The 144,179-nt window shown below is 41.4% G+C and overlaps 1 protein-coding gene across 1 annotated transcript; it reads left to right on the forward strand.

Moving 5' to 3' along the window:
- The first annotated feature begins 8,122 nt into the window (after positions 1–8,122).
- Positions 8,123–117,244, forward strand: NKD1 (NKD inhibitor of WNT signaling pathway 1). The gene is made up of 10 exons (XM_036390442.1): positions 8,123–8,410; positions 8,551–8,583; positions 8,867–9,024; positions 75,033–75,090; positions 93,383–93,489; positions 95,999–96,094; positions 104,384–104,531; positions 105,547–105,631; positions 109,380–109,510; positions 110,244–117,244. The coding sequence occupies exons 1-10, from the start codon at positions 8,386–8,388 to the stop codon at positions 110,816–110,818; spliced, it is 1,416 nt and encodes a 471-aa protein (XP_036246335.1). The 5' UTR covers positions 8,123–8,385; the 3' UTR covers positions 110,819–117,244.
- The last annotated feature ends 26,935 nt before the right edge of the window (positions 117,245–144,179 follow it).

The raw sequence follows: 144,179 nt of genomic DNA on the forward strand, positions 1-144,179 counted from the left end.
GTGAATGTGGTCTTAGCCGCAGTGACCCAGCCACAGCCCCATACCTGCCTCGTGATACTGAAGGAGTCTTAAAGGGAAAGATTCTCTTAAGATATTGCAAGAGCCTTCTACAAGGGAGGCTGTGAGGAAATACAAGGTGTGTGGTTTATGTGCCTGAGTTCTTTCACTTGTCTGCCCTTTGGCTGCCAGAAGAGAGGCAAAAGGGAAAGCCTGCTCTGATGCACCCTGACTTTGCAGGATGCTGGCAGAAATGCTGCCTTGGTTAGACGTGGTCTGGCACTAGTTCAAAACCACCATGGCAAAATTATGAATGCCAGCAGAAGAATTGAGGGCTTGTTAGTTTTATGCAAATCCCGGAATTCCTGTAGCTTCTGTCATGTATTTGAAAATGCACAATGTAAAAGGACACAGAAAGTAGAACAGAGCAGCAAAGTGGATCTCCATGGGTTATCTTCATTCAAACTAATGCAGCCTATCTGAATGCAATAATTATGTCATTAATGCCATAACAAAATGTTGCAGACGCCATGTATTGAGAACACAAATTAAATCTATGTGCAGTGTGTTTGGTAGAGTCTTGTAACGCTGATTGTTAATGGCAAAAAAAAAGCTGAGAAATGTAAATTAAATGTTCAGAGTTTACTTGGTCGTTTTGTATCTGTCCATCTGCCAGTCCTTCAGAAGTTTCCATGTAGAAGTGAAGAAGACTTTCATTTTAAATTCATTTAAGGTAGTGTCTTATCTGTATGAGTCAGTTTTGTGGCTCCTTTGGATGCACCTTGTAAGAAAAAACTTAAGTAAATTTTGAAAACAGAGCTGTTTTCCACAGCAAAGTTTAGAGAATACAGGTAAGCAGCAAGGACAACTTAGATCAAGCTATGTGTGCTGTGCTGGTGGCCTCAATGCAGTTGAACTGCTTTAGTGATTTCTGTTTTCCTCACAAGGAATTCCTTGCACACAGGGTTCTGTCCGTGTCTCGTCACCCGGAGCGTGCGTGTGCTGTGCTGGGCAGTGCTGACATGCTCTGTGCTCCTGCTGTGTGCCTGCATCTCCCTGGGTCTGGGCCTGAAACCAGTCTGCTTCTGATTCAACAGCCTTGGTAAGCTGCACAAAGGCTGAGCACTGAGCCAGGACCGTGCTCAGCAGTTCACAGTTTGGATCTTTGTGCTGTACTCTGGGTAATTCATCCCCAAGACTGTCTGTGGGCTACAGGCAGCTGGGCTCTGCTGGGTACTGCAGAGCAGAAACACACACAGGGAAATGCAGAAGGGCAGTTTCTGTGCCTCAGCCCCTCACCTGTGTCAGCCTCTGTATTCCTGCTGCATCACAGGCTTTGTACCAACACCACTCCTGGGTGTGCACAGGGTACCTGTGGGGAAAAACAGTAGGAACATGATACATCATTCTCAACGTGTAAACAACATATAAAAAACCTGATTGCTTATGATTGCTTATTCTACTGAATCTTAATAGTCAAAAGAAGGCATTCTTTTATAGCTAAGTTTCTTTTAAAATGACAAAATACTTGTGGCAAGTTACTGGAGCCAGATTTGTACAGTGACATGGTGGTCCAGGCAGAGTTTTTAGAGTAAAGTTTTCTTTCCCAGTACGATATGGTTATAAGTGTTTGCCAAAACACTTTGGAATTGTTATAATTCATGCAGAGCTTGAAAGGTAGTTTTATTAACATTTTTCATCCTTTTCAGATATTTATTAAGTTAACACTTCTTACACTTACTTACTTGTAAGCACAGCACCAACCCTGTTTACTATAGCCACAGAACTTCAATAAACTTTATGTTTATTTAAAAAAACACAGCAAAACTAACATAGAAGTGCTGTGCTGAACCAGCATACATTGAATTCAAGCCTTTCACGTTTCATGAGAGTTTTGCAAATGCTATCATATTGGAAATCAGGCCTGGGTGACTGTCAATGTAGTTTCAAATATGCTGAAAATACTCCAGAGAGGGAACCTAAATACAAAATATCAGTGCAGATCCTCATTCTTACATTTTCTTCCCAAAGGTCATGGATTTGTCAACATGTGACAGTATAAGACTTTACCACCCCATAGTTGTAAATAATGAGACAGTGATCAAGCAACTTTCTCCTTCCTCCACCCCTTGCTGTGGGTTGCCACTTTGTCAGAAGTGACTTCTACACAAGCAGTGTGCTTTGTGTGTAAGGTCTGACTGGTCCTACTTTGTTCCCATGCCAATTGTTTTCCCAGCAATAATTTTTCCGTTTTTCAGAAAGAAAAGCACCAGTGAGTTACAAAATGAAAAATGAAAACAGAAATCCAGCTTCTTACAGTTTAAAAAACCCCAACAACATTGAGCAAGTAGCAGCAGAGTGGAGGAGCTCAGCTGGCTTATCTGACAGTAGCCATTTGCTTTAATGCAAGACATGTTTCTTTTGTCCATGTGCAGTGAGTATCCTCCAGAATGGATATGAAAAGTAATAGGGAATTGTATGATTTAATGGTGACCCTCGGTGCCATGCTTTGAACAGACCTATGATGTCTGTGTTGTCAGCTGTGGAGTGGGGCTCTCTTCAGTCATCAAAGCATTTTAGTGCAGTTTACAGTCTGTTGTTTACGTTATTGGCCAGTACTTTACTCTCCTGAATACAGTTTAACTACTCCACCGCCCCTGTGATGAGTATTCTTTTCGGCGGCAGCAGTCCTCACAGCCTTGGAACATTGTTTTTGGACACAAACATACACAAGTTATTAGAACACAAGATCAAAGGAGGTGTCCCACTGTCTTCTTTTCAATGCTCCCATTGTGTTTGTATGCTGAAGCCTGCTAGAGAGTTAGAACCAGAGAAGGGGGAGAGGGGGGAAGGAAACCTTTGTACAAAGGTACTTGTCACTGAGAGAAGCCCATAAAAGATGATGTGAGAAAAGACACCAGGTGGAGTATAAACCACCCTTATTGTTAAGAAATGCAAATAAAAATCCTCTCCTATATTAAAACTTTCTTACTTGTCATTTCTTAGATGCTAAAGGAAAGATTCTGATTATTGAAGTCATGGCAGTACTTTCTACTGTGCTTTTTTTTCTTTTTATGTGTAGTACACTATACATGATGTGGAAAAAAGTTTTTTTTCCCTCTTTCTCTGCATATTGTTACAATTGTTAGCAAATTTCATCTCACCAAAATATCCACTGGAAAAAGAAAACTCAGAAAAATCACACTTTAAAATATCTCAAGGATTCCCTTCTATGGAGGACATCCATAGTTTTTGATTAGTAAATAAACTGCAAGGTCATTTTATTTGGATAGAAACAGCGTTTTCCTTGGGGAATCAATGACAGAAAAATTCGTGCTAATTTTGTATGATCTTTGAATTTCTTCTGGAGAATCTGCAATCAGATTCCAAGAAAACAGATTCTAGGTCCAACATCTGCTAAAATATACTGAAAAAGCCAATTGCTTCTAAATTGCTGGGAAAGCCCTGGCCAAGCTTCCTCAGCGATAGAGAGATACATGGTAGAAGGAGTCTCACTAGTTTTAGGCAGCATCAACTGACTTTTTCACCCTTCCACTTTTCTGGTGAGCTGAAATCTGGATTACTGAGTTAGCTATGCAAAGCTCTTTGAGAGAGAACTTGCAGGACATAACAGGTGACAATTAGGAATTCACAAATCAAAGCATTTCTAAACTCAGGCCTTCACTGAAGGCAGTTGCTGATGAGGACTTTCAGAGTAATAGATGGAGCAAACAAAGATTAACCTGGCATGGATTCTTCTGTTTTAGGACTTCTAAGACTCATTTTCCTGAATACAATGGAAAGAAGAGGTGATACCACCTGAAAAGGAGTATTTTAGTGGAGGCAGTACAAAGGACAACTGGGTGTCTACTGGTGGTTGTGGAAAACAGCTCGTCTACCAAATCAGCACTTGTCACCCTGAACTACCAGCCCTTAAACTCAATATCCATCTCTATCTGATGGGTTTTCTTGGCTCTGAAGAGAAGTGAAAGAAAAATTACTTTGATTGTGGAAAGTATATCCACTGGAGTATGGAGACACAGTGGTCTTACAGTCTGGGACTACAAAGTTTGCCAGGGTTTTCTCCAATCTTCACAGGCTCTCAGAAGATTTATAGGAGTAATCTTGAAGAAGGCCTGGAAAAATTTCTCATGGTACCTGAGCATGTGCAATATTTGGCAGGTGATGTAGTGAATGTGCTCATTTGTGATAGACATCTTTCTGCTGCACAGACACTGTTTGAACTTGCTGATCAGTCTTTCTTCCCCCTCTAGGGTCAGGGCAGTTGCTGACATCCAAGAAAAACCCGAGGAAAACCTGTGAAGCAAGTATGTTTGGAGTTGAAAGGATGCCACAGTGCAGACTCATGCCAAAGCTTTGAGGCAATAAGCTAAGGCTGCAAAGTTGCTAAAGCCAGGAGGTGCTAATATGCCTGATTGCAAAAATGCCTAAGGCAAAAGTGCTGAAAAAACTGCCAAGACCAGAGGTACAAGGACAAAGGCCCAAAAGCTAAAACAGTGTCTTGTGACAGGCATCTCATTTATGTGTTGGGAATGAGCAGTCAAAGCACTCACGTGGTCACCAAACCAAAATTTAAATGTTCATAAAACGGTTTGTGGCCCTAAATGCATCAGCAGGGTAGTGATTGAGGCAACTGTTGGAGAGGTATCACTGCTGTGGGCAATTCTTTGTTGATGGAGTAAAAGGGGTTTGGTTGGAATGTGGTTGAAATGGGGGCTGAGTGTGGTTTGTGACCATCTGTGATTCTGAGAGTGATGAGGTTAAAAATTCTGTATCAGCTGGATCCTGGAAATATTAGGAGCTTACATATGATCCATTGTCCCTGTCAATACTGCTGAGAGCACATATATGTTTTTCCTTCACAACTGAGCAACATTTTCTTAAAACACTTCTGTTCAATATGGATTTAGATTGTTTAATGTAAAGGAGGAACCACACAGTTTGCACTTTACTGCTTCTGTGTGCCTTTGGTTTTGGGGTTTTTTTTTAAGAATTAATGGGGCTTTTCAACTTTAAAAAACACATATCAACCCTCACTTATTCTGGAGGTAGTGTAGCATGACCAGCATGACACTTCAGGTGGAAGAGAACAGCACCCACCTGAGACTGTGGGAGGCCAATACCAGCCTTCTTTCATCTCCAGCTGGAGGGAACAGGAGAGCCCAAGAAAAGGAAGGAGATAAAGCAGGAGAACTGGAAAGCAGTATCTTACCACTACCCAGACAGGAAAATCAGTGTGGAGCTTTCATCTATCAGGTAACTCTTGCTATTGCAACTATTGTCATTAATTTTGCTATGCTATTGAATATTGAGAATGAATTCCTAGAATGGTCTTACTCACTTGCTCCTTAGCTAAGAAGCATTTCATATCATCAACTGCTTTATAGTATAGCAAGGTTCAAAAGGGTTTTCCATCTTCTGAAGAAGTGGAGTGTAGTCAGCCCTAATGAAAGGGCAATGTATAATACTCTATCTCATAGCTTTCGAACTGTAAGAATTCCACTGAGGTCACTGGGTTGGAGATCCTTTAATCATTAGTACTGTGAATGGTGTACTTGACTCTCATATTTTACTAGACGTCACTACTTAACACACTTCTGGCCTCATGGAAGCAAAACCAAAAATCTTTGTATGCCTTGAGGTCCCTGTAGTTTGAGGATCATTATATACTGAGTCAAATCTTGAGGTTCCTGTTTAGTTGTTATACCATGATAAATTCTCCTGAAATCAACCAGAATTTGATGTCTGAGCAAAACCATGCTAAGAATCACAAGATTTGTCACTTTGAGACTAGCTAAAACTTTCTCCCAGGTGGAGGAAGAATTAGTTGCAGTTGTGATTCATACCCAGAGTAATGTCACCAGCTTGTTATTGTGTTACTCCCGTGCCCAAGCAAGTCATGAATCCATTGTACGTGGAGTCATTTACTGACATTTGTGATTCTTTTGTCAGATTTGCTCTCCTGTTGGTTCTGCAGGGTATGTCATCGACTGTAATGAGAAAGGGCTTGCTCTGAACTCTAACAAATGTTGCGTATGTGAAGGCAGTTGTGCACAAGAGTGGCTGTGTTTTGAACGCAAGTTCCTCGACACAAGTGGACCTCTGTAATCTGCTGTGAAAGAAAGCCAGGGCTTCTTCCCCTGCCCACTTCAGCAGACCTGCTGAACTTGAGACATTTCTAAGGCCTTGTTTTAGTCCCAAGAGCTGAATGTGAGCACCATCTCACAAAATGAATGGATAGGCCGATCCCATTTGGGGTCACTTATACTAAGCTGTTCTCTATTTCTCATGAACAGTGAAGATAAGTGATATTCCAAATAAAATATTGCTGATGAAGTTTTAAAGGGTACTTGTGTTTATGCCAACCTGAGGTATTAGGATTTAAAATTTCTTCATATGGATCAGAAAATTTTTACAAGTTTTCCCAGTCGAAGTGAAGCTCATGCCCCAATGAGCCAGCCCTTATCTAAATAATTTTCTTCCCCTCTTTGACCTCCCCAAAACAAGAGAAAATCTTCAAAGGAACAAATATGTCACCTAAATACGCAATATAAAAAATGGTCCAAACAAATTATTAAAATACATAAAAAAGAAATTCACAAAAGATGCATGTTATTAGCTATTTGACAAGCAATTGATGCTGTTGCAACGGCTGCATTTCACAATGCAAGGGCTTTCTTTGCTAGACAGATAAATAGTTGGAATAATGTGAGAAATGACTTTGCAATCATCCAAAGAACAATTTGGGTTGAAACGGTTCATTTAATGGCATTGCATTGGCTGTGCTGCGCAGTTGTTTCATACCAGACCTTCACCACATCCATGTGCTTTGGAATTCCTTCTAAAAATGAGCTCCAAGCCTGACCCTCTTCTCCCGGTCCCAATTCCCTGCAGAAGTGTTACTACATATGCTTTGAATCTTTTTTTCAGATGAGCTCCCAAGTCTAACTCCTTCCTCCCTGTGCTTGAAACATATGGATTTGAAAGCACAGATGTGGCCTTGAAGTTTTTTGGACCAGGCCCATCTGGGTCAAACCCTACATAGTTTGACTAGTAGTTTCTTGAGTGAAATTCTCAGAAGTCTTCATTTTTTCTTGTTCTGAATCTACTACGTACTCCCTTTTATCTCTCCTAGTTGAACTACAAGGATCTCCAGGGAGATGTGATTTTCATAAACAGAAATATAATGACCAGCCAGAGGAAGAAAGCAAATTTTTAATGACTGTGAGAACTATCTTTATGAAACAGCAAGTTTCCTTTTAGTTTATGCTCTATGTAAAAAATACACCATTCATAATTTGTAGAAGTAGGGGAGATTCTTTGTAAATCTCATCTACTTAACTAATAATGAAAAAAAGCTGAGAGAGACTTTGTCCTCCTGCTGCCAACATTTTGAATCACTGAGAAAGGGTTCCGGACCTGACCCTGAGAACTGCATTTTGGCATTAACAGTGACTTCATTAGGACCACTTGTGTGCGAAGGGATGCCCGTGAAAAACAATTTGCACGACTAAGTCAGCAGAACAACTGCTTTTCCAGACACGCTGGCTTCCTCCGCGATCCAGATCCCGCGCCGTGGGGACCGGAGGGGCTCAGCAGCGCGCCCGGGTGCAGACAGGGCTGCCGGAGGCGGCGTGCGGGGTGCCCGGAGCCCCGGCAGCCCCGAGGGCGGCGGCGCGGCCCGCGGCGGAGCCCGGGGCCGGCCCGTGCGGGGACGCGGCTGCTGCTCGGGGGCGCGGCCCGCGGGGCTCCGGCGGCTGCGGAGGGCGGCGCTGGCGGCGGCGGGGCCGGGCCGGGCCGGCCGGGCCGGGCCGGGCCGGGCCGGGGGGCAGCGGGCGCCTTGTCCGCCCGGCGCCCCCGGGGCTGCGCGGAGCGGAGCCGGCTCCGCCGCCCGTGCCTGGCTGGAAGTGAAACGCGCCCCGGCTGCTCCTTTTTCTTTTTTCTTCTTCTTCTTCTTCTTTTTTTTTTTTTTTTCCCTTTTTCCTTTTTGAGCCTCCAAAAGGCTCACTCGCCCCTTTCATCTGCCGCCGCGGCCCAATGGGAAGGCGGAGGCTGCCTGCAAGTGGTCTAATCTCAATGAGGTGTCAATCATGTTCCCCGGTGGGTGAAGTAAGGTCTTTTGTAACCGCCTCTGTCTTTGGGAAAGAGAGGAGAGAGGAGGAAGGCTGGAGCGGAGAGGGGGACGCCGGACCGTGCTGCAGGAGAGGAGCTGAGATTTGAGCTCGCTTGTGTGTTAGCAGGGAGAAGCGGAGCACATGGATTTCTAAACACGCTGGGATTTTATATATCTACAAAAAATAACAACAAGCGAACCTGACCCTACTGAAAACAGTCAAATGAATCGTAATTGCAGATCAATGCAGAGAGATGGGGAAACTTCATTCGAAACATGGTTAGTTCCTTTCACTTGCTACTTCCTTAGTCCCTTCCCTTTATTCGGATTTTACTCGGTTTGTTGCTGTGATTTTATTCTGGTGTCTAATGATCTTCCTTTATTATTTCCCTCACACACTTTCCTCCGGATCTGCCTAGCTGCCGTTTGTAAACCCAGAGAAAGTCCAGAAGGTAGGGATGGCTCCTCGCTGTTAGTAACTTTGAACGCCTTCCCCCGGTCCGGCCGCTGCCCCCGGCCCCCTGCCCTCTCCCCTCAACTTTCCTCCTCCGCGCTTTGCTCTCTGCGCGGCCGCCCCGCTCCCAGCCCCGGTGTCAGTCCCGGCTCCAGCCCCGGTCCCGGCTCCAGCCCCGGTGCCAGTCCCGGCTCCAGCCCCAGCCCCGGCGCGGGGATGGCCGCGGGAGTCGGGCGGGCTCTGCGGGCGGCTCAGCGGCGGCATTGTCTCCTCTTTTCTAGGTGATAGTTTTGCGGTGAACGCCTCTCTGGCTCGCAGAGGGCTGGAGGACTGGATGGTGAAGCAGAAATACTCCGGGGGCAGCAGCAGCGGCGGCAGCAGCTCGGGACTCCAGCACGGCTGCCAGCACCGCGCCGTGTGCAGGCTCTCCAGCGCCAGGGTATGTCAGCTTCCTCGCTGCCCCCCCGCCCCTTCCCTTTGAAATACTGAAAGGCAAAAGCTCTTTCTACATCCCTCTTTCCCTCCCAAGGGGCGGTTGTGCAAAGGAAGGTTTTCTTTGCCCTAATGTTGCTCCGAGGCGCTGCCCCGTGGGTGGTTTCCTTCAGTCCTTTGATGAAGTTAGAAGCTGCAGAGCAAACTTGGTGAGGGTACAAAAGCCAGAGGAGTAAGGGAACCTGACTGCTGGTGTCTGGGCAGTACGATTAGAACAAAACCTTTCACAAACAGGAACAAACAATCTCTGGGGAAAGCCCAGCACCCAGCCAGCGTGCGATAGCTTGTGAGCCCTGATTAGTGCACAAGTTTGCCTGTGACATTTTGGCAGTCAAGGAGAAGTCCCCGAAGAGTTACTGTTATTTATTTGCTCTTTGCTAATAACGTGAGGCTGACTTTGTCCACCAGAGTTACTGTGCCAGTTGCTTGTCCTGGCTGTTTCACTGGTCACTTTCAACCCCTTTAATCCTCCATGTAAAGCTGGGCTGGAGGAAACGTTTCAGTTGCCGTTTTCTTTTATTTAATGTTGTCTCTTTAAACAAAGAGGCATGATGGGAGGTAAACAGACTTAACATTACTTAGATATGGTCCTCATAGTGTTTCAGGGTGTGATCCAGAGCTTATTGATGTTTACTGAAAGACTCCCATTGACTTTGGATCAAGCCCTGAAAGTTTCATCACTGGAAAGGTAACCTGAGAGATGGGGAGATTGGAATCTGTGCTTCCCAGCAAGCAGTGTGGCTTTGAAAGCACAAGCAGAGCCAGGGCCACCAAACCTCCTGCAGGCTCTTTGCTTTGTCAGCTACCAGTTGTATTGTCAGAAGCCTGGACTTCTTGTGCCTCAGGAAAATTCACTTGCAAGTCGAGAATGCTTCATTTTAGGTGGGATGTGTAAGTGAGTAGAAGATGTGTAGTATGGGAAAAGCTAATGATGACATTTCATATTCCACCAGTATTGTATTTTGAGGAGCATAAATTGTGTGAGAGTCACTAGAAGTAAAGACAAAAGGGGTAAGATATTGCTTTGTTGTAACTGATGAATATAATCACCTTCAACTTGCAGGTTTGATTGGTTGAAGTGATATTTATTGTGCTTTACTAGGAAACAATATGTTCAAAGGAAGAAGTTCTCATTAACAATAGTATGTACTATGATACAGATGCAAAGAGTAAGAACACCTGTTTTTAATTATTTTCTAATTATCCCAGTTTTTCTAAGTTGTTTTTTTTTTACATATGTTCTACCTTTCATATGTATGTTTTCTAGAGAAGAAGCTCAACTCACCAGACTAAACATAGATTTAATATAAGAGTTAAAGGTGAAAACTCTGCCTTTAGTTTGTGAAATGTATTTTCTTCCATAAAGATTATTTGCTTTCTGAAAAGAAGACAATATCTTTTGTCAAAGGTCCTTTCTATTCACAACCCTCTTCAGTTGGCAGTTTGGTGAGGTCTACTCAGCTGGAATGACAGTAGAACAGTATTTCCCCTCTTACTCAAGAGGAAGTCCTCCTCTTGATGAATCAGCAATTAACAAGCCATTAACTAAATATTATTCTACAGTTTTAGTACATTATAAAACTGTAAATAGGTTTGTGTTTAAAAGCACTGTTCCCATGAGGCCTTTCACTGTCATCCTTATTGAGATGTTTCTGAATGTTCAAAATATTTGCCATTTATTGCCTAATGTATTTGGTAGTATCTGTGTGCATGTATAGCCTGCTTGTTGATTTAGTTTAATTGTCATCCTGTCACAGGCACACTATGACAGCTACATTAAAGTTCTTTTAAAATACAAACTTTTGGAATATGGAAGGATGCATTTCTAATCCTACATTGGAACCAGATGTGCCATATGTACAGTCATTTTGACAAGGATTATGGAGTCACAGCTATTGACTCCATAACTGAGGCTGCATGGCTGCTTCTCTTCTGAGATCTCTTTGATCTCTTGTATAATTATACCAAGATACAAAGGGAATTGTAGCCTAACCTCTTGGTTCTTTGGTCTCCTCAAGATGTAGAAATACTAGTTTCTTCTGCTAATGGTTAGTCACGGGGTTGTGTGGGACAGTGGTGTAGACCCCAATAGTGTACTAGTGTTGCATTTGAATTTACCTTACTGCACTTGAATCTTCTCCTTACTACTTCAAAATTCATACTAAAATGTTCAATAAGCTTACAAGGCTCTGTGGAATGTTGCAGTTTTATTGTGTCACAGCTGAAACTGTGACTTCTCAGTAAAAGAGAGGTTTTTTTTCCTCCAAAATAGATCCCAAGTTACTATGTTTGTGACTTATGGCAGAAAGAGCTAGATCAGACATTGACGAAAATATCTGCATTCACAGAAACATACAGCTGTGTTAAAAAATAATGATCCTAGAAATAATTTTCCTAGTAGGAATCCTTAACCAGATCTTTGTTGATGATGGTTTTCTTAGTATGTAGGGCCTATTTGGTGAAATTCAGTTTACTTCCAAAGACCTGTTGATGGGAGAGAAGAGCACCTAGCCTCAAGAACTCCCAAGACTGATAATTCAAAATTTGAATAATTTTAATCAAAACTTGGATGTGATAGTACAATTTGATTTATTTTACTGTCTACAGGCCAAAAATCCTGTCTTAGTTGTAGTTGGAAGGCTGTTTCTCTCAAGAATAGGCAGTGAATTGTTCTGCTAAAGTTAGTCATCCAGGGGAGATGACACTGAAGTTCAGGCAATTCATGCAGTATTTTACAAGAGGAATGAGTGACTAATACAGGAAAGCAGTAAAGTTTCATTTGTAGTCCTCTCTAGAATGATTGAATTTACAATTGTCGTGGAGGGGAGGTCTTTACATCACTCAAGGATAGTTCCATTATACGACACCTTTCCTTCTGAGCAGAAGTTCTGAGAGTTTCTCAGTTGGAGAAGACTTTCCTCAGCTGAAGTGTTGTCCCTGTCGTGTCCTGTCCATCTGTCTCTCCCCTCCAATTCACTGGAAGAACAGTAATTAGCGTCCAGCTGTTGCCAGAAGTGCTCGGGGAAGGCTCTGCTGGTGGATGGTTGGGTGAAGGTGTGGGCCAGGGAGGGAGCCTGGCGGGGCGAGCGCTGTACGGGGTGGGGGCTCCGAGCTCATTAAACCATTGCCACCCGCCCGGCAGGGGCTGCTCTGCTCCACGGGTTTTAGTGACTCCACAGGCCGGGGCTGGCCTGCAGCTTCCACTTTGTGGGGGATTAAAGGGAAAAGGAATTCTGTTGCATCCATGAGAAAAGTATGAGGTCCAGAGTCATCTTCTGGTTTCAAAGCTAATTGAAACCACTGAGGCTGTAAATCTGCTAGCAACTGAATACACTTCTTTTGCTGCTTTATGAATGAGTTAACTTGTATCCAGAAAGGTTTTTCTGATACTGTGGATTATCCTGTATAATTCTTAAGCTTAAATTTATTCAGTGTGTTTACTTTTACAAACTATTTTTGGAAATCAACATTGTTTGCAAATATTCATGTATTTATTTATTTAACTGAGAAACGGTTCTGTGCTAGAGGGGGGAATATTAAATATGACATTTGCTTAGTTCCATTTACTTTTATCTTCAAAGCCATAAGAAATTTTACTAGGGTCTTGTGCGTCTCATTGACATCTGTGCTTGGGAATGGAAAAAATATCCTATTTTTAATTAGATTTCAAACCAACTCTCAGTGAGCCACATTGTAGGTAATCATTTTAGGTAAAATAGAAATGAATTTAGCTTACCACTTCCACTGGGCTTGTTGGTACTAGTGATCCCCATGTTCAACCCTAATTGATATTAATTAGAGTTGAGTATCTGGTTTGGGACTGACACAGTATGAAATTCTGAGGCACATCAGTCCTTCAGAGGTGGGGCTTGTTCTCCATTTGTTCTGTGCCTGTAACTGCCAGTGACATTAATGGGCATTCCTTGCATGGCTGAGAGGAGACAACACCAGTGTCAACTTCACTGCTCCTCTAGTATGATCAATCTTAAATTAAAGAAGAAGCCCTTCCCAGTCCCCCACTGTTAAATAGTGTGTCCGTGCATATTAAAAATACATCACCTTACAGATGACACAGCTGTAGGTCATTCATCCAAAATGAAAATACTAAACAGAAGTGAGACTTTTTAGTGCTATGTATATGGCTTAAAGGCTGTTGCAATGCAAGATTTAATTGCAGCACTACTTTGGGGTCATTTCATGGGTAAAGTGACATTTGAAACACTGCCTTCTTACTGGTATGGTGACAAGAGCAATGAAAGTTTCCTTGGGTGTTATCTTGTGTGATTGCTTGAAGTGATCTTTTTAACTGAAATATTTTCAAGTTGATTAATCTCAGTACTATATAAATAATTATTTTTATTGACTCTGAAGATTAAAATAAAAAACAGACCCAGCAGTTCTCAATATTGGTATGACTACAAAGTATTTTAGTACACAAAAATATTGTTTATGGCATTTAAAATAAAATTACCAAACTTTGTATTGAGGGAGAGAAAAGCAGAATCTTATTTAGTGTTGAAATTTGGTGCCAACAAACCAAGATAATTTAATTAGTGGTGTACATAGTATATCTTGACAGCTCTGGTTTGGGAAAATTATAATATGAATATTAACAATCAAAGAGTCTCTGAAAGTATTAGTGCCATGGTGATGAGATTAGTGAATTGGCCAATACTGTAGCAGAAAGCTGGATTCCAAGGGAATTATCCTTGAATGATACCAGTTGGTGCAATTAAAAGCCACAATTCAGTTGCCATATGGAAAGTGTTAGGCATCCTTATATGGTTTCAAAGCTATGTGCCAGAGGTTAAATTGACATATGAAGAAAAGCATAAATTAAATATTTTTGTATTATGAAATTAAAAGTTGACTTTGCCTGAGCCATATGGAGGAGGTAGATGGAAGACTGTCTGTATTTCATCAGGGCTTGTTTTATAGGTGTTTCAGATTTAATGTGGTGCACTTTTAATTTGCCATGTTGATTGGAAAGCCGAATGACCCATGAAGTTTCTGCAAACGATCTCATTAAAGGAACTCTTTTTTTTGATCTCTAACAACCCTCTTTCTCCCACCCCCGCCAAAGTGGAGTTACTTAGGTTGGTGTTTGTAAGAAGAAAACATATTCACTGTAGTAGCTGGGTCAAATCCTCATCTATGTCACTCGAGCTCCTGATAGTCCCTGTTGGCTTAGTGAAACTTTAATTCTTCTGAATGAGAAGGCCTTGGTTGTGGAGTGTATTTTCTTCTGTAATCTGGGATGAAAAGTAGCAACAATATGTTATATTCTTTAATATCTTAACTGTAAATAATGCAGTCCAGACTTCACACTAAAACTTTAGTTATAACAAAAAAGGGACGTTTATAGCACATGATTGTCGACATAGGGGAATGTTCTTTACAGCAGCATTCATTAACAGAAGGGTTTTCTATAGGTTTTGGGATCTGTAATAAGACCCAAGAGGAGCTCAGTAAGTAGCTATTTGTATGCACCCTTCAGAAGAAGATCTCAGTTGACTTTTATGGTTTCTTTTGAGTTGAGTTATGAACAGAGGAAAGAGAAGTCTCTTGAGTACTGAAACTTCGTAGGAGTTAGTTTTTCCAAAGTTGGGGAAATAATTGTTCAGTGATGATATTTAAATCAGAATGGAACATTGCTCCCAGTGCTGCAGATGTTGGCCTTTATAGAAATCCTTGCAGACGGATTTTGCTTCGTGAATGTCAGCATCAAACCTTGGTTGGAAAGCAAATGGTAGATGTTCAGACATATGAAATACTTGAAGTTGTTTTTTTGTTGGTTTTTTTTTTTAATGGAACTACTTTTTCTTCATATGCCAGTTACTTTGAATACTTGTGAGTTATCTATAAATATCACATCGTTTGAAATCTTTTCGTGGAAAATGAGGTAAAGTTTTAGTTAAAAAAATTAATGTGAAGGAAGGGTCAAATATACTTTCTCTGTGAATTTATTTAGTCATATCTGCCAACATTGGCAGCAAAACTAAGCCTGTATTTACTCCTACAGAGTAACTACAGCTATGGGAGACTGAGTTGGACTGTATTGCATTCAAGAATTATTAACAAAGTTCCAAATGCAAAATCTTCATTGTGTCTGATTTTTGAGCCAGCAAAGCGTGTTTGTATTGCAGTATCTCATGACATTTCTCATTGCAGTGGTGGAAAGCCAGTGGTGTTAGCTGTGGTGAAAGGGCTGTGCTGGCTTTTAGTGTAAGCTAAGAGAAAGGGGAAATGATTTGTGTACCTTCAATCACTGCTCCCCTGGAGTCTCTGCAAGGGGTACTGCTGTACAGGGCATTAACTTTCTGTAGGCTTCTGAATTTATTGTCATAAGAGAAATATGGCATGTTTTTTGTTGCCCTGTAACCTGGTGTCCACTGTTTAATGAGGTGATCCATTGGCTTGCCATGGGACTTGGCTTTCCAACAGGCTTTTGTGTGTAAGCAAGTGTTCAGCTGGATTCCCTAATCTCTTTGTGTCTCACATCACCTGATAGCTGCCCATCATACCTCAGGAGTACTTGTGGTTTAGCCATACAGAATTTAATTGTTTAAGGAATGCTGCAGTGTCTTTTGGGGAAGTCCTGTAGCACTTTCAGAAAAGGAGGCTGAGAGGGGACCTCATCAATGTCTATCAGTATCTGGAGGGAGGGTGTCAAGAGGCTGGAGCCTGGCTCTGCTTGGTAGCGCTAAGGATTAGGAGAAGAAATAACTGGAAGAAACTGATGCACAGAAATTTCCACCTGAACACGAGGAAGAACTTTCTTCTTGTGCAGTGACCAAGCCCTGGAACAGATTTTCCAAGAGGCTGTGGAGTCTCCCTTCACTGGAGAGATTCAAGAACCTTCTGGACACAATCTTGTGGCCTGTGCCCGGGGATGGCCTTGCTGGAGCAGGGAGATTGGATCAGATGACCCAGATGATGTGGTCCCTTCCAGCCTGAACCACTCTCCACTCTGCAATTCTGTGGTTTGGCCTATTGCATTTTATAGGGCAATAAATGATCCTATTGTTTTGGTCCGTAAAACTTCTGGTGGTATAAATCTTTTTGCTCCTCTGATGGCCTGACAGTGGCCACAGGAGACTGAAATGCCATCAGTGCCTGAGAAGCTCCTCAATGGCCAAAAAGAGCCCTGTAAAAATACACCTAAAGGGTCCCAGCAGACACCAACCCCTCAGCAGGGAGAGCAGAAGACCCTGTGGTTCCTTGGTTCAAACCAAGGTCCCTGCCAAACGTACAGGAAAAGTAGTTGTTCCTTAAACCTAGGGCTATTGTTATTAAAGTTTAATACTTGTGAACAAGACTTATCAGGCAAGCAGTTTTTCTGCTTTTTGTCAATGCTCCAATAATTTGGTAATTTTGTCCATTAACCCCCCTCAGTCTGAGAATTCAGTGGACTCTGAAACTCATTGAGTTGACTGATGGGGTTTGGGTGTCTTGATTACACCTTGAAAGGGAACATCTACCAGCCTTGCTTTCAGTTTGAGTGGGTTTGGATTTAAATGCAGGCTCAGTGGCTCTTGTTTCTTGTGTCATTTGCAATGAGAATGCCTTGAGAATGTGAGGTCCTCCCTTAAATGTTCGGTTATGTTTTGAGCAAAATTTGCAGCATAGGACGTTTCATGTGTCTGGAATTTTAGCCATGTATCCTTGGACTTCTGACTAACAAATGCAGGCAGTGTATGTTGCTTTAGCTCAGAGGTGGATTGGCATGTGGTCAGAACAGTCTGTGCACTGTCCACCCAGAGAAATACTTTGTATTTTGCGATTAGGGTGGAATTTAATGCATTTGGGGGCATTACTGTGGCAGCTTTAAAGGGATTAAGTATATTGAGGTTCCTATTAAAGTATAACATTGTGATTCAAGATCTGTGAAAGAAAATCATGCATGGGTGTTTGATCTTGGGGTGCAGCCACACATGCTGTGAGGCATAAAATAAGGGGATAGACTCAGTAGGGAAGTGACAGAACAAAGTACCGTCTTGCAGGAGAAATGGGATTTGGGAGCAGCCTCGGATCTTTTGATCCACACTCTGATGCGGATGATGAGTGGTACAGAGGTGACAGATTTGTCTTGGGGGAGGAAGGAGAACGGTGGGTAGTGTGTCACATTGCCCTCGGAGATAGTTTGCTGTCTGATTCCCCAAAGATTTGATAGTGGTAGGTAAGGACTAAGCTGCTTCTTGTCCTATCTTAAAAATCTTTCATACTTCCAGGACAGTTAGTTTCAAGAGAGTTGGGTAAAGAGGGTAGTAGCTGTAAGGCTAAGCCTTGTGCCTTGTGTGAATAGGAAGAACAAATGCCTGTTTAGGGGAGTGGGGATTTTCTCAGAGCAGAGTCCCAGCCCTGAGCTCACAGAATAACAAGCAGTCTCTGTATTGCGTAAGATGCTGCGGTTAAGCCTGTATCAGTGTTTCTGTAATAAACTGCTCTTTTTGAAACAATAAATAATAATTTTGCCTGTGAACTCTCCAAGTCTCTCTCTGTTCGTGTAGCGTACGTGTGTATACACTACGGACACTCATTCCCCTGTAAAGAGAGAACATCACAGTCTAGCAAACAGAATATCTGTCATTCCAGCTGAGCAAAGGTCTAAGGCAATAACCCAAAATATCCTGGAAGAAATTCTAAAAAGCATTGAAGAAATCAATCGTCTGATCCTAGAGGAAGGTCTTTGATGTGCTCCTGGTAAGTTTATACTGGGAGCCTGCCTATTTATGGTCAGCCATAGACTTTCTATATGAAAAGTGGATCAAATAATTTCATAAGCTCCTGCTGTAAAAAAAGATGGTTGATAATTTTCTAAAGCACACACACTGTTTAAATGTAGATTGTGGCTTTTAGCAGAAGGCCAGGTGGGGAGGAAAGGCTTTTCAAAACAAGTACCTACAGGAAAATAAATAATACTTTGATATTTTTTCCCATGGAAAAACTGTGCCTCATTTAGCCATCCTGAATATTTAATTTTATTTTGAGGATAAACTTCATAGGTTATCTCAGTTAAAGCCACTTCTATTTATGCAAAGCTTATGTGCAAGGTCTTGTTCCTGATGTGGATATATATGTAAAAGGAGTTTTTTCAAATCCCATAAATAAATTACATTTAAATGTATATTTTTAACTAACTCAGTGCAGTTAGGTAAGACTGTTTCTATATTTTTTTAAATTCTGCATTATCTCTGTGATGCTTTGATGCAAAAGTCCCTCAGTAATGGAGGGGAAGTTTCTCATTGGTTTTTAGTGGTTTTGTATTGGGTTCTCTGCCACATCAGTGGAAGATGAGGGAAGGTTCACGAGACTAATATTCTTTTAATCTGGCAGCTACATTGCTGGTATAATGGCAGCGTATTTTCCCCTGCAGATGCAGTTTATCTGATCATTTTATGACAGGTTCACAAAAGTTTTTCCCAGCTGTACTGCCGCTTAAATTCCCATTTGTAATTAGCAATGTAATTTTCCAGATAGGTTTAAAAAGCATGTTTTGAAAGAGGCTATTCCCACAGCACTGCTTAATACCCATTAAAATGCCACATTTTTATTGTATGAAGGTGTTTTTTTATGTAATTAGGTTGGTTTGTTAAAGTATTGAACCACAGTCCCATTTTTTTTTCTTCTACTCTAAGGGTGTTTTCAATCATTTATTTATGACTAATAGGAAGCACACAAAATCTTTAACTCTGGACTAATGCACAGCATAAAGAAGTAAATGAGATCTCTTCCTGTGTAAGCTATTGTACAGGGCTTTACTTGAAAAACAGTTGCTCTCTGACTGCAACGTGGTGATGTGTAACAGAAAAGAAAGAAAAAAAGAAAACCCTAGCATTTGGAAAGGAAGTACTGTATTCATTGATGCTATATAGACTTTACTGGAATTTGGTCATCAGCCTTACCATGGCACTCTTTTCCAGATGAGTGTCTGATTTCTTTTTTTTTTTTAATGCCATACAGAAAAAAAAAAAAAGTTGTGAGAACTCTGTACTGAAATTCAAAAGTAAGGCACATTGAAGTCGCTCTGTGTCCTTGGGCATTTGCTGCTATCCAAGAGGGACCAGCTAGACTGCAGCATGCAGGTGTTTGTGCTTATTCATTAAACATACATATGTTCAAATACAGAACAAACCTCTGCTAAAACAATCGGCCCTTAATCTATGGCCACCTCTGATTTTCCCCATTTTGGAAAGACAGAAACCAAAGTGGGAAGCCCCCTAGATTTGTCAGTAATTGAATAACAGACAATGGGTAATGTCCTGTGGGAGAAGCAGAAAGGCTGTGAGGTCCCTTATTAGCTCTGCCAGAGTAATCTGACCCTCCTCATGTGTTTCTGATGGCAGCACTGGCAGTCCTGCCTCCTCAAAAATGAGGGGAATTTCACCACCACTGGGGAAAGTAGGAAAGCTTGTCAAACACAGAAGAGTAGAATGGTTAGATGAGAAAAATGCTAATGATGTGCCTTTAGGGGTATGTTTTAAGGAAGGAGTGTGCAGTCTGAGTGTCTCCTGATACCAGCAGGAACCCTGTCCAAAGGCAGGGGTGAGGCTTGCTCCTTCCACAGTCTCAACTGCCATGGGCTCTAGTCATGCTCATCTGCTACTGCACATCAATTCCAGTATCCAGCAGTGTGAGGATTGGGCAGCCACTGCTGCCTTCAGTTAGAGACTCTTCTGAGAGGCACTCCAGCCCGAGAGTGCCAGATCAGGGGGTGGATGTGCTTTAACTTGGGCTGGCACAGCTCACTGGTGCTAGGGGGCTGGGTGCTAATAGCTGATGGCAGAGCTGGGCAGAGGGAGCTGCCTTTGCTAGAAAAGTCTTCTGATGTCCAGTCTTATCTGTGTGTAGGTGGGAGAGGAAAAACCCCTTGTGTTACCTGGACTTAGCCTTCCACAGCCAAGCATCTTCCTTCCCTGCCAAGGGTGATGAGCAGCATTCTGTGTCATGCCTGGCTGCATTCCTGACTCTGTTGTGCCTTGTGCAGCTTTGCAGTGGCCCTTCTTGCAGGGTGATGCCTTCCCTCTGTGTCAGCACTGCTGTGGCCAGGGACAGTCGCCTTTCTTCTGCTGACCAAGGTCTGCTTGTGGCTCGTTTCCCCAAACTTCACATGCTGGAATGCCTGCCTGTGCTGTACAGAGAGGGAAAGCTACATGCTTTGCCATGCAGTTTTGTGACCGTGCTGTTGATAGGAGGGATTTTGGAGTGAGTGATCTTGGTGGAGTAGAAAGGGTTACGTTGTTGAAGTTGCCCAGGCGCCAATCCACTGGCACACCGCAGGTGATCTCGAGTGAATGTTGTTTAAAGCGCCTGTCCCACGGCTTCACAAATGTGCTCTGACCAGAGGATGTTTTTCTAACTTCAAAGGGCTTCTCAGGCTGGCTTGGTGCCTCACAGACTGAGTCCACAATTCCTCTCTGCTCATGATGTGTTCTAACCATGTGTGATTTTTTTGGTATGTGATGTTTTCTTAAAGAGGCATTGACCTGTGTTCAAGTGAAACTTGCTCTTAAGCTTGTAAACACAAACTTGTCGTGTGGGCAGTTTTCATCTGAACTTGATGTATGTTGTTGTTTTTTTTTTTTCAAGAGCAAGAATAGATATCAAAAGGAGGGATAATTTATAGGGAAAGGAAAAAAAAAGAAATAAACTTGCAGCAGCCTTTTGAGTTGCACCATCCAGAGTCTTTTCCTTGAAGATCAAAGCATGTGTCCTTTGCTGGCCATAAGGAGAAGAGCGTGTTCCCACCTGGGCACTGTGAGTGTTACAGTGGCTGCTTTGTCTCAAATGTGCCTCTGCACAAGGAGAGTGCAAAGGGGAAAGCAAGGCACAAAGGAGTAGAAAGCAGAAAGAACTTAGGACACTTGTGAATTACCTGATTTTTTTTTTCTTCTCTCCTTCTTTAACAATGTTATATTAAATTAAACTTTTAGGAACATGTTTGTATGTTTTTAAATATTTAAGGTTTCTTTTCCTTCTGTAGTACCTTGTAGTAGAGTTTTTTGAGGGAGACTACATTTGCTTTTTAGCAGTGTGAATTAGAAATGGCTGAGATTTTGTAGGCCAAATCTTTTTGCTATTGAAGTTCAGTAATTCTCTGTTAATTCTGCTGAGAGCAGGATTAGGCCCTGAAATATCTTCTGAGGTACACTCTGCTACATTAGCTGTGGTTGTGGATCTGGGAAGGTTTAGTTAGTGTTTAGTGTTTCACTTAAGTTGCACTGGTGGACACTATTTTTTGCAATGTTTTTTGCATTTAGTAAGTCTAGAAGAAGTAGGCTAGTTTGAGGTTTCAAAGTAATAATTCTTACTTTACTGTTACTGCTATTATTGATGGGTCTGACTTATTAAAAAAAACCCCAAAACAACAAAAAACGCAGCAGCAAAACAAACTCTTTCTTCAAAGAAACCAATACCTTGTAAGCCAGACCATAATACTTTCTGTTTGGCAAGGGATTAGGAAGTATCATCTGCTGTGGGAGTAAAACACCACACTGTGAATGGCATGCCGTGAACAATGTATCTCAGCTGTGCAATGAAGGTTTGCTCCTCTTGAGTAACAGGACTGCAAACTAGCACTTAATAATTAATCCAGCTTTCAGATGCAGCTTGATCCCAAGGTCTTCATCCAGATGAAATCCTGGAGAAGTTAGTGATGTCTGGGACCTAAGCCCTGGCAGCAAATAACCTGTGCTGCCCTGCCATCCCATGGCTATCAACAGGAACCATCCCACCACGTTTATTTTGGCTGGTTTTAAAGCAGGTGGCCAGAATGAGTTCCTAGTTTCAAAGTCACAGCTGCTGCTTTGAAATTGTGTAAGAAGGGCTTTGGTTTCTTAACACAAAATAACTGAGCTGCTGTTTAGTATTAGAGCATCATTATTCTGGGAAATGCACTCTTCGTTTTAAAAATATCTTCCCTATGGAAGTTGAAAGTTTATACCTCATGATTCTAAGGTCAAAGAGCTGAAATGGCTCCTTGTTTGACTGATGATTGTAAATACTTAAGAATTGCTCAGTGACTTGAAATGAGTGGAGGTAGTGTTAAAATTGATAGCAGTATTAGAAACACAGAATTACTGCAGGGATCTCTTGTTTGTTGGCATTAAGTAAATTAGGGGAGGACTGTTTTGGGCAACTATAATTTAAGATTTTTCTCCTTTAACTGGATGTCTTTGTGGGAGTTCTCCCCAAAATATATGTTTATCATTACATCAATTAAAAGACCAAATAGACTTTATACCATCACAGTAATGATGTAGTGATTAAGTAGAAGGAAATGCTCCATTACAAATCCCCATTTTGTCTCCTTGTAAAATTTTATTTTGAAATGAACCATCTTGGGTGACTTTTTCAGTAGCGTCAGCAACAGTGTCAGCAGAATGGTGAATTTGTGTCACTGGAAGTATAAAGAGAATTCATGAAGGAGTTTGTGTTAAGCATAGTTTTCTTTTTTATAAAAAAGGATTCTATTCACTGTGGTTTTTTTTCTTCTTTTGTATTCCTTCCCACCTTATGATATTATAATGTTTTTTGCCTACTTTCAAAATTTCAAGATATATATTTATAAAAAATATATGTCATGTAAGCCTTTTTCTAGTGTAAGAGAAAGTACATTTTATGCAAGGTACACAGCATGGGGCTTTCTGGGCCTTCAATCTCATTTGATCCTGTCTCACAAGAAATGCATCAAACAGGAATGAGCAAAATGCAATCCCCTCAGACTTGGTGAAAATGTTCTCCTAAGAAAGAAGATGAGAGAGGACTGGTGAGAGGAAAGGCTTGACCTCTCCACTGAAAAAAGCAAGTGGACAGAGGAGGGAGTGCATCTTCAACTTATGTAAACAGGCTTAGTAAAGGATGGAAAGGGCAAAATTAGACACAGTCTAAGAAATGGGGACACAGTCGAAGAAATGAGTTCAATTTGCATGCATACAATATAACAAAATCATTGACTTGGTTGTTAAGGGGAGGAGGTGAGAATAAGCACATCAGAAGTACAGCCAGTACAGATGGGATATCTGGGCTGTGCCCCTTTTTGTTTCAATCATAAAATAATTTTTTGTATTTTCTTGGGACTGAAATTTCTAGTAGCTCAGTCTGCTGGGAACTGCATGTTCTAGTGCAGCACTTCTCAGAGTTATCCATTTGCACATGGTGCTGGACCATGTTTTATATTCAGGTGTGTGTGGCAAAAGATCCCTCGGGGTTAAAGCTGTCTGTGGTTCAGACACAGGCTCTGATAACAGCATGGGCCTCTCCTAACTGGGCTGCTGGTGATGCCCCTTGGGTCTCTGCTTAGTGGTTGGGATTTTCATGGCTAGGATGTCAGCCCCGTGGTACTTAAGGAGGTGGGGTAATAGGTTAAACACAGCTTTCTTAAGCTCTCTGGATTGCAAGGCAGGTAGGCTTTGAAGTCATCTGAGATTAGCAGACTGGTCTGGGCTGGCATGTGGAGCTGGGAGGTGTTTGTGATGTGGGTGGCCAGGGATGGATAGGCACTGCTGTGGTGCTGCCTGAAACTCTGAATTTATGGTTTAAGAGTGAGATTCAGGAGCCATGCCTTCTAGTCCAGACCCTAGCTTCAAGTGTCTATCTTTTCTAAAGTTGTTCATATCTTCACAGAGACCCGAAATAGCTAAACACTTGCCACTCATTAGTCTCATTTATCTTCTCTTAGAACCTACTGGTTTTATCCACTTTTTCCCACCTTCCCCATCAGAGAAATATTTATAGTTCATTAAGAACTTCAGTGTCAGCTGTACTCTTAATTCATTGCTATGTTTTTATGAACAAGCCAAGTATTTATCACCTACTTTCCTGAGCAAAGTAAGAATGAAAAAGAATGTTTGAATTCTCCTTGAAGTTTATATAATCTCCCCTTGCAAAATAGCCCAACCTCTTAGATTGTTTCTTTTGATCTACTGTAATCTTCCTAAAATGTTTCTGAAAGGGGCCTTTCTGAACTGTCCAGCTCTCGTTACAATCCAGTGGCTCAAGAAGTCTAATTCTAAAAAGTTTTTCTTAATCAAAGCAGTTCTGACATATAGAGAGAAAAGATATTTTACTTCTCAGTCATGCTGATGAGACTTTGGACAAGGGTGTAGAAGGTGGTGAGAGGGATGTGTCTTTCATGTATGAGGTGAATCTCCACTCTCATGGGGGCCTGCCCAAGGATTTGTGCATACAAGTGATGTGGACTTTCTGCTCTTTGCTCTACCCTGCTCTTGGTGATGCATATAAAGTCAGGGCAAGATTAATAGGAATGTAGGGACAGAGTATGGCTGGCATGTGTGTCAATAGAGTAGGTATAAAATACAGCATGAGGAGAATGCCAGACTTCCACTACTGATTTCAGAGACATAACTAAATTGGGAAGGAAAAGGTTTGTTCAAATTTGACTGAAGACAAGCTCTGATGCACCAGTTAGACTGGAAGCTTTGCAAGGAGATGAAGTTTTTCTGGTGTTTGCTTGAATAATGAAATTACCCTCTCTTGAAGGTTATTCTCTGGAGCAGCAGAGTGTGTACATGAGTGAAATGCATGTCAAAATGTTTACAAAGAACTGAAGTGGGGTGGTGAGTCAAAGCAGTAAGCTTTTCTTTGCACTGGCTTTGTAATGGAGAGCCTTATAATGAGGGTGAACTATGCCTCGGATCCGGCGGGCTTTTGTGCTATGTGGAGCACAAAGTGGGGCAGGTTTACAGGTTAATTAACACCTCTTCCCTCCTGCTTTGGTGCTGTCTGTGATGCATCACCCACGGTCATGTTTAAACGGCCTGATGGTGACTGATGGTTAGTGACTGATGGTTAGTGATGGGTACTCCCAAGCTTTTTAGTTGGTCCTGCTAAATTCCCTGCTGCAAATGTAATTTGTTCTTTTAAACAATAGAGAGCACAGCTAAATATATGGTGCTGAAGAGGCACTTACTGTCCTGTCAGCCTGGCTGCAGTGAGCACACTCCCAGAGCTGCATGTTGCAGCCAGGCACATCCCAGTCTGTAGCTTCCCTGCTCCCCACTTCTTGTAAATATGGAGAGAATTCAGGAATATTTTGCCTGTCTAAAGAGGATTTTATGGCATCTCAATCCCTATTATTATGTATTTAAGGATGATTTCTCTGAATATTGAATTGTAAGGATGATTTTAATCTTGCAGCTCTCTTTAGTTTTGGAGAATTTGGTCAGTCTGGCTGGAATCAGGGTTCTTAGTCTGTGTGTTAGATATGGGCATTTATTGTTGTTTTCAGGGCTTTTTCCCGTCTCCCTTTGGACACTGAAAGCTGTCTTTGCTACCTATGGCCCACAGATCACACTTTCTCAGTACTTGCCCTGTGCTTCCTTTCCCTCTCAGTTCCTCAGGCCTCAAAATGTGCTGGATACTTATATTTTAACAGCTGTTGCCTTTCCTCTAGATTGATTTAAATGCTACATTCTTCAGAAACTGAGTCTGGGAGGGAGAAACAAAGCCACGTGGTGGTCTAACTAGCAGGGTGTGCACTTGGTGTGGAACACCAGGAATCCTTTGCAATCATGGGGTGTCTAGCACACCAAACTAGCACTTGAGGCAAGGACACACCATATCTACTGAATAACCACACCTTGCTCTGCTGTACAGATGGCTAACATAAAACATGTGTAGCATGTGCATATTTCTGGAGCTTAAAGAATTTCTCCTCAAATCTCCTACTTCCTTACTTGCCTGGTTTTGAGTGGAAAGACAATGGAGCATAGCCCAGCTCATGAGCAGAATCATTTAGGGAAGAGGACAGTGCAGAAGCAGTGCTGGCTGTGTTACTTGAGGCAGAGTGGAAATTGGAGAGGAAACTGTGATTCAGTGAATCACAGTCATCTCTCAGACAGCTCCAGGGCAGTGCAGCTCTCTGCTGCTGCCTTGCTCACAGTGGATTACAGGGTCATAATACAGCCCACTATGCTGAAGCAGAAAAGCAGTAAATTCATCCTCAGGAGCTGCTTTATGTTGTCTAGAAATGAGGAATTCCTCTGTAAGAATGTAATACTTTTTATCCAACTTCCCAATTCCCATGCTTCAGCAGTATATATATCTTCACCATTTTCATGCTGTGAATAGAGGGAGGTCAAGAAACTTGTATAAAGGACTTCCTTTGCAGCCAGTGATATGTGCACTGTAGCATTCTATAAAGTTAACAGGGATTAAGGTGAATGACCACGTGAGCAAGGGAGGCATCCCATCAGGAAATATGTCTATTTCTGTGTAGCAGCTAAAGCAATACTATCTACAGACTTTGAATCAAAGGTTTGGACAGCTAAACAAAGCTAATCCCCCAAGATGTACTATTAAACTCATTTCCTGTGTATGGAACAAATATTTTAGGAGATTCTAAAAGCATTTTCCAGCCATTGTTAAGAGAGGAGTTGGGGTGTGAGTTATAAAATTCAGATCTGCTTTCAGACTTTCACCATATTTGTGGTTTTTGGTTTGAGCCTGTGTCTAGTTAGCGGGATATAAACATTAAAATTCACCCATGTGGCTTGAGAGATGTTCTCTGCTAGTAGTGCAAGTCTCACTTTTTCAGCATGTCTTTGTTTTAGAAAAGATTTCTTTCTGCTGCTGTCAGATCCTTTCTTTTACTAGGCAAATTCTGAATATTCAGGCAAAAAAGGACAACTAGGCTAGTAGAGCAGAAAATGTACCATTAATTGTCTGTTAAAAATAATGCTTCTCTCATATATTCTCTTGAAGTGAAAACTTGTATGTTCTTACAGAGAAGAAAGTAAATGTCCTGTCCTGCTATCTTCTTAGGAAAGCTTTTCTTTCTTTGTTTCAGTTTGACAGCCCAATACATTTAATTACTCAAGTAATTGAAATTAATTGTTAGATGGTAAAGGGTTAAACTAAACATGAACATCCTTGGTTTTGGAGAACTTTAAACAGGGAAGAGAACACTAAGAAACTCTCTAAGCTGCCTGCTCAGATCTGTTAAGCTGGGTCTGACTCAGTGATGTGTTTGTAGAGGGGGAGGTTAGGCATTAAATCTGAATTCTCTTCAGAAGACATGATTTATGAATGGCAGTGAGAATCATGTACCCAAAAGTGAATAGGAAAATCAGCTGGGCACAGAAGATGCTTTCCCCTGGGCTGTCACCCATTGTATCTGTAGCCTGGTGTGTGACACTCAGTGTAATTTCAGACTGGCCTCGCTCTGAGCAGAGGCTGATAATGTGTGAACACGTGTGATGGTGCTGGGATGGTGGACAGAGAGTCCATGGGCCCTGCAGGGTGTCTGCTTTCAGAGGGGGTTTAGTGCTGACTGCCTAGAGTGAGGCTCTGGCTGTTAGAATCATGTAGCAGAGAATATTACAGAACCAGCGATCTCAAATGCTTGGCACTTTGTTGTAAATTTAATCTATTTACATATTTCCTGTGCCACTGTACAAACAAACCAGTGGGCAGAGTCCTGAAACCACTTTCTCAGGCCAAGTTTCAATTGATACCAAAGAGGTCAGAATTCAAAGGAATCACTCATTTAGAAGCATTTGAATGTGACCTTTGGAGAAATCATTTTCCTTTTGTGGACTTTTTGCACCCCTCATTAGGGAATTATTGAAAGTCAGTAGGAAATTTCAATGAGTGCAGGCTGCAACCCTGGCTGAGCTGTTACTTGCTGTTCCTTTTGGAGTATTGCGGGGGACATCACTTCTTCAGAAACTAGCATGGATCTAAAGTATTGTTACTCTGCCCTCCCCCTTGTTCTTTGTGGAGTTTGCACATGCTCACCTTGGCCCTGTGAGATCTGTGGGTACAGGTGTGTGTGGGGAAGCACACTGAGCTGTTCTTCAGTGGATGCTGAGGCAGTCCAAGGCTGGAAGCGTGCACAGGCAGTGTGCAGTATGTGATTGTCTGCCACCATTGTAATATCTTTTTGTTCCCAGAAAAAAAACCCAAAACCAAAAAGATAATGGGCAAGCTTGAAGAAGTTCACAGAAGAGCTAAGGGTGGTTGAACCAAGACTGAAAGGGCAGATTATTTACTGCTTGTTTATGTAGGGAAGCTGATAAGACCCTTTGTTATAGACATAGAATGAAAGAATGAAATGTGCTTTTATTTACCAGTAACCAATGTGCTTACTTGTGCAGACTTTTATTGTGATACAGAGTGTCTGCAGAGCAGCTTTTCTGGAATACCTATTGCAATCCTTTTCCATATGTAAACATGCCAGTAAATACTGAAGTAGAGACTGAATGAGAATTTAGTCTATATTGTTTGATGCCTGAAAAAAAGGTTACTCAGATCTGTGAAGGAGAATGATGAGGAATAACAATGGGACTTGGGAAAAATTGGGTGTAGAGACATGGCAGTAGCAGTCTGTTTGAATGTGTAATAATTATTGCAAAGTGGTGCAGGTTTTAGTTCCACTCAGAATTGTTAAAGCTGCAGTTTACATCTCTGAACTTTCTCAAGTATGTAATGGAAAAGAGTCTTCAAAGTTCTGTTCATTGAACTCTGTCCATTTCTCTTTCTTCTACTGAAAATACAGAATAACTGTGTGTATCTATGCCAGCAAAATTGAGATGTATGGGATTTTTCTCCTTTCAATGACTATATTTTACATTATACCGTTCGACATAGAAGTGTTGTTACTTTAGGCATGGCTTTAGCAGTTTATGCTGACAGCAGTTAGTTATAACTCAGAGCTCTGTCCTTTATAAAGATTAATGATCCTTGAAATAATAAATATATTGGAAATGCCAACCCTGGAAGTTGTTTTCAGTTCATAAATAGAATTGTTTGTGTAGGAGCAGACATCTTCGCCTGCTATTTCCTATACTAGAGCAGTAAGGTTTCAGTATCTCAAAGTTGCTGTTGGAGAGAAAAGATCCCTTCATGAGGAATATATGTGTTGGGAAGGGCAGGAAGAGGGTGATGACAAGCCATTTTGCAGTATCACATTTGCTTATGGCTTATGGGGAGTGCTGCAAAGAGCTTGAAGCTTTTAACACATCTGAGAATTGTTGACTTTTATTCTGGTTGCCATCATTCAGTAGGCAGAAAACAGCTCAGCAGGAACAGGGACCAACAGCTTGGCTTTTGTGGGTGGGCATTGTTTCGGGGGAGAACCAGTAACTTAAAAATAAGTTTGTTACAATATAGTCCTAACAGTAAATTAATCATGACATTAAGGGGGAGTGTATGCATAGACATTACTTCACAGAGTTGTCATAAATTCTGCTCTTGCCATATTTTAATTTCCAAGGCTTTTGAATCTCAGACAAGGTGCTATAGATGTAGTTATTAAATTCTGCAGAAATATTTTTATTGGGTAAGACGTTGCTTGATGATGTAGCTGTGAAAGGCAAATTCAGAGACTAGCAAAAGGTCCTTTATCCCTGCATTTAGGAGGAAAAATACCATTTTGTAACACTCACTTATTATTGAAATACTTGTTTTAAATTTGCCTTCTTTTTCCTGAATATGTGCATATATGTGTAGTCACAGTCTTGACAATGTGGGGTTTATTCTCTTTGTTACTGGGTCATCAATATCGTTGTCACCAATAACACACAAGTGAAAACACAGCTTTGGAAATTGTGATTTTTTACTCTTGTGGTGCAGAAGACACTTCCTACTGTAGAGTCACCTGAGGAGATGTTGCCCTTTTCCAGCTTTTTTGAATACTCTTGAGAGAAGACACTGGGTAGGATGTAAAGGAAAGAAAATGTTAAAAAGTTTACACAGTGTATTTCTTTCAGTGCAGAAGTGAATGTAGGTGGAGGCTGAGTTAGACTAAATATTGCTGAGAAAACAATATCTAGTTCCCTGCTTTTCCAAGGTTTCTCCTTCGTGTGCCTTGAAAGGGAAGGCCATGTTCTCTGCACCTTTCTGTACCAAAACACATGTTGCTAATTATTTGGTTTCTCCTAGGGGCTGTTCTTTTGGATGGTGGTTTGCCATGCCCTTTAAGCCTATGGGGACAGCCAGTGTCAGAGGGAGCTTAAAATAGGTTGTCTGCACTGAAGATGTTTGGCAACCAGGCAAAGAATGGAATGGTGGTGCTGGGAGAGGTAAAACCCCCTCATCCCCTCTTATCTAGGTAGCAAACTGTGCCTGGTTAGGGGGGAGATCTCAGGACCAAGTGCTTTGGAGGCTGCTCTGGCAGTTTGGTTGCAGTTTTGGGCAGATGGTCTCTGTGTGAGTGAGGTGGTGGACACACCAATAACTGGCTGCTCCATGGAGTTCTGTCTGCATTCCCCTAGACCCCATGGTAAATACAAGGTAATTTGAGGCAGCTTATGCCTTTATTTACCCCAGTAGAAGTGTTGACATGAGCTATTACTGTGGAATGCCTGCCATGTAGCCGTACTCTCAGATGTCCTAATGTTGAGAAACTAGCCTGAAGCACTTTGCTGAGGTTCATCCAGTAAAATTTCATAGCTTAGTCATTTGCTTCATAAACCATGATAGCAGAGCTGTATCAGATGGCAAGGTCCTACAGCTACTAGCTTCAAACAAAATTTAAGAGTTGTTTCGAGTTTAATTTGATGCAATAATAATTTATATAGTGTAAACGCACTAGACATATCTCCCATTGCTGGGATTAATCAGGCAAAAGTCTTGTAAGTAAAGATTCCTCTTTTAAAAACACAAGCTCACTCATGGTTCCTGTTTAACAGCACTGGTGAAATGAAGTCCTTTGCCACAAAACAGGTGTAAGCCACTGTCCTGCCCTGGCAGCACACCTTGGTCACAGCTTGGAGAGCCAGGGCTTGACCTGTCTGCTCAAACTGCCAGTTGTGTGTTGCAGGCACTTAACAGAAACTGGAAGTGAAATCACGATTTCATTCAACATTGGCCACCTGTTGGATAATAGCTTTCAGCCACCATTAGACTGGGCTGGATTTGGAACCAGCAGCCTGTTATTGAAAGACACCATTTTCCTTTCTGATCTGCTGAGCCAGCTCGTCCTCCAGAAGCATTTGAAAAAATGTGAGGGGCGGGCAAGAATATGAAATTTTCCTCCTGCTTCAAATGGGTTTGCCTGCGACTTGTTCTCACACAAGCTGTTTAAGTCTTCAGTTCACTGTTCAGCCTATAGCTCTCAGGTGCCATTTGGCTTCAATTTCTGTGTAAAGTTTTTGGAAATCAGAGATGATTTGGAAGGGGACAAAGCCCTGGAAGATCCCTCCTGAAGCAGAACGTTTCCTTTCTTGTCAGGAGCAAGTGCGTGTTCAGAGAGCCAGCTTTGTTCCTCACTCCCTGCTCTCGACACGCACGATCCAGGACACTTCTGCCAAGAGTTTTACTTGCACTTATGTTAGTGGAAATATAACTGATAAGAAGGAGTTGTTGTTGAAGTCTTGTGGCTTCAACTGTGAAGGATTTTAATTTTTTTTTTTTTGCATGGAGACCGCTGATCCATTTGTTGTTACATAAAAATGTGAGTGAAGGTTTATCTTTTCCTTTGAGATGCATGGCACTAGCTCTGGAATTGCTTCCAAGTTTACAAAATGAGTCTGTGGTTTAGACCTCTCTGATAAACATTTTTTTGTTGTTGCAAAGTTGGATCAGATTTTTGTTGTCATAATGGTTGGTGCACTTGGCAGCTTGCATTTTAAATAATTAGGAGATAAAATTGGACTGTACTGGAAATCCAGCATGTCTGGTATTTTTTTGCTTTACTTAGTGATGTTTCTAATCCCCCTTTTAACTTTGAAGACTAATGTTAGGCAGTTAAGAACTGAAGGTTGATAATTTTTTTGTCATTTTTGAAACCTAGATCCAAGCCAGCTTCTCTTGCAATATTTCAGCTTCAACCTCCCAGGACGCTTTGAGATACATCAGTGTTTTTATCAAAAGATGTAGCCCTTTTGTGGTGGTAGCAGTGTAACATTAAATATTCATTCTAATTTGCAGAGTTGAGACAATTATTCTGAGGTTCCCAATAAAGTTTACTTTGGAATTTGAAGCTTTGAAAATATGCTGCTTGCTTAATTCAATTACCAGTAGCCAGTGATGGAGTTTAATTCTCAGATGCGTCAGAACTGAGATGTTTTGAAGGTTTGGTTTTTTGTTTTTTTTCCTTTCACCCTCTTCTTTTTGTTGCCCACAGTGCTATGGGAATGGTGAGGGAGGAAGCAAAAGATAAGGCTAAATTGGGAAACAAGTTTCCACCTTAAAGAGTATTTGCTGTATGAAAAGTATACGTTGAAAATGTCCTACAGAATTTTGAATTCACATTTAGGAAAAGGATGCTCACTTGCAATATTGTTCTGCACTTTTTAGGAGCTGTTGGTTCCTGTTCTGGCCACAGGTGGATTCATTTTAGCAGCTGGAGAAGTAATTCTCTGTATCATTAGCATCACATTCTTAAAAAAACAAACAAAATCGAACAAACTTGATAAAACTGACCATAATTTCACAATTACACTCTGCATTCAACAGAGTATTAACAAGACAAAAGTTGTATGATGTGGCTTAGGCCATATCTGCTATATCCAGGCTTGGGAAAGGAAGTGCAGTTTGGAATTGAGAAATACAGACTGCAAGCATCAGCCTAACTCACATGCAGATTTTTTTTAAATTATTGTCTTGATTTTACTGAGTTAGCTTCTTTAGCCCAGAATAAATCATGTGAGGAATGAGAGCTAGAAGCTAGTCCTGGCTGCAAGTACTTCCAAGAAAACATTTTTTGTTAACAGTCTACCAGCTATGCCACAGGAGGACAATTGTGGCACCTGCTCTCATTTCAAATTCCTGTAGTCATCTTCAAACAGAAAGCACAGAAATTCAAGGACTTTGAATTCAACTTGTTTCCTTTGTAGTAATGGTCCCTCAAGTACAGAATTGAACATGGCACCTTGCTCTTGTCTGAGCTGAGCCTGTTCAGAGGATAAACTGACTACTCAATCTGCTTTCTTTCAAAGGGTCTAAATTCACTTTATTGTTTTTACAGTTGATTTTCTGTAAAGATTAGGCTTCTCAATTTTTTCCTCTGGGCAGCATATGGGAGGACATCCAGATGCATGGGCAACTGGCAAAGCAATTTTGTTCTGCTGCTGGTGGCCTTAATTAATTATGTCTAGATTAATTAGCTGATCCATTTGTGGATGGAGTGTTTGGGGAAGAAAGTAACTGGGAGCATTGTGAGCCAAGAGTTATGGCACTTTCTCAAATACGAGTAAGAAAACATATTCTAGCTGGTATTCTCAGAGCAAGTATTCATGTTTCCTTTGCTTAGAAATACACAGTTTTTAATGGTGAAAATAGAAGCTTAAAAAAAAAAAAACCATTGAAGTTTGAATGGTAAAACTATATACATAAAATCAAGCTGTTTCTTGGTGGAATGTGACTTATGGAGAGGAACACCCAAGTTTTAAACTTCCTCCTTCAAAATTTATGGAAGGCTTAGAAACTTTCCTTTTTTTCCTTTTTTTTCCTCCTGTTTTTAATATGTTAGAATCTGTTTTAAGATTTAACTTTTTTTTAAACGCATATTCCAAAGTATGTTTCACAACTTGATTTAATGTAGCTTCCATGTGTCTTGAATACAATAGTAACTTCTGAAACCAATATTTCTTTAGAGAGCAGTAAAGTTGTTTCTTCATGACACCAGTAAGTAGTTTTCTTGCCAAGAAGTATATTGTAAGATTTATTAGACTCTCCATTGCCCTCCCCCAAGTAACCCAGATTTTAGCTTAAAGTAAAGCAAACATGTTCAAAAAGTGCTCTTTAACTTTAGGCTAGGCGGACACAAAATAAAATCCTCCAGGGGTATATTACAACTAAAAGATTCACAAGCCCTCCAGGGGGTTTAACTTTTTAAGTAGGCATTTCACAAGTATTTGTTGCATAAACCATTATATGCTCCAGGCTGGGGTTCTTGTAGAATTTTATTTTTTTTTTTTAATATAAGGCATTCAGCAATAAATGTATTTTTGTGAAAAATTATAATCTCATCTTTGCTTAGAAGTGATGTTATGTTCTGTTCTTCAAAGCATGTGTTTGCTTCATTTAATATCAAATTTCTTGGACTGTCATTTTAGTCTATTCAGTACCTTGAGGTGCTGCTGAGTGGAAATGGGGATCATCCATTCCACTTTACTCCTTTCACTCATTTTTCAAAATCAATTGCTTTTGGTCTGCTGCAACTCCATCTTTGGCAGTTGGAAAAACAGATTTTGGAGGCTGCAGAAGTCAGATGACAGCCATTTATATGTTGGTCTTTCATAATTGAATAGTTCAGATAGGCACAAGTGCCCTGGGAAAGAGAATATCAGAGAGAGGAGATGGGGAGCCCTTCAGCTCTAGGAGATCTGGCCTCTCTCTCTCTATCCTTCAGAGACTTCCTTGTAAGCTTGGGCAAGTCTTGTCTCTGTATTTTGCTTGTTCATCCTTCCCACAAAGATAATGATCCTTTCTTTGTTTCTTTCCATCTCTAACTCCTGGGGCAGAGCCCCTCTATTCCAGAGCTGTAACGTGCAAACCTCTTCTGACAGTTTCGTCAGGACCTCCAAGTGCTACTGAAGTGCAAATGACAAAGAAGTACATGAAGAATGGAAAGAAAGTAATGCAAGACACAAAAAGAGTCCTTTTAAGATTGTAACAGGAGCAATATAAGAAGTTTAATCCAACCTTGAGTCTTCTAGAAGTGAATGAGGAGCTGTAATTCAAAGAGATTTTGGAATAGAAGCCCTTGAGTATTATAGGCTAGCAAGTGACAAGGAAATGTAGGAAAAGGAGTCTTGATTATCTTTTTAGACAACTTGTTAACTGAAGTGTTGCATTTAAATCAGAACGATGATCAGTTCGGAGTCGAAAGAGTAACAGAAGCACTTGTAAGGAGGGAAATGATGTGTCTGTCAGAACAGTGAGATTCAAATATCAGACATGAAGGATAAAGACAGAATACCAAAAGCTTCAGAAAAACAGAAAGAGAATATAAATCCCAGCAAATTTCTTTCTTTCTAGATCAGAGGCCCTTACAGAAGAAAAAGGAGAGCCCTGATACCTGTAAGAATGTCTTCTTGAAAGAAGGGCTGAGCCCAATGTATTGTGTGCATCAGAGTTGAGAGTCATGTAATAGAAAGGCTTAGCTCTTTGGTAGACTAGAGAGAGGTGGGCAGCCAGTGTCATCTTGTATCCAGAGATATTCTGAGATCCAGATGGAGGAGAATAATTGCTAGACTTTACTGAAGTGAAATAATACTTGTCTTGAGACTTTAGTGTTGGCAAGGCACTTGAAAACACAAACTCTAAAGTGGTCACTCCCTATACCTCCATTTCCCAGAAAAGCCTAATTCTGCCTGGTTTTTGCAGGGGCATCCTTTTCTCCAACAGGAGCTCATCAAGCTCTGGCATGAAGACAGATATGTTTGTTTCTGCCAACCAGTGCTTTCAGAAATGTAATCCAAGAGCAAGCCTTGCTGCATAAAGTTCAGTGCTGTATTGTCTGATTGCCCAAGGACTCTGCTTATGCTTTGCCTCACACAGGAATCTGAAAACTGTTCATGAGAGAGCAGATTTGCTCAATTATTGATTCATTCCACATGCTGTGTGATTTTTAAGTCATATTTTGCATAAAAGCTCTCAGCTGTCACAATCACAGGAACATCAGTAGTTAAACTACCTGGCATCATATCCTCCTGGATTTGTGCACAGCATAAATAAACTGCTCCTGGTGAGGGCATGTGCTGGTTAGGAAGGAAAGAGGTGGCAGTAGAAAGTTACTATTAACTGGTTTTGGGTTTTTTTGTGTAAACAGAGGCATGCCACTTGTGATAGATCTCCTTTTTCCCCCACATCCTGACTTCCAGACTCTATTTTACCTTTCCTGCACTGGAGGAACTAATTGTATTAACAGGCTTGTCCTCATTTATTTTCAAGTGTGTTTCTCTGTAATTTCTCTAAGTATTTTGATGTCTAATGCAGATCCTCTTTGAGGTTTTAGTGTTCTGTCTCTGTCATTTCCATTTGTATTCTTGCATTGGGACCTGACAAATTATATCCGTTTCTGTTGTGGTTTTAGCTGATGCTGGTTTTCCATTCTATGGGCCAAATAAGCTTCTTGGATTCATATGTGCAGTCCCCATTTACTTCAATCATCTTTATGTTTTATTTATAGTTGGTTTTTTTTTTTCCCCAGATGCTCAAGATTTCAGCATGAGAGTAGTATCCAAATGTTGCCACCTCCTGGTCTTGTGTGGCCTAAATAAAGTGAAAATGAGCCAAATATTTTTTCATGTTTACACTTTGAGAGTGAATGTGTGAAAAGGAGAGATTTGTTTCAGTGTGCCTGAGGCCTTTATGCCTCATCCTTGTTCATACAACTTGTGCAATTTTTGCAAACTCTGGTTGCATTAATTGTGAAGCAAATATGGTTATTAGGAAGCAGTGCTGCTAGTCAAATAATGTGCAGGAATGAGATAGTTGGCAATAAGAACTGGTATTGTTTGAACCCTGTCTCATTGAAAATAACTAAAGTGGAGTCTAAATTGTATAAATAAAACTGCTACAGGGCCTTTGAGGGCATCATTGTTACAGAGCAGCTCATTCATTGTTCACCTGGGATGGACAGGAATACTTGAATTTGAGAGGGTTCTGTAATTCAATCTGTCTTGCTTCACAAGTAGAAATAAAGCACAGTGACTGTTCTGCATGTTTAGATATGCATTTCTAGTGTCTTAATGATCCTCTAAGAGTTTGTTGGTTTGTTTTTTGTTTGCTTGTTTGTTGTTTTTTTCCCAGATGCTTACTAGAAATAAAAGCCCCTGATAAATTCACTTTGCATTTAATTTGTTCATGACAGTCTACAGAGCAAACAGTTCTACAAACTAGAGATTTAGGGCACAAGATCAGATTTTTTCCATCTGCGGGAAATTCATTGCAAACTTAACATGGAAAGAGGAAGACTACTTTAGGTGTCTTTCTGGTGAACCTCTTCATTTCTGTGAATTACCTTCTGAAACAGAAGGAAGCCAGGATACATTTGCAGCCAGAGAGGTGCCTGGGTGCTGCCCCAGCGTGGGCTCCTGAGAGCTCTGCTCTGCAGAGTGCCCTCTTGGCTGGGACGGGCTGTCCTGACAGTCCATGGAATCTAACACAATTTGAGATTGCATTATCCCTCCTTGGGGACTAAGGAAGATTTGGAAGGGAGGCAGGATGATGAACCTCATGAGTTTTCTTTCTCCATGGGTTTCTCTTGCTGGCCATGTGACATGAAGCATTTCCTTACAACTGCAGAGCAGCAGTCACTGCTGTGGCTGCAATGGAAACTCATTTTTGTGTTGCAGCTCCAGCTAGACTCCTCTCTACATTTACTTACAGGGTGAAGGGGGAAGATTAACCTCATTCCCCTGCCAACCTATTACCTTGAACATTCTGGACTGAAATCTGAACAGTGGCTGTGGCTGAATTCTTGCTGGCTGATTTCTATGGAAAGCTTGCATGTCTCATTTTAATTTTTCTTCATTTAAAAAAAAATTCCCCTTGATTCTTCTTTTTTTAGTCACTTGAAATAGGGAATGTAACTTGAAACTGGAAGTAAAAAATTTGCTTTGAGAGATCAAGAGTCTTTTTAAGCAGCTTACTGGATCAGCAGTTGCAAAGTTATCATGAGGCCTGAACTCTTTCTATGGGTTTAAGGGAGGCAGCACGGTGCAGGAGCAAACATCACAACTCTGTATCCTCAAGGGAAGACTTAGTGCTTTACACATACAAGCAGAACTAAATACTGTACTTTGATGTACTCCTCTCTCTTTTTTTATTTTGTTATTGGTTTCAACCTGTTGGGAGCAAGTTTTTCTGCACTCCTGGTTAAGATTTCCCTTGATGTTTTGTGGATCTCATGTACATTATATAAAGCTGAAAAGAAGGACTCTTCATGTAGATAGTAAGCACCCTAATAGCTATTAGCTATGGATTTGTGTCAGTGTGAGTTTTATGCAGTCCCACATGTAAAACAGAGTCACCACGTCTCAGGACTGTTGCAATGTGTAATATTTGATGTTTGCCTGCCACTCTGAGCAGTGTTTGGTGGAAGCAGAATGGATGCCCAGTGTCCACTCCACTGGGGTGGGTGAGATGTTGTTCCATGTGTTGAGTAGACCCAAAGGGTCTCTGGTCAGGTTCAGTACCAGGGCTCAGTTTTCAGACCTGTGTGTGGGTTTCCTACAGCACACTGTGATTTGTCCCTAGTCCAAGTTTACTAGTTTGCATTGTCTGTCAAATCCAGGTGTTGGCAGTGGACATCACTCCAGCAGAGGAATATTTTTAGAACTCAGAGCTCTGAGTTGTGTGCTGTCTCAGGATGGGAGCACAGCAAAGACAAGGTGCTGTACAAGGAGCTTCAGCTGTGCCTGAGGGTTGGCCACACAAGGTCAGCACCAGCCAGAGGTGGCTCTGTCTTGTTTGCCATATTTTTAAAAACCTTCTGTCTCTATCTTGAGTGTCACATGTGCATTAGAAAAAATGGGGCAAAGGGCTGGAGTAATCCTCTGGGTTCTCCAGGTTATGCCCTGTGGTTACAGCCAGCCATATACGCTCATTTATAAACTGTGGATGGACAGTTATTTAATGGACCAAGATCCATTAGAATAAAATAACCCAATAATGCTGCAGAGGTTTTGATTGATTTGGGGGGGAAGGAAAGAGAAGATTTTCCAGTTTTCCTGTTGGAAAGGTTCCTCTTAACCATTGGGTAGCAAACTATGTCTAATTTTAGCCTAAGTTAATTATCTTGAAAGGTAGAAACACACCTTTTTAGCAGGAAAAATAAGGCTTCAGAGAAAGAAAACTAATGACTGGTTGTTAGAAGCATCAGCTTTCAACCACTGAAATGCCCTGGCACAAGAGATCCAAATCCTGGCAATGTCTCTGTTTGTCCTTCAAAGGTAAATAAATTAAGCACTGTGGATTTCACTGGCTGGAAATCTGTCACAGGAGTGTAAAATTTCCTTTTGTTCTTTTTCTTTAAGACTGTAGGATAGTCTCCTTGATAAATACAAATTGCCCTGATGTCCCTAAATTAAATTTTCTCTTTCCCATTCTCCACTGTGTAAGGCATGTTGAAAACTTTCATGATGTGGAAATGGTAACAGCTGAAATACAGATGTTTATGTGAAACACAACATAAGAAAAAGGTATTTTAACCTTTTTCAGGGTTAGTTTCAAAGGGAAAATTTTATAGTAAAAAAACTCTGTATCTATTCCTTGTGAGGTTCTGCAATACCTGCAGTACTTCTGCATATCCCAAAATCTGGACTTAACCAAATTTTATACTGAAATCAGCAATCTTGCTTAAATAATGTCACTAAAGAGAGTGGGATAACTCAGAACTGATTTGGGATCCTATAGTGAATTATATTTCCCAGACAATATAATCTGTCAAAATAGACAGACTGTGTCACCAAAATTATTTTTAAAAAATGTGACATTTTATTCAAAGTTGCTGAAATTTGATTTTTACATGCTTGAAACGAATCTTTACTTCTAATGTTTTTATCCTTCTTTAAGATGTATTTTTTCTGAAGTTTTGAAAATTCTTGTCCAGCTGTCCAAGTTTTTTGGCTCACATTCCTGTAGGTAAGTTATAGGATCATCACAGAATGGTTTGGGCTTTAATGACAGTCCAGTTCCAACCATCTGCCGCAGGCAGGGACACCTTCCACTGGACCAGGTTGCTCACAGCCCATGTTTAAAGTTTGCTTTGATCTTTCCTGGTGTATAGGACTGTATGCTATGAACATTTTATAGTTGGTTTGTTACCCAGAGTAATTGGGACCTGCAGTGACTGTGTGTGCAGCAGCACTGTAGTGAAACAATGCTGAACTTCCCATGTGCAGCACAAATGTTGCCTCAGATCCAAGGGCTCACGTGACAGCTCCTCAAGAAGGTTTAGCTGTACTTGGCTTTAAAGGGTGTCTTAGCTAATTAGTGTATTAGAACTCATGGGCCACGGCTTGTGAGTTCAGAGCTTCTGCTAATTAAGTTTTGAATGTAATTTTAGTTAAACTATTAAAGCTTTGTCCCAGGGCTGTTCTCATTAAGCAGAACTCCAGCTCTCCTGGATTTTCTTTGTTCAGAGCTCTCTTGCAAGTGCGTGGAGGCACATCTGGTATTGGCTATGGCATTCACATGGGTCTAAAACTGCTGCAAAAGAAACAATGCAATGAAATTTATCTGGGAAAACAGTGAGATCACAGCATAACATTTCCCTGGAGAAAAGCCTGAACCTTTTTTATGATCTGTCTTAGTACTTAGTACAGCACTTTTAACCATCAAACTTCAGGGCGTATGAAATCCCAAAGGGTGGAAATGGAAATATTTTTTGTTTAGTGAAGGCTAAGTATACCAAGATAATTATTTCATCTCCTCTTCCAGGAAACATTTAGGGGCACTAAGCTCCAGTGTGTAACATTGGGTAGGCAGTAGGTAGTTACTGCAAAAGGGTTCATGGACTGTGAACCACCTGTGACTTGAGTTACACTGAAACCTCTCAAAACTGTTGTATTTCTGGTGTCATAATATCACTTTGTTTACCAGCTTTGGGCTTTTAATTAAATATTACAGAATACTTGCCCACAATATGGATTAGGCCCATTATGCTACTTGGTGAAAAAAAAAATTATCAAACACAAGGCTTTAAATTTGGCAGTTGCTCAAATTTATTTTTTCTAAGCCTTAATAGGCATGTCCAAATGAACATGGCAATTTCTTTAGAATAGAAATGAATACACTGTTTTGTTGTATCTGAGGTCTGTGCAATGGGCTGTGACAGTTCCTGCTGTGGTACCAGGTGAAAACCCCTCTGCAAGGGCCAGCCCCTGGCCATTCCCACCAGAGGCAGCTGCTCCCTGCAGCATCCGGGGGTGCAGGTGGCTGAACCCCACACAGACTGGGAGAGAGAAACTGCCCGGCACAGACTGGGAGAGAGAAACTGCCCAGCACAGACTGGGAGAGAGAAACTGCCCAGCACAGATGGGGAGGGAGAAACTGCCCAGGACAGACTGGGAGAGAGAAACTGCCCAGCACAGACTGGGAGAGAGAAACTGCCCGGCACAGATGGGGAGAGAGAAACTGCCCAGCACAGACTGGGAGAGAGAAACTGCCCAGCACAGACTGGGAGAGAGAAACTGCCCGGCACAGACGGGGAGAGAGAAACTGCCCAGCACAGACAGGGAGAGAGAAACTGCCCAGCACAGACGGGGAGAGAGAAACTGCCCAGCACAGACAGGGAGAGAGAAACTGCCCAGCACAGACAGGGAGAGAGAAACTGCCCGGCACAGACAGGGAGAGAGAAACTGCCCAGCACAGACTGGGAGAGAGAAAACTGACACAGGAACTTGGAAGCTGATGTGCTGTGGAGGTGAAGTGAAATAGTTAATTCTAAATAGAGGCAAACTTTCCCTGTTTTTTTCCTCTATGGAGAGCCCTGTGTAGCAGAAGATAACTTGTTGCTGTTTGTCTTCCTTTTCAGCTCTGTGTACTCTAAGGTTTTCATCCCTCTCTGTGCCTTCTGAACTTGTTTTCTTTCCTTGCTGTTGTACAGTATGTCTTATTCCTGATTATTATTTTTGTTCCCTCTGTATCTGCCTTTCCCCAGATCATTCCTTTCCCCTCTACTTCTTGTTTTTCATTTGTCATCTTTGTTTTCTTTTGGAGCAAGAAGCTGCTGGAGTGGCAGCACAGGGATTGGGTGGCTCTGCTGGGGCTGCAGCTGCTGGTCATGCAGTGGTTCATCACCTGCAGGGAGCTGGAGGCAGGCTTCCAGATGGGAAGTGGACAGGGAAGATCAGAACCTCACGTGGTTTGCCACACCAAATGTGTGGCAGCAAATGGTGGCCAGCACCTCTGTGTGGTGATCCCACCCTGGGAGATGCTGACAGGCCATTGCCCTACCCTGGGGTGTTCAGCTGTGTTTCTGTGTGTGTGATGAGTGAGCTTTCTCTCCATGGTGGAGTTTGGCTTTGAGTCCCTGGACTGGGGGGAAATGAACTTCAGAAGCTGCTCTCCTAGGAAACCACAGCCATGGCCTTGTTTTATCTAAACAGTGGCAACTCAGACTGATCAGCTCTTGGAGAACCTTTGGTCATGTCCAGTGATGATATTTGCCCTACACCTGGCTCAAGTGTAACCTGTTAACTCACCTGTTCACTTCCCTCCATGTGAGTCACAGTCCTACCATTCTTCCTGAGGCAAGGACTCAGCCCAAGCACCAGCAGCATTTCAGATTCCAGCTCTTTCTTTGTGTTATTTCTCTGACAGCACTTGTTGGGACTGTGGCATGTTCTACTCAAATTTTGGTTTTCTTTTTTACCAAGAAGAAACCACACCATTCCCTCAGCTGGCTTGGCAGACTACCACAGGGAGTTAGCAGTCTGAAGCTCTTTGAGGCTTCTGTTACTGCCCAAATTTTGAACCCTTTCATTTATTATGTGTCCGGCAAGAGTTGTTGCTTCTGAGACTGCAGAAAGATAGCTCAGCTCTCATCCTGTGAGCTGATTGCCTGGTTTTGCATGTTTGCTTCATCTAAAGTGGCAGTATCGAGAAAGAATATTGCATATAAGGTTTATCTATTTCACTTTGCATTGTTTTTTCTCTTCACATACCCCAGGTTAAACATCAAAAAGAAGATAATGGGTTGTGGGTTTAATTTGCCATGTAGGAAGTCTGATCTTTACTTACATCTTTGCTATTAATAATATGTGATACTTTTCTGGGGCCAAACAAGTTTTAAGGATGACTAGAACCCAGTTAATGTGAGACCAAATACAAAGACAGCACTTGTCCTCTGACAAAAGAGATGATGGCTTAACAGAGGTATTGGTGTATTTATTGGATGTTGCCTTGGGATGAGAATGCAGCTCTTGGAGGCAATAAACCATTCCTCATGTCCTGTCAAATATTAGCACCTGATGGGTAGGAAAAGCAAATGTATCAGCAGATCTATGTTTTGTGTAAAATCTGGTTATTGAATGCTTTACTTTCTCTAATTGTTGATCCTAAAGGGGTGTGATGTTCATGTTGAGGCAAAACCTCACATTAATTTGGTGGTGAGATTATTACTACTAATAATAATTGTGTCTAAGTGTTATTTGACATGATAGCCTGAAACTGAGTGGTGTGGATGATTAGAATGGTGTGGATGATTAGAATGGTGCTGTTGGCAAAGAAGATATTCTTTGAATGGTTCTAATTATGCTCAGAACAGGTCAGTGTACACCATCCAGACTGAGGGCAACTGCCACTGCCATGGAGAGAGAATGAGCTGGAGCTGGGCCTGCTTCCCCAGGCTTTTCATGCTCCTGTTCCTTCCCTGCCCTGCAGTGAGACATTGCCTCCAGCAGTGTGTCCAGGTGTCCCCACCAGCTCAGTTTCTGGGAGCCTCCTCATTCCTGACTGCTCAATGCAGCCTGGTGTGTTGGCATGTCACTGATCAATGTGCCTGAGAAAAGGAGAAGCTTCCCTGGAGTTCTCTTGAGAGCCCAGTACTAAGAAGAGCTCTGCTAAAGCCTAAAATTTTGCTTAGCCATATTAGGTCTTTTAACCAATATTTTTGTTTTCTGTCTCTTGTCACTTTCTTTTCTCCAGCTCAGCCTCTAACCTCAGCATGAATGTCTTGGACATTCATTTTTCTCTTCCTCTTCCATGTCTGTTCTTTCTCTCCATGCTGGGTCTCTGAAAAACAGCAAAATTTCTTCTGTGTCCTAGGGCAAAATTTTACTGTAAGAGGTTTTTGCTCCAGCACACCAAAGCTGCACCTGAGTCTGCCTTTTCTCCCCCTTCCTTAGAGGCATGAAATATCCAATATAGAGATGTGGAAAAGACTAAAAATTTAACTTTTCCTTGCATACTGCTAAAACTGCCTGGCATTGTGTCTGTGTCAATTCAAGAAGGATGACAAAGCAAGTATTACATGGAACATTTTATTATACTTCTGTAATTATGTACAGCCTCAGGGCCATCATTCAGGAGATGGGATGGAAGGACTTCCACACTATTTTCAATTCTCTGTTGAATCCTTCTGTGACTGGAAATAAGTAGTTTAATTTCCTTTGGATCTTTCTCTCCAGTACTATGTTTACTTTAATGTCCCTCACCTCCTAACAATGTGTATGGCAGAATAAATCTTCCACTTGTGTTTATGAGTGGGAATACTTGGATTTTTAGACATTTCCAAAATGCAACTGATAATTTCAAAGTTTGCTTAATTGTGTAATCAACTGCATTACTATGGTCATAAAGTTGTCTGGTTTTGGCCATTACAGCTATTCTCAAATCTACCATAGGTTCCATTTTAGAGGAAGTAGACTTCCTTTTGTATATATCAGATTTGTTTAGTGGAATTAATTCTGGTAGGGAGGATGGTTATTTTGATGACTTAATCTCTGTGGAATTTGTTAGAAAATGTAATCATGTTCTTGCATGTGGCACTTTAGTTATGATCTGCACAGCTGTGAACTGGGTTTCCCTTATTCCTGTTTTACTTCCCCTGCCTCTGTTAATACTAATTTGGCCAAGTGTGGTTTACAGTTCAATTTCATGCTCATTACAGTGTGACATGAATTGGTAGCTGGCTGAAATGGGCATTCAGAGACTTGAGAGTAGGGAGGCTTGCTAGTGCATTCAAAAAATAAACACTGTGAGGATGTTTCTTCATTAGATGGAGCTGGGAGCTATAAACCCTGGGAATTTGAGAATTATCTATGTACATATCTGAGCACTTAGAGCTAAACCAGGAAGGTGTGAGATTTCAGCTAAGTCATACCTGTCAAGGGTTAATGGGAGCTGAAGCTGGGCTACTTCCTTTGCAGCAGTATCCTTTTACACACATGCTTTTAAAAACCTGCTTAACCAAATACAAGCTGGCCCTCGCTTAAAAACCCATTCTCACTTTCCTGAGGTTTAACTGGGGCTGACTGTCCAAACCTGCTCATGTACCATCTGATATCACATGAAAGAATCACAACTACCAGTGCAAGAGGCCACACATTTATCCAAAGGGCAAAGTTTTCCGAGAGTCCATCTCCTAAATGACACCGGAGCTGAGAGCTCAGGATTGTACCTACTTCAATTTCCCTTAAATCTGATACTTGTATACAAAGTTGCCCCACATTTTATAAATACATAAGAAAAATATTTTCTTTGGTGCTTTTCAGAATTTACCTTTAACATATATGGTGTTCTCCTTATTAATTTTTTAAGAGGTCATCTGATGGCTTGGATGATTAACACAATGAAAAACTCACAACTTCAAAAGCACCCAGGTTGGTAAAAAATGGCTTTTTTAATGATTTTGAGTTAGAAAGAACTTCTGCCAAATAGAGGTGTAGAGTTGCCTGTTAGAGCTTTCTCCCATGACCAAATTTGTCAGAGGAAACTGTTCTCTTTTAAATCAGATCCATGAATGAGTATCATGAATGTTAAGGAGAGCTGTCAGTCAGAAGAAATTTGGGCTGAAAGAGTTCTACAGGTTACCAGATGTGTGTGTGTTCACTGTCATTTGAAAGTTCACAGTTTTTAATCCTTTCCCTGGGACTGGTGTAAATGACTGCTCAGATCAGTTTGAGGGATGGATGGGAAAGCCTGTTTAGTCTTAGTTTTTATAGGACATGGTGAATGGTGGGGAAGCCTCTAAAGTCTATTATCCTACTGCAAGCCCAGCATGTGGCAGAAAACATGTAATGTCTGAATATATTTCTTACCAGATAGGGGTGAGAGTTATTTTATTTTATTTTGCTTCTATTATTTTTTTTCTTCCTAAATTATAGAACAAATTTTCAATAATCTAGTTAGTTCAAAAAATGACTCAGTGTTTGTGAAACAGTGAGAGAGTTTGACTCTTGTCTTTAATTTAACCACAGCAGATGCTGCTAACAATACTCTGCTTCCAATGAAGTAATTCACCTTAAAGATGAGAAGCAGAAGCACAGTGTTTAAACAGCTGACTGGATTGCTCAGAAATGAGGCTGACCAATGACTTGATGGCTTGTATCTGAGGACTAGGTTATTAAACAAACTAAGCAGACAATAATATCAGCAAGAGCTGTGGGGGGGGAATCAGCCCTCATTGCAATTGGGATGTTATGAGCATTTTTTAAGCAAATAAGCATATTGAATCAAGCAGTAATGAAAGTAATGCTGTGATTTGCTTTCAAAATTGCCATTAAAGGTTAGGAATAAGTGGGAAAAACAGCAGAGCAAGGAAAGAGGGAACTGAAGGCATGAATGTTGTCTGTAACAACAAATGAAAAAAACAAATGTGCTGCATATGCCACAATACAGAAAAGTGTTCTGGATTTGTGACTGGAGCTATGAAGAGTTTTGTGACTTATAACTAGCCTGGAAAAGTTTCAAATCTCAACTAAGTGAAGGCTGCAGTCAAAATCTGAAGTACCTACTCAGCTAAATTGCCATAGTTTTCTTTATTCTAAGACTTTCAGCTTCTACAAATAGGATCTCCATTTCTAATTTGACAACAATTTTTTCATCTTATTTAAATAAAATGGGCACAGGAAGATGTCCAGATTTTATGGTGCTCCCTTGCAGAACCTGTGTTTAATCCCTGGTTACCCTTTGTCTTTACCAGCACCCCTCGTCACAGCTGCTGAGGCGCTGGGCAGTGCCCTGTACTCCTTGTCATGTCTGGAGCTCAGTTCTGCTCAGCTAACTTTAGATGTCTACAAGGTAAATGTTGACATCTGAGCCAGCCATGCTGTCTCCTTTCATCAGTGGCAAGCAGCAGAAGCTGCAGTGAGGTCAGTTTGGAGGCTGGGCTGTTTCTGGCAAGCCACGTGAGCAGGGCTGTGTGATGTGCCGGCTGCGCTCCGGCCGCTCCTCTGGGTGCTGCTGTATTTATAGACCTGGGGTGAGAATTTTCTTAGAGCATGGAGAACGCTGTTATTTTTGAATATATAGCAGGAGGTAAGTAAGGTAGGATTAGCTGCTCAGTGTCTAGCTGCTTTGAAATTTTACAGTTAGTTGTGCTATTTTAACCAGAGGAGATAGATCAGGTTTCCATGGGTAGACTCATGTCCACTCTGTGTCCTGCAAGTCAGTGTGTCCAAAACTGTCACTGTCTCTCAGGGGAAAAGAAAACCCAACCATGTCCAATGGCTGAGAAGGGAGAAATTAACAAAAGAAACGCTGTGGAAAAAATCTGGGGGAGGACATGTATATGTATGAATGGAGAAGAGCAGATGACAAAAAAAAAAAGGAGAAAGGAAAGCTGCTGATTGTCCTTTCTTTATTCATTGCTTTAAGGAAGACCTTTAAGCTGGAGAGCAAATTGGAATGTCAGCAGGCTGACACGAAAACATTAATCTCATCTATCTGAAAGTGGTAGATTTAGGAACCTTTGCCTGTGAAGCTTGGCCTCTGTTGCACTTTGTTAAGTGTGGTGTTTAAGGGACAGTGTGTTTGTGTGTACACATGTCAGAGGGAGAAAAAACAGAGGACCAAGGACTTATCTTTGCAGAAGCAGAACATGACACCCATTATCAACAGTGGGTGCATCTCTTCTGCAGATAGGGGGTTTTTGTCCATTGATCATTGTGTTCTCTATGTTTTCAGTGTTTGCCTCTGTGTCACAGAACTGGATAAGCACTTGCAGTACTTCTCAACTTTGTGTTAAACTCTGACTTATCCCATATCTCTTTGTATCTGCCTTTTACATTGAACAGACAGAAAATCCTTGCATTTTCCCCAGCAGCACAGCTCAAAATAACAGCTCCACTGTGTTAGAGGTGAGACGTGTGTATCTGTGTAAATAATAACAATGATAAGCTGTTTCTGTGGTTTTTTGTTTCGTTTTTATTTTTTATTATTCTCAGAATGGTTGAAAATATTGGATGTCTTTTTGGATGTCTTTTTCACCATATGTATAATTAGCATAAGGAAGAAGTAATAACCCTGTCACTTTGCTGTGGAAGGATTATTGGCTGAAGGTTACCAAGTGGGTGAGGTTATAAGAAATCCTGGGTTCTCTCATTGGTTCTCTCAAATTCTTTAGCTTCTGCATGACATACTTTATCTCTCTTGAAAATACCTTAAAGTTTTTTCAATCCCCTTGCATGCTGTACCAACCTATCACTTGCCATCACTGCTCATGCCATAGCTACTTCTCATGCTTGTTTTAGAAGCTTCTCCCAATGTGTGTAAAGCAGTTTGTAGTTACTTTCAGTCGTGGATCTCAATACTTTCTTAGTATCCTCCTGGTGGCAAGGTATTTAGGGACAAAATTTTATCTATTGACTAACTTTCCATTTGAGAGTGAGTAATATCAGTGCTAGAGACTTTCTTGAACAAAAGATGATGTCAGCCTCTTGCAGGAAGGAAGAAGCCTTGCCTGTATTTCAGGGGCAGAGATAAGGGGAGGGGAAAAGAATTCCTTCTCTGAATAGTGCTTGAAGTAGGAGGAGCTCCTATCACTCAGATCTTGAGTTGCTTTATTGTAGCCTGCTCTTCCTCTTTGATGCCTTTTTTTCCTTTAGAGCCCTGTAGTTAATTAACTGACTTGATTAAAAGCAGAATGTCCAAACTCATGGGTCGCCACACTTGGGAAGTTTAGATGTCCTGTTTAAAAATAGGCATCAGCACCTGATATGCCTTTTGAAGACAGCAGGAGCCAGTCCTGCATGAGCTGGCTAAATATAGTGGCAGCCCCAGCACTTGCCAGAGAGATTAATAAAGGGAAGAAATTCCACTTGGGCAGGTAGGGTGCAGCAGATCCAGATCTCCCTGCTACACTGTCTGGTGGTGTGGGCTCTTAGTTAAGAGAATTGCTTTGAATTTTATTTTTTGGTATAGCAGTGTAGAGAAACTTATTCTGTCAGATGTTGTCAAATTGTGAACAAGAAGGGGTTTATATTCCTTTTACTCAGTTATTACTTGGACAGAGCAGAAATACTTGAAAATTGCTTTTTTACTTCACAGCCCCTTGCAGAGATCAGCCCTGTGCAACCTTCACTTAGTGAAATAGAAAATTAAATTATCCTAATTGCACAGTGCACCATGACTCCACGTTTCATCTTTCTTTCCTTTTAGTTTTATTTTTGCTACCATTTCTACACAGACCTATTTTTCATTTCACTTGTATTATTGCAAATTATTGGTATCAGCTGGAAGGGAGGGATGATGAAGATGAAGTTAGAGCAACTGGTGTGGTAAATTACTTAAAGTTTAATTCTGCAAATTTATTTCTTGTGCTTCTCAGTTTAGGCACCCATTTTAAGTCCGTGAGGTTTGGCATGTAGGAATGTTTGATGTGTGTTGACTCCTGTACATAAACACAAACTTCCCAACTGTCCAGAAAAAGAAAAGCTGATGCGGTGAGATTTGAAATGAGAGATAGAAACAGGGGGAAGAGCAGAAATGGGAAAGATTAGCCATAACAAAGATGCAGGAACTTCTGGAGGCTGACAATTTGGAGTTTTCACTAGGTAACCCATCCTTTGAATTCAAGCTGGAAAAATTTACCTTGCACCAGCCAACAAGAAGCCCTGAGTGAATGGGTGGGGGAGTCCTGCTGAGGAAGTTTTGATCTCTGTGATCAATATGAAGTTCCTTTGCCTGACTGTACACTTAACCCAACCTTCCACTTCTGGACAGAGTGCTGCTGAGCAGGATGTCCTCACACCTGCCTTTGTCTGTAGGCAATGTCAGGGCTTCTGGTAGCTTCTGCAGCACTCTTACATTTCAGAAGTGTGAGCAGTTACTGTCCAGGGCAGTTTGGAACAGCATCAAACAATCTCCTGCTGCTTAGGAAAAAATTGTAAATCATTCATGTGTCATGAAAGGTGTAAAATAAACTCATTGTTGGCCTGATTTCAACACAATGCTTTACAACAGTTCACTGTCATAACCCAAATTCATCAAAGATAATCAAATGCAGTAAACAAATCCAACATGAGAGGCCCTGAAAAACTGTCAGAGACAGTGCCCTTCTGTGAGTATGGCACCTTCAGCAACTGAGAAAGAGAAGGTTGATTATTTACCATAATATTATTTCTGTACAGATATAAAAATAAGTTGATATAATGACATTTGGCCCTATCATTGCATTTGGTATATAGTGAACAGCATAGGGGTGACATGTACATAAAGCAAGTCCCTTGGGAAAGAGCTTTACCTGAAAAGAAATTTTTAACCTTGATTTATAGGGTTACTATTTGAAGTAAGTGATGTGAACTAATATTTCACCTTTGCATTTGTAGATTATTTAATCTCCAAAAATCTGATATTTAGAAACACACCTACTTACTGTGCACAGATGTTCTGATCTGGGGACCCTCTTCAGGTGATAATTTGGCCTCTTTGAACTTAAAAGCTTTGATTTTCCCCACGGACCACTTGAAGCTGAAACAGATGCCTGCCTGACCAGGAGGGCATGCTGATGAACACCAGACTGTCTAAATACTAGTGAGAGAAGGAAAGAACAGTGATATGAACGGGTGGGGGAAAGCTTACTTCAACAAACTTACTATGGCCTCTGGGTACATGGTCAAAATATGCTGAGAATGAATTCAAACACCCATAACACAATGGGGGCACTCTTCTCACTGAGCTGTGTCCTGTATTTCCTCCCAAGAGATGTGTGATGCAGGCAGGCAGATCCAACATTCCACATGGGGCTTCCCTTTAATTTTTGAGCTCAGATTAATGCACATCAATTTCTGAGAGAAAATGTTTACCAGTGCCACCTTCTAATTCCATACTGAAATATGCTGTTGAAATAATCCCTGTCCAAGAATGAAAAAATAAAAGACAATAGGGATATGGAACTACTAAAGATGGCTGGTTTCAGCAACTGCATGAGGGAGTTAGGATCCAGATGAGTACTGCAACTGAATGGAAAAGAGGCTGAAAGAAGTAGGTATTCCATGGGGACCTTCAAGTAAATTCTTTTCCCTTTCATAAGAAGGAAAACAAAAGCATGTTCCTCAGCTCTGCTTCTATTTTGTTCATTCTCTATTTAACTTTTAGAAGGCAAAAGATAGAGAAGCTCTTTCCAACAACCTGTCTGCATTGGGCAAAAAAATAAATGTATTTTTGGTACTTGAGCTGCTCTGGCTGTGGCTTGTCTTTAGAGAGCCTGGTGTATTCCCCCCTGTGATGATGTAGTGCAGTTGAGGCAGGGTGGTGCTGACTCCTGGGGGAAAGCTTTTCCTATGGGATGCCAAGGAGTCCTTGCCCAGGGACAGCCAGGGGCCTGGCCAGCACTCACAGGCTCAGTGCAGTGCTCAGAGTGAGGGGGCTCCAGCTCCTCCCCAGGGCCCCCTGTGTAGGCATGGCTGCAATGCCAGTAATTGTGGTTACGGCTCTGTCACATTTCAGGAGTGAACAGACATGGAGGATAAAATGCCATATTAAGGGGAGTTAGATGGAGGCAGCAAGGAAGAGCTTTATGGCCACTATTGAGGAGGGCAGCACATAAAGGATGTCAGGCTCATCTACTTTGAAGAGGTCTTCCTTTGTGCAAAATATTCATACAGAAGTTAATTCTCTCTATAAAAGTCTTCTAATGTTGAAACCTCCCAGACTCTCTTCTTTTAAGTTTTACCTTTGGGAAGATTGAATAGAGGAAAACTCCCTTTCTTTTCAGAGTATGTGCTGGTAACATCTTCTGAATACCCAGCTGCTTATTTTTTTCTTCGTACTTACACCTTTTTCCCTTTTGCAGAAGAGGATTAAATATTTTAAGTGTGTTATATCAATTTTTTCTTAAAAAGAACATATAGTTGAAACTATGCAAATTTCAGGTTGACCTGGGTGGTGGTTGTTATTCTCCTGAGATGTTGACAGTATACCTGGTGGTAGCTTCATTTTATACAGATATTATTGAGACATAGAAAACCTCAAATATTCTGAGTTTCTTCAAACTCACATTGTCTTTTTGCCTGTATTTCCCTTAAAAGTAGTCAAGTCTGATGTCTCAAGAAATTGCTGAAAGTAACTTTTTTCAAAAGACATTTGTTCTTAAGAAGATATTTTTTCCATTGTCTGTGTTCCTAAAACAGTAATTCCCTTTCTGAACTCTTGAGCTCCTTTTGCTTCTGTTGAAAAACTTGGCCAAATCAGATTTAAGGAAAAGAGAAAGAGGATAGAAGATCAAGAGAGATGGAAAGTATTTAGTGGCATGTTTTTAAAGAAAGTGTTGTATGAAGTGTTGTACAAAGATACTGTAGTATCAGCCTGAGTTCCTATGTAGTTTCTAAATGTCTGTGTTTCATGAGTTTTACGGTAAGGAAATTACATCTTTTAGCAGGAGTTGTTTCTTTGGAGCCTCTCCCAACTTTTCTTTGGGTCCCAAAGAAGGTGTATAGAAGCTTTTGGAAATTTGCAGCATTCCCCTATGCTAACTGTGGGACAGATAGGTAAATCCTGATAGACCAAGACAAATTACATGCACTTGCCTGTCTGTAAGAGACAGTAATATACTGGAAAAATATTTCTTTGCCAGCACCTTTCCCGCTTTGATTCATCTCGTTCCAGCAGCTTAATCATGGCCATTTAAATGTGCTATTGCAGATATTAATTCAGTTTGACACATCTATTTTCCATACACTTGGGAAGGAAATCTCTTTCTACTGGTTCCCTACTTCAAGACACAATGCAAAACAAAATACAAAGGAATGTTATGTGATTGGTACCAGCACCGGATGCTCTATTTGTTTGTAAGTTCTTGTTCTTTTTGAAATAAGCTGCAGTGGCAAGAGAGGCCTTTAGACAATCTGGAGGGGATATAAAGAATGTGCTTTGTTTATACTGAGATAAAATAATTGAGCTTTTCTGTTGCTGCCTGAAAGCCATGTCTCCAGTTTCTGGGACCTGTTTACTGTGTGCTGTGCAGAGCCTGCAGCCCTTCTGGAGCAGATCGGGACTCCCCTGGCCTGTCTGCCGCTTCCTTTTTTATGGCTGGGTTTTTGAGCAGCACTGGTATGCCCCAAACACCTGCCAGATTTGCATATCATTCTTGCTTGGCTTGAGCATCCACTGCACAGTTGGCACATGAACTGTGGAGAAGCAGGGCCAGTGTTTTGATTGTATGCCAGAGCCTGATACTGAAATAGGCAGTGGGAAGGAATCCAGTAATTGTTGGCCTCTGATCAATGAAAACTGTCGTTAGGCCAGTAAATCGTCGGTATGTGGGCTTAGTTCTATATATCATCTCTGGGCTGGTGTCACCCTGACTCCAGGACGAGAACATTATCAACATGTCATCAAGTCTGCCGGGAGCTTTTTATTACTTTTTCTCCCTTTGATTTATATCCATTCTCAAATTTCACACAGGTCAGGTTCGACAACACACTGGAGGGACGTTGAAGGGATTGTTTCTTTGGCACAGAAATAGATTTGCCAGCCCCATCTAGCAGGAAGCCCCTCTCCCTCTTCCCTGTATAGTCCAAACTGGTCTTCCTCTGGACTGAAGAGCCTTCCTCCCTCACTGCTAGCTGCTGTGGCAGGAAGCAGAAGTTGCCATTATCTCTGCTCAGGCTGTTTGCTGAGATTGTGATGAGACAACACTTGATTAGCTTTGGCCTTGTCCATACACAACAACTTTAGTTTAAATAAACTGCTACTTTAATTTGGATTGAATGGTGAAGTCTCTATTGTGGGCATTTAGGATTCTGGCTATCTTTTTTATTTGGCTTTAAATGATTCAGAATCAATTAAACCAGATAAAAATAAACCACATGAAATAAATGTCCATGTGGCTTTTTGCACTTGATCTCTGTTTAAAACTAAGCCTCCTGTTTAAATCCAGCAGAGCTTCCTTTTGCAGACAAGCCCATCCACAGTAGTGCTGTGGGAGTAAGGCCAAGCAGCCTCTCTGGAGCGTGCAGATGTACCTGCTCAGGAAAAACTTCCCCCTCTTCCCACTGGGAAAATTAAATCTGTACTGGCCATAAAAACTGCAGCTTCTGTGGCTTTGCTAATGTTTATCTAAACAGCTAAATGGATGGTCATTGCTATGTGTGCATGTGGGATAATATAATCTTTTCTTTAGGTAACTTTCTATGAAATAAAGATATTTTCTGCATTAACACCTGCAAGAAGGCACTGCTAAAGCAATAGCAAAATAACAGTAATTGTGATAAAGACCTAAACCTGCTTTTAAATGAAATCATGGGTATTCACCGTGTAAAACAAAGGCCTTATCTTTGAGTTGGAGATGGGGAAGTACATGGTATTTCTTCCATAAATTTTTCCCTTATTCCTAACAACATTCTGTATTTTCAAGGCCAAGTGAGGCTATTTCTCAGTTGCTGCTCTTTAGAAGGATTAGCGTTTAAAAGTATGTGGTATATACAATTAGAGCCTATTGTAGCATTAAGGTTTGAATTCAATTCCTTTTGCATGCAAGTAATGACTGAAATCTGGAAAAAATCATAACTGAAAAGAACTTGGCCAGAAAATATGGATGTTGCCTGTTGGATTACAGAAGAAGACGGCACCTTCAGAGTTAAGGCTGAATGCCCAAGTGGCTGTGGCACACCAAGGGATTATGTGCTGCTGCCTTCTACATATAGGCACAGCGAGTCCGGATACAGCTAAGGGTCCAGGCTCTGATTTTTCCCAGATTTAGCTGAACTTGAAATCTTCTGTTTAAAATAACTCTCTGTGGGTTCCACCCTTGAATGTAGGATAGCTTTATTTAAAAGCAAAATTAGATAAAAAGTTGCTGGTTAAGGTGAATGGCTGGCTTTTAACAGGCTGAGTGGCTTTTCTGGATAGCTTTTTTTTTTCTAATGAGTAAATCCTCATTAAAGGGCACTGTTTAAATCTGATCATGGCCCCATTTCAGCAAAGCACTTAGTGTTTCCTAAAGTATGTGGGAAGTCAGTGAGATTACTTACTTGCTTAAAGTTAAGCAAGTGCTGTACCAAATTGGGATGTGCATGAGCACAAGATTAGTTGCTACACAAATATAGACCTTATTACCCAAAGTTAAATATTTTGAATTCTTTTTTAATCTTCTTAATGGGAAAGTGAGTAGGCTGCCTTGAAACTCCTTTCTTGCCAAATTCCATTTCTTAAATCAAAGCTCGCATTTGAATTACATGACCACAAAAAGCATTATAAACTAATAAACCTCTGAATTTGTTTACAGTTGTGTAAATTGAAAAACAGACAAACCAGCTTAAGATTTCTTTGTTCTTATTTTTCCTTTTCTTTTTTTTTTTTTTTTTTTTAGCATTTGCTCTCAGGCTCAGCCTTTGAACCGTGTTCTTTCCTTGGCTGTGTTTCACTCTTGCCCAGGTTGAGCAGGCAGGGAGGGCTGTGACAGCTGCCTGTGCTGAAGTGCAGAGCCAGCCTGGTCACCCTGCACACAGACAAAGGAGCTGCAGTCTGCTGGCCGTGCAGTTTCACGTGTCCAGGTGACAGCCCTGCCTGCCCTGGGCTGTTAGCAGAAGGCTTGAATGCAGCCCTGGCCACAGAGTGTCCTGGTGTGGTGACATGCTCTGTGTACAGTTGGGAAACTTGTTCTCCTCAAATTCCCCTCCTGCTTCCATGAGATGAGCAGAATGCACACTGCAAGGGGAGAGCTCAGGCTCTGTGTGCAAGGGCATAACCAAAATAAACAGTGACCAAAACCAAAAAAGAGCAGAGGTCTCTAAGCAAGCTTTTGTGTGTTATCTCCAGCAAACTTGTAAGAGAATTCACAGCATGAATTTATGTTTGTATGTGATCATTGGCATGTGGGCTTTAAAGTCTGGTGCAAATTGTATTTGTTAGTATTGTCCCTTGTCCTAAATTCTATCCAGAAAGTGAGATTTTGAAGCTATGATAGTTTCCTGCTCCATTTATTATTAATTTTTAAACTTTTAAATTTGTTACTCTTTAATGGAAAAGACACTAAAGCAGAGGGGAAGGAGCTTTGCCTATCAAAACAGGCCTATGGAAATATCCCTAGCTAAAATAAATGGAGCTTTATTGGGTACATTCAGGATTCAGTCGGGATGCAAAGGAGTACCCAACCTGTAACAGGCTCAGAAGCTGCAAAGGTTTCTTTGTAGGTGTTGTGTAAGAGATTCACAAAATTAAGCTGTTAACAGGTATTCTGGTGCCACATTACAATGGATAAGTACTGGGTACCCAGAGTTATTTGCCTTAAAGCAGATGAACTTGAGCTAAAATGCTCTGGGCTTAGTACTTTTGATTTCAGTGTGAAATCCATATACTGCCAGCCTATGTGAAACACCTCAGCCCATTCTAGGGCAGAGAATTTTAAAACTGGTGTGCCAGAACTACCCCACAGACGGTGTTTTGTGATCTAAGACAGGTTGTGTTCAGGTTTCCCAAAGTCAAAAGCTTCTCACATATTACCAGTCTCCCCCAAGGGCTTCCCAAGGGCATTTGAGTCTCCAGTATCCATCAATTCAAATGGACCAGAAAATTGTGTAAAGTTCTGTTCCTGTGCTCAACCTGCAACAGGTGAAGTTTTAGGGACACTCCTCTAACTGAAGCTGCTGGGGTTTCTCCTTTGGTCCTGGAGAGTCTGGAAAGACTGTGGGTTTACCACAAACATCAGAGCAGTTCATTTTCCATCAATTTGATGTGACTTTCAGGGCCTTTACTTCTATGATATGTGTTTTTCTAGCCTGTCTTTCTGTGCTTTTCCCACTCCCCAGGTCTTTTTTGTTTTCTAGCATCCCTGTTATGGATTATTATGTTTGAGCTATGTCCTTGGAGACAGTTACTGCTTTCTGCCCCACACACCACATTCAGGGCTGAGGTCTGTACTGGAAACACTGATGTGAGAACAGTTCATTGAGGATCTTTGGGGATTGCTTTGACATGGGTGCTCAGGTCCTTCTGACAGTGCAGGGCAGCCTGGGGGAGCTGGTGCTGGTGAGGACCTGCACTGTCAGCTGCCCACTCTGCTTCAGCAGGGAGACACCCTTGGCAGAAATTTGTTCAGAGAAATTTGACAGAGAATTCATCTGCCTCTCTTTCCATAATATAAGTTTGTTGAAGAGCTTTACTGAAAGACATCATCCATGGAATTATTTTCTTCATATCCATTTTTTTTCTTTGAATTCTTGCTAATTTATTTTGGGTTTTGTTGTTTTGGTTTTTTTTGTTTTTTTTTTTTTTTTTTTGGTTTTTTTTTTTTTTTTTTTTGTTGAAAGCAGTTCCATGTATGTACTAGGTGTTGATACCTAACCTATATTTTACATATACATGATCTGAAGAAATACCATTTACATGCCACAGAAGTTTTTCTCACTAGGGCAGTGTTCTCAGTGCTTTCTGGTGTCAGCCAGCAGCCCATCTCATTTCTGTCAGATGAGCAGTAGAATTTGTTCGTAATTTCTTGGAAATATTAGTCTCCACTGGATATCTGTCTCTGCATTGCACCACATTTTGTCACACTCCCAGCAGTTCATTCTCACTTGGATAAGGCTGTGGCTGTTGGAACCATATTGAAGAAATTTGGAACTCAGAAATGGCTGTGAGCTAATGATCAAACCCTGCAGATGCTCATGTGTGTGCTCGTTTTGAAGGGAAGCCCCTGCAACTCCAAATCTAGGAATATCCTTAAGAGTTAGACCCAGGTTGCTGAAATTCACAGTAATGGCTGTGGCTTTAGTCTTTTCATCAGGTGACAAATGTTTGCAGGTTGTGGCCCTGAATAAATCAGGAATAAATCATCTGGGCTTGTTCTTCATGTACATACATCCCATCTTCCTTCCTGCTGTAGTCCTTGCTGGTTTCTCTTTTTGCTTTAGTCTTTCTGATTATTCCCTTTTCACTGCATGTGCTATTCTATACCTTAGCCTTGTTTCTATCATCACTTCTAAATCTTGCCTATATTACCATTTAGGCTTCTTGTACCACTTTGAAGTTTGTTTCTAATGAGGGATGATTAACATTAGTATTAGTGTGATACAGTACTGGTATTCTGATATCTTGTACCTCTCTTTCATTTATTTTAAGCATTCATTTTAGATGATTGATCCAACAAATTTAAATTTACTCCTTTAAGGAATCAAGTTGGTTTCAAAAGAACTATTCATTTGAGTAAGCTTCAGTGCCTGTGCAAAGGTTTCCATTACTGAGTGCATTTAATTTCTTTGCATCTGTTTTCTAATCATCATGTGTTTTTAAGCCTTGCCTCTTAACGTCTTCCATCCTCAATGTCTTTTGTGTTTTAAAAAATAGCAATAATTTGAAAAAAACATTTAACTTCTCCTAGATTTCTTACTTCTTCTTCTTCTGTTGTCATTATCCTGGGTCTGTGTGAAACTGCCTTGCTCCTTCAAAAGCAGTCAGTTGGTAGTCTCCAGTAGTAACTGCAAGGTGATAGTTGAAGCAAATAAAGGCAGATTGGCAGCAGTTTGTTTGGGATGAAAGACAATTTAGTCTAAAGTGAGATCTGCAAGGCATGACATATGGTCTAGGGCATTAACCTGCAGCTGGCCTATGCAAAGCATTGGAAATAAGGCCTCCTTCCATGAAAATCAATGACAAAGCTTCATTTACTTAAATGGGAGATGTTGCAAATCCATAACGTGTATTTTGTATATTTGCACACATCAGAATAGAGTGACTCATACATTCAAATTTCTGTTCTAAGATTTTGAGGATGTTCTAACATTTTGAGGAATTTTGTATTTTCCAGTGCAATGCGCAGGTGAGTTAGTGTGGTAAGATTGTTGGTGTCTCATCTGGGAAAACGTGGAGCTGAGCTGTGAGGTTCCAAGCTGTGCTCTTTCTTTCCCAAAGTCCCCAGTTGCCCTCTTACTCCACTCAGTCATTTCTCTATCTCTCTCTCATAACTTTTTCTTTTAGAAGCAAGAGAGCAAGGCAGGCTTTTATACAAAGCAGGTAAATAGAGCAAAGTCTGTAGAATGCTTAAGGCTGGTTGAAGTGAAGAACACTAGCTTTGATAGTTCAGATATCGTTCTCTGGTTTTTAGGACCTGGAAGTGGGATAGATCTAAGGAACTAAGCAGTTGGTTAGGGACAATTGTTGACCAGCCTTGCTTCAGTTATATCTGTGAGCTCCAGAATAATTCTTCACACTTTGTGCAGCCATGTGCCCTCAAACCAAATTGTGCAATAGAAAACTTGGTAGAAATTGATAATGAAGTAAAAAGTCTGTCATGCAGTCAGAGCATCCTCAGACTGTATGGGAAGAATTAACCAGTCCTTGTTCTGGTTTTCCCATAGAACACTGAAGGTTGTGCATTTGCAGTATTGAATCTTAAATTTTGTGTCAGTCTGAATCAGATCTGCATTTAGTTGAAAATGGCAGTGTATCCTAACTGGAGAACAATAACCTTTCTATAACTGTTACTGGGATTTATAAGTGAATTTTTATCTTAAGGCAATACTTTGTTCAGCTATTGTACATGGGTACAGCTCTGGGCTGGGGCACTGTTAGCAGTAGTGCCTGGGACATCTGGAGTAAATTTTAATAATATCAGGAGGACAGACTGATCAAAGTTTCAGGTCATTTGCAGCCGTGTGCTTCCTTCTTGTGTATCAGGAATTTCTTGCTCACTGCCCTCTTTCTTTTCTCCTTGCAATACTTTTCTTTATGGTTGAAGAGGAGCTGTAGCCTCCCAAGAGGTAAAGAAAAAATGAGGAAACTCTTCAGTGACTAACATGAGCAGACAACTGATTCAGTAATGAGGTTCATTAAATACGGTGTAAATAGTGGTGCAAATGCCTTCGTCAGGCACGTGGCCCCTTGGAAGACTTTGGAGCCAGGATATTCCTTTCATCATCAGGCCTTTGTCGAGGTGCACTGTTGATTAGGAGCACAAATGTCAGGTTGTCAGTGTGCTGAGTTGGGAAAGCATGTCTGAACAGACTCCCAGCAGGAAAAGCACTGAGCTACACTTAACAGGTGAAATAAGGGAGTAACTGAGAGAGAAAACCACTGTTAATGGAAGGCAGCTGACTGGGAAGAGTTGTTGCAAAAATCCTCATTATTATTATTTGTTTTATGATAGATGTCATCCTCTCTCACTGTGTATGTCTTCTGAGGAAAGACAGTGCACAGTAAACTGAAGGTTCCTATTTGCACCGTCACTGAGGCTCTTCACCAGTCACTGTTGCAGACATTTGGGATGCTCCAAGAAAGATCTTTTGCAGGGTGCTTTTCCCCATTATATATTTAAAAGGTAGAATGACTTGTCCTTGCAGATAGTAGGGATACTGCCTGGCTACTTACTGAACTTAGACATGAGGATAAGTCCAGAGCAGTACAAGGGAGTAGAACTTAAAAGTATTTTACGGTCAAGTCAATAATTTAAAACCAAACTTCTGTTGTATGGCTTTTTGATTTCCACTGTATGTCAAAAGAGAGTGACCCACTAGATGTAAATATTTCTTAAAAGACAAAACAGGTGACACAAACCTCAGCAGAGAGGCAAGATGGTGTGCCTGGTTTCCATGCAACCACTCCTGGTTCTGTTATGGTGTACTTAAATATTGTGAGGCTTATCTGCCCATTCCTGGCAGGGCAGAGACTTCCACACCAATGCTCACCTATGCTGTCACATTAATGGGTTACTGTGTCATTTGGAAGTATTGGCTTATGCCTAAAGCATTTCTGTTCCCTGCAATGCAGTTAGAACCAAAATTTGTCCTTGCAGTTGAGTTAGAAATATAAGCTACTGCAGACCAGACCACAGGCAAGTGCTGCTTATACTCAGATTTTGAGACCTTTAATACAGATGTGTTAATCTCTGCTTGTTGCTTCTGACTTACTTGGTTGTGTTGGCCCCCATGTGCACTTCTGGCCCTGTCAGTTATTGTATTTCCACAGAACAAAACCTCAGGTGCAGACAGCAATTGGCACCATGAGACCCTGTGTGTGGCAAGAGTATGGCAATGATCCACTTGGAATGGAGGTGACTTTGGTGTCTTTGTAAGGTCCTGAGAGAGAATGTAATGCCTGAAAAATCCGTTTGGTTAAATCACCCTCCATGGGCTGTGACACACATGGCAGCTGAGGTGCTTTCCAATGGCTTCCTGCATCTTCCCAGTGTGTGTTCCTGCTTACACAGAGTCAGCAGCCCATGCAGCAGAGTATCTGTATCTGTGCTGTGCCTGTGCTGCTGACAGCTGGGGCACTGCTGGTAGGGTGGGCTGCTCCAGGGATGAGGGATTAGACAGCAGCTTGGAGTGGGAGCAATGTAACCGTGTTGGCTTTGTGCATGGTTAATGGAACAACTTCTTCACATGGCTCCTAGCCCTTATTTCAGTGATTTTTAAATAAAAGCTTTCCTTTTATAAAGGATGTTGCTGGTTCTTTTTAATGCACCTATTTGCAGGAATGGTTTTCATTCTCATCTGCTTTCCTCCTTTTTTTTTTTTTTTTGTTGTATGGTTTGTTTCTTTGGTTTTTTTTTTTTTTGTTTGTGCTGAGACCTTTTTTCCTTTGCAATTTGATTGATCCTCCTTCTTTCAATTTCACATTGGCTGCTGCATATGGAACCCCGCCTGGCTTTAGCTGAGACAAAATCGACTGCACACAATTTCCCTCTGACAGCTTGTACAAGAGCAAACATTTCCGAAGAGCTGAAAGTCTAGAAATTCAATCAGCGGAAAACCTACTGTGTGGAACAGCTTTGCTAGTGCTACAGCTCCCTGCTGGGTAGAAAAGCAATCCAGTTACAATAAATCCTTAAGAGCAGAGTCATTTAGGTAAAAGGAAAAACAAAAGCTGGTTTATACAAACTGATTGGAGTCAGACGTTTTGACTTCCCATTGACAAAGGAGTCAAAGCCCAGGCTTGCTTGGTAATTTAAAGGGGAGATTGGCTCCTTTTATCTTTCTCTAGGCCAGAGTTCTTAATGTTTTGCTTGTGGAAGAAATATTAAGAATTTTCAATTTAAGTTAAAATATTTACATTGATGTCAATATTCATGCTATAACTGACTAGAAAACTAATTGGTCTTTAATGTCCAGTGAAGGCACAATTTTATTTCCAGCCACTCTGATTTTGTTGTGCTGCAGTTACAGAAATGTGAAACTAGGGCAAAACTGGGATCAAAATCAAGGTTTGCATGTCCTGCCAGGACAGCCTGGGCAACAGTCTGTGCTATGCTGCTGGTGTGTCATGAGCTCATGAAGCTGTTGATGCAATCTGGGCTGCCTCACAGACTTTTCTGACTGAAATTAAGAGTTGTCCCTAGTGAGAAAGATTTGTTTGTGTTAATTACATTTCATTCTTTAAATACAATCTATTAAAAATCAGCAGCATTAAAAAGCATTTGACATGAAAATAATGTCAACCAAGATGCCAGTAATGACTGTGATGGACTATTTCCCCTAATTTATATTAAAAAATTTAAATGAAGGTAGCTTGGGGTAGTAAAGTCCCCTTGTTGTTTTCCTTTATTTTCATGATTATTTGACCACTCCTCTTTTTGTGCCTTTCTTACTGGAGCATATTAAAAGCACTACCAGGCATGAATTGAAACAGTCTTTCTAAAGTCAAAATGAACTGTCTGGAAATGCTGAGACTTTCTTCTTCCTTTAATGCCTTTCGGTGTTTACATAAGACTAGGTAAAACTTTTCTGGGTAAATGTGAATTTTAAAATGTTGCTGTCCCTTTATTAGGTGCATGGGGCCAGTCCAGCCTGCTGCTCTTCATGTAATCTGCATTGGGTTGTCATCCTTCCTCCCTCCCCTCCCAAATGTGTCTGGTCCTCATGGAAAACATTAAAAATTGTAAAAACATTGTAAAGGATTTCCACAGGCTTTTATGTTTAAATAAGATGTTATAAATCGTAGCAAATGAGTACAAAACCTTGCCACAAAGATGGAGTTAAATTGATTTAAAAAAGAAGGTTGGGATGATAACCTGATGAGACTGTTTAAACTCCAGTTTCTGTCACAATCACATGCTGAGGGCTTTGTGGATTGGTGATGAAACTGAAGTACCCTGAGTTTCTCTTTCAGCTTTTTCCCACCCTCTATGGGAAGAGAAAATGTCTGTTGTGATCCCAAGTGACTCCACTTTTGTCCAAGTGTTTTGTCCTAGTCACAGAGCAGTGTTTCCTATGCCATCTGTGTGTAAAGGGAGGTGTACCTTTCCAAGGGGAGCTCACTGAGGATGTGCTAGCCCTGCTGATGTGCTCAGAACATGGAAATGGTGCTCTCATGGCTTTTGACAACATCCCCTATCCTTGGTTTGACTGGCTTCTCACAGCGCTGGCTTTGGCCTCTCCCATTTTGTGTGGGGTCTGATGCCAAGGCCAGCTTTTGTCAGGGACTCTCACTGTGTCTGAAATCACACATAACATTGTGCCTGGGGCCACACCCCTGTCACTGGGGGTTGATCTTGAAGCACCTGTGAGCCCTGGGCTGAATGACACAGCTTTGCTGCCCAAGACCTGAGCACACACCTTTCTCTGGGCTTGGTCACTGCAAGAAGCTCAGTCCACTGCAAGCACCTGCAGGAGGTAAAAAATAACCCCCTGTGTACCTTTTTGGGTGTGTTCCCCTGGGCTGGGGAGGCTTTGTGTGTCTGTAGCACCATGAGGAACTCCCTGCCAGGGTGTACTGCACAAGGGGAATGGCTGAGCAATACAGTACTGCTAAGTAATACAGTAATTCTTGTTAATGGAAATGGAACAGGGCAAAAAAGCCTTTGAAAGAGGTCCTATAAATATCACCTCCCTCGGTGCTTCAGCAGCCCAGGCTTGGCTGGGTCACTGCAAGTTCAATTCCTTTGTTTGAGGACAAGAACTGTCCATAGTTGTGAGGCTCCATTATGTTTTTCTATCAGTGTTTCTTGAGATAAAACTTAGTATTTGGCAAAATTCATCTTTTTTTTGTCCTGTTGTTACAATGCAACAAACAAAACCTACACTCTCCAACACACATGATCAGAAAACCACACATTTTCCCTGAAATGGTAAAAACAGCCTCAAATGCCTTTCCAAGGTCTTTGGATGTCTCTGGGCATCATTCTGCCCAGCTCAGATGACTAAACCATAGCCACTAAAAGTAACAGATACAAAGTTTTTGGTTTGGGTGAGGTATTTTCCTTCTAATTATTAATTGCTATTTTTTTCATCCTAAAGGCCAAATTATTTTGCTGTCACAAAATAGTCTTGATAGCGTTGAGCTGAAACTAAAACCAGGCCTGACCAGGAAAATGAAAACATAACATTTATGTTATATTGTATATTTCACGATTCTTGGGGACTTTTTTCCTCACTGTGTTCTGGTACACGTGGGACAGAAGGAGCATGTAATCAGCTCACACTGGAATATGGTGTTTGACAGGGGTGAAAGACACAGGCAATGCACACAGTGGAGTCCAAAGGCAGTTCCTGGCCCAGTGCTGCCCTGGTGGCTCAGAACCCATGGCTTGATGGAGCCACTGCCACCGGGCAGCTCCACAGCTGAGAGAGCTCCTGGTGGGGCTGCCCAGCCTCCCCACTGCTCAACAGCCCCTCAGTCCAGAGAGGGTGGGGAGTTCTGAACAAACTGAGAACCCAGATCCTAAAGGTGCATTATTTTGAGAGTTCAGTAAGGGTTTGAATTTATGGCATAGAATTCCAAATCTTCTGATTCCCTAAGGGCTCAGTAGTGTTCAGTATTTCTGTGCCGTCCCCTGTCCTCTGATGTTTTCCACCTTGGCCCCACTCAGTCACAGACTAGATTTGAGTTACCTGAGCAGCTCTGCTCCCTGCTCTCCTGTTGAAGCTTCTAATGCTCTGCAATGTGGTGGATGACCTCAGTAATAACAGTATTTAACTTACAAAGCCACAAGGCTTGAGGATGCTTTCCTTCTGACTCCCTAGAGGAAATGACCTATCCCCAAACACTGAAGCAGGAGAGATAATAACGAATCAATTTACAAGGAACCATATTTTATCCTCAACAAAAGTTCTGGTTTTTAGTTCTGGTTTTCCTAAGCTGTTTGCCAGTGTGTTTGAGGGATAATTATTTTGCAAAGAAGATGTGAATGGGAGTAGCAGCAGCTAAACTGGGGAGACTATTGAGCTGCTACAAGGAAAATTTTCATGCAGATGTGAGTGGATGCAGCATGGATCTTGCAAGCGAGCAGCAGTGAAAAAGTAATGTTTCACATATTGTGCTTTTATATTTGAATGGTTCAGAAAGAGACCATGGGTTGTTGCTGCTGCAGTAGGGCTGTCTTTGTTTCTCCTCTTCCAACTAAACCCCTGAAAGAAAAACAAGCAGTATAATACACCTGCTTATCTAAAACCTTTAGAACTCTTTGCTTTCTAGTTGTTAGATGAGAGATGTCAGTGTATGCCTCCCCCTGATGTTTTCTTTCCCATTGTTACTTGCTTTGTGTGAAATCTGCTGTACAGTGGTGGGGACTTTATACAGTAACTGCAGTGGTGGATTTTTAGGAGTTTGTATATGAGGGGAGAAGGGATTTAACATTGGTGTTATATTTTTGTTTGCTGTGATTTGATATCCATCCCAGTGGAGGGCAGAGAACCACTGAGAGAGGTGCTGCCAGGTGTGGCTTCCTACTGCTTTTTAATTCTGTGATCACAGAACACGTGATTCTGCAGTCGCACACAGGCGAGTCTCCCACTGATTTCAATGGGAAATTTGCCTGCATCAGGGATAAAAGAGTGGGCCCCAAGTTGTGTACAATGATGCAATCTGATCCCCCTGCTGTGGAAATTGATGTAATCGCATTCTCGCCCTCCCCCCTTCTCTCAACCCCTCTCCCTACCAACCCCTGGTGACTCCTGGGGGGCTTCTCACCAAACAGAGGGGAGGATGCAGCTGTGTGCTGAAGCAGCAGAGGAGAGGAGGAGACCTGCTAGCAAAATTTATGGGGGTTGTATCCTAGATGTAATCCTAGAAAACAACTAAGAACCTGCCTGCCCTGAAAAATGCAGTCACCTGCTTTTGCTAAATGAGAGGATGTTTCTTGTTTTTAGGTGTGACATTCACGACACATCCTCCTCAGGTGTTTAAGGCTGATTTACAGTGCTCCATGAACTGAGCAATCTCGTTGCCATCTGCATTCATTCTGTGCAGAGGGACAGGGTTAGATTTTTCTAGGGCTCTCTGTATTGTTATTATTGACAATCTCTGCTTTTCAGCAGTACTTTTGTGCCCTGGCACAGTGCAGGTTGCTTGGGAATAGTGAACCTTGAGAATGCTGCACTTCGTTGCTGGGCGAGCCGGGCGACCTCTCAGATGCTTCCCTGCTTTGCCATTTGTATGGGGTTTGGCTTATTTTTTTCCTTTGGGAATTCTAGGCTCAGCTGAATTTGTTCTGTGTTTTGCGGAAGAAAGAGCTTGTTAAAGAATTCCCTGATGACTTTGAAGTGAACTATTTATTTTCTCTCAAGGCTTACTCAGTGTAGCCATTTGCCCCTCTCCTCTGTTTTTTCACCCCAGTGTTTCCTGAGCTACAAGCATTCTTGGAATATATTACTTGTAATGAGTTATGTGGGCATCAAAAGTTTTCTTTGAAACTATATGGCATCAACATCTGTTAGCTCTTAGAGAACAGAGACACAGACAAAGGGGCTGATGGGGGGAGGGAGGAAAAAGATATTAAATTCTGGAGTATGAAGTCTCCGTCTCAAAGACTCAGGGGGAGGGGAAGGGGAAATCTGCTAAACTCCGTGCTTTGATGTGGGCCGCTGGCCCTGCCATTCCATTTATGGGAATGTGCGTGGCAGACGGGCCTGCACAGCTGCCTGCCCTGCCTGCCCTGCCCTGCCTGCTTTGGGCTGCCTGCTCTCACTGCCTGCCCTGCCTGCTCTGCCCTGCCTGCCCTGCCTGCTTTGGGCTGCCTGCTCTTACTGCCTGCCCTGCCTGCTCTGCCCTGCCTGCTTTGGGCTGCCTGCTCTTACTGCCTGCCCTGCCTGCCCTGCCCTGCCTGCTCTGCCCTGCCTGCTCTGCCCTGCCTGCTCTGCCCTGCTCTTACTGCCCTGCCTGCTCTGCCCTGCCTGCTCTGCCCTGCCTGCTCTGCCTGCCCTGCCTGTTCTTACTGCCCTGCCTGCTTTGGGCTGCCTGCTCTTACTGCCTGCTCTGCCTGCCCTTCCTGCTCTGGGCTGCCTGCTCTGCCTGCCCTGCCTGCTCTTACTGCCTGCCCTGCCTGCCCAGCCCTGCCTTCTTTGTGCTGTTTGCCTCCTCTGCCTGCTCTTTCTGCATGCTTGTATTGCCTGCTCTGCCCTGCTTGGTTTGTCCTGCCTGCTCTTTCTGCCTGCTCTTTCTGCCTGCTCTTACTGCCTGTTCTTTCTGCCTGCCCTGTCTGCTGCCCTGCTCTGCCTAATGTCCTGCCCTGCCCTGCCTGCTGCCTTGCCCTGCCCCACCAGCCCAAGCACTCTCTGTCACCTACCTGCCCAGCCTGCAGCCCAAATCCTGCCCCAGCCCTTGTTGCTACAAGGAAAGGCTTTTCAGGGAAAAGGCCATATGCTCAGTTTTTAGCAAGTGAGATAGGGAATTGGAATTTCTAATAATAGAGGCAACTCTTGAGTTAAAAAGAAAATGTTTGGAAGGGAACTTCTAATTTACTTGTAATCCTCCTGACATCTTTGTGAATCAGCATGCAATTGTTCATCTAAATCAGGTTTTTAAACGGTGTGCATCTGTGGCTTTTTATTGCCTGTAATTAAAAAACATGTGTCTGTTTTAATGTATTCAGCATCAGTCACCAGTCAGGCATGGTCACAGATGCTGGACTGCTTACAGGAATGTGTAGAGATAGGTTCTGCTTTCTATTTTATCTTTTTCTCCAGAGCCTCAGTGCTTGTCCTATATGCCAGGCTGCAGAGGAGAAAAGAAACTTCCATGTCTGTCTTTTCCTCTGTTTTTAGCCTTAATGTTGATGGCATTGTGCTTTACTGGGACTTCCTGGCCCATTAAAACCCCAACCAGTTATAAAATGATTAGTTGACATACCTGGGCTCTTGGGACAAAGAGGTGGTTTGAAAAGGAATGTGAACCATCTGTTTTGCCAGCACCTCCTGTTGACAGATTTATGGCTCAACATTAGCATATGTGTCCAGGGTCACACACCTGTGCTTCCTAACAAGGTAATATTATTTAGCGGGGAATGTTTTCATCCTGAGGATTCAGAGCTCTTTGCAAAGGTGGGCATCAAGAATTCCGCTTTACAGTTGAAAAATGAAGGCACAGAGAGATTTAAGTGATTTACCCTACACCACACAGTGAGTCTGTGGTGGAGCAGTTATTGAATCCAGGTTTCCTCCAGCTGCATAAATACACGTCATCCATTAGCAGGAAAAGCCTTAGAGCTATAAACATAATAGAGGAGCATTGATTATCATTCTAGGGGAGCTTTAAGCTCTCGTGCTGTATGAAAACCTGAGCCTTATAGGAAGACACAGGCTATTCTCACAAGAAAGGCTCAGAATGAAGTATGGTAAAGCTGTAATGACCACTGAAGTTGGTGATCACATCTTAAACCAGCAAGTTATTCTGTCCTCAAGCTCTGTAGCCATTTTCTACAAGCTTGCTTCCCAGTGCATGCCTGGATACAATCACCTCAGTGCACTTCAGTCTGCCTGTTAAAGAGTTTTTTGGTTACCAAATCTATCATGAAAGCAGGTTGAACAAAAAATCAGATTTATTGCATAGCTACACCCATCTGTCTGCTGTGGTAAAAAAGCCCAAAATAAGCAATTCAGAGAAATCATTGAGCTTCTCCAGGCTGGAAAGGAGATGAAGATTTGTCCTCTTTCATTCATGTCCTTAGACATGTTCCTCAGTATAATCTATGTTGAAGATGATATCTTGGAGACAATTGATTTTCCAATCAGCAAGGAGATTAGAGGATAGTTAGAATGAAGTAAGGTAAATAGCTGAATCTGTGGAGTGAGTTCATTTATTCTTCTGAAGTAGCTTCAAAGTGAATTTAAATATAGCAAAAAGCAGTCATTTCTTGTTTCAGCTCTATTTAATCTCAAAGACTGATGTTCTTTTTTAGTTGAAGATGGCTGGACCCTTCAGTAGGAAAGCAACTGCTGATTCTGTACATCTGTTCTAACAGTTGCTCTCAATTATATGGTCTCTTCTCTGGCAGAAGTCCTTGAAAAACTGTGTTTTATCCTATCACCTTTAAGTTAGAAGCCTTAATAGTTACAGAATTCCAATAATAATGTTAATGGAAGATGTCACTTTGCAAACACCTAGCAGGGGTTTATAAATAGCCATAAAATCCCGGATTAAAATATCATAAAAACAGTAATGTTCTGTCTTGAAACTAGGATAATAAACAAGTGAGGGGGATCTTCAAGCATTTTTGAAAGAGAATATTACAATGAAGTCTTCATTTCCAAATGCCAAAGAGCCAGATGCATGCCCAAAGCACATTCTTCTCTTTTGCCTGTAAGTAGTGATTGCACAAAATCGTGTCCATAAATACCTGCTCTCATGTGTATTTGACTGCGTGGGTACCTGTGCATGGAAGCTGCTGGCCTGGCACAATGTCCTCTCCACACGTCTGACTGGGAGCAGTTTATTTATTTATTTCCTTATTTATTTCATTTTCAAGTTTTAGGCCTGGCTGTAAACCTGTATTTAAAGAATGACCTCAGGATAACTGAGTATCTGCTTCCACTTACATTAGCTAAATAAATAAGATAGATAAATAATAAAGTAGTAATAAAAAAACTACACCATTAACTGAGGTGTGAGTAGGCTTCCTAGTGCTGAGGCCTGGCTTTAGCTGATCATAGTTACACATGGCTGTGTTTCTAGTCCATGGGAAATTTCAGATACCCAAAGGGGAACAAGGTTCCTTCCATCAACTGTTTTTCAAAAGTCTTTTTCCTCTTTCTGTTCAAGTCTTACCAAGACTAAAAATAAAGTAAAACAATAATGACTGCTTTGTATTTGGATGGGTTTCCTGAAACATCTTCAATAGATGAGGTTTTCACATTTTCACAGTCTTCTAAGGACTTGCTGTATGAAAATCAGACTTATTTTGGAACCTTGCTTCCTGCAAGTGAGACTGAAACATTCAGAATGGCCACTTGGCACCTGGCAGGCCCTCAGTGGTTTGGTTGAAAGGCCAAAGGGCATCCTCATTCTCTTGAGCCTCTATTTTTTGACATTGCTTTTCTACATCAAGAATTGAAGTTTGTGCATAGGTGACACAGCATTCTTATTGGCAGTGACTTTAAAACCATTTAAAATCTACACAACACATTAGAATTACCACATATCTTGACCCTTGCAGTCCTGTTGTGAAAAGCATTTCTTCAACTTTGCTCATTCCAAAACTTTATTGCATCAATATGAGAATAAAGAGAGAAAACCTCATGTTTCAGTCAGATGGTTAAAAATAGGGTGGAAAGGTTTTTGGTTGATGATTTGTCATTCTGCATGTGTTGTGCAAAAAAAAAAAAGTATATATGTTTCCTTGACAAAAACTTCATTAAGCAGAAAATATATGCATATTTTCTGCCAAAAATGTGGAAAATTCAGTATCTTAAGGCTAAATCAAGGTATTTTAATGAGGTGTTTGGAGAGGGAGAGAGGTAAAGTGACTTGTTTCTACTTGAGAAGAGCAACACCTTTTAGAAAAATGTTAATTAATGCAATATTGACTTGAGATGTAATACAAGGAGAGGAGGGCTCAGGCTTTAAAAATGTGCTTGTTATCATGATAGCCCTCTTAAATCAAAGGTTATCCTTTGAAATATCTAATACATGTATGGATGTATCTGTCTGTACTTAACACTGGCAAAACTGTACTGAGCACTGTGTTAGGTCAGGCACAGGCTGCTGAAATACACACTCTGGTTGCTATCAGGAGCTTGGCTCTTGTGTGCCATAAATGTGCTGGGTGTTGTGGTGGTGACATGGAAAGGCAGAGCCAGGACAGGGAGGGGGTAATAGTGCAGAGCAAGGTTGGAGCAACCAGTGGATGTAGGGACTGGGAGGCAGGACATGGGGATGTGACCACAAATACGCCTGTGCAGAGCCTGGAAGGTGAAGTCAAGGAGCTTACCCTCAAGGCAGAAGCAGAAAGGGAGGCAGCAAAGGTAATGTAGGCAGAATGAAGGGTGAGTATTTGGGTTGCAGCATTTTCAGATGGCTGGTGAGAAGGAAGTCAATAGTTGGAAGCCCCAGAGTGAGTGCCTGGCCTTTGTCTCCAGAGACTTGTATCAGGAAGAAGACTGTACAGGGCAGTTAGGGCTGAAGTTGAGGTTAAAAAAATTAAAATTTCTATCGAGTTAGAATTCACTGATGTCTGATTGCACAGCAAAGGTGGGAAGTGAGTGATGATTGCTGGACTTGTACTGAATAGAAGCCCTGGGGTGTGGGAGCTTTTAAAGGTGTTTTTTCTCCTCATGTATGTATATACTCAGCAACATTTCTAAGGGAGTTGCACTAATTAACTCTTCTCTCCACCTCCACACTCTTAAATCTGTGCTGAGTACAGCAGCATCTATCAGAGGGGGATGTATGGGGCACAAGGTCCTTTCTAGCCAGGCCAGGCAGCTGTTCTGGGCTGTGAAGCACATGTTTGAGCCTGAATCTTAGTCATTCACTGTGAGCTGTGTGGATAGCCAGCAATGGCCAGCTTCTTTATCTGGGAAACTCCTGGTGAGGTAGAAACACTTACTCTAGATGGGTTCCTGTCCAGCAACCCATAGCCAGGGCATGCTGGAATAATCCTTCTGTGTAAATGTTTCTTTTCTTTATTCTTTCAAGTGCTCGCTGACCTCATTTATGTAGTATTGCACAGGGTACATCTGGTTTTGGTTGTTTCATGACTCAGTGTTGCAGTTTGAGAAGGCAGTGCTGTGATTTAAAGCATTGTGTCAGGACAGTGATATACAGCTGCCTGTGACCCAAATGTTGTTGCTGTTTGGGCTCTGCTCCTGCCCTGGTGGGTGCTGAGGGCTCTGTGACAGAGCCTGGCTGAATGCAGAGCTGTTCCTGGCTTTTTCATCCCCTCTAGCCTGTGTCCTCCTTGTGCTCAAACACACTTGTCCCCACTGTCAAATATTCCTGCCTGGCTGTAGTGATTGCTTCCCACTGGAACTTCTTGAGCTGTGAGTTCTGTTTTACCCATTGAGCCTTTTCTTTCACTCTAGCCCCCTTTATGAATTTGTGTTGCTGGGAGTAGATGCACTGTTTTATCCACTCCAAAGGAATTTGTGTGGGTCACTGGGAGAATATGATGCAGGATGAGCTGCAGTCAGAATTGTTTTCTCTGATGCTTGCTTAGTTTTTATACTTTTCTGTTGTGTGAGTTCACATACACTGCCCAGAAACCTTTTCTCAGGCAGGTGCATTTTGGTGTTTATCCAGGTTGCAACATCTATCTCAGCGGTGCTAAAAATACTCAGGTAACTCTCTTGCAGTTTTTTTGACAGAAAAGTTAATGATGATAAGATGAATGAGAGAGTATATTTTTTTTCTCCTGCATTTTTTTCACTGTAAAATCTTAAGAGTTGCCCACACCCTTCTCAGCTACATGTCTGTCTATCAAAGATAATACATGTCAGAATCTTCCACAGAGGAATACCTTTGAATGGGAGCTGAGGAAGTCTGCTTAAAGGTGTCACTAACTGTTCAAACGATACTCTCATCAGTTTCAGGATGGATTGTCAATTTATGTGCTGTCTAGCAGTTATATTATGGTTCAACAGCATGAAAAACACTTTTTAGAATGTGTTAATTTATAATAATTTGGTTTAAGGCAGAAACACTTAGTGGAAATTTGCTTGCATTAAGTTACTACTTTAACTTAAATAACTAGGAGCTAGAGAAGGAGTGAAACTAGACTGGAATATAAAACATATTTGCTTAAGACCCATGTAATGATTAAAAGTGAGGAAATAAGGAAGCTAGTGTAATGAATATTAATGCTTCACTCTGCTGTTTTACACTCCCTGTCTCCACTGTTTTCCTTTGAGTTACTTGATAGTGCATTTTTCATCAACAAATGTATGCTTGTTTTAAAGTGATGTCTTTTGACATATGAAAAATCACAACAATTAATGACTTGTGAGTTTTGTAGAGCGTGAGATTAATGACATTTTAACAGACAGTGTTTGATACCCAGATGCAATGCTTGCCTAGCTAAAATTTTAGGAAGTGAAAGCTACCATCTGACAGTATTCTCAGAGATACACCACAAGTACCTACCCATTGCATATTTGCTGGTCAGAAACACAGAAAATAGTTTTTTTCCCCCAAGGAGAGTGCGAATTCCAACACAAGAAAACTCCAAATGAATCAATTATTTAATATTTAGCATTGTGGGAGAGCAGAGTCACTTCTATATATCATTATCTATGGGAGCAGCAAGGTATGCTCTCACAGCTTCACGGAAAATTGTGACATGGGGGAATTTGATCAAAGAAATAAATGTGTACTAACTTTTAGGTGGTCCTAAAAAAATCACCTTTTTGCAGCAATATGATGCATCATGCCAACATTTTGTCTTCTTTTCATTCTGTTTGTTCCTTCCATAATTTTTAGGGTAATGATTGATATTAATCAGCACATGCCCAGAAAAAGAGAGGTTTTTTTTTGGGAACAAAAGTAGGGTTTTTTGTGATTTTCTACCTGGAAAGATAAATCCAGAATGTCAGCTTTTATAGCATCATTGTGCTGTGCTGTATCCCAGCATTCAGGCCAGTTTGCCAGCATTTCTCAGAGACATTTGTCCTGCAAGGTCTAACTTTACTTCAGGGGATGTGATTGTGAAGAGGCAGTATTTTCATGGTTCCTGGGCTAGGTATCCAGTATTGTTAGTGAAATCTAATTTTTAATATGCTGCTGCAGAAATTGATACTGAAGAATTCCTGAGATATGCTTTTGTGGCTTAGTTACTCTGTTATAACTAATCTCAAAGGATAACATTTGGGCATGTGGAAGGTGAAGAACCTCTGCCAGATTTTCAAGAAAAATAGGTGAACTGCCTTTATCATGATCAAATTCCTTAACAATAAAGCTAATGAATCCAACCAGACATTAATTTTCACAGGTTACTCCCTTATCCTTATCTTCTGCTAAAAGCTCTCCAAGGTCAACTTCCATCCCACAGGTTGATGCTGAGAATTCTGGCTCTGTGCTGCTGGTCTGTTTTTGCAGATGCAGCTGGAATGGCTGTGAGTGCAGCATGCCAGTTTTTTAGGCCCAAATCCTTCTTTGTCCCCATAAGTTTATCAGAGGCAGAGGGTGTCTGGGGAGAATGCAGGGAGCTGGACTGCAGTGTAAGGTCAGTGACACTGGTGCTGCCAAAGCTTGGGAATGGCTGAGAGCAGTCAGGACATGAGGAGAGCTGCCATTGCTTGTGGTTTAGCTGGGCTGGGTGATGGAGCTGGAAGGGTTTGTTAAGAAGAGAGTAAGAATGCTCTTCAGAGTGTTTTTAACTGAGATTAGCTCCACTGGTGCCCTTAATAACTGCTTCAGCACCACTGGAGAGATGTTTTTTGGGTCTGAGATAAGTTTGTCTGCATATCTATGGCATCTGCTTCTGTATTGTTCTAGACATACTGGGGTTGACAGAATTCCATTAATTTCAGAAGTGAAGGCTCAGGCAGCTTGTCAGAATGTGTTATCTGCTTTTCTTGGGTGACCTCTGGCATATGGAAGTTTTCTGTTTGTTGGTGGAACCAAGTGATGACATTCCTCTGTGGGTAGTGAAGGGCTTATTTCTCCTTTATCATTTCCATTTGGAGTTTTTTAATCTTGCTTGATTGAAAGAACATTGAAAGACTAAATATTACATTATAAAATTATTTAAATATGATCTATTTTTTTCTTTCCCCTGTATAGTCAATTCATCTTCACCAAATTTTTGCCCAGAAGTATGTCCAGAGCATTGTAAAATAGCAGCAAATGCATTGACTACCCCTAATAAGGTGATTGACTTCTTTCCTGGAAAACAGTTTCTGTGTTCTCATTCATGTTATAAATTAATTCTGGCAATAATAAATGCATATTGTTAACACCTCAACACTTTCTATGTAGTGTATTTGTAGTTAATTTGTTTTGTTTTGTTTTAAACAGGATTTATCTGGGGAAGGCTACAGAGACACTATTGGTGATGAACACTTTCATCTAGAAGGTATTTAAAGAACAACATTTTTTGGTTAATAGAAAGGAGTATTGGAATAAGTTAGTGAATAAATAAGTGTGAGAATGCATATTTAGAGTGCAGTTCTTGATCTACTGATGTGTCATTTGCCTGAAAAAACTGTTAAGATGGAAGTAGGGTATTATTTCTGTATCTACTACTAGTTGTGTTGGAAAAAGTCACCCAGCTGAATCACAGAGACCAAGTGTTTTAATTCAGGGTCTCACCGTTTTCTCCAGGTACTTCTCCTGACATTGGTAGGAGTGATGGATGTCACTGTCCCTGGCAGAGGTGGCAGATGAGTGAAACTGTTAGCTCTGGGTTGTGTGGGACACTGCACTCCCTTCTGGCTTACACAAACCAGCCTTAGAAACTCCCACGTTAATTCCTAGTAATGACTGGAGACTCTTACTCAACACATTTTTCTTGACTATGAATGGAATCATTATTGTCTCAGACAGTTTCTCTTTCCATCTCATCTCCTCCTCTGTGATCAGGCTGTTGAGATGGAATCACTGTTGTGCTGGGAAGGACATTGGTACCTGGAGTGTGGATGCTGCATTCTGCCAGGGAACACATCCAGGGTACCTTGAGCTTCAGGGACAAGTGGGGGCTCTGAATGCAGGAGATTAATTTGTTGCTCATTCCTTTCAAGGAAATGAGACTTCAGAAACCCTCTAATATAACAAGAGGTTGCATGGGCTATGTGCTGGATTTATATTACACACTAGTGGAAACAGTATGCCCAGTTTATTTAAAGAATGAACCATGTCAAGCTTAATCTGGAAATTTCTATACTTTTATAATCCAATCATGTGTTTCTGGTATTAGAAGCTTTCATATAACCAGAACATGAGGGATTCTCTGTTAAGAATGTCTGCCTTCCAGTTCCTTACCTGTGCCATCTGTTAATGCACTGTGAGTCTTGGATTATAAGTTTCTCTCATCTCTGTAGTTTACAAAAACTGCATGTCTCATATGTGCCATAACAGGAATTTTGTCTGGTGCTTGTAAGCTACTGTTAATCACAAAGGCAAACTATACTTGCCATGATGGAGACAGTGTTTGTTGAGTGGTTTTGTATTTAACTTCACCACAGTTTTCCAATCTTCCCTTACTAGGATATAGGGTAGGATTTTAATTTTAGAATTATAGGAGAAACTACTTCAGACAGGATATTAAATGTCAGCAAGGTGAATAATTTCATTTTCTTTGTCTCATTCTATCTTTCCTTGCCTCTAATTATTTTTCTTTGTTGTGTAGCATTATCTTGCATAGCAAACATAATGTTCAATATGTAATATTTTTGAACTAGTCAGCAGCAAGATTCTTTTTATTAGAATGTAAAGCCTTTTAGGTAACTGTAATTTCAGTCTTTCAGCAGTTTCACATGATTGCTTCTGATGAGTCTCCTTTGTTATGAGGTAGCTGGGTAGTGAAGACCAGATTTAAATACCAGCAGTGGTCGATCCTTTGTGTGCTGTCACCATGGAAGAGCTGTTTTGTGGCGTCTTTCCAGCTGGGAGGAAGAGGACTGTTCCCACCCTGTGCTTAGGCAATGCATGCAAGTTGTCAAGGCTTGCTCCTCATCCCTTCTGCTCTCAGATCTCCAGGCTGTGCTTTCCATGCTGGGGACAGTGTTAACCATTTCCTATTTCATTCAGATATTGAAAATCTTACAATTATCAGACAATACAGCAATCACTGTGTTAAAGCATCTTTTTGTGTAACTTTTTACTTGCATCATACTTTAATGATTGTGCTAGTACTAGCACAAAATTGTGGCATTAGATAAAGTGAAGCTGAAACAGGATTTGAGATCTTTGTTAGGGCACAGCTTGGATTCTTAGGTACAAGATGGCAACTGTGGTACCTCTTCTCTGCATAGAAATGTTTCTGTGGGAAAATGTGATTAGTATTCTAGAACATGCATTGATCTTTCCATCTAAAATAGTTGTCCTGCCTCTATTTTGCTTCCTTGTGGTCTTTACAAATGTACTGGTATAACACATGTGCCGCATGAATATATTCTCATGTGTCATGAGATAAGAGCTTCAGAGACAGGGATCTGTAACCCAGGAAATGGTTGGTTAGACTAAGCTCAGAGAGGACCATGGCAAATGCCATGCTCTACCAAATACCATGCACCAGTGAACTGTATTCTGTCTTTATAAATACATGGTAGGGCTGAAAAGGAAACATTTCTCAGATTTGCAAAAAAAGCACAGCAAGTTCCACAGTTCTGATTTAGGGGAACGTTAGAGCCTTCTCTTTCAGGAACTTCATTGGAGAATAAATCTGAGTTCTTTAGAAGACTCTCACTAAAAAGGCAAAGTGGCAATAAGAGAAATAATTGAATTCCTTATTTTGTTTTACATAGCCAAGTTCATTACCTTTTTTTCCTTCCCTCTCTTTTTTTCCCCCTCTCTTAGCTGTCTGAGCAGTACAGATAAAAAGAACTCTCTTTGCTGGATTTAACTTCTGTGTTGTTATGTAAAGCTTGATCAAATCCTTTCGTCTTAACAGACTTAACTGGCCAACAGCAAAAGGCTCGGGATTCTGGGATTAAGATTGTATTTGGGAAGAGGACTGGTGCATTAGTGCTTTCTTTTGAACTATACAAAGAACAAAGTAAACATCAAAAGCATTAAGCCATGAGAGCGGATTGTTGACTCAATGTTGCTGCATGACAAGAGGTTAGAACTCAATAGCAGCAACTCTGTTATTGAGTGCTGTGCCGAGAGAAACGGTTTGACCAGCATTGTCTGTTACATCCACCACCTGCCTTTGATTCTGCTGCTGGGCAAGTCGCTAAATTGAAATTTCTGGATTTTCTCTTATGTGGTCAGTTGAGAGACTGATTCCTTAGATAAGAGACACCAGTGGAAACTTCAGTCTCATATTACTCTTGCTCTGTTTTCCTTCTTCCACTTTCATTAATAACACAACAATTGGGCATGCTGGATATAGATTCTTCAGTGGATTTGTTTGCATCTTGCATCCCAGGTGATTTTCCAGTGCATTTCAGAGCCTTCCACTTGGCAGACTTGGAGTACTTGTGCAATCTGCTGTGGCTGTGTGGGAATGTCTCATGCTCAAACTTCCTTGTCCCCCAGTTTCCGCACAGGAAGGAGATGCTTCATCACCCTTCACATATAAAGGACCTCCCATTTTCTCTTCCTGGTCCCTAGCTAGAATAATGGATTATCAGAACTGAATGGCTGGGGGTGGCTCTGGAAGAAGTCACAAAAAACTAGCACAGACATTAGGAGATATTTCCCATTTCGTGTTGGTGGAGAGGCTAAAATGGCAGGCAGGAATTGAGTGCAGGATCAAACAGCAAGTCACTCTTCTGCCATGGAGACAAGCAGGTGGTTCAGAAAGACATCTGCTATTTGAGTGCTCAATAATGATATCTCAGTTCTTCCTCAACTTTCCTAGGCATAAGTAAGCTTCTAAGGAATTGTTCTAGAGTCCTGCATTTGTTTTCCAGAACTTTTTTCACCTCCTTTCCCTGGACCCTTTTAGAAATTTTTGCAGCTAAAACTTGTGGACCAGGAGAGCTGTCTTATCTTGACCACTCCGTGTCTTCCTGAAATGAACTGGGGTTTTCTCCGTCTTATCACTTGAGCATTTAAAAACTTCAGAAAGTTCAGCTCAGGAAGGAACTCCTGATGCAGTCCTCTGATGCAGAGTGATTATATAAAGGGGTGATTTCTTCTTGTCCCAGGACAAGCTCTTTGTGGCCCTCTGGGATGCAGCTGCCTTTTGGAGTTCACAGTGAAGTCTTGAGCTTCCCCTTGATGCCTAACCTATTGTCCCAACTATTTATGCAATAATGTGATTTCTCATGTCACTGTTCTCTTGAAAAGTATGACCTAAGTATTTCTGTTAATCAGAAATCTTGCATCTCTTGAGATCAGTCTAGTCCTGTAGCTGTCAGAGGAGCTGCCTCTTACACTGATAGCAATCTGTTCCCTGTTTCATTTGTCAGCCAAGGGTGATGTCTTGATTATTATTCTCTCAACAGAAGACTGGAGAAGATCCAAGCCTTCCTGGTGCCTTATCTGAACACGATATCCAAAGCCCTGCTGAAAGTACTGACAGAGCTTGGCCTGAATAAGCAAACCCAATTTTTTATGTATGTTTCCTAAGACAGATGTATCTAAAGCCCTAGATGTAAGATGTTCTCTGTTCTGGTACCAGAAAGGACAAATTATTCAGGTCATCTTCTTGCCCATTAATATTAGAAAGCCCTCCAACAGAGTTCAAAGCACATGTTGTTGCTTAAAAAAAACCCTAGCAGATCTGTAAAAGAGCTACTTGTTGCATTTTTCACATATTTACAAGCCGTTATGTAATTTTTAAACCTGCAATTAAAGCATTTTGTATTCAGCAAAGCAAAAAAGTTATTCATTATATTCTTAACATTGTTATATATTTTCCAACATTTTGCTGGTGTGTGCAGTCTGTCCTGCACGTCTTCCTTCCCAGCATCTGTGGCTGAGTGGGAGCTGAGGTGTGGTTAGCAGTGCTCCAGCATGAGAGCTGTGTTAGTTTTGACTTTAATAAGAACTGATAAGCAAACAAGGGACCAATAACAAAGAGTGAACTGGTGGTTTAAGGCTGCTGATCTTATGCCCAGCTCTGACAGCCTGCCTGCACCCCCAGCTGCACGTGCTTCGCCCTCCACACTGATCCCAGACATCCCAGGGATGGGAGCACGTTGGCTTCCAGGGGGGTGCTTCCCTTGGCTGGGGCTGCAGCAGCAGGGGAGGCTTGGGGGAGCATCCCTGCCCAGTGCACCCTGCAGTGGGGCTGCTGCTCTGTGAGATTACTCCCTTTCCTCTCTCTCCATTCAGGAAAGTTCCAGTGAAGGCTTTAGTCCCTGGAGTTTTCTCTAAAGTTAGTAATTGGAAGAATATTTGTTGGGTTGTCAGCTCAGAGGAAGGGTGATAAGGTATGGTACTTGGGCCCAAATTGTTTATAAACTTGTCAGCAAATGAAAACTTGAACAAGCATTTTAGCTAGCTTTAGCTAACCTTCTACTTGCCTGGGAGACACGTTTTACCATACTTTGTTAATCTCTTAACTCTAATAAATTAATGTATTGTTCTAAGCTGAGCTGTGAATAGGTAATAAAAGGCAGCTATTTCAAATGGCATTCCTCACCCTAGTTAATGCTTTCAATTATAATTGTTCTTATTTTTCTAATGCTTAAATATTTTTTCTATTTTATATACATGACATTCCAGTATATTTATAGAAAAGGCATAGATTGCATCTTGCACACAGGCAAATTTTCTTTATGTTGGCACCACTGTTATTACCTGTACAGTACCATTGATGCAGTCTTGGTGCTTTGCAGAAAATGATGGTCCCTTCTCTCTCAGGTTCTTAAACAGAATACCTATTTATCCCTGACATTGCAAATAGAGTGTTAATAATTCTACCTCTAAAGTGCTCTTGTGGTCAGCCTTCTGGGATGTTACATGGGAACTCTGTGTTTTAAGGACTTGCTGCTAATCCTGTGCACTTACCATAGTTTTGCTGTGCATGAGTGCATGCTATGTGATCACCCCAGACTGCTGATCGCTTGCTCACTGGCTGTATTTCTTTCACCTCCCATCAGGTTTCTGCTGTATCCTTTCCTACTACTCAATATGACATGGAACAACTCTGAAAAATGTCTTTGGCCACGGGGTGACCCACTGGCAGCAGCCAGCAGTGTGTGACAAGCAGCAGGTCCCTGCTGAGGCTGGCAGCTGATAAGCTGGGTACTGTGGGCTGGAAGGAGCAGCAAAGGACGTGGGGGTGTGGGGAGGAAGGAGCAGGGGAGAGTGCCAAGAGAAAACTGCTTAGTTTGGCAGTTAGAATAAAAGTCACCAAAGAACATGAGACTGGTAGGATTAGCAGAAGTTTTCCTGTGGTTGTGCACAGATCCAGGAAATTATAAGAAGCAGGTAGGCTGCTTGCCATGAGTGGGAGGAAAATCTTACGGCATGAGGCGCTTTAAAAAAAAATTAAAAAAATATAAAATTGTACAAGTGTTTCTTAACATTAGCTGTTCCAGTTGAGGGGGGTTGGTGTTTGGATCAGAAGCTTTTACTTCTGGAGCTGCTGTTTCAAGTGCAGCCAGGTCAGTAGTGATGAAAGACTGTTGCCATCCAAGGGTTGCCCATGGCCTGTGTGTAATGAGTTAGTGGTCTCCAGGTGTTTCCAAATGAACCTTTACAGTGTGTCTAACAGCTCCCACCCATGTTGGCAAGCAGAGCACAGAAAGGCAGTGAAAAGTGGGCTGTTAGGACACCTCAGAGGGTGAGCTTTCCTCCTCACTGAGCTGCTGCTGTGTGGAGAGCATGTGCTCTCCTCCCCATGTTCCCTGCACGGAGCATGTCACTCTCTTTAGCTGACACCCACCAGCTCCTACTGGTGCTGCCTAACAGGCTGTGATAGATGATGTGTTTTGTCCATGGTTTGAGAGTGTTCTGGGTTAGAATCCTGTGCATTAGGCTGGGAAGATCATACCTGCTGTAAGTAGTGGTTTCGCGTTAATCTCAGTGTTCAGATCATTCTACAGAGCTGGAAAGTTGTTACATTGAACACAGGCAAGTTGCATGTTTGGTTCAGGAGCAGGCTGAGAATGAAGCTTGGGATTTTCTGCAACCATGTCTGTCCCTTAAGATACGATAGAGAGAGAATTACAAACTACACTACTCAAGAAAGCCTTCCAAACTTACAAGTGGTCTATATTCTTTATGATAGCTGAAGAAAGCCAAATGTTAATAGGAAAGTGAACAAGCACCTCAGAAAAAGCAAAGAGTTGATCCTTAATGAATATCTTAAATATGGAAAGCTTTAAAATAATATTATGTGCATAGTATTTATAATAATATTGGTTTTCCATGTTCTTTCCATCTACCTAAGACTGGCAACTTTTCCTTCTGCTGTCGAGAAGCTAATGCTCTTCCTGAGTAGTCATTCAAAAAATAATCAATTAACAATAAGAATATTCTTTTATTCTCAGCTCTGGGGTAGTCATGAAGTAGTTTTGGTAGGAGGCAAAAAAGGTCACCTGTTGGTAAATTTACATCTATAGATCTCTCAAGCTGCTTCTTTCCCAGCATGTGAGAGCCAGACCATCAGGGTGCGTGTGGGAAGCAGAAGAATAGAAGGCCAAAGGCTCAGGAAGATCTCATAGAAGGCAGGAGGGCTCTTGGGTTTGGCTTTGGCACCCCAGAGGTGAGCAAGGCATTGTGGTGGATGTTGGGCTGTCAGCTCCCAGCAGGCTGCTCCCTCAGTGAGTGGAGCTCAAGGGAAGGTTCCCTGCAGCAGGGCTGAGAAATGATGCCAGGGCTGTGGGGCTCGTGGTGTGTCCGTGCAGCTGGGAAGGGCTGGGTCAGTGCTGTGGGCTGGGCTGGGGCACTGTCACGCACGGTGCAGGGTGAGGCAGGCTGTGCACAGCTCTGCTCCAGCTGTGGCACAGCTGGCAAACCCTGCCCAGCCCTGCCTGGGGCTGTCCTGCCCTTCTGCCTCAGCTGTGCCTGGGGAGAGGCTGCACCTGGCAGAGAGCAGCCCCTGTCTGTGGGCTCAGATAAAGCTGCATTACTGTACATGGCAGCAGTGTAATAATGTACTTCAGCTTTGCCCCAGGACATCCACCACCAAGAACAAAGAATGAAATATGGGAACAAGTCAGGAGTTTGAAAACAATCTCTCTGGAAACATGATGAATACCAGTGGTTTCATTTATTCTACTTGAACAAAGGTCCTTTTCTACTTTTAATTTCCCAGCAACGATTATTACCAGTTATTTTTCTTGTAGCTTTGACCACAGTTCATGGAGGTTTTATTAAACATATTTTTGAAAAGTGATTCAAAATGCCATTCTTCTCTGACTCTCTTGTGACTCTCTCTTTTCTTTTCTTTTTTTCTATTTTTTTTTAATCTATGTGAAGCCAGTGCATATTTCCAGTCAAAGATTTTGGACTAGATAACACTCTCATGCTGGTGTTCCTAGAATTATTCCAGTTTTTTTCCCTTATAATTGAAAGAAGTTTTGGCCTTTGATATTTCAGAAGACAACATATATGTTTCAAATCCCTTGCCTTTACGTGAAACACTGCACTCATTTTTAGAAACCTTGAACACTGCATTTAATAGGCAATGTGTCCTGCTCTAACTCCCAAATAGTCCTGATGTTGTAAATTTTCTTGTGTTTCACTGACCTGTGGCAGAGCCAGGCAACTGAGCTTGGGTGCTGCCTTTGCTGGGGTTTGGTAGCTTTCTGCAGAAGGTTTTTGCTTAGACGCCTTGTGCGTAATTCTGTCAAAGCCCTTCTCTCCTGCCCGCAGGGATTTCATGTCTTGGAGTGTCTCATGTGTGGACACACATTATGACAGGATTGAATGGTTCTTGCATTTCTGGGACTGAGTTTAGGAGCAGTTGTTCCATACAGATGGCCTGCCTGATGGATGCAAAGTTAGACAGGAGCCTGAGCCTCGTGCTGGGTAAGTTTAGCCCCAGCAATGCTCTGAGCCTTGCGAACACTGGGGTGTGTGGATGCAGAGCTGTGGAGGCCATTTCCATGACAAGCATGTTGCTTTGCCAGTTGCTGTTCCAAATTCAAAGTGTGTATCAGGGTGCTTTTGTGTGTTTCAACTGCACTTCTGCTGCAGTAGCTACAGAAACCCAAAGTTTTACCTCACCAGGCAGAACAAGTGCCCTTTGTTACCTAGACAGATTACAGGTTTTTCTAAAGTCTGCTCTTCATAAAAGCCCAGCTTGAACAGTGGAAATTCTGACTTGCCTCAGATACTGAGGAGACTTTTATAGTTTCAAGTAGCTCCAGGGTTATATTTTAAAAGTTGAATTTCATCACATGTTTCAAGTTTGGTGGAAAAAAAAAAAGCATGATATTTTTAGCAGAAAAAAGTCCCCCCACACCTTTTTTCTTAACAGATGTTTCATCTCAATCATATCCAAACCTCAAAGCACAAGTAGCAGTCAACCTTATTCTCCTGTGGAGCAAGAGATAAAATGTCATTTGTTTGGAAGACAAGCTTTTTTTTGTAACCACAACTAGTTTGTGAGTAAAAGCAAATAATAAATGCAGCACTGTGGGGTTGTGGAAATGAACCTGAAGCAACATTTCTGCTCTTGAAAGAGCTTGGAGTCCAGCTGCTCTTGTTAGATGGAAAGTCCCAACCCCCAGTCTACAAAAAAAAAAAAAACAACCCAAAACTACCAGCAATCAGTTTTTTCTTGCTTTATAAATCTGATCCAGCAATCCAGGTCCTTTTACCAATAAAATACGTCATCCAGAGTTCTCAACTTTGTACCAAAAAGGATTTAAAACTGTAAAGGTAACAGAAAGAGAGGAAAGGAATAGTAATTGTAGCCTGAAATATCCAGAAGTAAAAGAGCCACTACCCAAGGAATTTTCAGAGGGCTCTGGAGGAGTGGAGAGCATTTCTGTGCCTGGCAGCCAGGGCTGCACTCAGGGCTCCGTGCTGGCACGGGAGTTGCTGGGGGAAGCCAAGGCAGCCCTGGACTCTGTACATGAAAGATATTTTTAGGAGGGAGTTACAGTCCATCTCAAGGATGTGGAGGCATAAAGCTGAAGTGTGGTGCTGCAGACCCTTGTTTTGCTATTTCAAGGAGCCTTTGAAGAGAGTGGAGCCATCCAGGTGTAGTAGTAGGACATGGTTGGCAGAGTGGGATTCAGACCAATCTGCTCTCTGTGCTCCTGCAGGATCCCTGGGAGCTGCCCTGTGCCCTGCAGGGACAGCTGCCAGCCCCTCTAGCACAGGCTTACTGCTGCCCAGATTCCAAGATGCTACATTTGAAGGTAAATTCACAGTGACAGTGTCTAGGAGAACATCACAGGATCTTCCACCAGAGGGGTAGCTCAAAGTAGGAAGCTGAATCTTGAGTTGCAAAGAAAGACATGGGCTCTCTGGAGCAACAGGAAAGGCTGGCTCCTCCTGAAAGGGTGTTCCAAATCATGCTCCAAACCATCTCCTTGTCTGTGTTTGAGCAGTATGTGGGCTTCCATCTCTGGCTGAGGTCCTTAGACTCAATGGTGAGCAGACCTGCCTTTGCTCTGTGGGAATTGTTTCTCTGATGAGATCCTGTGTACTCTTCAGACTTCAGGTGATTGGGTCAAGCCTTGACAAAATTTATGTCTCTGCATGTTTAGCAGTATGTGATGTATTATCTCAGTACTATTCCTCACCCAGGCAGAAATATGAAAAGGGAAAGAGACATATGTGCACATGTATGTGCTGGACTACTAATATTAATCACAATAATGCTTTCCTCTTGTTGTGGATCAGTCTCCATTCTCCTCCCCCCACACCCCAGAGTAATATGGGAATGGCTGTGAGGATGGGAACACTGAATCTGCTACTGAATATTAACTATTAAAGAGTTGTCAGATCTGTAACAATTTATCACAGCCAAAATAATGTTACAGTGTAGGTCGACAACATTGCTCTGTATAACAGGTTAGTGCTGTGAGGGTCAGAGTAACATTCATCCTCATGGGAAGCAATTCTGATTAATTGAAAATTACAGTTCAGACACCTTTAGAGGCCCTGTTATCACAGCAAAGGTGGTGGAAACACATTTTTCTTATTGAACAGCCAAGTTAGATGGGAGCGAGTTAATATCAAAGACTGCATTATTAATAACATTACCTGCTCAGCCTTCATTTGAATAAAGGGTTATGTAGGGGCTGGATTCTTTTCTTCTTTTCCTTTCCTTGTGAATCTCAGGGGGAAAAAATCCAAAGAGACAAAGGCAAAGGAAATTTAAGATAGAAAATTCTATATGAATGTGCATGTCTTCGACTTACACTGAGAATGGATTTTTAAAAAGCAAAATTGTTACCAGTTTCTAACTAAAATCACCGTTTCAATCAAATAAGTGTAAAATCAGCTTTAGAGAAGAGACATCGTTTTTCTTTTGTTTTAAGTCACGAGTGATCAGTTGATGTCCCCATCTGCCCATGTTCAGTAACTGAATTGAGCACCTCAGAGGCCCATTCAGGGCCCTGGGACATACAGCACTGTAAGAAAGTGGTAAGTGGTCCATATGACACTGACAGTTGTCACTTAAGGAACACTTACCAAGTTAAATGATACAACAGATTGCATTCTGTTCATGTGGGTTTGGTTATGTCCACTGATCAAACAAAAATCTTGCTTCTACAGGTATCATCCTGAGCTATTCTGACCAAAGCTTATGGAGATTCTTCCCTGCTTTCATCTTCTTTTTTTTTTTTTTTTTTTTTTTTTAACTAGGGGTGGGGAATGAGAAATTATCTTCTTTGATCTCCAATGAGGAAGGGAAAAAAAAGGACTGTTCTGTTCAGGCTTTTGGCTAACACAACAAACAGTGTTTAAAATTTAACTTTGCTTAATTAATTAGTAATTCTGTTTAGTGCTGTCTGATCTTCATCCAAAAGGTATTTTGAAGCTTGAGAACTGAACATGAAAGTGTTTTGGGTGAAGATGGTCAAGTAAGGCATTTAATCTGGCAGTTTCTGTTGATGAAATACAGCCAGTTGGGGAACTAATTGGAAAAGGGAATCATAATCTGGCAAAATTCAGCAAACTCCCTCCTTTTAGCAAACTCACTCCAGATAGAGTGTGGGAAATCTAGGTTTAGTGTTTATGCATGTATGAGTTACGCCCTGGCTAGCAGAGAGAAACCATATTATCTTTTGTATCTGCATCTTTAGTACAAAACCCTTCTTGTAAGGAAATAGTAAAAAAATGCACCCCCCTTTCCCCAACATAATAGGAAAAAAACACTCAAAACCACCAAACCAAAAAAGCCAGACCTAGATAGAAACCTGCGAATCTGCATCAAAGTTTGGAAATACTTCTACTTAGAAATGTCAAATTATTGGGATTGGCAAAAGGAATTGAACCTTTAGGGAAGGTGATGTTGCACAGACCTGTGAGTTTGACTACATTTTATTCAGGAGAGAAACTGTTCTCTGAATTTCTGAGTGAATTTCAGTTTAGCCATTCCTGACTGTCCTGGTAGTGTCTTGTCAGTTAGAACCATACCTGAATATTTAAAACATATTTTGGTTGTCTATTTTTGTTGGGGTTTGGTTTGGTTGGGTTTTCTTTTGTACTTTTTTATTGCAAGCTGTCACAAGGTCTGAGTCACTACCCCTCTGCTCTGTCTGCTCCTGGTCAGGTGCTGTGAGTAGGTCTTGTGACATTGTGACTTCTTTTCCCCTATGGTTTGCTGTTGAATCTTTAATTTGTGTTCTGACTGTCAAGAAGAAACCATGAAATAGAACATGGGTTCTCTCCATATTTTCAGGTTGAAATACCCATTCCAGATTGGTCAGAGGCACTGCTAGTACAGCTTCCTCTGAATTGCTTTTGACTTGTCCCACTGGACGTAAAATGGACAATTAATTTCCCTACAGTAAGTTTCAGAGAAGACAGCTTGATCTTTGTTGTTTTGGAGGGTGTGTCTAATTCATCAGCTTCAGCTTTCAGTCAGGGAAAGCTAAATGCATGCTTCTGGCACTGCCCCAGGACAAGCCTGTTTTTCTATGTGCTTGTTCTGGTGGCTGTGGAACAGGAATGTTCCTCCCTGATCCCGTTCTCCCTGTGTTCATTTGCCACTGGAGAAGAGGGCCTCTGCTCAAGCAAAGTTATCTCCATCAGGGGTAAATTTCAATCAAATCAGTGGAATAAAGCAAACTGTGCTTAATGATGGGGGTGATGTTTCCTAATCCATGGCCTCCAGGAGAACTTAAAAGTGAAATCTGAATGTGAATGTAATTGTTAATTAAAGGACTTCTCCTCAATTTAGACTTTCAAAGATGGTTGTTATTGCTCCGGTTGTTGTGCGGTCAGTGAGGAATGTCAGTTATGAATGAATGTTTATTATGTTTGCAATGAGAAAAATGTTGGCAGATAACTTGGACATCAGAGACCTCAGATAAAACAATGAAATGAATTCTCTTTCTATCCCTTTGGTTCTCACAGTCTCTAAGTCCTGCTGCATCTGCTAGGTCTGTAAATTGGAAGGGAAACCCTGACCCTGTTGATGTCCATAGAATTTCACTACTGAGCTTGGCCAGCTCTTGGATGCTCAATCCCACCAGTCAAATACTGCTGCTGAAGTTCAATTTGACTGTTTTAGAAGTATTTTTGACTTTCCCTCCTTGTTTTAATATGTAATTTTTAAATTTTACTTTTATCCTACTCCCCCATATGTCTCAGGTTGTAGTTGTGGTTTTTTGTTCTTTTCCCCATGTACAGATAATTCTGTCCCTTTTCTTCTGGTAGTAGTTTTAAGGAATTGCTGTGGAATCCACTCTATCCAAAATGAGAGGAAGGCTAATAATATTACACTGCAAAGGTTTGGTTTCATGTGTGGCAGGTGCTGACTTTCATAGGTGGCATTTTTGTCAATTCTCCAATTTTACCTTTACTCTGGTTTCTCTCAGTAATGACCCTGACATTAAGATAGGGTTAAAACATCACTGGTAATGTCCAGTCATAATTCACCACTGTGGAATTGCACAGCTTCTCCCATAGTTCTGCTTTTTGAGTTAAGGTGATGCAACAATCACATACCTTTTGGAAAGGAAAACCTGTCCTTCCAAGGAGGTTCAGAAGTTGTTTGTCTGTTTAGCCTGAGTTCTCCTAACTGCTCTGCAAAATTTGGAGTTGGTAGCCTGGACTTGGACATTGATCGTGAGTTGCACCCTTTGCTTCTGGCCTCAAGATCCTGTTAATCCATCTGACTAAAATGCAAAGTATGGCTGAAAACTAGAGTGAAGCTGTCCTTATTTGAGAAGGCAGATCATTTGACAAAGCACATGGTCCTTTGCTGGAATGGGCCTTTGAGAAACATGGAATGACATGCCACCTGAGTGAGGGTGAAAGTTTAAACACTCATTTTTCCACCTGAGTGCAGCTCTATTTTGGTGTTTTCTTTTTTCTCCCTTCTTGTCAGATGCAGGATGAAGGCAAGAGAAAGATATTTTTTATGCCTGAAGATTACTATTCTTCATTCAATACACAGAGCACAGCAATCAGTTTACCTCATTTCTGGGATATTTTGGTGATTCCTAAGCAGCATTTTGAATTATTATCCCCTTTCCTTAGGAATGAAAAAAAAAATCCAAAAAAACAAACCCTGAAAAAAAGGCTTAATTCTTCTGGGATCAGTCTTAATATCTTTAAACTGGTGCTCATTCTCTTACTCTTTTCCTCCCCCACTTCAATTATGAGCAATTGGGTGGTAGTAATTAACAATTGTAGAGAGAAACATCTGCTAATACACTTAAGCCAGTCAGTTTGTTTTTCGTGAAAGAATGGTATTTCACAATTTTTCCAAGTTAATATTTTTCCTTTATTGTCTTTCCAATTTCAAATATTGTCCAGACCCATTTTTATAGTGTCTTAAGGTTATAGAAGTGAATACAAGACCATTAATAATGAACAAGAAAAGAACATAATAAAGAAAACATATGCAATATTTCAATTCATGAAACATTCTGTAAGGGAACATTGTTTTTGAGAGCATATGGTTATTCCCATGAGAAGCAATACATATTCTTTTTTCCCCCTCCAGTTGTGGATTCCCACAACAAGGGTATGTTTCTCTGTGTATTTGTCTATATAGCACGTTCTTTTTGTCAGGACTTGTTATCTGAGCAGGGAGGTAAGTAAGTATTTTTGCACAGATGATGTATTGTATGCAGACCTATTTCTGATGGCCTAGACTTTGGAAACACAAGTCTATTAATTCTCCACAGTCCTTTGAGATAGCTATCTTGTCTGGTCTGGTTTAATATCATTGGCAGAGCTGAAAGGAAGTTCACATTGTGAATATATCTGAAACCTTGGCATGCAGCTCACTGGTGGATCTCTGTTTACAGGCTGCCAGTTTTAACTGTCCCAAGCAGACATTCTCATTTTATTTATAAGTAGGCTCTGCATGTGTTTGTATCCCTCACGAAATTGAGCACATGTCAATAGTCAAAACTAAGTATAGCAGCAAGATACCAAACACTTCTTCTCTTCTCAGACAAAACAGTATGTATTTTTAAATGTTCATTGGGTTTGGATGAGGCATATGGGGATACAGGCAAGACACATTATTTGATCACTTGTTAATATTATTTTAGTATCTCTATATTGCCCTTTAAAGTTTCTTCAGTTAGATTTCATTTTTCTTTGCTGAACGAAACTTGACATCAGGATGAGATCACCAGATTTCTCCATTTCATTTGAGCTCCAAAATGAGTAACTGATTTCAAAGGATAATTCCCTGGAGCAGCAAGGCCAATAAGTTCTTCAGATCAAAGGTCAGCAAAGCTCAAAGAGGATAATTTCTGGCATACAGTATTTAAACTCTCCCAAGGAGTGTACTGCAAGATGTATCCCCTCCTTCTCCAATAGAACCCTTGTTTTTTGAGAAGACTAATTTGTCAGTGCACATTTTTCCTCTGTTACATAAATTATACATTAAAGTGAAAGCTTCCTATCTGAACACACAAACTGTACATCCAGAAAGGCTGTTAACCATACCAGGGGAAGGAAGGGCTGCTCCTTCAGCAGAAGGTGACTCTGTGCTGTTCCTCTCTGAAGCACCTGCTGGGCTCTGGTGCTCTCTGCTAACGCCAGTGGCTTTCAGCTGAGTGCAGGAGCAGGGTGCTGGGAAGGAGGGAATGCTCTGTTAGACACTTTGTTTTGAGAGAAAACCCAACAAAGGGTGCTGTGGCAGGGAACAGCCACCTCCTGCAGGATCTGCCTCACAGTGCTGTGCCCAATGCAGTCATTTGGGATGCTGACCCTCAACAGATAAAAGACTACTGTAGAAGTCTTTTGGCCATCATGTACTTTTAACCATTTAAAAAATATGTGATAACAGAAGTGGATGTTTGTGTTTTTTTTCCAAATGGCTGTTCACTGTCCCAAAGAAGCTAGGGGTCATACCAGCCCAGCTTTCATTTATTTCATATTCCTTAGAGCAAGGCTGGGTGGGATTGCAAAAGCCTCTTTTACAGAAGTTTTAATTAGGTTATAACTGTGCTTGTGAAAAACCAGTCACTGGTGCAGATGAGACACTGAAAATCTGGGGGTGTGTGTATCTAATAGCTCTGAAGAAGTACTGTCAGTGTAACTGTCCTTGTTGTGAAGGCCCAGGCTACTTTTTAATTTCTTGTTGGTTTTAGAATGTTGCAACAAAGCTGGACTGAAGTAGAGAAACAAATGCTGTCTTTTGTTGTATGGGGGTCTTTCTGTCACCTTAGTTTTGAACTTCTAGGAATGTAGAGTTGCATTCAAAAGGCAAAGTGAGTATAAAGCAAACAGCACTTTGTCAGATATACTTCAAAGTTATGTATTGGAAATAATATTTATTTTAATACCTGTCTTACCTGTGATAAACACTATACAAAAGTCTCCTAAGAAGCAGTCCCTGCTCATCCAATAACACCAGCTTAAAAGAATCAGGGAAGAAACTGCTGTGAAGCAGCTTTGTCTTCCTTTGTCTGACCTTCCTACTCAGCTTATGTTTGGTGTAAGGAATCCTAACATGACTTGTTGTAGAAATCAAAGCATATCAACATGTCATTATGTGTACAATAAACACCATCAAATTGGTATAATGCAAATTACATGTGTGCATTGGGAAGCTGGTGTTAGTATAACCTCAAAACCACCACTTAGTATCACAAGACAGGAAATTCCCAAGGTCAGCATTTCATATTTATTCCCTTTTCTTTACTATACATCCATCTTACATAGCATACCACAGTTTTGAAAACAAACAAACAAAAGTAATACAATAATGTTAAATTTAAGCAAACAAATGTAGTGCAGTGTGGCAATGTGAATGTTGGGGCAGAAATCTGGAATTTCTGAGAGTGTGAAGCTATGGTAATGGGAGTTGTAAGAGTTTTATTTTGGTTTGTGTTTTGGTGGTTTGCTTTTGGTTTTTTATTGGTGTTGTTGGTTGGTTGGTTTCTTGAAGCTAATTTTTCTATTTTAAACATGAAAGAAAGTCCAGGAAAATGGCTCATGAAGTATCTTAACTTCTAGCATGTTAGTGACTTGCTTTCCTGGAAGAATGGTTGGGAGGCAGCTCAGCAGTGTGAGACACCTGGAGAGCCAGTAAACCCAGTCTGAAATGGGTCACCCTGAAGTGGAGGGGATCATCATGTCACCTCCTTTGTAAGGAATCTGACTTGATTGAAGTGGCTCTGAATGAGATGCTACTGCCAAAGGCATCCCCAAGAAACAGTTCCTAACATGGCATTAGGATAAGGCTTTGGGTAGATGCAAATGCTGCAGTGCAAGACAAGAAAATGCTGACTTTAAGACTCATGCTTTTGCAACATTGCTGGGTTTTGGGGAGTTGGAAGGATTGCTGCTATATGTAATGGAGTGTGGGCATAACGTTGGCAGAGGTGTGTGGATGTGTAAAAAATCATGTCTAAAAGTCTGAGGGTAGGGTTTAAAAGATTGTGTATATTTTCATAATGCTAATGAAGATAGAATTAGTTTTCTTCAGATATAGGGTTTCATCACGTGCAAGGCTGAATGCCCCTGCAGAAGCCAAATGAACGACTATTATGTTCTAGACCTTTGTCTTTTAATCCACACGAGAAGCATAAATCTTTCTGTTGTATATCTGATATATGTTGTGATAGATATTAATATTGATGCTCTTTATGAGTGCTATTGATTTATGCAAGTGCCTAATGTTTTAACTTGAAACTTGAGTGAAATATGCTATTTCATGCATTGAAAAAATGCAGCTTAACCTTTTTGGCAGGTAGTGTTGCCTTCTTGGAAGGTACTAAGCTTTGTGTGTGTTTGAAGAGTGAAACTGGAACAGAATGAGGGCTTTATTTCAGCTTCATTACTTCACTCACTGCTGGTGAATGTGATGGGTTTTTGCAATATGTCAGAAACTTTCAATATTTTGCAAATTATTCAACTTATTTGCAGTAACAGTTCTGCTATTTTATATTCTCATAATACTGTGTTTGAACTTCCTGTGACTCTAGTGATGTTTGTAGGGGAGGCTGTGTACCAAAAGCTGTTGGTAGATTGTCTACTGAAATTATCCCAGATGTGTAGTGAACACAAAAGCAAATCAAGTATAATGATCCTCTCATACAAGTGTGCTGATATCAATTTCACCCTAAATATAAAGACAGATTTGCAAATATGAGACTGCTTTGACATTTCCTTATAAGCATTTTTCTTAAATATGCTTTTCGCAGTGGCTTTGCCTCCAGAGAAGACAGATGGAGTTTGCAGTGGAGATGAAAAGAAAGCAGAAAAAGAAAGTGACACACGCACAAGTTCCAAGAAGCAACTGAAATTTGAAGTAAGTCCTTTGTATTTTAAAGTTTCACTGTACTGACATAATTATGGTAGAAAAATAACCTGTGGACCAAATAGTGTCATCTGATGCATGTTTATTGCTTCCAGTGTTTGTAGTGGGTACAGGAGGCAGCAGAACTGGCACAAATCAGTGCCTTGCTGTCAGTGCTCCATATGAGGTGATTAGTGGCACTTATTTCCAGGTTTGGAGAGAATCAAATGATGGTTATTTCTCTGCAGGATCTGAAATGCAGAGTAAGAGGAAGCTTTCAGTTTAACCCTTTATTTATTAGGCCAGCTACCATATTATCAAATCTTTAGATTGGCTTTCATGGACTATTGCACTTGGTTAAATATGCCTAGTGTAAAAGATGCCTGTGAAACCTTCTGCAATGATTGATCTTCAGTGCCCAGGTCTCCAAAGCGGAATAACCCTGACCTGCTACATGGGAAATCTGTCTGGTCACATGGCAGGAGGAGGAGGGTGATGAGTCCTATGGGCTATTTCCTTGTAGGCTTGCATCTGTAGAACATCATATAACTGTCAGACATTGTGTGCAGTTGGCAGATTTTGTTTCTGTAGGGAGTGTTTTCATTAATATGAGTATGGAAATATGCAGTCACCCAGCTAGCGGGTTGTCCGTCTTGGTGAGGAGGAAGATATTCTGGCACCAGCAAAAAATAGCACAAATATTCATCTCTGCACTCCAGCCTTTTAGTGCTGGAGCCTCTCTAAGTAATGAGCTTTGTGTTTCCTCAGTTGATGTTTCGAAGACCATGCAGGAACCTTGCAGCATGGCTGGAGTGTTCTTTTCCATCTTGCTCTGGTACAATTTTATATTTTATTGTTTTAAAGCAGATTAGGGGGAGGTAGGTTTCCCATGGGTAGTTCAGGTGTTGCTTTTGTGCCTTCTGGGGAAGTTACTTTTCTTTTTTCCTAGGTTTTTTTTTTTTCCCCCGCGCTGCTATAACTCTTTTTCTAGGCCTATTTTATATTCTACCTGAAGTAGCAGACATTTGCAGACAGGAAAGGCATGATAAATTGCAATTAACAGTGCCTTGACATTTGAACGTTGGAGGACACCTGTCAACATGGTTGGTGCCAGAGTAGCTGGAGCTCCACTGTACCAGCAAAGTCTGTGCTTGTTCCCAAGTAGTTCTTGGCATGCCATAAAGGTTAGCACTTGGTTCTAGGCACCGTGACTAATGCACGGAAGGTTTCCATGGCTCTTAGCTAAGCAGAGCACATCCTCACATAAAGATGTTATGTTCGGCAGTGTGGGACAGGGAAGTACTAATATGTGGCAAGAAACCAAGTATTGATATTTTTTTCCCTTGTTCTACAAATGAAAGTTTTCCAGCAGTGTAAGCTGGGAGCTAAGAGACTGGTAAATGCTTCAAAGGTATAAAAGAATCAGAAAACCCAGTGTTGCGACAAGGGGTCTAAACCTGAGGTGAAAGTGATTTGGCTTTTAAAGGTGCCAGGAATGTTTATGTAACACGAAACTGTGTTTCCACAGTGGAGTGTGGGGCACTTGGCAGCTCTCAGCCGGGCTTGTTACAACTGAGAGGAGCTGCCTTTGAACTCGGCAGGGAACCGGTGCCCATAACTGCTGAAGGGAATTGGTTTCAAGTCGGAAGATAACCAGGTGTTTTGAGGTCTATCATGCTGAAGCTATTTGGGCCTGTTTATTTTACTTGCATACAGTGACTTTCATTTTAATTGCACTGTAACTTCTCTGTTTTGCCTTTTTGTGGCTCTGGATAATTCTGATTGCACAGGCCTTGAGAGGCAGCAAACGATTTGCACCCAGGTGACTGGAGTCAGTCAAAGTGCATCCTTTGTTCTTGGTTTTGGTTTGGGGATTTTTTTCCCCTTTAACAAATTGATTCTTTCAGGTTTCCACAGATCACACTCTCGCTAACAGAAGCATAGTTAAAACCAGGAGCAGGCTCTACTCCCAGGTTGTTCTTGCCAGTTTCAAGGCAGGCTCTGTTTCAGGAGCTTCAGTGATGTTGTACTGCACTAACTCTGACAACCTTTGCCTGTCAAATATCTGTGTTGAGGACAGGTCTCTCTGGTGGGGATCTGTTCCACACTGCGTTAATCCTTACTCCTGGCCCTGTGGTTTGCTACCTCTGCTTCTGTTGTCTTCTTCCTGAGTTAAGTGTAGTTTTCCTTCTCACATTTTAGTGGGGAATCTTACCATGTTTCGAGAGCTTCAGGGAATAGTCTTGTACCTTTTCCTGTTTTCTACAATGTAGTAGAAAGCAAGTTGTGAATTCCCTGAGGTGTAGCCCAGAGAGTTGGGAGTGTTGTGTGATTATGATGGGACCTATTTGTTGTGGTGGACAGAGACCTCTCCAGGACATACCCTGATGTCCTGTCTTCCTTCCTCCCTCCCTTCTTCCCACGAGGGAGGGAGGAAGTAAGAAAGCAGCATCTCACAGAGCCTCCTCTGCAAACAGGCCTTTTGCTGTAGGTAATCAGCTGCTCTTTGCATGTTTCTTAGGAATTGCAATGTGATGTGTCTGTAGAGGAAGATAACAGGCAAGAATGGACCTTCACTCTGTATGACTTTGATAACAACGGAAGAGTCACACGTGAGGTAAGCAAAGTACAGCTGCCCCTTTATGTGCAGCACTTGCTAACAAGAGAAGTATTTTACAACAGGAACATTTTTTCTACTATGAAGTGGAGGTGTCCTGCCAACTTAAACAGCAGTTTCCATGGACCCTTCCCTCCTAGAAACAATCCCACCAGTAGTTTGCTGTTTTCAGATCTACTGTACCGTTCTTTAGGCTGGTTGTTGTTTAATACCTGAGATCAGCCTTTAAAAAGTAGTACTGGCATTTGAGGAGGAAAAATATCTGAAACAACTGAACAGCTAAACACATTGTCAAAATAAACCCCTGCAAATGTATATTGTTCTGGCTTCTCTCCTGCTTTTCAGAGTTAAGCTAACCAAATAGCAAGGTTGCTTACTGACATTCTTTCCAACAGTACTAACTATACTCTTCTATTGTTTTTATGAATATTGGGCTGATCTCTGCCTTTTCCCTCCAAGTATAAATAACACTGATGATGTTCTCTGGAGGACCATAAAGAATGGCTGTCAAAGCATACCTGTGTGTATTTTTTATTATCAGGATGTCTTCAAGCCAAATTAGAGGATGTATAGATTAGGATATAGTTCTTTCTGAGAACTATTTCTGCCCAAATTGAATAATATTTCTTCTAGAAGAAATGTCTTTTACTTGGGATTTATGCTGTCTGCTGTCATTGATTTTTGTGATGTGTGTTTACTGGCTCCCATGCCTTTAGATAATCAGCCGAAAATCAAAGGCTTTTTTCTCTCTTAGATCTGATGCTGGTGCCTGTGACAATTACTAAAAACTGTTTGAAAGCAATAGGGCAAATACTGAAAGTGTAGTGGCCTTAGACGCCAAAAAGTCTGAAGCAAATTTGTTTTGACATTGCCAAAGGTGATGGTTGTTCAGGGTTTTTAACGTGTATTTGAACATCATTACAAGGCTATTTTTATTGTCTCTACTCTATAGTGCTTTGAATAGTCAAGTGAAATCTGTGCCCCTCATGCACAAGAACAGGCAGATGAAAAGTTGCAGGCTAAGTCCGGAGTTTCAAATAGGAAGATGTGATAGAGAGGGCAAGAAGGACGGGTGAGGTGAGGAAGTAGTATTGTATTTGTTAATGTTTGTGGAACAGAGACTGGAAAAATTAAATAACTTGCTTGAAGTCTCACGAGAACCTAGTGGCAGATTGAACCCAGGTCTTTCAGGACCCAATGCTAAGTCTTCATTACAAGATTATTGTGACTCTCAAAAATAGGGGAAAAACACACAAAACCCAAACCCACACACATTGGGTGTCTTTTACATTCAGGCATGGAATTCCCATTAATGTCAGTGGGGGTTCCATGTGCTGAACATGACGAGAATATGCTTTCAAGTATGTATACAATAATTACTTGTGATTATGTGGTACACCAAAGAGCTTAATTTGACTGTACTTTGAGAATATGTTACAGCCAAATTCTACCTCTCCCTGCTACAAGAGCAGACTACAGCTTAACTGAAACCAAATCTGTGCAGGGATTGAATATTATACTGCTCTGAGGTCTGGAGATTGCTACATTCAGGCTTGAACCTGTGCCAAAAAAAATTCTTTCAACCAAGGGACCAAATAGGTTGATAATTTTCAGCTCTTTACATGTGACCAAAGATAGAAACAAGAAGTATGCACCATTCCAAATCTTCCCCTTTATGTCATACACTTCTTTTACAAACTGTTCCAGGGCCATTTGTATAAGCCATCTTCTTGGTTATCTTCTGTTGAATCCAGGTGCAATTTATGAGGGTTTTTTTTGAGCAAGAATGACCAACAATAGCAGCTCATAGATAATCCTGGCCACAAAAGAGGAATTTTAGTCTCTTAATATGACATAGAATTTCTTGTTCTCTTGGCCCCTGGGAGATGGGCAGACATAGTGTGCCTGATACTGTCCTTTGCTTAGCAACTCTGCTCCTGTTCCTGCAAATGACTTAACCAGGGGGAACATTAAACATTTGAATAGTTTCAATTAAAATTAATAAGAGACATGTTTTCAGTCAAAAGTATGTGAAGTACATTGCTGGAGCAGGGACAAAATGGGCAGTCTGAGGAAGAGGCAGATCTGTACCAGTGCCCTTTAGTGAGCTGATGAAAATGCATTCAGAACCAGTCAGCTTTTCTTAACAAAGGTCCAGTGTTCTGGTGAGAAAAGCTTAATATGGACCTTTTCTCCTTCTTGGAGAATTTCCCTTTAATGTCTCCTGGATTTATATATGGATTTAACAGAGACATTTTTTCAGTTAGTTTTTTACCTGCAGACCTGGAGGTGCTTTGCAAAAAGAAGTCAGTAGCATTATTCTTGCTTTTCACCACGTTGTAAAAGTGAGACAGTGGAAAAGAAGTAGCTTGCCCACCCACATCTATTTCATTTGATTCCAAATCATTGTGTTTAAAACATTGTACCTCATGTCCAGAGAATTTCCAAAGGAATCCAGTGTTAAATTAAATTTGTAAGACACACATAGCTGGGGAGCAATTTTACTGATGAATTGAATTGGCTTTTTCATTCAAATGTATAAAAATTGTAAATAAGGTGTGTATTTCGTTGCTACAACTTCCCTTGGGTTCTACAGAATGACAGATCACTGCTAGAGCATTCAAATTCCATTTTAGTGAAATTTCTCCTGGATCTAACAACATCTTCAGAACTTAATGCTGCTTTGATTTCCTCCTAGAGTCTGTATGACTTATTCTATAGTCCTTATAATTAGAAATTCACATCTAGTCATGCTTCTTGAAGAGATAGACCCGTTATGAAAGCATAATTATAGGGATGGCAAGTTGTAAATTAACATTACTGTATGTTATTAAACTTCTGCTTTTTCTGTCATAAAGATGACCAGTTCTCAGTCCTTTTTGGTTTAGTGAGAGATAACTTTTCCTGCTGTAATATGTATATTACAAAACTTGGCTAATAACACTTCCCTTCATTCCATAAGCCATAAGAGGACAATTCATTATGTACAGCAGGCCTTTTTAGAACTGACAGCTGCGCTGTAATTATCTTCACATGAATATTTGTAATCGGACTTGAAACTTGGATAATTGAACTAATGTGTTTTGATCCGTGAGGTTTTATATTGAGCTCTCTGAATGTAATTATGCTTCATAAACACTAGGGTTTTTTTTTTTGGTTTTTTTTTTTGTAACCAGTTCTTCCTTGTAATATTGAGCTTCTTTGGTGAGCAACTGCACAGGAATAAGCACAAAAGAAAGTTACTTGTCAGGACAAAAAAAAAAAAAAAAAAAGAGAAATTTCTTCTAGAGCAGCTTTTGAGCAGATAGCAAGTGGAGTTCCTTTTGCGTTCCAAATAAGAACGATTCAAAAATGTATGTGATCAAACAGAGCTGATGTTGCAATAAAAACATCCTGCTGTATGTAGAAATCAGACTACAAACAAAGTACAAATGAGACATTTGTATTTATGTTTTTCCAAGGGAAAAGTAATGAACTGATATTGATGTTTCTCTTCATGCATTTTTAATGCTAAAATTGTTCTTTGTATCTTACATTAAATACCAAATTTTTCCTCTTATGTTTCCTTTGTGACTTGTTCTTTCCCTTTTTAGATTCTTTTACTCCTATACTCTGATGAATAAAAAGGTTGAGGTTATATCTGCATTCAGAGCTCAGCACCAAGTCATTGACTTGGGGAAGGATATTGGCTTTTTTGGGTCACCCATTTATCAGCCTGATCCTTATCTTGAAATCTGTTGGTTTTCACTGTGTTTGTGCTAACTCAGGATATAGAAAGAACAATGAAACCAATGCATAGAGCAGCAGTGCCTGTTGTATCTGTGGCCATCACTTCAGTCATTAGAAATGATGGCTTCATGTCAGATAGAAATATTAAGAAAAAATATAACTTTCTCTCTTGGTTTTAAGGAGAGTCAAAGAATTCTCTCTCAGGCAAGCTACAAAGAATCAAACTGAATCTCTCAGTTTTATTGAACTCTTTGGTTTTGGGGGTGTTCTCTGGGGGTTTGTTTGTTTCGTTTGTTGGTTTGGTTTTTTGTTTGTTTTTGTTTTTTTTTTCTAAGGGGAGGCTGGTAGTTCAGGGTTTTTTGGGTGTTGTTTGTTGGTTGGTTGGGGTTTTTTTGGGTACAAATATCTCATTCTGTTAAATTAATTCTAATGAAAAAAATCTATTAGTGTCTTCTACAAAGATCTCTAATTTGCTAACTAGTGATGATAATCTATGCTAATATGGGAAAAATAAGGTCATCCCTTTACTACTACTATTCCTTAAAAATAATACTTGGAATAGGGACTTTCTCAGTCTCACACATATTCTGTAAGGAATGAGGAATACTTCAGTGCTCTCATTCTTTTTTCAGACCTATTGGTTCCTCTAAATGTTACAAATTTCTCTGAATGTTATAAATGACTGTTAATCTCCTACTGGAGATCCATAAAGTATTCTGCAGATAGATGTGTGAGAGCAGCATACATGTGTGGACTTAACAAATGGAAATATTTCAGGCAATCTATTAAATTTTCTCTTCTTAATATACTTTTGTTGCATTGGCTGCTTGATAAAAAAGGATGAGATTTTCACCCTGGAAAAACCAACATGTGTTCAATAAGCAAAAGACAAATAAATCTGGGTATGGCACGTGCTGGCTGTTTGGGTACTACTCAGTGAGCATTTGTTTTCCTCTCTGTGGAAAAATATCATAGTTTCAGTTTTAGTACTTGATTAACCTAGAGATCCCAGCAGAAATTTTTCGTACCAGAAGCCCCTCAGAAGGTAGAGTCATGCAGAATACTTCCCTCTAAATATATTCCATTTACTATGAAGGAGAGAAATATTTTTGTTCATTCTTGTTTCTCCTTACCCATTTAATATAGTAGTCTAAAAATACACTTTTTGTGGGGGAAGGGCCAAGCAGTCTAAAGCAGAACAGTTGCAAAATACCATGATTTGCAAAACTCATCATTCATTGTGCATAAAGGTTTGATTCTTTGGTAGGTGGGCTCTGAGTATGCTGGTTTATGTATCAGACAAGAGGAACATTTGTCTAGGTTTTATTCTTGATCTTTGAGGCTAAATTTCTTGAGGATGGTGAAAAGCCCAGGCTGGGGTGTAGAAGGCAAAGCTGTCTCAATGGATTTAGGCAGTTTTTAAATGAATTTAAATACAGATAATGTTCAGTGGGACTGCTTTCAAGGGAAAGAAGTCTGCTGGCAGGCTACTGGGAGATGAAAATACTTTTGGGGTAAATATACATGTAACTATAAAATACAGAGTGTGTAACATATATCTTAATGGTCTATTGCTACCAATTTGACAAGAAACCATTACCATATTAGCTGCCAAAACAGGGCTGTGAGAAAGGAATTTTAGTGGCAGTTCAAATTTCATTGACAAAGACCATTCTCAGTAGATCAGTGCCTCAGAAATTCAAGTGTTATAATTGTGAAACAATAATTGTGAAGCAACAGGAGGCTAAGCTGCCTTGTGGCTCGTACCTGCTCAGCCAGGACTGTGGTACACGAGACAGAACAACCCAAGCAGCCTTGTTTGACCAAATCAGAACTGTCAATTTGCTGTAATTCCCAACCCCAAATTAGGACCACAAGTAAATGAATCCTGTAATGAAAACGTTGTTGTCAGTATTTAGGAGATCAGCATAAGCACTGAGTGGTTGCTCATGGCTGTCCCTAACCTCGATCTTGGGACACATCCAGTGTGGGCACCACGTTCTGCAGTGCCAGAATGCAGGAACTTCAGGGCTGCCTGTTAAACACATAACAAAATGCAGAGACAGCAGTGTGTCAGTCCACAAGGGTGCTGAGTCCTCTGTGCAGTCATTTCACAGCCTGGACATTAATTTGGGTTAATTTGGGCCTGTTTGGCTGAGACGTGCAACTTGTCCTGATGTGATATGCATGTGCACATAGTTGTGATTTGCCAAGTATGTGTCACACAAATGCCACATTTTGCCTTCCCTGACAGCCTTTGGGAGTAGTTTTTAAACTGCTGAGTCAAGCAGCTTGTTGAGAAAGACCCTCACAGAACACAAAAAGCAGATTGTCAGCCAGTTAGCAAGTTAGACCTCAACCCTGAAAAAAAACGTGTAAAAGGTCAGTGGGGGATTTTCTGTCTTTGGTTTTTGAAGCTGAAATAGACTGGATGTACAAACATCTGGCTTTACAAATATCTGGCATAGCTGAAAAAAGGAAGAAGGGCAGATTACTGTGAGTGAAAGAGTTGATAATAACCTCTTGATAGCAGCCTTGTGTGGAAACATGACATGTTGGCTAACCAACACTTGTCCAGGAATGTATGGGAAAAGCCCCACTCACCCACATGCTGAGTGTATGGAGCCCAGTTAAGAGTAAATACTGTGCTTAAGTGTTTTGCTGAGGGAGAAGGTTTATCAAAGAGTGGGATTATAGCACAATGCTCCTGAACATGACTTATGGAGGATGTATAAAATAACAGATATGGCTTGTTTGTCTGTTTATGTGCTAGCCTGGATTTTTCCTCTTAGATGAAATAAAAATTCAGGCCTTCAAGCTGGCTGTTGGATGTGACTCTGGCCACATTTAGAGATCTGGCTAGGTTTCAAATTAGGGTGGAAGCGTGAGAATGGAGATGTATTAAAGAGCTGTGAGGTGTCCACCAGATTGACATAGAGCACTCTGTCCCACACTCAAGCTTTAGACAGGGATTGTCAAGAGCATGGAAAGCAGCTACTGATAACAGCCCATATAGATTCTTGCAGCAATGAGAGAAAAAATACATATTCTGCTCTCTTTTTATGAATACTGTCTTGAATTTACAGGTCTGGAGAATTTCTCCTAAGTGCAGAAAAGTTAGAGAAGTTGCATGTTAAGACAAAGTCTGGACCCTCTAGGATTTAGTTATTCATTCTTCCTATTGAGCTGGAAAATCATCTACTGTAATATCATTGGTCCTGGCCATAAGGTCAATATTTCTCTAAATTCTGTGTGAGTAGAAATTAGCATTTCTATGTAATCTTTAAAACTGGCTCCATAATGAGGACTGTGTATTGACTTCTAAAGTGGTGGGGGGCTCCATTAGGGCATACTAAACTTTGAGCTGCCCATGTTACAAGTGTGACTCCTGAGCAAAGGAGAAGTTGTAGAGGTTTTGAATTTTTATAGACCTGACTCTTAATCCTCAGAACCAGTTATACCTAACAAAAGATGATTTAGGTATTTCCTTTGTGCTTGCAGGCATCTGGGAAGAGCTTGGGTAGTAGGATAGATCAAGGAAAAGGAAGACCAGCATGGGGAAGTTCTCAGATATGCATTCAATGGGCTCTTTATAGCCTGCAATGATCAGAATGCTTTATCAGAATGCTTTGGCCTTAGGTTGGTGCCCAAGACCAGTTTGGGTAAAATCCCTTTGAGGAAAAGCAGTGAGCAAAGAGATCCCTTTTTCATCCTGGCAATTTAAGGTAGTGCCCTGATTGAGCCTGGCTAGATTAAGTCAGCCTGGGAGACCTTTGAGCATCACCAGCTACTAAACAGTGTTTCTCCTGTTTGAAACCATTGGTTTGTTAAAATTGGCTGGTGTTCTTTCCCATATAGCCAGACATGTAAGCCTCTGATCACATCCCATTGCCTTCAAAGAGATCTGTGAAGAAGGTTCTGTAATAGGCCTGACTGGATAATATTTGCAGTTCAAAATGTGTGTTTAAAACTGGTTGAATTTTGCAAAATATGCTAAACCCCAAAACACAGATGGTAGGGTGACATTCAGACAGACATAATTTCTTTCCAAACCTGAGGTTTACAGTTCTGCCACTTTTCTTACTGATTTTCCTCTAGATAATCAACCATTTAACTATGCCAAGGGAAAAAAAAAACAAACACCAAATCAAAACCAAACAAATAAGAAGACTGTAATGCCCAAGATTTTCTTCAATTGATGTATTGGCCACGTGAACTCAATTTTTAGCGGAGTATGAATGATTATCCCTGGGTTCTGTGTAAATCAAAGAAAAGAGAGGGCAGAACACCATTTTGCTGATTCAGACCTTGGGAAACCTGCAGGTCTTGTGCTGTTGTTATTGGTTTGATCTGCTTAGCCCCAGTTCATAAACCCATTTGATGAAGATTGTAACACTCCTGATTGTAACTGTGCAAGTTGAAGTCTTCTAAATTCAGTGACTTCTGAGGATACCTCAACATTTAATAGTGCCAAATCCAAAACAATTGTAAGCATTGAAGCTGTGGGTTTCATGCCATTTTCACAGTGCTGTGTTCTTCTGTGTTTCAATCCTTCTCCAGGACATTACCAGCTTGCTTCATACCATCTATGAGGTAGTTGATGCATCAGTAAACCATTCTCCTAGTTCCAGCAAAACTCTGAGAGTGAAACTTACTGTGGCACCAGACAGCAGCCAGAAGAAAAAGAGTATCTTGTTAAATCATACTGGTAAGGATGTGCAATCACCCATTGGAAAAATACAAAAGCTTCCAGAGTCCCTTGAAAATCCATCTCTATATTTTGTTAATACAAATGCATATATACTTAAAGGCAAATAATTATGTGGGTCTTTTAAACCCCATGAGCCCCATGATCTTGACTGTAAAATTACCTGCCCTCCTTTCAGAGTCTCATTAGCAAATGAGGGTTCCCCCTTCTGATGGATGGCTTCTTTTGGAAGCAGCAGTAACCCAACTATAGTGTAACTGTCTTTGTGCACTGCAAGGCAGATCTAAGGCCTTCTTGACTTGCACCACTTTATCTCTGCTGATATTGCAGCACTTGGTTTGTGTGGGAGGAGGTGTAGGGGTGTAAAATCTTTCTTGCCCAGTGTGTAGCTACCACTGCTGCTGGGCAAAAATAAACAATTAAGCATAAGTAAACTTAAATAATCTGTGCATAAAAATTGTACATTTTCTGTGCTGGCATAGTCTGCCATTGTAAAAATGTTTGTACCACGATGGCTCATCTAACTTATCTTCCCTGTAATAATAATTGCATCAGCATAGTTACTTCAGTAGGTAGAGTAGTACTAAATTGAAATACTTAAAAGTATTTAAAATAATACTTCAATGGAAAATGTAGGCATCAGATCTAAAAGGAGAGCCTGGTCACCTCAATTTTAATAAAACAATCACTCCCACAAGAACAGACAGAGACAAATTCTCACTGCTGGGGAGCTCTGTGGTGCATTAGGACAGCACTGAGCCTTCAGTGTGAGTGTGGCTCCACCTGGGCTGCCCCATGGAGTGCAGAGTAAACCCAGCCCTGGCTGAGATCCTGCAGTCCAGGTCACCTATGAATAAAATCTGTTCTTTGGGTGAAAGCAGGCCTGGGAAGATGACAGGAAATGATGCATCACATCTGATCTACTCACACAAACAGAGGTGTTTGCAATGTGGAATGTTGGTTGTGCTGGTCAGCAAGGACAGCAGTGTGACAATAATGTACTTTCTGCTGGCAGATTTGCAGAGTGCCAGGCACAGAGCTGAAAACAAAGCTAATGAAGAAGCAAGAAGCTCTGAGAAGAAGCAGAGGGCTTCCCTCAGGTAAGGGGAATGAACACTGGCCCCTGACAGGCACTCTGAGGAAACCTCAACCATTGATTCCTTGCTTGCTTGTTTTATTTTAAAAAATTATTTTAAAATAGAAGAATTACAGGAGTTTCCATTGTGGACTTAAGAGCACATTCTATAGCTGGATACCTATGTTAAAACAAACAAAAAAGAAAAAAACATCCTGGAATTTTCTTTCTCTATGAGCTCTTTGGAGGATCTGAATTGTCTTTTTAGATGCCATCTGCAAATAAGTGAGGTTAATAGCAGAGCTTTTTGGCTAAAAGTGTCCAAAAACCTTTTCCACTACTTCAAGGCCATCTCCTGCCTTTCTCTGTCCTCCTTCCAGCCCATCTTTTTCACTCATCAACTCAAATAGTGCCAAGCTTTGCACGGGCTAATTGGTTACCAGCTCATAACCCAGACAGAATGCTAGCAGGTCATCTTTGTGTGTATTTGATATATTTTAGGATTTTATGTTTCATAGCAGAAACTGCTTGGAAGGCAAAGGGAAGTGTGTACTGAAATACTGCAGTAATGACATTGACTCATTAGTTATGTTTGTTTCTTCAGCTGCAAATTTAAAAAAGAAAAAAAACCCAAACCTTTGGCTTTCCTTAGATTTAGGGATATTTGTCTGGATACATAGCAAATTTATCAGGAGAAGGAGCAGTCAGTCTTATTGAAACTGACAAGAGAACAGTACCTCCCTTTTTTGGATGGAGAAAAAATGCTAGTGAGTTTTTCCAGTCAGCAAATCCCAGTACAATCAAATTTCAGATTAAAAGAAGAATAAAATTACTATTAATCTTGTGTCAGCAACTCTGCACAGAATCTTCTATGAGCTGAAGAATACTCTGTGGTTTTACTTGCTGGCCTAGATGTGGTGTGCAGATTCCCTCTGCCCATTAGCAAAGTTTTGTCCTGTGTGAATTCAATAGATTGGTTTTGTTTGATAATCTAGTGCAAAAATCCCTTTTCAGTTTGAAGTCCCCTTCTTATCCACCTTAAAGTCCTGGCTCTGCAAATGTAGTGTTTTTATGAACAGCAGGCATTTCCAATTAAATCCACAGTCATGGAAGCATCAAATGTTGGGCCAAAATGTTTGTCCTTCTCCTTCCTTTGGTGAGAGGCTTCCTCACAGAAAAACTGTGTTTTGAGCTGAGTAGATCAGCATCGGACAATGGTCAGCAGCTGCCAGTTTTTGTTGCATCCCACTAAATGTAGACAGGATGAAGAGTGTGCTGTTCACACTGTGTGTGTTTCAGGGATGTTTGTGCACTCTGGCCAAGGTGACAACCCTCAGGAAAGCTGCTGAGGCTCAGGTCAGAATCTCACAATATTAATGCAGTTGCTTCCCTTTTGAAAGCAGCAATGAGAACTTGTGAGAAGTGCACACATGTCACATGTTCAGTCACTTAGGGAATTCTAGGCAAGATGTGATTAATATTCAAGATAAAATGGATAGAAATGTTTTTGTCCTGAAGGTTGGGAGATAGATGGGTTGGATTTTTCATTTGCTGAAAGCTCCAGGCAGGAGTTTTCACCTGTAGGGCTAATAAGAGTATCAAGATAAGAAGCTAGATTCATGGCTAGATAGCCTGGTTCTCCCTGGCTGACTTAAACTCTGTGTTCTCAGTGAGTGAGGCCCTCAGGGGATGTCCCTGCATTTTCTGCCCTGTGCTCTATTCCCCTTTCCTGCTATGTTGTTGTGTGCTCTGTACCATCAGGATGACACATCAGCATGGGAATTTTAGAAAGGACTTCCATACACCCCACAAACCCTCCAGCAGATGCCCTTTTTTATTAGAACCAGAATCATACCAAGCCCAAGCCCGGTAACAGCACTGTGTTTTTGCACAGTCCTCAATGCATGGTTGGTGCCTGCCCAAGTCCTCCCATGTGTTTGCAGGACAGCACTGAGGGCCTGGGTGCCAGACACTCCAGTTCTCAGAAGTACTTGGAGTTCCTTTGACACTGGAGCTCATCTCTCATCAGTGTATAATTGCATTGCTGTGTATATTTGCATGAATATTGCTGAACGTCATCTTGCATGCAAGAAAGTTATTAGAATGTAGGGCTGTGGCACTACTGGCATAATTTTTTTTCCTCTGTCTTGATGAGAGATTTAATTTATTACAGTAACAAAATAACAGGTTCCCTGTTAGCTTCATTTCCAAGAGCAGTGCTGGATGCAGTGTTACTTAATTGTGTTGGATCAAACTCAGTGATGTTTTTTCCGGGTTAACTGGGAATTGTCTTCAGCACATGTGTTCAAGTCCCAGTGGTTTCTGTAGGTGATTCATGCCTGGCAACTGCAGTTAGGCAAGTTCTAGCCCCAGAGATCTTTAATGTTCACATGCTAAAGTGTAACAACACAACAACAAGTGTAAAGTTGTATCTGATACTGGAAAGGTGCTGAGTTGGTTGGGTGTCCAAAATGTAGAGAATACATGGACATTCCTTTTTTTTTATTTTTTGAGAGTAGCCCATGTCACCTTTCAAAGCTGACTAGAATCTTTAAACCTTACCTGCTTTCCAGGCAGACTCTCCTCCATTCAGGAGACTCTACCTCTATCAAAGTAGAGCAGAAATGATCTTCCAGTTTGGTCAAGTCTTGTGACTTTGATAAAAGACACTGCAGGCCTGGGTCTGACAGAGACACAAGGAGCCTCAGTTCTGTAATGTCCCTGAACAGTACAAACTAGACCAGGAAAGCCATTTGTGCCAAAGCTCAGGGGGATCAGCTGCCTCTGGAAACTTAGAAATGTGTTAATAGACTAAAAGCAGAGTACTGGGCACCATACAGTACAGACCCCATATTTAGCAACTGGTGTAGGATACAAGGCCAGATTCTGGTGTTAGGCTGACATCAGTGCACTTGCACAGGGAAATAGCAAAGCCAATCTCGTGGTCCTGGAGACTGAATTGTCTGAATGACAAGCAGCAACTTAATCAAGGGTTTTCTGCTTATACTGTTTGTTATATTGAAAATGTTGTTCATATTTGCAGACTTCCCATTTAAATTGCTGAATAAAATTGTTTGGTATTATGGGCTACAATACTGTAAACTTCTGCCTGATTTTTTTCTGTCTCATAAATGAGTGGTATTTCAGATATTCATTCTCAGGAAATAGTTCTGCTATAAATAAAATTGCAAAGCTGAGCAGGAAAAGGAGTTGGGATTCTAAAGCCAGCGTCTGATCTGATCTTATTAATTATATTTTGGAAAGCTGCAGTTACCTCTGAGTGTCCTACCAGCACCTTCTCTTCCCAGGCTCTATCTGATTACTACACCTGTGGTGTTGCCTGACTTTCTGAAGCAGGAGCACATGGATATTGATCTGGATTACCCCAGCACTTCCTCACAGTGGTGGGAATGGTCATGAATCAAAAAGGAAATTTTCTTTGGCGTGTCCTAATTGGAGAATTGGTTGAATGATTTGGCCCTAAGACAGAAAGTAATAAATGCTAGGAGTGGTTTTATTTGCTTTTGCACATGTGATGCAATTGGAAAGCCTCCTTTGCTTTGCAACACCAGGGTTGATTTATGTGAGGAGAAGGAACAGTCAGTTTGGGCCTATCGTCAAAACAAGTCTGGTCATCCACAGTTTCAAGCATTTGTTGTTTCTTTGTGAGCAGCTCCTGTCACTTCAAAGGGTCCATTAGTTGTTGGTTTGCAGATGGTGATAAGAACTTTAAAGAAGTTCTGCTGAATGGTAATTTTGCTTCCTGCTGACAGATACCACCAGAGTGAGAACAATCCAGAGCAAAGTGGGTGCTATCGTCATTGCGTTGATGAGAACATTGAAAGGAGAAACCACTATTTGGATCTTGCAGGAATAGAAAACTACACATCAAAGTTTGGGCCAGGTAATTTATGTTGTAACCTCATAATCTTTTGTTCCTTCAGTTGCATGTTCCATGCCAGGGACAGTGAATTGTGAAGCTGTGTGCTTTGTCTGTAGTGACTCAGGAATAGGACTGTGAATACTGCAAGATAATTACTGGTGAAGGTGGTATCACTACAGAGTGGGTAATGTGCTGCAAGGCTGCTTTGATGTACTTGTTTGTGTAGCTAAGCTTGGAGCTGAGCCTAGGAGAACAATCTTTACATCTAAATGATTAAGTTTAGTCTACGGGTGAGGTAAGGATTGACTTTTGGATGTTGGAGCTTGTTCCCAAGATGAGACCAGCACATATTTTATAGTCACTACTGACCCAAAAATAGGAGAATGTGTGTTTGTACCTGGAATTTTGGCTCTAGTCCCCACATCAAAGAGATTTGGATTTCCTTAATTTCCCTGCCCTCTGCCAGGGTTTTACTATTCCCTTCACAGTTAATTTGATGACCAAGAGTTGGTAACATAAAGATTTTTATACACATACACACACACAGTGTGTGTTCAACTTCTCTAGATAGGTATTCATATTTGTGTATTATTTACTGGCCAGAATTATAAAATGTAATTAAACTAGACAGCTATAATTGCATTCACTTCCTTAGGAAAAATTTGTTCTGCCGATAATGCTATCCCTGCCAACTGCATGCTACTAATTACAACTTTGAAATACTAGATGACTAACTCAGCTTGTTATTTCCTAGGATCTCCTCCAGCAGCTCAAAAACATGACCCACCAGGCAGAATTGTGAATCAAACTAGATCCCGTTCTCATGAGCCTGAGACCTTCCATGCTCACCATAGGAAATCTCAAGTGGTGGATCCAAACCACATCAATCTGGCTGAAAGTTCCTATGCCAAGATTGCAGAAATCCAGCAGAGGCTCCGGAACCAGGACTCCAACAAGCACTTTGTGAGGTCTCCCAAAGCCCAGGGCAAAAACGTCGCCCCTGTGCATCCTGGAAGGGCAGTTAGGAATAAACCTTTCCAAGGGGTGCCCTTGCCCATGGCTTCCCCAAGTGCACGGGTGGGCCAGAACCTCCCGTACCTTCCCTTGCAGTCCCAACAGATCCACAAGAAGCATAAGCAGAGGGCAAAGGAGAATCACCAAATGTGCAAAACCTTCCAGTCTCCGGGGACAGTTGTGGAAAAGGAGCACGTGAGAGACCTGCCCACAGTCATTTTATATGAAGGCCAAGTGGGACAGATGATACAAAGACACGAGCACCACCACCATCATGAGCACCACCACCACTACCACCACTTCTACCAGACATAGAAGAGATCCCACCAACATTCTCCAGGAATCATCCCAAATGAAGGAAATGCATTCTTGTGATACCAGGACTAAGGCATTACTATGATTAATATTATCATTACTCCATTAATATTCAGCTAGCATATATTTTAGAGGTTTTATGGAACTCTTGAAACTCACCCTATTTATATGTTGTGGAACGCATAGCTTACTCAAACACCTTGTGGATTTTTTTTTTTTTAAGTGGCTTGTAAAACAGCAAACAGCCATAGCTTTTTGAGCTGTGATTTAATACAGGTCGTCAACGCACTTCTGTACAAGTACTACTTCCAGTGTACTCAGAAAGATACTTCAAACACTCCTGCAGACATCCAGCTTTCCACTCTGCTGTACGCCGGCTGATCGCACACAAGCCTTTCATCAGGGGAGCAATGTTCGAAGGGTTGGACTCCAGAGATACTCAGATAATGGAAAATACAAACAGCTGCTACCTCTAGTATTATTCAGATTTTATTTTCTTTTTATTGATTGTAATGTGCTACAGGGGGGAATTTTAATATACTGTGTTCGTGTAGCCTGTTTGTGTTCACATCCTTTCAAATCATCTTAATTACAAGGAAATAATAGCTAAACTTGTCAACAGGGCTACATTAGTATGACTTACACTTTATTTTCTTGGAGATTCTTCATTGACACAAGTACAGTCTGTTATATACTGGGTAATATTTAAATATACTTCTTTTATTTTTGGTTTTTCTTTTGCTTATTCTCCACTCTGTTTGGGGTACTATTTGAAAAGAGAAGGATGTGAAATGGGGCTTTCCAAAGCAGCACTAGACTTTAGTGCTTGGGCCATAAGTATCATTCATGGGGCTTTGAGAAGGAGAGGGGTTGATTGGGGAGATTTGTTTTGTTTAAATCCACAGTTCTTTGTTATGAGAAAGAATTGAGGAAAATATACTTTCTCACTTTAAATGTTGGCAAATATATATAAAATATAAATATAAATATATATATATAAATATGCACACTCTCAGGTACATTTTGTTGTGTTTTAGAAATCTGTGGTTTGAATATTAACATTATATTTGTTTTTTCCACAACAGTGACTTTTTAGAAACATATGCCATGGCATTTTCTTGGTGCCTCCAGTTTGAATTTCCCAAGCACCTATCAATTTGTGCTTCTCCCATTTTAGAGATGTGTATAAAAGTATCATTCACAATCTTCCTGGATTCTTCTACTTTTTCCATATCAAAGGGCTTCCATTCCATGAAGGAGAATCAGATCACACTCACAAGACCTTAATGGTTGCTGAGAAATTTGAAGGTCAAAAGAAAATGGGAAAAGTGAAAAAAAAAAAAAAAAAAAAGGGTCAGCGCATTGACGTTTTGCTTTCTGTGGAGCCCAGATTTAAAATAGATTCACTTGGGTTTTGTACAGATCACCATTTTGCAGGTAGAAAGTGACTGGAAAACACCTACATTTCTTTTGGAACATTAAAGTAGAGAACTCCTACATAAAGACATAATTGTTCTATAAATGTATTTGCTTTTGGTTTTAATTATTTTTAATGTTGTGGTATTTTGTCAATAGTATATATTGTAAAATGTAACTATCCGACATTGTTATAAGCCCTTTACGATTGGGGTATTTTTTGTTTTCTGACTAGAGTTTTGATCAGTCCAAAATGGGGTCTTACCTTACTGCTGACCAGGTTTAGGGGGATGTTGTCCTTCCTAAGAAGACAGAGACATCACCTTGTAAACAACAGAGGGAAGCCTTGCCTTCTCACGGAATTGGAATGGAATCACTGCTTCATGGTAATTAGCTCAGTCTCTTGTCTCCCTGGATCAGCAGATGTTTAGACTTATTGTCCCCTTGAAAAAATCTGGTTTATTTTATTTTACTTTTTTTAGCTGTCAACAGCGTGTTCTGTAAAATCTAACAAAATGTTTTTAAAATGTGTTTGATCTGTGTGACAACTATACTGTTCTGTTTATTTTAAAATTCCTAAAGTCCAAAAATATTTATATGCAGAATTTTCTGTGTTGATAATATGAAAAGGCCACGAATTTGGTTAGTTACCACTGAGTTGTTCTAGTCTAAGCCTTTTTTGCTGCTTGTGTATCATTCTTTTTCAATGTATATATAATTATGGACTGCAAAAAGAAAAAAAAAAGGCATTTATATGTCTAGTAGAAGGAATAAGCTTATTTATATTATAGTGTTAAAAAAAGTCTGATGTATTCAAGTGACTTACATTATACCGCATGCAAACACACAGTGTACATTCCATCTAAGAAGGGATGCCATGCTATTTGTTTTGAAGAAGTAATTAAAGCTGTTCTCTTTTCAGTAGAGTATGTGCCACAAAGACTGAGAGGTGGAAATTGTTCTTTTTTGTTCAATTTTCAATTGTTCAATTTTTTAAAATGCAGATTGTTACTGAAAACCAGAAAACATTGTAGAAAACTCGAGTGCTTTCAGAATTGTGGGGTTTTCTAGAAAAGGGCAGCAAAGGGGTAAAACTGCTCCTTCACCCAAAGATATTTTGGTGGAAAAGAAAACAGCACCACTACCAAAATCCATCTGAGTGAGAGGTGTGCAGTGCTGGCTGTGCCAGGTGGACTCTGATGTGGAGCACAACTGACCATTTGTTACTGCCTGGCATTGCTTTGGTTTGGTTTATTATATTTGGACATTCAAAAGACAAATTCTGCCTTGCTCAGAGTCTATGAAACACAAATGCATCTTAATAACATGGCATCCCCTTATGAAAACCTTACACCAGCCATGTATGAATATACAGTATCTAAATACTGTGTTGCAGTTGTGTTATGTGCATTATAAGTGTGAATAACATGTAGCACAGTTTCTTTTCACAAAACCTTAAATTTCTGTACCTTTTAAATATGTTTGCTTTTCAGTATTTTGTATAGTAAATATAGATGGTTTTGACTAAATGCTTTATTTATTTAACAGCAAAAACTGTGCCAAGAGAACCCCCTGTTAATTAAAGTTTTACTAGTTCAGAAAGTATATTTCTTTCTTCTTGTTGTGGATTTCAGGGGCCTGTTGCAATTGCTGTCAGTGCTTGCAGATCCCACTGATGAAAGAGCTTGCATTAACATTTTTGGGAACAGGATCAGGAAATTACGTATGGGCTGGATATGCTTTGGTCTAATATTTAAAATATCAAGTTTCAAAGTTAAACTACTTGTCCCCTGCTGTTGGACCTGTGTTGAGTAACTGATATTTCATCTTGCTATTAATTCCGAAAACTTTTCCTTAAAAAAAAAAATAAATATTGGTTTAGGTTGTTCAAAACCATAGTTGAATCAAAATTTGAAAGAGTTTAGTTTCTGGTTGATCAAAACATTTACTTCCAAAGAAAAACATACCAGAGTTGAGTATATTGTTAATATTGAAAAGTAAAATGGAGTGGCATTAAGTAATTTCAGATGAAAACTCCAGACTTTTCACTTCCTTCTTCTGTTTTCACATCAGGCAGTTCAGCAAAATGAAGTCAATCCTGAACTTTGCACTATTTGCTGAAAAAATTAAATTGAAAAAATTTTGCTCATCTCTACCAGCTGCAATTCTGGGGAGGGCAGTGTTTTGAAAAGAAGGGTTGCTAAGATCTCACAACTTCATGACCACAATAACAATTAACCTAAGCTAAGGCTGTGAAGTAAAATCTCTGTCCCAGTGAAATCCCTGGCAAGGCTGCTAGGTTCCCACTGGCTGCAGGGTGCCTATAAGTTCATTCCAGGAAGGTGGGTTTGAAATCTACATAATGTGCAGCCAGTAACTCCAGTATTTATTTTTTTTTCATCTTACTGCTGATGGGTTTGCTAGTAGTAAATGGAAGTTTTGCTGTAAGAGATCAAGCTGGTAAATTAATTAAGATTTGCAGCAAATATTCTTTACACTGATGTCATTGGAAGCCCTCAAGGCACTTCCCAAACTCTTTGAAACAGCCTCATATCATTTATTCTTTGTTAGAAATGGAGACCCAGTTCTGCCCTTGGATGATGAGGTACAGATTCTCCTGGCATATTGGCAGAGCAGCCCCAAATATATCACCAAATATATGACCTCTATTATGGTTTTTCTACTCTAGTCATTGTGAGGATAGAACAGCAATGTTTAGCTGGAGAAGTACTTTAAAGGTGTGTGCTTTGTGTGTGTATATGTATATGTATATATATATGTGTGTGTGTGTGTGAGTGTGTGAGCGTGTCCTCGGGCAGAAGTTAGTGAGTGGAACAAGATGGATTCTGACAGAGGTGATTTTTTCTAAAGGGATGAGCACTGTGTGTGCTCAGCAGTCCACAAGTTGCCACATAAACACAGAGCTCTGATGAATGCATACTGTTCTCCATATGTCATTGTGTACCTCAATTACTGAATGACAGATTTCATTTGTATTCCAATTAACAGGAAAGTTGGGCCCCTTTGGGCCAAGATTATACTTGAGAAAAATTCATCATGCTAGAAAATTTGCAAAAACATTCACCATAATTTTTGCCTGGAGTACAGGCAAGAATGTTCATGTTTGGAAACATGTCAGCTAATCAAGTCTCACCTTTAATTACCTTGATGCAATTCATCAAGATCTGAAAATACATTTTCAAACATGACTTATTCATGGCTTTGCTGGGAACCAAGACCTATTTATTCAGCATCCTATTAATTGTCAGACTTCTTTGGTTTTGGTTTTGGTTTTTTTCTTTATATACCAGCAGAAACATGTTTGAAAATCCATAAACTAAAAATTGAACTTAATGTGTTTTCTAAATAGCTTCTGGAAGAAGGTATCTTTCCTAATGCACTTACCAGTAAAACCAGCCTCTATTTATGACATAATAGTGTATTTTGTTTGCATATTTGAACAGATGTTGAGTTGATTTGATTTGGAAGGGTCTGTTTTGGGGTTTTTTGTTGTTCTGTGCACATTTAAAATGTGCTTAAAATGGTCTAAAAGGAACAGATAAAGAAAAACAAATTATATTGAAATTATTCAATATACATTGAAATGCATCCTATTTGAAGCTTGGGTTGTAGTTATTAAATAATGAGGTTTTCAATGATGCGATAATTTACTTTTATAATTCTATATATTTCTAGATAACTCAATCCTAAATGAGCTGACATGATAGGAGTCACATGGATGAAGTCTTCTAATTTCTTTGGTTTAAACTAGCAGGATTTACGGACTATTCAGGCAGATTACTGTGAGGGTTAGAGCTGTGAAGAAAGAGTGGCAAGGGAAGGATGGAAGGATTTGAGAAGTGTAGGGATAGCACAGAACTGTCCAACAGAGGGGCTGGGGGAGACACACCAGGGGCAGGAAAATCCTGTATGGAGAAATTTTTATTCATATTACTTTTATGAATCTCTTCTGGTACAGTTTTTGCTCATAAAACAGCAACAGTAGTTTGTAGAATGCTTTTCACTGGGAAAACTTGAAAGACTTTCTTTAAGAGGTGAATCTCCAGCGTGCAGGGGGAGGCACAAGGCAGGAAAGTTGCAGATAATCACTGGGGCTGTGGCAGAATAAGGAAGGATCCCTGAGTCCCTGTCCAAGCTGAAGGAAATGGTTTTGGACACAGAGGTGTTTCTACAGATGTTTTGAATATTCCTTAGAACACATTTTGAACAGTGACATCAGTTCTTTTTCTCTTTGATTACAAACACACAGAAATTGGTCAAATGTTACCCAAAGTTTCCGTATCTGTCCTGATTTTTCTAAACACTAAGCATTCACTATGCCTGTGAAATCTACTGACACAGGATAATCTTTATAGCACAAGGAATCACAGACAGGCTTTGCTGGTTGTCTCATCAGGCTGGTGTTCTGGGATCTGAGACTCGAAAGTTCCAGAAGGTTTTTAAGGATGTTGAAGACATAATGTTAAGGGGCTTCATAAATTTGGCAGTGGGCAAACATTAACAATGGCAGGCATAGTGGTAATGATGAGCATTGTTCTTTCTGGTTTCTAGGACATGTCTGTGAGGTGGGGTGTGTGTCTTCCTTTGAGTGCCTAGTCCATAGAGACAAAGCTGCCTCTAATTACTACCAGCTAAGGGATGTATGTACTCCTTTGGTGTTGTATTTTGTGGGTGAAGATGTGGGGTTCAGATCCTTCTGGTGCTGAGTGCTTTTTCTTGCATTTAATCCTTCCCATTCTGTTCTATTCACGAAGTATAGCATGCTGAGGCTTTGTGAATTTTCTAATAAAGCACCTAACAAACTGGGCCAAATTTGTTTTCAGCTTCATAAATGGAAGCAGAAGAGCCCCATGCATGTCTTGGAATTTGGACCTTACAAATGCAGTTTGCTATGATTCATCATTTTTTCTTGTACTAATTTCAGATATTTGATAAGCTCTTTTTATGGTTTACAAGTTTAAAAAGACAAATAAAACTTTGTAGATTAAACCATTGGTTTGGAGGTTGTATTTTGTCTGCTCTCTGATGATCTGTGAATAGCCTTTTTTCTTTGGGCTTCAGCTTAAACCTACAGAGTGACTTTGGAGTGGGTGTTTATAGTTCTTTGCTTGCTTGTTCACAGGCTAAGGCTGTTGATAGATGAATAAAGTGCCACTTGAGGTTGTTAACAACCATGACTGGTAATGCTAGTTCGACTAAGATAAACAGTGAAATGCTACAGCAATTAGCATTAAAGTCTCACTTGGCCAGTGCTGATTTTCAAAGCCAGAGATAGGAACTCTATAGATACCCAGGGCTGGGAGCTCTGGAGCTGCTCTCACCCCATGGATGGGAGGTCTGGAGCTGCTCTCATCCCATGGCTGGAGCTCTGGAGCTGCTCTCACCCCATGGATGGGAGCTCTGGAGCTGCTCTCACCCCATGGATGGGAGCTCTGGAGCTGCTCTCATCCCATGGCTGGAGCTCTGGAGCTGCTCTCACCCCATGGATGGGAGCTCTGGAGCTGCTCTCATCCCATGGATGGGAGCTCTGGAGCTGCTCTCATCCCATGGCTGGAGCTCTGGAGCTGCTCTCACCCCATGGATGGGAGCTCTGGAGCTGCTCTCATCCCATGGCTGGAGCTCTGGAGCTGCTCTCATCCCATGGATGGGAGCTCTGGAGCTGCTCTCACCCCATGGATGGAGCTCTGGAGCTGCTCTCATCCCTGCTCCCAGTGCTGGGGCTCCTGTTGGTGTGTGCACACAGCGTCTCTGCATACTCAACGTGCCAGTAGGAAGCAGGAGTACAAAAGCTGTAATGTTTCAGTCCAAAGCAATTAACCCTCTCACCCTGCGAGGAGTGGAGGGGAGGAAAAGCCCAATTATAGAGACTCTGAGTTTCCAGTAAGTGCAAAAGTATGAAGGGAAGCAATAGGGCAGCACTGTGGGCCTCACATTCCTCTGGTGTCTTTACAGCCTTTTCAGGGAATATTTTTTACTTTTGATGTCTGTAATCATAACTTGCTGTTTGAGTGTGCCATCTGCTAGGGCCACAATGGCTCTGAGCATGTGACTTCCATAGGTTTCACTGGAAATTTTGTGCAGCTTTACTGGATTAACAGAAGTCCTTCAATTTATACTCTCACGTAATCAGGGCCCTGGGACACTCAGAGCTTGCACTGGTCAGGGACAAGTTTTTATTAGAACTTTCCTGGTCTAATAAATGGATGCTAAAATAAATTAATTTAAAGATTACAATCTTGATATCTTACAAGCCTGAAACACGGAGTCATTTGAGGTGGTAACTGTGAATTAAAACAAGTCATTGTGTTTTCAGGAGCAGGGCAAGACTTCTATTCCTTTCTCTGCTAAAAACATCATCATTGCAGCCCCTTTTGCTATAACTGAATCAGGAATTTGGCATTCACAGGATATTATGTGTCTGCTGATCTTTCTAACAATAGTTAATGAAGTTTGTTTTACTTGGAGCCAGTGTTCATTGGATATTGCTCCTGTAGCCTGCAAAGGAAATCCCCTGCACAGCAGATCTCACCAGGAGTGTCCTGCCTGCCCTCTTACTCACCTCCCCAAGGGTGTGAGGATGGAGCCACTCCAAAGGAATGGTCCAAAATTGCTTCTTCCTGGCACACAAGAGGTATGTTCACTATGTCTGTGACACCCTCAGGGAAAACTGAGGAGCCAAAGCCATTGAGACCAGTGGCTGCTCCTTGTCCTCAGGAGGGGTGTCAGTGCCTGGTGTCTGATCACCCCCTCAGCCCCAGAACCGGGTTTCTCTGGAGGCTCTGGCACGTGTGACAAGCAGGTGCAGTAAGCCCTTAGATTCCACAACACTCTTCCATCCCTTTAGTCGCTTTAGAAAGATGTCACCATGAAAAGAACTCGAACAAGACAATTTTTTTGCTGTTGACTTTCTGTTGTGCCCTTTAATGGGTTTAAAATCCACTTATCTGAAAGTGTGCAGTTACATTTTGTCCTTTTTCATCATTTAAATGCATCTTCTTGATCTGAAGAAATAAAAGCAATTTAAAAATTAGAGATTTTGTTTTCATATGTGCTGCCAAGTCTGATACTGCAAAGTAACTGCTGAATTGGCACAAGCAGTTTGAGAGAGCCAGCAGATTTAGGAAGGGAGAAGATAAACCTTATTATGTTTCTTTGCCAAAGGAGAAAAGAAACGATATTGACTTAAATGTGGGAAATTTAAAAGGGGCCATATGTTCTCACTTTGTGCTTTGTTTCTAATAGATAGACAGAAATCTTTGAAGTGTGGATTGGCACAGTAGGGTGCATGCTTCTGTAGAGAAAAGATGCTAAATGGGGAGGATGTGAGGGGGCACATGAAACTCTATTAGCCATGCAACAGCAAAGAGAGAAAGGCAAATCCAATGATAATGTACATCTGTTTCAGGGAATTTATAAGCTTTGAACATTTTTTATGTGCAGATAAGTGGATCCTTTTCTTACCATAACTTAGAACTTCAAAGCAGATTGTGTGGATAATGCAAATTGCTGAAATATGAGATTTTCCTACAAAGAGGTTTCCAAAAAGGAAAAAAAAAAAGAATTAAGGCTAATTGATGCCACAGTCTTTTATGTACAGTGTAAAAACTCTAGAAAAATTGATTTTTATGAACTAAGAAATTGATGAAAAAATATTGAAGTCTGCTGTTTGCATTCAGGGACTGTAGTTTGAAACTGAGTTTCTGTGAATTAAACATTTGTCTCTGATACTACTGCAGCAATATTGTAACATAAATTAAGATATGTAGCCAAGCTGTAATTGTATCAAAGTCTGGCATGTCACAGGAATGTAAAACTCATGAGTGTGGCATGATGTGCAGCACCTGACATTAACATCACTGTCAAGGTAGCAAAGCAGGGATTTCTGGAATACGAGAAAAAAAAATGATTACAAGAGACAAAAACTAATGGGGGGAGGCAGGAGGTGGAGGATACTGATATGGGTAAAGCCCAGGAGTAGATGAATGTGGCTTCTTAACTGCTCAGAAAAATTAGCTGCTCTCTGAGCTGGGAGGTTACAGCCAGGCCTGGGGATGCCAGCTGCATTCCAGCTGGGAGTTATGAATGTCCCAGCTGAAAGGCCAAGGCTGTGACACCCTGTGCAAGAAATGACATCAGCCAAGGGATTTTGAAGACCTTCATTTATTAGATGCAGTGCACAGGGGCATTCCCTTCCTCCCTGGGCAGACTCGGGCTATAGAGCCAGCTTTGTCCTCCTTCCTGTGCTGTAAATGGGGGGGCTGAGGCTTAACCTGATGCTGAACACAGAGGCAACCAGGAGTGGGAGCTCATGCCTCATTCCTGAGTCTTTCCCCCATTTTGGCTTCATTGGCCAGCTGGGCATCTTCAGTAGGTATTTTTTTTTTCCTGCATTTTAATATGAATGGATCACCACAATCTCAGCACAATCTCCTGGAGTATTTTTTTAATTCCTAAATCCTTGCACAATCTTGATCACTGTGTGCCATGGCAGGCTGTTGGAAAAGTGCCATATCCTGAAATAATCTATATCCCTTCATACTCTGTGTCCAGGGCTCATTCTTCTTGCACCTCAGCAGAGGTGGGAAGCAGAACCAGCTCTCTTCACCAGTCCCCTCACCTCATGCTGACAATGACTCAAAAATGCCTCCCCCTCACCCCAGCAGGTAAGATTGCCCTGAAAAGGGTTGGATTTTTTGGAGGTTCTTGGGTCTGAAGGGCGGCCCTGTGATGTGATCAGCACCCTGAGACTGTGGGATTCCTCCCCATCCCTGGCCATGTGGGGAAACTCCCACGAGATAATGAAACAATTTACCTCATGATTTGGGCTAAAATGTTTTGTTTTAGGCAACCAGCAAGGGCTGGCAGAGGATTAATCTCGAGGCAATCCCTCCTTTCCTGCTCCAGAGAGGAGCCCAAGAGCAGGGCAAGGGCAGCAGGCAGCGATGCTGAGCAGAACAGCTGTATGCCATCAGACTAAAGATAGCAGCATGAAGCATGTGGGCTAATTAAGTTCCCAAGTGGCAGCGTACAGAGTGTACAGCCCAAACAGAACAGTGCCTTCTGCTTGTTTTGATCAGCTCAGTTGCCTCACTTTGATGACAATAACCGCGTGGTTTGTGCCTGGCTGCTGCGGGAGCGCTCCCAGCCTGGTCGGGGCTGCCATCCCTGCACCAGCACTGCCTGCCCTGCCCTGCCCTGCCTGCAAGGGGCCCTCAGCAGCACCAAGGGTCAGGGGAAAAGTGTGGAAAATGCTCAGAACTTTTGAATTAAGTTTCTTGCTTTGTATTTTTTTTCCCAGTCAAGTATAATATTAGACACTTTCACCCTAAATAGGATGAAGTGGGCATGCTCTGACCAGCTTAGCACAACAGGATGGACTTTAATTTTTTATTTTCCCTCCTCTGATGTCTTTCAGTCATTTCTTTTTTCCTTCAGGGGGCCCAGCAGACTCTTGGTTAGGTCTGTCAGCTTGGCTTCCTAACTGGTTTGTTGCCCTGGTAACTTTTGATGTAGACTGCATATGAGCCAGAATTCACCACACCCCCCACACCCCCCTGCCCCCCTTTTCTTCCTCAGAGCTCTGGGTGGAAAACTACCTTAAGGATAAACATGAAGAGAAAAATTAATCTGAAAATCATCTTCCATGTGGAAAATGAATTTGTGATGTTTCAAAGTCTCTTGTGCTCCAGCAGGAGGCAGAAGGGACACTTTGGGGCAGTAATCCCATCAGCTGTCCAGCAAGTTCCATGAAAAGCTTGGCTCAAGTGTGGTTTTATATCAGGTTAGAAGTTCTAAAGCTTGAGGAGCTGTGACAGGTTTGAATTATTTGCCTGTAATGATGCTCAGCTAGAGACTGAAGGATGAAAATGTGGAGAGATGCACTTTTTTCTAAGTATAATAGTTGTGGAGGGATAGAATGTAAGAAACTAAAGATAGTGCAGAAGGCAATCTCAGCCCTGAGGAGTTGCAGCTGTACTAATCACCAAAGGCTGGGCCCAGGCCTGCCCTTAACAGGCCACAGCTGTGTCCAGTCAGAAGTGGGTTAGCTGGTGGTGAAGAGAGCTGGAGTTTGTTGGCTGTGCTGTGAGGAGCTGCCCATGAGAAGTCAATAAGAAGGTATGGAACTTTTGCAATATGATGACAACAAATAGTTGGTTTTAAGTTTGCCTTGCTAAGCTGCTTCAATTCAATTCATAGGACAGACTTTCTTTTACTCCAGTCCAGCATCCAGTGAACTCTGGAGTTTAAATTTAGCTCTATTTTAATCCCAGACTTGATCTCTCAGCTGAAACCTTGAGTTTTTCATTGCTGGCTATGCCATGCCTGATCACCAGCAATCCAGTTATGACAGGATACACATGCTCTATTTATTGTCACCTTTTTTCCAAGATGTTCCTGATTTCTTCTTCTAACAGTCCCACTTTTCAGTCTTTGGGATCTAAGTGCTCAACCCAAACTTTTTTAACTACAACCCATGAGTAGCTGACTCCTTGAGGGAACTGTGGGTGAACAAAGCTACATCTTCATGCACAGGAGACCTGATGTCCTGTAAGCTGTCAGGCCCTGGAACATACAAACACATTGTTAGGCTGCTGTGCTGGGGATGAGTCAAATAAAATATTGCTATTTTTCTTTTTACAGTAAGAGCCTTAATTGCTCATGTATTTTGTTAGACCCAGCTAAGTCCTTAATAATTTTGTTTGATACTGTAGTACCTCAATTAGCAGTAAGTGTCAGGTCTTAATTACTGTATTGGCCATTTACAATAGATTGATATTTTTTTCCCCTCTTCCTTGCTTGCTAATTGTTGATGGAGTTCACATGTCTAAGGTCTACTGCTAAGCTTCTTTGGTAAGGACACAAGTGTGTAGATGATATTTTTAGATGGATGTGTGTAATAATTCAAAGTCTGGTAGCATTTCATAGGCCTTTAAAGACAGGTGAAGTGGTTTTCTCCCAAAATTGCAGAACTGGAGAAAAATAAATGAAAATCTGATATTACAGTGGTGCTATGTCCTAGAGCTGTATTGGCAAGCAAAAAATACAACATAGCCCTTGTTTCCTGGAAGGTTTCACAGAAATGTTTGGGTCACTGCTGTGTGATGCTTGTTATCTGCCAGCATGGAGGAAATGGACCAGTTTCCAGAGTTTACAGCCACAGGAGATCAGTTCATTATGCTAGTAATGAAGGGGTTTATTTATGAAATTTTTAGAGATCGCGGTGCAGCATAAAGGTCCCGAATCTGTGCTACCAAATATTGCCAAAAGAGGCAATGCCAGCAGGTATTTCAGCATAGCAGTACAGTTCTGACAGCAGCCAGTGCTGCATGTGTGTGTGGCATGGGATAAACTCCTGAGTGTTGAGAAGGTTCTTCCCAAGGCTTCTCAGCAGCCAGAGACTGCCTTGAGGCATGACCCTGCCCTCTCCAAAGCTCTCGGGCCTTTGTGCTGGGTCATGGTCTCACTATTGAGATTCTGGGGATTCTTTTTGCTCTTATTGACTGCAGAGTATTTAGGCTTCTACCTTTGTTTGTGGCTGGTTTAGTCTTCCAGTGTGGGGCGGAGGCTTTGTTTTTGCTCTTGGGGAGGTACTGAGCGTGGTCAAGCAAGATCCTGGGGTGTCAGAGGGTGCTGGCAGAGCTGCAGGGAGAGCAGGAGCTGCAGTCCCTGCTGGCTGCAGCTCACTGAGTCCTGGGGCTGAAACCATGCCCAGAAATGAGGCCCTTGCAGGCTGGGGAATTTCCCTGCTGCCTGAACACATCAAAAGTGGTACAGAAGTGACTACTGCTGCCGCTGCTACAGACAATGGTGTAGTTTGTAGTTGTGGACATCTTAAACTGGCACAACTGCATGAGAACTTACCTTTTACCTTCCCATCTCTAGTCTGCTGCTACACATCTTTTACAAAACCAAAAGGGGCTTCTTGCAGTTGATCCTGACAACTATTTCCTTAAGAACGTGCTAATGCTTCATGAGAATATTTGTGGTGATTTGACCAGACCTTATTTTGGGCTCATTAAAAACGGGCAGAAGTATGGCTTATAGATGGTGTGCTTTCAGTGTTTGGCCTGCAAAACAAAGGCATCACACAGGATTTCACCTGGCTAATCCATATGCCTCCAAACAGTTCTTTTCAACAACATCTAAGCCTGAAACTGGGGCCATGGTGTGGGACTTGGGCAGTAGCAGCAAAGCAGGTGGGAAGTGAATGTGATGCTGACAAACAGTTCTTAAAAATGTTCAACTTTCAAGCACAGCAAAACACTAAAATGTGAAATTTCTTTTGCTGGGAGTGATATAAATAACATTGAGAACACTTTTTTTTTTTTTCTGTTAAACGTTTTAATCCTGGCATTTTTGCCAGTTATTAATGATAGTGAAACTAGAAATATTCACTTGTCTCTTAGAGATCAACAGATCCTTAGAGTTTTCTAAGGTAGACTGAGTCAGTGCTTTGACAGGAAGGGAATCTCACTGGAATATTGTTGAAAGCAGAGAGCAGAATAACAATGAGTATCAGGAGCACTGAGGGTTCACAGGAGTTGAATTCAGAGGGCAACAGTGACAGAGACTAAACTCCAAAAGGCAGAAATAAAAAGATTAAGTCGCACACACAACTTTATATAGTCAGAAGGTGCTATAGAAACCTGCCAACTCTGTCAAAAAAGCCTGTACTAACAATGGTATTTTTAGGCAATATCATTCTCCTCAAAATCCACATTAATTCGTGAGAGTTTTCTTTCCCCTGACACTCAAAATATTTGCTGGAAAACCTCTTCTGTTCTTTTGCAATACCCTGTCAGCCAAGGGGAAAGGACTGATGCTCTGAGGCTTCCATTCTCAAACCTGGCACATTTCAGGAGCTGTCTCTGACAACTCAGTGCTCTTTGGTCAGAGGCATCCTTTTCATTTGTTTGGCTCTAGCAGCCCAGGTAGGTTTTTTCATCTAATGTGTGTTTGGATTGTATAGGCACAAAGGACAAAATATAACCATATACTGAACCATCTTTCACCCTTGGTGCCTACAGACTTGCTCATTCTGCTGCTCAGTAATGACAGTGAAGACAGAAGCTTTACAATAAAATGGGCTCAGGTGCTTGTTTTGTTGAGAGGCACAAACTACCTTTCTGATTTCTTCAATATTTCAAGTTGCATTGACAGTTTAGAGGTTTGGATCTTTGCGAGAAACCAGAAGGGGTCATTTGGATTGACCCACTGTGTGAGTGATTTGCTCTTTAACCTTGGTTTTAGCTTGGTTTCTGCACCTTTCAAATTAAGCTTCAAACCATGCCATTGGTGGAGAAGGGCTTCCTCAAAATACAGTCTTAATAAAAGGTTTATTTGGTGCAAGCTTGAGTGGATAGAGATTGCTGGCAGTTTAATGAAGGTAAGATAATGAGGATTGTCTCTTGGCTCTCTGGACACTTTGGGCCAGAGGGGAAGGTTCATTGTGAGTGGAGCTACTTGGGTTTCACCCTCACACAGTCTCATCTGTGAACTTTTTCAGAGCCATCTTCAAAACTCCATTATTCATTTCTTTCCGAGACAGGCATGGACGTGGTTTATGCCAAACTTAAATTTTAGGTCAGTCAGAACGTCACAAGCTTGAATAAATAGAAGCAAGGTAGACAAGGTTTAGCTATTAAACCTCTCTGTGGCAATGCTTAGCTGCCTGGCAGAATTAGGATCACCTGGGCTCCACTGAGCAATAAGAGCAGAGCAGCAGCTGTAGAGGTGCCCCCTGGGCAGCAGAGTAATAGCCCTGGAGGAGCCTCTGTGGCAGTGGAGGGCAGTTACAGGATTAGACACACAAAACCCCATCCAAACCCGCAGTAAAATCAAATGGCATCTTTCCTTCCACTGACAGAAGCTGGATCAGGCCTCCCATGAATTGTAATGAATAGTTATATTAATCCACTGCTATGTAGCTGTGAAAATCCTGCATCCCCTTCTCTGGGATGACGGTGCAAGGCTAAATCACCATGGATATTCAATTGCATTCTGGCTCATGTAGCTGTAAGAGCATTACCAGGCAGCATTTTATCTGAGACAAGTGCTCTCTACAGTACTCACTAACAAATCTCAACTTATTGAAACTCCAGTGATTAAATGTTTTACAGATCCCTGCAACATCAGAGGGCTCTATGCAATAGGCATGGCTGCTTTCAATATGATCTCATAGGGATGTGATTACCATTTTGGCTCTCTTCTCACAGCCATTTAAGTGGACCTTCAAGGAAGTGTAACCCTTTCACTTTCAGATTTTTTTCGTATGCAAAACGCTTGCTCAAGGGTAAAAGCCTTGAGAATAAAACCTATAACATGGTTTTGGAGCCAAAGAGCCAAACTGATCATATCTGTGCTGGTCTTGAGCACAAAACAACAACAAATGAGGTTAAAGCAGCTATTTGTGTTGTTTTGGAAAAATTCAGGTCCTAAACTGAAAATGAAGTCTTTCTATAGCAGAAGGTCTGGACTAAACACATTCTTCCTGAATTGGTTGTGGTTAAGTGTTTGACACATGTTCTTGTGTTGGCACCAATTATGGATAAAATTCTGTTTGAAAGGAGTAGCCAACACTGCAGTTTGTGCATAGTCCATTCACATCCAGTTTCTTAAAATGTAGTTCTTGCAGATAAACAGTGTGACCAAAGTTTTCATTCCCCTCCCATTGGAGCAGGCACATTACAAATGCACATCAAAGAAAATGAGCTCTGTTCTGACTTACAGTCTGGGCATGTTCCTGACAAACCACATCTGATGAGGAGTCTTAAAGAAATAGCACAAGCAACACTGCCGGCAGCAAAACAACAAAAGGGCTGGCCCCTTCCTCCAGTGCAGGGAGGCAGTGAAGGGAGGCTGCTTAATCAAAGGATTTTGTGCCAGGGAGGGGGACTGAGCACTTTATGTTGAAGCAATGCAGTCAAATGATACATATGCAATGACCTAGCTTGGCAGTATTCGAACAAATCACATTTAATTACGTATCTTTTCCTCCCATGATATTCTTCTCAGTTCCACTGCAGTCTGGGAAATCAATAACAAATGTTCATTTTGAATGTCTCTGTTCTCTAGCCTTGGACTAATTATGCACATTCCTTCTGTCCTTATAAGGACAGGGCAGCTCTTCACTTCAAACAATGAAAGAGAACACGCAAAGCAAACCTCCCTTCCAGTACTCAAAACAACAGGAATGTGAGTTCTGGACCAGATCTGGCCTTTCCTCTTGTGCTGTGGCACCTTCTGACAAGGTATTCCCAGCCTCCTCCCAGGATTATTGTCTCTTTTTGTGTCTGCTATGGTGCTGAAGAAATCACCTCTGATTTCATGATCAGAGTGAGCTGCTGAGCCAAGTGCCCACAAGGAATTGGGACAGCTCTCTTTTATTGCTGGCTATTTGCTACCATGGCCAAACCAAATAACATCTCTCATTGCACAATTCCTTTATCTACAGCATAGGAATGGCCATGTTTTTCTAAATTCCTCTCAGTGACCTGTGAATGAAAAACACAACACGTGTGCATGCACTATCAGCATCATTATTAGTGAGGTGATGCTGGGGGTCCTGACACTCTGAGTGTGCAAAGTCACAGGTGAGAAACAAAAAAGCTCTTTAAATAAAGGGTGTGTTCAAGCCACTGTAGTTTAGGCCCTGGGGCCCATTTTTAATAGACTGCAATGAGATCTGGCTTGGTTTTTTTTACTGGGAACAAAATGTTTATACAGGTTTGGTGAAAATGGCAACAATTTTCACATATCCATGGGGAAAGCAGTAGTATTTCTTTAAGGGAAAAAAAAAAGAGCAAACTACAAGTTCCCCTGGTCTTGGCAAATCATGAGGCGTTTTTCATTTTGTAACATCAAAGTCGGCTCCTCTTCTTTGATGTCTTCGCATGCTGTTTAAGGTAAAGCATGAATGAAGAAATGTCAATCTGCAAGGTGTCCATGTAGTTTATGCTGAACACTGAAGAGGACTTGTAGATAAAAGGCAAACACAAGGTTTGATAATGAATGTCCAACAAGGAGGTGTGCATATCTAAAAGGAAACACTCAGCTGGAGAACAGCTCTGCAAACCTCAAAACTCTGCTTAGCCCAAGTTTAAGAGATTAAGAAAAAGTGGATTTTTTAAAAAGTGTGGAACCAAGACAGGAATTCTGTAAAAATCCTTGTTGTTCTATAAGAAATGAATGTTCTTTCATTGGCTTTATTTAACAATAATAAATGTGCCACCAACTGTGCTTAATTTGACAATGTGTAATTTTGAGAAGATACAGAGTTAATACTGGGAAAAGCATCAGAGAGGAAAGTCTAAACCAGCACAGTGCATTTTGGAAATTTATAGTGGCTGCTTTGTGGTCTCTAGTGTCTGAACGCTGGCAAGAGCTGTATGCTGAATCAAACAAAGGAAAGTGTCAATTATTTAACTCGGTTTGTTCCGAGGATCTAGAAACCCTAACAGAGTGAGAGTCACTTGGGGAGGCTGAGCAGTGTTGGGATGAAGGGGAAGGCACTTTCTGGACCCAAACACCATAATTGTTCAGGAGCACAACATCCAGTGATGTTACTAGAAACTTAGCTGCAGAAGAGGGTGTTTCTACTCTATCTTCCAGCTGCTAGCATTAAATTTATGCTTCCTTTCATTATTTCTGAAGCTGTAAAAAGTTGGTTTGATGAACTGCGTGTGCTTTGCTTGATTTACTCACAGAGCAAGTGCAGGGCACGCTGCCCTGGAGAGGGGAGCACCCTGGGGGCTGCCAGGGGAGCCCAGGCTCTGTGCCAGCCGGGCTCTGGCTTTGCTGAGACAGCTCTGCAGGGGTCCCCTCTGAAATACAGCAATGTCTTAATATTACCATCTGTCTGCTGCAAACAGGACTGAGGCACCAAAATGGTTCAGATTGATGAATGGGGCATAGAAACCTTGCAGTGGTGCCTGTTGCAGTGGGGTGTGTCTGAATGAGGCATAGGTGAGTCTCCAGGCACAGCCAGGCTGCTGTGGACCTGTATGACACTGAGTTTTGCCCATTAAGATCAGAAATACCTGTCAGAACACAGAAATGACTGGATGTTTCATGTATGATAGTTAAGGAATGGATATCCACAGGAATCCAGGGAAAGAGGAGGTAAAACTGCATAGCTTCAGTCAAGGCACTTATATTCTCATCAGGCTGTTCTTCTGCTATTAGAGAGCAACCACATGAAAACAGTATTTACTAGCACTTTGTATATGGGGGAGAGACAATTATAAACATGGAGTGACTTTTTCTGTTTAAGAACACATATCCAGAGCTGCCTAAAAATCCCTGGAAATTTTGTAGCCTTGGGATAATAACTTCTAAAAGAGAAATGAGGGTGTAGCGCATGGGAACATTGACACATTATCTGTTTTCATTCTTACAGGAGGGACATCTTGTAAGAGATAACAATATTTTTAAAGAGAATGCCTACATTTTCTCTGGAAAGCTATCTATTACTCTAAAGAATCATCTCTTGTATTTCTTGAATTTTTCTTCCTCTCTGTTCTACTTTAAGAAAATAATGTGCAGAAACAAAAGAGAAAATCTGGACAAAAGGGCACCTTCACTTCCTTCCAGATCTCCTTGCCAGATTCAGACTATTTTGCCTGAAGAGGATTAGGTATGGAAGAGGTTTGGGGAAAGTCCAAAGTCAGCACTGAGATATGTTTTTTCTCAGTTAAGGTGGGACAAAAGTGAAAAGATATCATCTGATTGTGAGTTCTATGATCTGGCTGTAGTACCTGCTAAACCTACAGATCATGGATATAAGCAAGGGAGGTGTGGCCTAATTTTAAATCTCAACTGCTAAATAACTCCTCAAAACTTGGATTTATTTCCTAGTTTTATCATCAACCTCTGGATTTCGTGTCCAATAAAGAAATGCTTTGGAAAGTTCAAGAATGGAAAAGCTTTTTTGCAGATGGTGTGCAACTGCACTGCCCTTTGGAGAGCTCTTGGAAAAATTCCTACTGAATGTCATTGCACACAGACAGAGCCTCACTGAGCCAGGATTCAGGACCATGTTTTGGGGTTTGAACAGAGGATAGGAGCAAGAAAAAAGACCCTTGTGCAGTAGTGGTTACAGGAGCAGAACTAACACCAACCATTGTGTGGGAGCAGTAAAATAGAGGGTGGGTTCTTCATTCTTGCATCAAGCTCTCACAAAGGTCTGTAGTCACATCTCATGCTCTCAGGCATAGGGGCACAGGTACAGAAAATGTTTCTCCTGTAATCTGAGTGATTAGGCCAAAGGGGTGACCCATAGCAAGAGGAACAGCTGAAATAATGTGTCTGGTCATCAGCTGGTGTGCAAATCTGAGACTTTCCAGCTTGAGGTCCAAAAGGAAAGCCTGAGGTCTCTCGGTGCCATTCAAAGTTTAGGATTAATTTGAAGTGCAATTGAATTGGATAGTTCTAAAAAATAATAACAATATCTAAGAAAAGAGATGGCAAAAATATTCTTGAGACACTGTCAAGGACTTCAAGCATGTTACTAGTGCAGTGAGGGGTTTCAATTTACCCTCCAGTTCACCTTAGCTGCCTCTGGAGCAGGTGCCAGGGAAGCTGTCACAGAGTGAAACTCAGCCCAGCCTGGAGAGCTCCTCTGGGCTGCTGAGCACACTCAAATCTATCCTGTCACACAAGCACTGAGCTGTAGCCAGACTGGGCTAAGAACGATTTGATACTCTGAATGCAACCATCACACCTCTCATGGCATTGTGGATATTTTCTTCACTAGGAGCCATGCTAGTATGCTGAAGGATTTGATGCACTATTCATAGAAAGTCTGGATTCAGCAGACAACAGTGTAAACCTTAGTATTGCATTTGCAGAAGAAATTTTTAATTCAGATTATTATTGTTTTCCTAAAGAATTTCAGTTACATAGAACTCCAGTCTGAAACCGACACAATTTTGTCAAATTAAGTCCCATTCTTATACAGTTTTCATCAATGCAGGTGTTCCTTGAACAGTTACAAGGAACACCTGCATTCACTTTATTTGTCTAGTATACATCCAAATATTTTCTGGGAAATGTAACTTTTGAGAAGAGAGATTAGCTTTCAAGCTCTGAGTCTTAAATGTCAACTCTGTGAAAACTACTGGCAGTCAGTAGGTGAGAGTTACAATTGTCTGACAATGATATTCATGGGGAGCAACTTCAAAATGCAACACAGAAGAAAAGAATTCCAGGACTCTCAGAAGACTTTGGAAGTAAGAAAGTTTTACCCCTCAACACTTGTGCAGAAGGAACTGTATTAGTTCTAGGAGGCTAAATCACCTGATTTTGTTATGATTCTCTCTCAGTTCAATTTCTTCAGGTAAAGGGACTTGCAATAGGACTGGCAGGTAAAGGGTGATGTTGGCATTTGTATCTAAAAGATGGAAGCACCAGTGGATTAATTAGTTCAAAGTATATTCGCTCTCTCAGACTGCAGAGTGCTTCAGTGGGGTGCACACTGCTTCAGCCTGCGCTGGGGGTGATGAGGATCAATTGTTCTGAAGTTGGGTCTAAAAGCCCTATTCAGCTTCATACAAATCTTATGCAAAAATAATCCCTGCTTAGCAGAGCAGATCTGTTACAGAATCTGAGTTCTGTCACACTCCAGCTCTGCAGTTCAGGGCTGTTGACACAGGAAGGCAGATGTCATTGCAATAGCAGAAAAAGTGGGGATCTTCTTACATTTTCTGACACTAGAAGGTATGTGACAACCAAGCCTCCCCCCTTCCCAATTTTGAAACTTTCCATCCCTTTAATCCCTTTCATATAATTTTTTAATTTTTTAGCTTTAGGAGCTTTGATCTGTTTTGCCCCTAGAGAACAGCCATGGTTTTGTTCTGTCCCTCCTCTTGCTCCTTTTGTTGGCTTCACACTCTCCTGTCCTTGTATCTGCTTCCTTCTTCAGCACAGTGTCATGTGTTGTGCTTCCTGAACCTGCAGCTTCCCTCCACACTCAAAAGCACGGCTGATAACAGAATGCACATTCTGTCCCCTTTCCCAGTGCTCTGGAGCCTCCAGCAGCTCCAGGGCAGTCCCCTCCTGGGGACACTCCGAAGGGGAACCAGCTCCTGGCTCACCCTCTGTCTGTCTGTCTGTCTGTCTGTCTGCCTGTTTGGGGCTCTGCTCGGGCTGCAGGGCTCCTTGGATCCACCCCTCTCTCCTGTGGGGCAGAAAACTCCGACAGCACTTAACCAGCAGTGACTGGTAACAGTAAGAACAATAAGAGGAGTCTTCAAAGAGTTATATTTACATGTAAAAAGACACAGGGACATTTATGCATACCAGATGGCCCAAAGCAGGTGGATATTGTAATGTAGCTGTGGATTACTGCAGTGCCAGAGGAGAGGGATGTTGTTACTAAAACAGCACCTCAGGGTCCTAACCTGGGCTGTGTTGTGACTCCTGTTTTACTGGCACTGTACAAATGTATCATGTCAGTCACTGACACCAGGAGATCACAATCTAAACAGACAAGATAATTACAGACTGCAGTGGATACAGAAAGACTTTCAAAGGTCCTGCAGTCTGCCAGGGCTGGGACTCCAGCTCAAGGCATCTTAATACAAACTGAACCTCTGGGTCATTGGTCCTTGCTGCTGCTGTCTGAATTGACTGGTTTGTTTATTTGCCCTGGATCCTGTAGATCCCTCAGGCTGCAACCCCCAGCTCTCTCTGTAAGCAAGGGGATCACTGGGAGCCAAGCACCTTAATCTTTTAAAGGCTCTGTGCATTCATTCTAGAGAATCTTACCATGGGAAAAAAAAATTAAAAAGAAGGTTTTACGTAAGAGGCTGATTTGTGGCAGCGCTGAAGGTACAAAATGTTGTGTTTATGTCATATATCTAGGGGCAGCTGCAAGCTTTTTGTCACCCACTGTGCCACCAAATGGACTGAGCCCACAGGATGCTGCAGGTTGTACTGATGCTCAGAGACCATTCACACTGTAGCTGAGGCATTCCAGAGGTGAACTATGCCTGAAGAACATGAGGAATTTCAGACTCCACCTGAGTGCTTCTGTCTGAGGTTACTCAAATGGTGACTTAATGAAATCTTACAAGAGCTTTAGAGGGGATCCTGGGATAAACAGAACAGTGAGGGCAGAGTGGGCAAGAGTTTCTGGAAAGGGAAGTCCTGCCCCTGACCTGCCACAGTTCAGTGAGGTGTCAATGAGCGTGTGCACATCAGTATTTCCATTTTCAAAAGACCTTTTTGAACATTACACACAAAAGGCGATTGAAGAAACTGCATTGCAAAAATGTTAGTGGACAGGTTATTTTACTGAAAACTGCCTAAGATACAGGAAATAAAGGGCTGAGCTTAGAGGTCATTTCTCCATTGCTGGAGACAGAATACTGGTCTAGGTGCACCACTGGCCTAGTCCAGGATTTCTTATATTCTGGAATCAGTCATGGTGTCTTTTGCAGAATAAGTTTGAAAAGTGGCCATGTGAATGTCTTCCCAGAAGGAACTGAGAGTATTCTCCTCCCTGTGTTTAGTCAGGAGGGATTTCCAAATGAATGGTATGTACATTATGCAGAACTACAGAGAGTCAACTTCGGGCCATCATTTTAGAAACTTCTGAAGTAAATCCTAAATTCCTGCAGGATCTGGATGTCACTGTCTTGATCTCAGAGCACCTGGCAGCTAATTTACTTGTGGAGAGACAATTCATTTTTACTGTTTATGAATTTTGGTTGAAAACTGCATTAGACTGTGTAGCTTTCTACCACAACATTCATTGAATGCCTTACTGAAGAAATAAAGGGCAAATGATCTGTTGGAGACCCAAAAGGGATGATAGTAATTTTCAGTTTATTATGAGGAGAAAATACATCTGGAGTGATCAAAGGCAAAAGCTCTGCCCTCTGGAGCCAAGGCAGCCCCTATGATGAGCAGGCATATTGTGGCACACCTGGAGGTGAGCCATGGGTCAGATGCCTGAGTCTTATATTTGAAATTTTCCACTTACAGGAGGGGAGTAAAAATGAGAGCAAAGCCAAAGGAGGGGCAGGAGCTGAAAGGAAATAGAGCAGTGATTAGAACAGACCAAGGGATCCCATCCCCAGCTGGCACAACTTTGCTGCTGGGTCTCACATGCTGCCACAAGTTTTCAAAACCAGCAACAGCCTTGTCTCACTACAGAAGGAATAAAACAAACTTTAGCTCCTGCTCAGTGTCTCTCCTGGAAGAAAAAATTTCAGTGTCAGTCAAGCTGGTTCCTTTTTTTTGACAGAAGAAAGAATTTTCCAAGATGTTATGGAAGAAGGGGAGAAAAGTAGAATCTGCTTCTAAGGTACTGGGAAGTGTAGTTTAAGTGTGTTAGCCTCCTAAAATGGGAGCCTGGAGGACAAGCAGAACAGGAGTACATGGTTCTGTGACTCCAAGGCAGCTGGAACTGTAAATGAAATGCATTCCTTCAAGGAACCCTGAGGCCCAAAGATCATTTGATATCACATCATATCATGAGTAAAGGGAATATCCTAAATGACCTGACTAGGAGAACGGGACATCCAGAGCTGTGACAAGGGTCACATGAAATTATAGGAGACGTTTGAATTGAAAATTTGGTATTGGAGAAAGTATTTGCTACCACAAAATGCCAGTGAAAGCAAAGACAAGAGGACAGCTTTATTTGTGAGAATTAGAGGTCTTTGTGCTCTTGATGTATTTAACAGTTCTTATGTAAATTCAAGCAGGGGAGGCATTTTGTGAGCCCTTAGTACAAAACCAGGATAATACTACATTCCTTGTAAAAGATGCATATAAGTGTCATTTAAGCTCCTTCAGGTCCAGCAGAGAAAAATCTACAATAGTGGAGAAGAGTGATGGGATTAGAAAATAGCTGCTCAGGATGATGAGCAGTTCTCTAAGAGAACTGTCTTTTTCTTTCCTTGAGGTGTGTCCTGGGCTGTGGTGGGGTAAGAGTCCAGAACATGGACAGCTTTTTATGGGCCTCAGACCCAACCAAAAAGGAGCTGTCAGGGAGGTTTGGGTGGCAGGATGGGCTGCTTGCTGCACAGCCTCTGTGCTGGGCTGGGCTCTGTGTGACTCCCTGTGGCTGAGCTGTGCAGGGTCAGGGGCTGTGGATGGATGGACAGAGCCCCAGAGCACTCAGGGCACAGGAACCTCCTGACTGTTCTCAGCCTGAGCACCCAGGCCAGGCGCTCCTGCAGGAAGGAGGAGTGCTGGGCACTAAAGAAGTGACAATGACAGTAACTGGGTATTTCCTTACTGCACCAAAGCTGATACTTGTGTCTCATCAGTGCTAACAGCAGTTCTGGTTTGCTGCACTCCTGCCTCTCAGGGCCTGAAAGGAGACTGATGAGAGCCAAGCAGGTCTGTTCTGGTGTTTTTAATCCTTTGATTCTTCTTCTTTTCATTCTGCAAATGCTATATGAAAGAAAAGAGAATATCCATCCAACCTGAGGCTTCAAAACTAGGGGAGGCATTTGACTAATGTATCATAATGTAAGTTCCAGTTTAAGCCACAGGAGAAGCCTAAAATGAGGCCAGAGTGTTCAAAAAAAGCTTTGGAGATGGTTTTTTTTCTTTAGATGTGCTGTAACTTGACACTAAAGATGCTCCTAATTCTTCAAGTACAGTCAATGTAGACTTCCAAATCATTTGGCTCTTTTCATGCTGAATTACTGCCACATGAAGTGGAAACCAGTGAATAACTCTCTTCCTTTACTCTGCTCTTGTTAAGCCTCCCTCACCCCCCTTGCCTTGGTGTAAGGAATACAGAACTAAAGATCCATCAGGTCTAATGAAGTCTTGCCCTTTACAGATCCAAATTCACCTCTTTTTTCCCTTCTCTCTGAAGCACTTCTTGGTAAAACAACTAAGCTGAATTAGATTCTATTTTAAAATGGCCTGCTGCTGACAGCCCCAGTTCTACAAGCAGTTGAAAATGGCTGGCAAACCTTTATACAAACAGCATGCAAAACATCACACAAAGCCCAGGGAAGAAATGGCTTTAGATGTAGGGATTATAAAAGAGTGAATACAATTTTAAGATAAAATGCAATTGATTAAGTTAATGATGGATAATTTCACCAGTTTGAAAACTATAATTAATAGGAATTAATTGTATATTTAGACATTTAGCATAACTCCACTAAAAACACTACATCAAACATAATGATATTGGAAGCCTATATAATGAAGAAATGATCCAGATGTTCATAAAAGCTTATGAAGCTTTAGAAAAAAGGGTCTGCATGAAGAAGCTCTAATGATAAAAAGATGCCACTTGCTGTTCTGCTCTTCTTTTAAATACATCCTTTCTGAAATAATGATTATCATTTGCACTTTCATCTTAAGTGAAATAGCATATGGCTTTGGCTGATTAAAGCCCCCTCCTGGTATTAATCAGCATCTTAGTATCATGTTTCTAATGGAGGCAGCAGTTGCCCTGCTGATATTGTAAGCTTTTTAACAACATCTAAAGTCTGCAGATCACTGCTGCTGGCAAGAAATAGCTTTGAGCCTCCTATGTACAAGAGCATTGCAAAGATGTCACTTTACAGGTGCAGTTTATATGAGCTCCTACAACACATTGTATTTTAAGCATTTGCTGAAACTTGACTTTTAAAAATTACCTTTAATAAGTAGTTACCAGTTTTTCAAAGAATAATCAGAGGACTTTTGGGCCCGGTAACCTTTGGTGCATAGAGACATCTTGGAATCAGGGAGCACATGCTGCAGGGAAGGGTTTGTGTGTCTATATGTTTTTGGGGGGTTTTGAGTGTCTATAAACCATGAAGTCTGTGTGCATGGCCACTGCTCTGGGCTGAGCTCTGCCCAGCAGTGATGCTCACCTGGCAGCTGTGGCACAGCCCATGCAGAAAGAGCCACCTCCAAGGGCTCAGCTGGGCTGTAGATTTGTCACCTCACCAGGGAAATCCCAAGGGAGAGCTGCAGGCAGAGCTGGGGGAAACGCAGCAGCTTACACAACCACCCTGGTGGGACCCACCCTGGGTTCCTCGTTGGTGGAAGCCCCTGCTCCTACAACAGCAGGCAGGAGGGAGCACAGGCAGTCCAGGCTGTGGGATTTAAGGGAGACTGCACTGCTCTGTGGCACAGAAATATGTGGAGATGGGGAAGGGGGTTGTTCTATTTCGGCATCTCTCACAGGAACTGTGCTGGTCCCAGCTGGGCTGGAAGGCAGGAGAGGGGCCCTGGGCAGCCCCTGAGTGCAGAGTGCAGCCTCCACCATCCTTCCTGTGCCTGCTGGGGCTGGCTTTGTTTCCCTGGAGACTTGTTCCCACTGTCCCATTGGGATTTAAATGTGCTGAGTGGAACCACTGAGCTTTAACCATGCCCTCCAATGTAGGCACCAAACTTGTTTTGTTTCTGCTAGATGGCAAACTGAACAAACAAGCACAAAACAGCAAGCAAATGGTGTTAGCAAAAAAGGTTTAATAACTGTTATTGTACTGAGATTGCCAAGGGAGGAATGTCCTGGTAAGGCTGACAGGCCAGGCAGATCTCCAGCATCACTTTTGCTAAGCATGAGGCAGCTCTCAAGAGTTGCTATCTTGTGCATTTTAGTGATAATAGCCTACACGTGTGGACACTTTCCCAGATCTGGTATTTCTGCTTCAGCACCTGGGGATGCAGTTGGACACTGCTTCCATTTGCTCTTTGATGTAGCTACCCCAGGGCATTGTGGAGGCACAAAATCCTACAGCCCTCCACCCCTTTTCTCTCTGGATGCTGTATTAGAGAAGTCTAGCATGCAATGCTTAATTCTGTCTTACAAATAAATTTTAACAAGGCAATACTATCATAACTCCATTGTTGTCACTTTCTCCTTCATCAGCTCCCATTGTTCTTTCCTCATCATGGTAAGATGTTCATCTAACAACTTCCTATATGCCTGGACAAATAGCCCCTGCTTTTTTGTGAACAGCTGTTACTAAACTAATGAACTAATGTTTCATCCTTGTCTATCACCATCCACCACGATCCTGACAATTATCTGTCATGACTCACAGGAGACTTGGATGTTTTGACTGTTGTGTTTCATTTATCTTATACATTTTTCTGGTAGCACATTCTAAAGGCCATGCTTTTCTGCTGCTTCTCTCCCACAGGTTAATTTGAATTTTGAATTTTTGTCAGGTGTGTTGGAAGTTGATTTTTTTTTTAATTCTAAAAAAAAAAGAGAATTGTTTACTTACTTGCATTCTTGATTTTGGAAGTAATCTAATACTCTGATTTTTAATATATAATTTTCCTACTCTCCATTTTGTTTTGCAATCAACTTTTATTAGAAACTGGTCTCTAGGGTCCATTTTTCTATGCCCCTGACAGTATTTTCTTGAACAAGAATATTTTTGCATCTTTTTAAATATCGTTTACCTTGTTGATAATCTTTAACCATCTAAATACTTCAAACTATTTAGAATACTAGGGCATATGAATCACACATTGAATACATAAAGCAAATTAGGCAAACAATTTAATCTCTTTTTCTCAGTCAGAACTGGTGTTGTAAGGGCCATTTTACTCCCCAGAAGAGCTCCTTTTTTGCAGTTTTATGACTTTTTATTTAGTTATTTGCCATCTGTAACTTGTTCCAGTTCTGTTTCTTTATTGGCTATTGATGAGGCCAAGATGGTGATTTGGCAGGGGCTGCTGGCCACCTGTTCCTCAGCCCCTTTGCCCACATGGCTGCCACCCCTCCCCGAGGGGGTGCAGAGCCTGCTCCTGTCCGGGGGCTCAGTTGTAATCCATTTCCTTACAAGCCACAGGGAAGCCCCTTCTGAAGCCCCACAGCTCCATCCCTGCCAGCAGCTGGCCTGAGATCCCTCCAGGAGGATGCTCCAGAACAACCACTCTCAATGGCCACGCAAATTTCCATCAGCCTTCCTGTAAGTGACAGGAGAATCGACTTCCTGCTTTAAAAGAGCCACTGACATTGTGTTTCAGTTAGCAACCAACCACACATGCCTCTTTGCAAAATTTCCTCTTTGATCACTGCAGTTGCCTTCATTTTTCTTCCCCACTAATTTGGCATTACTGGGTTAAAAGAGGAGAACAAGGAGTTGCCACTGGCTGTGCATCTCAGGATGGGAGCAGCAGCTACTGCCCCTAGGGCTGGAATCTGCATCTGAGGATGGAAAACCAGGACCACATTTCTCCCAGCTTTCTGCAGGAGAACCTTAGTAGTGGCATCACCACTGAGCTTCTAGCAGCTGTGAGCATTTTGTACTGGTGGAAATTATACTTTGGGGACAGAAAATATAGTTGTAACTTCCTTTCCCTCTCCCCTCTTAACGAGAAAGTACTGTTCTTAGTGATTTTATAGTGTCATCTACAAACCTACGCACAAAGCATCACCACACTGTGCTAAGTGTTGTCAAATGAGCAGGGTGGGTTTCTTCAGGGGCAGATATTTGCTTACAACTCTGCAATTCAGCTGCTGGATCCCACACAGAGCTGCTTGTACAGAGCAAGCAGAGCTGAAACTCAAGCTTCATGCATGTTGTGGTCCAGGTACTTCCTAGTTCCTTTCTGAATACTTCACACTCCAGTCCTAATGTTTGTCTGATATCAGGAATAAACTCGAGGGAGTAAACATGCCTAGTAGTAGAAGAAGATGTGCTTGCAGGGAGTTTCAGCTTTGGCCAGCTGTGGTTTTCTTGGGGGCTGTTTGCTACCTGAACCTCTGAACGTGTCAGCCGAAGCCTCCAGGGTCAAAAAGGGCAGAAGGGCTGCACATTTTCAGTAGTGAAATGGAAAGGCTTTACTTTAAAATGCATTTGCCTGTGGTAATGTCTGCTCCTCACATTTCTTTTGGATTCCTCATAATTCCTTCAGATTCACAAATGTTTGACTAATAATATACACAATGGTCCTGTCAGTCTCAGTGCAGAGCCTGCATAGCTATAAATTGCATGACATGACAATTATCATGCAATTTGGGGGTTGTGGGAGCTGTAAACATTATAATAATCTGATTTAAATACTCAGTGCTCCAACAAATTAGGCATGATTACAGTGAGTTGAGTTCTCCCTTGAATGCAAATGCAGCTTCATCCAACTCCAACAGCAATTCCATAAAAGTACACAGAGAGAGCATGTGGCTCATAAAGTGTTTTTAAAAAGGAAAATGTTGTATATATTAATGAACACAAAATAAAACCTAGGGGGAAATATAAATATACTTTGTGATGCTTATCTCAGGGATAATTGTTTAGATTTTTACATCTGGAACAGCTAGCATTTCAAAAGCTAAATATTTGATTTATACAGTTTATTTTATTTATATTAGGCATTCTCCACGTGTCTGAAATTTATCCCTTTGCTCTGGACCTGCATCACTTGCATCCTTATCTGGGACCCTGAAGCTGCAGTGCCACAGGGGCTTTGCATGGTGCTGTGCACAAGGCAGGAGCTGGGTGTGAGTCCCTCTCTGCTCCTCTGGGCTGCTGCTCATCCCCTGCACTGGGTAAGAACTCTCACTGTGGCTTGGTAACCCCAGATCGAGCTCAAAGTAAGAACAAAAAGTTCATTTGCCAAAAGATGCCATTTCTAAGACAAGCAAAAGCAGATGGAAGGGGAAAGGTAGGGAATAAAGAGAAGGAATGACAGTATTGCTCTGTGCAACTGTGCACACCACTGGGTGTTGTGTTTAGCTGTCTCCTTCCCAGTGTGTCAGGGCTGTGGAGGGGAATCTTTACACAGCCTGGCTTCATTTTGCACTGGGAGAGTTGGCTCAAAACTGAAGGATGACATTCCCACTTGGGCTTCAGAGATAAAAGTGCCTGTGGGTAGCTAGGAGTGCCTGTCTAGAGATGAGGGAGAAGCACAGATGGAGTGTTTTAAACATCCAAGTGCTACCCTCTCAGCTTTATTAATTGTTGTGTGTTGGAACCCTGCAGATGAATGCAGAGCACATCCCAAAGCAGTGATGCACCAGGGGCTGTTCATGAAATGCCAGCTCTGTGTTGTGGCTGAAAACTGAACGCCTGGAGCACAAGGATGGAGTGCCTTGTCATCCTGGCAGGGAAGGGACATCACCATGAGCACTGTGAGAGCAAAACTGAGAGGGGGGAAAGCCCAGGGTACTATTGTGGATGGTACAGAGCTGTCACTGGAAATCAGAATAGCTTCAGAGTCACCCATTTCCTTCCCACTCTGTGCATACACAGCCTTGTGACTCTCCCTCCGAGTGGGGCTGCACAATTCCCTCTGCTTGTGCAGCTCTCTGTGCCCTCTGAGGGACACCAGGGGCACGTGCTGGCCCGTGCAGGGTGGCAGCTTCCAGAGCAGCACAGGCAGGCCTGCACCCATCGCTGCTGCTGTGCCAGGGCTGGGGCACTGCAGCCTCCCGGCTGTGCCAGCAGACCAGCAGGAGCTGAAATGGACCAAGTTTCAGCCCCTTGCATATCTGCTGCAAGCAGAAACATTTGCAGTGATCAGTCAGCAGTTTATTGGCTGAGATCAACAACTGAGATAACTACAAATAAGTGGCTTTGCAGCCTTTTCTTCTAGCGTGTGTTTTGCAATCAATATGAATTATTACAGTGGGTTTCAAGACGTACAAAGAAAGTTCAGCTAACAAGCAAATAGATATAAAAGGGAAGGATAAAGGGAAAGCCAATGTTAATGGCTTTTCCTTACCAAAGACAGCTGGAGTTCATAACTGTACTACTATTAGTCTGCACAGTGTCATTGTCAGTCTGAAGACAAAAAAAAAAAAAATGAACGTGCTGTTTTCTTTATTCTTTGAGAAGAGAAGAATGCAAGAACTAGATTAGGATAGATGAGTTCAAATATCTGGTCTGATGGCAAATTACATCGGGATCAGAGAAATGAAAATGCTGTATGGGCTCTGATCAGCAATTCCACATTTACTAGAGCTCCTGTAGTGCTGTTGCTCTCTTCTGGGGTGCTGTCCTGACTGTTCATTTGTTTTAGCAGACAGCTTCAACAGTGAAATCTTGTGGGGAGATTGGCCTCATTTTAGTCAGGATATTTTGTGCCATGACTGGAACTGCTTTCATTATTTAGAGTCAGTGCTCAAAAAGTCTTTAAGAAAAAAATCCAATCCTAAACTAGTTCTTGCTCATGATCAACATCCCAACATAACCCAGAGGGGAACTCAGCTGGTGACGGTGCAGTGCATGTCAGAGAATAGGTAAAAGAAACTAAATTCCCAGTGATGCCCTATTGAAAACAATTATTCTTCTACAAGTAGGGACTTTTTGAACAGATTAGAGCATGGATAATGTTGCTGTTAACCCCTCCTCACTGACCCAGGCATTTCTTGCTTCTCTTGCTGCCCAAAAGAGCTACAGAGGGTTGTTGTGTCCCACTGAAGAGCTGATGTGCTCTTCACATAAAAGCACCATTCCAATAGTTCCAATAGCATTGACAACTCTTGCAAGTCAAGTGAAAGCCTCACAACGTTTTTTAAAGCTTTGGTTCTTGACTGGATGATTAGGTAAAAATCTTAGCTTTCTTAAAAGTAAACACTTTATTTAATGCAGATGGATATAGAGCAACAAATTGACTATATAGCATTTTATAGGATCAGGAAATATCAGACTCAGAAGAAACTGAAATCTATTATATTTTTTAGAACACTCCTGAGTTTTTAGATTGACTTAATTGTATTTAATTCTTGGCTTTGCATACTGAAGGTGTAGAAACTGAAAATTATTTCTTAGTACACTATTACATGAGATAGTGCTGTTTGAATCTACCTTAATTAAAGAATTTGATGAACCAGAATTGCAAAAAGATTAATTGTTGTTTTATTGCTTGATAAATAAATTATGAGATGAGAATATACCATATTCCTTCTCTGAGAGAGAGTTAGGAAATACCTGATTGCATGCAATGTAGAAAGTGGATTGTTTAATTTTTTATTAATGCACATACTTCTTCTTGTCCTAAGACAACTCCTGTCCAAAGGCAGGGAGGGGGAAAAGGCGATTTTTCAGTATTTTTCCCACATTTAAGAAAAGAGCCCAGAATCTCTTGACAAGTAGTGACTGAGGATAGAAGGGTAAGAAATGCCATGTTGTGGGAAGGCAGGCTGGGGCTCCTTGGGTTTCTGTGGCCCTTCCCACAGGATCATGGGACTGGCCACCACTTTTGGACACATCCTTTGTCTTGGCTCTCAAGTGATGCTGTGCTTCTCTCTGGTACTGAGACTGAATTTCCCAACCTCGTCAACTGGCAGTGGAATCAGCACTGATTTTACTGTATGTGCTTTTCCACTTCTATTTGTGGATCGAAATGACAGCAAAAAGAAAACAGGCTTCTAAAACAACTAGTGCCACCTAGTGTCACACCGAACCCGGCAAATCCCACACGGCAGCTCCAGCTCTTCCCGCTGGAAAAATCCTCGACAGAAAATCCGATTTCCATTGATTTCAATTGGCGCTGACTTCCTCAGACATTAATGTTCCAGCTTGCATAGCAAAACCTATGTATTTTCCACCACTGTATCCAGGGAAATTGTTAACACAGGAGATTGCAGAATGATGTGATGACAGAGAATTTAATTCCATCCTGCAGCTTTGCCCTCATGCAGAGGTGGACATGACTTGGCAGCCTGAGGCAGTGGTGCTGCAGGTGAAGAAATAAATGTGTCCACCTGCTCCTTCACCAGTTTCAGAAAGCTGCCTCTCAGCAACATAAAACCTTTTAAAATGTGTTTGCTGTACCAAGTTAAATACCACCATTCATTTTAGCATATTTTAAAGCACTGTAATAAGTATTTTACACCTGATTTTCTTGTGGTGGAAAATCCTTAAAGTAAAGCTTACCACAAGGAATTTGCGATGCAGCATTCTGTTCAGAATGATACAACTCCTAATTATCCTTCATGTTGAATAAAAACTATTATGAGACAAGGCACACCAGAAAATATTAATTACACTTCTTG

Source organism: Molothrus ater, chromosome 12, assembly GCF_012460135.2.
Source record: "Molothrus ater isolate BHLD 08-10-18 breed brown headed cowbird chromosome 12, BPBGC_Mater_1.1, whole genome shotgun sequence".
NCBI classification, from domain to species: Eukaryota; Metazoa; Chordata; class Aves; order Passeriformes; family Icteridae; genus Molothrus; species Molothrus ater.

What these genes read in the sequence shown, in the direction of transcription:
- NKD1 (XM_036390442.1), top strand. Translation starts at nt 8,386, where the DNA reads ATGGGGAAACTTCATTCGAAACATG. An exon ending in AGAAGCAACTGAAATTTGAA is followed by an intron (nt 93,490 to 95,998) that starts GTAAGTCCTTTG and finishes CATGTTTCTTAG; the next exon opens with GAATTGCAATGTGATGTGTC. An exon ending in CACATCAAAGTTTGGGCCAG is followed by an intron (nt 109,511 to 110,243) that starts GTAATTTATGTT and finishes GTTATTTCCTAG; the next exon opens with GATCTCCTCCAGCAGCTCAA.